The sequence below is a fragment of the Prionailurus viverrinus genome, chromosome D2, assembly GCF_022837055.1.
Source record: "Prionailurus viverrinus isolate Anna chromosome D2, UM_Priviv_1.0, whole genome shotgun sequence".
In the NCBI taxonomy this organism is placed as follows: Eukaryota; Metazoa; Chordata; class Mammalia; order Carnivora; family Felidae; genus Prionailurus; species Prionailurus viverrinus.
Window position 1 is genome coordinate 62,708,965 of NC_062571.1, and position 113,455 is coordinate 62,822,419.

Below are 113,455 nucleotides of genomic sequence, written 5' to 3' on the forward strand. Positions count from 1 at the left end.
GAGCGGTGGGCTGACAAGGATTTGGGGGCTTGCCGGGGCAAACCTTGAGCAACCGTCAAGGAGTGACGAGCACGGGCTCCCACATCACACCCTACTCCCGGCGCCAGCTAGCCCCTGCCGGCCGCCAGCACACTGTGCTCAACGCGCGTGCGCGGGGCCAGAGGGGACGCCCCCGCGCGAGCGCGCAGTGAGCGGGGCGCGCGGCGGGAGCGCGGGCGCGCTGCGGCGTCGGCGTCTACGCGCGCTCCAGGCCGAGGCTGTGTGGGCTGGGGAGGGAGCCAGGCGGCGGCGGCGCCTCAGAACCGAAGGGACGCGCGGGCCTCGCGCCGCGGGAGCAGACGGCTGTGGAGGAGACCTTGGGCTCGCGTCCGGAGGCGAGAGAGCTCGGCCTGTCGACTGCCCGCTTCAGGGGCCGCCGGCCGCGTCCCTCGCCCGGAGTGGCCGCCGCCCCAGGAGACTCGCCGTGACACGGGCCTAAGCCGCGGCGGCCGCGGACGTCCGGACCTCTCGGACCGGGTCGGGTCGGGGCGAGCGTCCGGGCAGGTGCCGCCCCCTGAGGGCCGGCCGGGCGCGCGGCGCCTACCCGCGCGGCCCGCGGGCCGGGCTCGGCAGAGGGGCCGCCCGCGCAGCACCCCCCACCGCCCCCCCTCCCGCCCGCGGGCCGGAGCCCGAGTAGCGCGCCCCGCCCTCCCCGGGCACGGCCCGGCCGGAGCGGCGGGAGCCGGGAAAGCCCGCGCCCGCCGCCGCCCGCCGGGCTCGCGCGGCGAGGAGGGAGGAGAAACTTTGCTTTTTATTGTTGCTTTTCGTGCTTAAGTGCGAGGAACTCTGCCGGGAGGAAAAATGTCCTTCTTCAATTTCCGTAAGATCTTCAAGTTGGGGAGCGAGAAGAAGAAGAAGCAGTACGAACATGTGAAGAGGGACCTGAACCCCGAGGAGTTTTGGGAAATTATAGGAGAACTGGGCGACGGAGCCTTTGGGAAAGTGTACAAGGTAAGAAGGAGAAAACGGGAAGTTGCACTTACTTGTAAGACAAAACAGCCGCCGGTGCGGAGTGGCACGAGGAGTTCTCGCTCCCCTTGTCCCTTCCCTGCCTCTTGCCCCTTCTTTCTGACTTCGTCAAGGTGCGTTAGAACTTTATTTGGGTTTATCATCCAAGGAGTAGCTAAGACAGTGGAGCGTAAGGTTGAACAAAATGGGGCCTGCATGTAGCTCAAAGAGAGATTGCTAAAGGGAGGCCGGGTTGCAGAGGCTCCTCTGTCAAACTTTAAAGGAAATGAGGTGTTCCTTAATTTAAAGGAGGGGTCTGCCGATAGCCCTCAAGTGTTTTAAAATCAGACACTCAGTGTGCTTTTCAGTGGACTTATGTTTGTTTACGAGCTGTTTGCGTTCGTTTAGGTATGCTTGTGCCGAAGCAGATCCCTCTTTAGGATCCAGGGCTTGTGTCTGGTTTTATCTGTCGCTAGTAAGTACATAACCCATCTTCTGAGATGAGAGCAAAGTGCTCCTTGCAGGCTAGTCTTCAGTTGGTTGCTTGACAACATGCTATAAAATGGAATGGAATTTCTGATAGAACAGAAATTTTCCAGAAGGAAGCCTGCATCTGGTACTGGTTTCTAAACATAATTACAGCAAGCGTGGAGTAGAAGTCACTACCAGCGCTTAAAAAATTTAAAAAATACGTACACACCCATCTTTTAATATATATATATTTATTTCAATAGAAAGAGTTTTGATGTTGCAACGTGAAGGCATTAATGTTAACTGTTATTTCATAAGCAGTATATGAATGATGTCACTGGAATATTTTCATCCTGAAGGGTGAGGTTTTTATGAGACACAGTTCAGGAGGAAGGACCCACAGGGTTGCCTAGAAGTGAAGCCATAAATAACTGACGTTTACACAGGACTTTGTAGTTTTCAAGGCACTTTCTCATAATTTGGCCCCGGCCAAAGGCCTGTGAAGTAGGCAGGTCAGTGGTATCTACATTTCACAGATGCGGACACTGAAACTCAGAAATGTTTCTAAGTCACCCCAGTCAGTCTAGATTTGAACTCCAAATTCTGGCCCTGTGCTTACTGCTGGTTCTCACTTTAATGTCCATTGGTAGAAATGATAGTATTTTTCTCCTTTGTAAGCACCATCATACTTTTGCCTTTGCCCTGCCTCACGTGCATCTCACAGCTCCCAATCCTTCCCATTTTCCACTCAGGCTGAAACAGCCACTCCTCTCTCTGTGCTTTCAAAACACATAGTCACATGGCTGCTGTAGCATTTGTTACATATTATAGTTAATGATAAGAACAGGCCCAAGATTGTGACACACAGTTGGGTTCATCTGTTGCCCTAGCTCATAGTGCATCTCTCTGTGCTAATTTGTTGAATTGAAAGAATGTATGTTACCTGCATGTGAGTTCTGTGGAAGCTATCATACTCTGGGAAAGTTGGCGAAATAAACGTGTGGGTTTGTGTGGAGGGTAGAATATGGGCTGCAGCAAGAGCTCACAGCACAGTGTGAGATACTTAGAGTACAATGTAAGAGCTTTTAGTGCTGTGGGAAGATCACTCTTGGGAGTCAGGAATTGGGTTGTAGTGGTGGCTGTCACAAACCAGCTTTGTGGTCTTGCACCTTCCTTTTCTTGGCTGGAGAATCATGGACATCCCTAAATGTTTGTTTAGCTTCCTTCACTTCGTTAACATTACTGTGAGTATGCAGTTACCTAAGGCAAAAATAAATCCTCAAGGCACCTGGAATGCAGTAGTTAGAAGGTGGTAGGTGATTATGAACAGTTTTCATGGTATAAATGTTTTATCAAGTAGAAACAGTGTAGTATTAAGACCCTGGCTTCGGAGTTGGACTGTATCTGGGCTCTCTCAAGTAGCAGCCTGTGACCTTGGACAAGTTACTCAACCTTTCCATGTCTCACTTTTCTCATAAGACTTGCTCCTCAGTCTGTTGAGAATTAAAGGACTAAATGTAAGGCATATGGGAAGGGCTCAGCAAGTGGTAGGAATTACTATTATGTTTAGAACTCAGAAGCAAGATACGGTTTGGGACAGGAAAAGAGGCCTATGAAGATACTAAACCATTTTCTTGTTTTCCCAGGGCACAGACAGATTGTGGGGACATACTCATAATGCTCAGTGATTTAATTCTTTAATGACACTTTCTGCAAAATGCAACACATCTTCCTATAATGAAACATCAATTGAAAGTTTTCTGAAAAATAAGCAACTTACTCTATATAGTTGAACACTGTAAAATTGTGTCAAAGGTAATATTTGTGGGCTTGATGACTATTTTAGTGTGACATTTGAAGAACGTGAGTTCTTTGCATTTTACTTTTTCATTTCACAATTCTGTGCTTCTGAGGAATGAGCTCTGAGATTTTATTTTAAAAGAAAATTTAAAATTTAAACTTACCTGGCCTGTTGTGCAACTTTTTCCGAAAAACTTTTGTTTTCCAAGATCTCTAGAAATTCTAAATCTATATATTTCCTCTGTGTGGAGGAATAAGCTATCAAAGCTTTATATCATACATACAGTAGTATGCGGTAGAAAACTTTCAAAAATTGATTCAAACTATCATTTGCTTGTAAAAATTAGTAACTGTCACCAAGATTAAATGGTAAATAGGTAATCATCTTGTGTATATAATTTAGTTTATTTGAAACATTTTTTTCTATCATATAGTTGTATTCCTTCCATTCAGTTCAGCACTATATAATTGTAACAGTTACTTTCTTGTCTGAAAAATCTTCACTATTTTAAACTTATTTTCGCTTTTTAATGTGGTATTGACATATAAACAAAGTTATATAATGTCACAATTTTTTATGTTTGGATTTTTGTTGCTTTTAACAGAAAAAAAAAAATGACATAAAGTTACGTATTAAATGGAAGCTGAATTCCTGACCGTGTGCTGGATGAGTGATTCTTTTTATGGCTCTGATGGGCAAGTGCCTTTTTAAAAAAATAGTGAAATACATATGTGCTGTTCATTTTTATCACTTAGACCTGTAGTTTATTTCCATTCTCAGAAATAGAAGTAGAATTGGGTTATAGAGTAGCATATCTTTAATTTCACTAGTGATACCAAACTATATCAATTTACGTTCCCACTAGGAACGTATAAGAAGTTTCTTTCTTTGTATTTTTGCCTACAGTTGGTGTTGTCAGAATTTTTAATTTTTGACAATCCAATGTTATGTTTTTCATTATTGTTTTAATTCATCTTTCACTATTAATAAGTAATTCTTTTCATAGGTTTATTGGTAATTTGGATTTCTTCTTTTGTGTTCAAGTTTTTTCATGTTCCTATCGGATATCCTTTTATTGTTTATTTGTAGTATATTCTGGATTTTAACCATTTGCTGGTTATAGTTATTGCAGATACATTCTTATTCTCTGGCTTGTCTTTTCAGTTTCTTTATGGTATCTTTTTATGAACAGGAAGTTCTTGATTTTAGTGTGGTGTAATTTGTCAATTTTTTTCTTTTCAGTTAATACTTTTTGTATTATGTTTAGGAAATTATTTCCTAACCTGAGATCATGAAGATAACCACTTGTATTATCTTCTAAAAGGTTTATAGTTTTGCCTTTGACAGTTAGGTATACAACCCGCCTGGAATAGGTTTTTGTAAATGGTTTGAGGTAGGGGTCCAATTTCATTTTTTTCCTCATCTGAATACCTAGTTATCCCACAACCCATTATTGGGGGTAAACCATCTTCTTACTGCTCTACAGGGTCCTGTCTATTATATAATGTATCTGTCAGTATGATCTTGATTGTCTTCATTGATGTGTTTCTGTTTCTGTACCAATATCTCACCATCTTCAGTAGGAAAGCGTTAAGATAAATTTATGCTAGAGTACAGCTTCCTCATGTTCTTCATCAACAGTGTCTAGTATATTCTTGGCTCTTGGTGCTTGTATGGATATTGTAGAATTAGCATAAGTTCCACAAAATTCTACTGTGGGTTTTTTTTTTTTGAGGGATGATTTTGAAATCAATTTTGAAAAAATGAACATCTCTATGATATTGAGGCTTCCTATCTGTGCATATGTTTTCTCTCTAGGTCTTCTTCAGTATCTCTCAATAATAGGTTATAAATTTTCTCCCTAGAAGTCTTGGGAGCCCAAACTACTTCAACAGTGTCTTAAATGTTTTGTTTTTCCTATTGGAGTTTCCTCCTTGATTTGGTTGTATACAATCATCAGTAAGTCTTCTGAGAAAGGATCCACGAAAGGTACATTTTTTAAAATGTTGGCTGTTTGAATATATCTTTATTATAATGTCATACTTGATGTATAGTTTGGTTATAGAATTCTAGTTCAAAAATAAGGGTTTTTTAGAATTTTAAGGACTTTTTCTCATTCATTCCCTTTTATCTTCAAGCGCTGATGTTAAAAGTCCCATACCATTTTGTTTAGTGATTCTTTGCGATCTTTTTCTTTTCATCGTTTTTAAGATTCTCTTTTTATTCTGTTTATGGTGATGTACTTTGATATAGGTTCTTTTCCCCCTTTCATCTTGCTGGCCTCTTGGTTAGTTCTTTCAATCCAAAAACCTGTATTCTTTGATCCTGTGACTTTTTTTTTAATGTTTATTTTTGAGAGAGAGAGAGAGACAGACAGACAGACAGACAGAACACAAATGGAGGAGGGGCAGAGAGAGAGAGGGAGACACAGAATCCAAAGCAGGCTCCAGGCTCCAAGCTGTCAGCACAGAGCCGAACGCGGAGCTTGAACTCACGGACTGTGAGATCATGACCTGAGCTGAAGTCAGAGGCTTAACTGACTGAGCCACCCAAGTGCCCCAAGTCCTGTGACATTTTTATGTGTAATTTATTTGAACTACCCCTCTAGGTAGTGGTTCTTGCTATGGTCTCAGGATTTCCGTTGTTTCTAAATTCAGTAGGTACTTATATTTGTATTCTCAGGGGCATTTGAGACATTTGACCAATTCTTTATTTTTTATTTATTTATTTATTTTTAATTATTCCTTTTTTTTTTTTTAACGTTTATTTATTTTTGAGACAGAGACAGAGCATGAACGGGGGAGGGTCAGAGAGAGAGAGGGAGACACAGAATCTGAAACAGGCTCCAGGATCTGAGCTGTCAGCACAGAGCCCGACGTGGGGCTCGAACTCACGAACCGTGAGATCATGACCTGAGCCAAAGTCGGCCGCTTAACCGACTGAGCCACCCAGGCGCCCCTTGACCAATTCTTTAAAAACCTCAACTTTTGGTTTTTAGATCACCACATTCTTGATATTTTTCCCACTTGTGTCTCTAGTCCTCAGACGCTTTTGCTGGCTCTTCTTTCTCTTTCTGACTTTTAAGTGTTGGGATTTCACAGGACTTGGGTGTAGGTCCCCTTCTCTTTTTCTTTTCCTATGAGAATCCATCTTCTCCTATGGCTTCAATTACCATCTAAATGCAATTTATGTCTCTACCCCAAGGCCTCCCTTTTGAACTCCTGACCCATGCAGCCAAGTATCTGTTAGAGATTTCCACTTAGATATCTCATAGTTTTCTTAAACAACAAGTCCAAAACATGAACTAATTGAACTCGTGATGTCAGCTCTGTATTTGCTTCTTTTATGTTTTCCATTCAGTAATTGGCATCTCTGTCTACCAGTTGCACAGACCAGAGACCTGAGGTCATTCTTAACACCTCCTTCTTCCTTACCTACCAAACCCAATTAATCACCAAGGCTTGTTAATTCTATCTATTAAATATTTCTTGGGGTGCCTGGGTGGCTCAGTCACTTGATGTGACTGACTCTTGTGTCTGACTCTTGATATTTGCTTAGGTCATGATTTCATGGTTATGAGATCGAGCCCCATGTCAGGCTAGTGCCTAGCATGGAACTGCTTGGAGTTCTCCCCCTCTCTCTCTACCCTAGCTGGCACGTGCTCTCTCTCTCAAAGTAAATAAACTGAAAAAAATATTTTAAAATATTTCTTGAATCTGTCTCCTTCCTTCATTGTCATAATACTAGTCAAAACTGCCACTACCTAGACTTTTGCAAGTTATTGGTTTGTTTCAGGCTTCATATATATGTAATCATACATGTGTTCTCTTGTGTCTGGCTTCTTTTGCTCCACAGTTTCATTTTTTTTTTTTTTTTGTATAGGTACCCATTTGTACCAGCACCATTTACTGAAAAGACCATCCTTTCCTTACTGCTTTGTGGTGCCTGCATCATGTATCAAATGTTCATATATACATAGTATGTATTTCTATGATGTTTATTATTTCTTTAGGACAAATTCATAGAAGAATTGCTAGGGCAAAATAAATGATCATTTATCAATGGTTACTGTGAAATTATCCTAGAAAGGTTGTGCAAATTTATTTTTCAATTTTTAATCACACAAAGAATTTCTATTTATTGTAAAAATTAACTTATTAGAAATAAAGTTAGTTTTCTTTGACCATTACTCCAATTATTGTTCCTTCCATTATCTCCCTAGTTGTACCTATTATTATCTGTTTCATGTACATGTTTCCATATTTTTTTATGTACTTATGTAGATGTACATAGGTTCTACCTACTTAGACAACCCAACAGTTGGTCTTTTTCTGTGCCTTTGTTCCTTAACTTGAATTCAGTGTTAGCCCTTATCCTTTAAAAAAAAGTATTTACTTTTTCAGTAGGCAAAAGAGTATCAGTTTATTTCATTTTCCAATTTTTTTGATTTTACACATTTTTAAAATCTATCCATATTCTAATAGAGTTTGTTGATTTGTAAATATTTTTTATGTACTATGGAAATGAACACTTTATCATAGATGCTGCAGTGTATAGTTACCTTAGTTTATGGTACTTCTAAAAAATTTTTTTATATTTATTTATTTTTGAGAGTGCGTGAGTGGGGAAAGGACACAGAAAGAGAGACAGACTCAAGCAGGCTCCAAGCTCTGAGCTGTCAGAGCAGCACCCCATGCAGGGCTCAAACTCACGAACCATGAGATCATGACCTGAGCCAAAGTCGGATGCTAAACCAACTGAGCCACCCAGGCACCCCTTTTTGATATAAAGATGTATTCTTTTCCTTATTCTACAAAACCTGTCAATATGATACTTTTTTTTTCTTTTTGCTTTCGTGCTTAGAAAAACCTTCCCTACCCAGAAATTAGATAAATGTTTATCTATATATTCTTCTAGACTTCTTGATAGTTCAGTTATAAGGAATTTTACTTTTTGTTTATCTGAAATTTAATTTTCTCTGTGGATTGATATGAGGTTCTCTTTCTACCCAAAAAACTAATAATGTAATCATTTCCAGAAATTTAAATGCTATTATTTTGAAAATATAGCAAAGTATAAAAAATACATAAAAATAATTCTACCATCCAGATAACTTTTGTTAGCGATTTTTTAAAAACTCAAGAGGGCATTAATATGGTTAGATTTTTGAGCACTATAAAAAATGATAAAATTGAAAAATAAAAGACTTCCCACCAGTTCTTTTTCCCAAATGGGAAAGAATTGTCAAATGGGTTTGTTACTGGTAGTTATATTCATATCATAATTCTGGAACTACTTTTGTATATATCATAGGAATATTATAGGATAGAGCAAATGAGTTGTTATGTTGATTGTTTTGCAAATATTTATTTATTTTTGAAAGAGAGAGTGCAAGCAGGGGAGGAGCAGAGAGAAACAGAGGGGCAGAGAATCTGAGGCAGGCTTCAGGCCCTGAGCTCTGAAGCAGGCTCTGAGCTGTTAGTGCACGTGGGGCTTGAACTCATGAACCGTGAGATCATGACCTGAGCTGAAGTCAGATGCTTAACTGATCAAATCACCCAGGTGCCCCAGTATATTGATGTTTTAGAAATTAGGGTTGAAATTCTGGGAAAAAGGAGTTAGAAACTTGGAAAGGAGAAAAGATAAGAAAGAACCCTGTGATGTTGATTTTTGAATTGGAAGTTTCAGTTTGAACTTGAGATAGTATACACACACACACACACACACACACGCACACACACATATATTCCTGTTTTCCCTGAAATGGCCTAGAAATAATTATATTATAACTAGCATTCCCAGCTCTTGGCTTCTAAATACCATTCCACAGTAAAAAGAACCAGGGCTCATTGAAATGGCTAATCCAGGTCTGGGGTAGGGAAGTACAGAAATAATTGAAAAGTGAAAGCTTTCCCACTAGTCCTTTTTTTCCCAAAGGAGCCTGGAATATCTTATACCAGAAAGCAAGGACATGCTCAAAAATTAACGGAGACATGCCAAATGTTCAGGGTAGTTTGAGCAAATCTATCAATGATAAAATAACAACTTAATAGAATAATGGTAGTTAATATATAAAGATTGATAAGATTGGAAAAACCACTATTTTGCAACCACACTATAATAATTTAGGCAAAGATTATTGACAGATGCTAAGATTATTGTGTGAAAAGTTTTGGAGGAGCAGGATTTATATACATGGTTTGAAATTATCACCCTTTAAAGGTACTTTTTACAGTAGAGAGATGTGATGGATACTGACTTAAGTGATCAAATCTAAGGTTAATCACCAGTAATAGGACAAAGTGTCATTACGTGTCTTCTAATGTAATTTGATGAGAAATATATAATCACCTAATGCAGTATTCTTGTCAAAAATAGTTAACTTGAATCTAATATGAAGAATAATCAGACAAATCCAGATAGTGGGACATTCTACAAATAAATGGTTTGGGTTTTTTAAATGTAAGCAATGAAAGATTTTTCAAAGACATTTGAGGAAATTTAAATATGGAGTATATATTAGGTATATCAATATTAAATTCTTTTGGCATGATAATTGTAGTTATGTTGGAAAACGTCTTTGTTCTTGGTGGACATATGCTGAAGTTTTGGGAAGTGGAATGTAGCTTACTTCCAGATGGTGTAAGTAAAAAAGGAATGCCTGTATGTGTGTGCTTGTGTGTACATATCTATATGTAAAATGTATGTGTATGTATGCTTTGTGTGAGAATGAGAGTACCAAATGTGACAAAATGTTAACAATTGGTGACTCTTGGTGAGGTGTATAGGTATATGAATGTTTACTGTTCAGTTCATTCATTTTCTCTGTAGGTTTGAATTTTTTTAAATAAAGTGAAGGGTCATATTTTATCGTTTAAAAATTTTTAATTGACATACAACATTATATTAGTTTCAGGTGTACAACACAATCACTATATGTGTATATGTTGAAAGTAATCACAGTAAGTCTAGTTAAGATTTGTCACCTTACAGTTACAAAAAAACATTTCTTGTGATGAGAACTTTAAAAATATTTTTGTCATGTTTATTTATTTTTTTAGAGAGAGAAAGGGAGGGAGGGAGGAAGGGGCAAAGACAGAGAATCCCAACCAGGCTTGTGCTGTCAGTGAGGAGCCAATGCAGGGCTCAGATCCACACACCATGAGATCATGACCCAAGCTGAAATCAAGAGTCAGACGTTCAACCAGCTGAGCCACCCAGGTGCCCCAATGGTGTATTACATGTTTAAAAGTTGTTCTGTGCTGACAGCTCAGAGCCTGAAACCTGCTTCACATTGTGTGTCTCCCTCTCTCTCTCTCTCTCTGCCCCTCCCCCTCCCTCCCTCCCTCCCTCCCTTCCTCCCTCCCTCCCCCTCTCTCTCTCTCTCTCCCTCCCTCTCTCTTCCCTTCAAAAAAAATTAATACGAATGTTAAAAGTTGCTAAGAGACTAGATCTTAAAAGTTGTCATCACAGGGGTGCCTGGGTGGCTCAGTTGGTTGAGCATCCCCACTCTTGGTTTTGGCTCGTGTCACGATGTCATGGTTTATGAGTTTGAGCCCCGTGTCTTCTCTTTGTTGACAGCATGAGCCTGCTTGGGATTTCCCTCCCTCTCTCTCTCTCTCTCTCTCTCTCTCTACCCCTTCCCCACTGAATGTTCACTCTTTCTGTCTCTCTGAAAATAAATAAGTAAACTTATAATACAGCATTGTTAATTCTAGTCACCATGCTGTACATTATATCCATGTAACTTATTATTTTATAACTGGTAATTTGGTACTTTTGACCTCCTTCCCCCATTTCTCCTACCCTTACCCCCTGCCTCTGGCAACCACCTGTCTGTTGTCTGTATCTGTGAGCTTGGTTTTTTGTTTGTGTTTTTAGATTCCACATATCAGTGAGATCATATGGTATTTGTCTTTATCTATCTGACTTTTTTCACTTAGCATAATGCCTTCAAGTTCCAACCATGTTGTTACAAATGGACCCACATAACCTGGGTCATACTTTTAAATACTCTTCTGCACCATTACTTTATTTCACTTAACAGTTTCCCTTTTCACATTTTCTTTCTCCCTCCATATATTCATTTTTTCTCTCTCTTTTTCTATGAAAGGAGAAAGAAAGTCTCCTTTCAGTCAAGTAATTATTTTTATATCATGCTGTTAAAGTTATTTGGCATTTATTAAATATTATGCTTTCTACTCAATACCACATGAAGTCTAAATTCCTAGCACATAGACATTTATGTTTTAAAGAGGTAACTGAGACTTAGGATTGTAAAAATAACTTTAACATGCTGGCTTTTCTTTTTTCTTTCCTTGTAAAATTCATGGTGAGTTCCTTACCTTAACACCATGCATTTTAGTCCTTTATAATTTTAGATTTCAGAATATTTGTGTGGAAGTTATCATCCCTAATATATAAAAACCTTTATTTTTCTTGAAATAAGTGAGAAGACTGTGTGATCTGAGAAGTGGTGAAACATTTTGGAAAGTGCAGATTTAGCCAATGTTATCTTATTATTGATATCATTTTGTTGGTGGTTATCTTGACCGATCAAAGACTAAGTTTTGAATAAATAACCAGAACATGGGATGCTTGAGTGGCTCAGTCGGTTAAGCATCTGATTCTTGATTTCAGCTCAGGTCATGATCTCAAAGTTTGTGAGTTTGAGCCCCACATGGGGCTCTGTGCTGACACTGTGGAGTATCCTTGGTATCTCTCTCCCTTTCTCTCTGCCCCTCTTCTGCTTGCATGCATTTGCTTGCTCTCTCTCAAAATAAGTAAATTAACTTTAAACGAAAATAACCAGAACAATATAAATAAAATGGTGTTTTGAAATATAAAGAGAATATAAGGTGTATTCCTTTCACTTTTGCAGAATTGAGAAAATGACATTAAAATGGTTTTTTGAGAAAGGATTTCTGTAATATTTTACAGAAATTATGGAAAGCGCATGTACAGTCAGTACTCATTATTTGCAGATTCTCTATTTGTGAATTTGTCTGTTGTTAAAATATATTTGTAGCCCCAAAGTCTGTACTCAGTGCTTTCAGTCATTTGCATGTATGTGCAGAGCTGCAGAGAGTGAGTGTGCACATTCCCAGCTGAGATGTAACAGAGTGACACTCTGCCTTCTTGTTTCAGCTCTCACACAGCTTTGACCGGAAGATGAGAGACAGTAGAGGGCAGTGCAGTGTAGTGTAAGAAGTCTGGCTTTGGTCCCATTTGGATGGGATTTGAATTGTAACTGTACACCTATTTTGGGGCTGCCTCAAGCAAGGCACTTCTGAATCTTGTTTTCTCCTTTGTAAAATAAAGAGGATGGAATCTCCCAGGATGAATTATTTTTAGGATATAAGGTTATAATCTATATCAGATATGTTTGTTTGTGTACATATTTCTCCTAGGAGCAATGGGTCAGTATTTGCTAACAGTGTTCATACCCATAACTACTTTACGTCTATAGCGACTTTAGAGAACATAACTACCACAAATAATGGAAATCAACTGGATGTCTTTACTAAGTGATGTTGAATAATTTTACTTATTTGACACTTGTTCCTATCAAAATCTTACCAGGACTCTGAAGAGATCACTAGAATTAGCCTATAATCGGAAACAGGTAGGAAACAGGTAGCAGTAGTATCAAAAGTCAAACCGTATGTTTTCTTCAGTGCTGTTTCCTCTCTTCTCACTTAACAGTTCTTTGGAACTCTAGATATTTATTACCTAGATACTTCATACTACTCTGTTCCTTCATTCTCTCGTCTGTCACCCTGATCAATTTTAGAAGGATTATGCCAACTATTAAATTATTGTTTTTCAGCTCCAAACACACCCTTCTCTGCCCTGCTTTGTAATACTATTGTGAGATTCTGCAGAACTCATTTCTACCTTGCCAGATGCTCACTTTTAGGTTTCACAAGTACAGGGTGCTAGAGGGAGGCTGCAAGGTGGAGGAGGAAGAAGGGACTCGCTCGCGCCTCTCTGTTTCTTGAGGGCTCCCTGTCTGCTTTTCTGTTAGTGTGACCACCATTCTGGTGGAGTTCTTCATCCTAGCAACAGCAGTTTCTCTAGATAGCAGCAGTTGAATCCAGTTAATAGTTTTTCCGGTACTCAAGAGCTGGCCTCATCATAACCCTTCATAACACCAGCTGCAGTTGGCTAGCCCCCCTTCCTCAAAAGGTACCCCAGTCCCATAGGACCCCTCTTCCAAAATCAGAGAGGTTGACACCAGCTGAGCAGCACTCTCCTCAGGGATCTGAGTTTCAGCTGTTTAGAACCTTCCCTGCAAGCCTCTGGGTTTTAATAATTCCAGTCTCTTACCTTGACTCTAGTCCTGTGGGTGGTAGCTTTCCGCTGTAGTTGTTACATCCCTCATTTTTCTCATTCTTTATCTTTTTAGTTGTCTACATATCAACATAGTTAATAATGACATTCTCTATTAAAATATATTGATTTCTTCCTGTGGTGGGGCCTTTTCCGATACAAAGATTAAATAAGTTAATAAGTGGAGAGTGCAGAGAGCAATGTTTGGTGCAAGGTAATTACTCAGGGAATAATATCATCTAAAGCTTAATGGATATTATTATATAGACTATCATACTTGGAAGAATTTGAGATTTTTATAACCTGTTTCTTTGCAAAACACTAAAATTTCCAGTTTAACTACATAGCTCAAAAAACATAATCATTGAATTTATTAATCTTGATATGCTTGTCATCTTCTCGTGAGGTCTAACTTAACTACCCTATTTAAATTGTAACTTCTTCCCTGTGTACCTGCCCACTCAGCCATCTCCTCATCTTTCTTATTACCTTATTTTTTCCGTAGTATAATTACTAATATATTCTTTATTTCCCTATTGACTATCCTCTCCCCACAGTTATAAGTATCATGAGGGCAGAGAGATTTTTGTATATTCTTTATATTGTCCGTATCTGGAACAGTACCTGACATAGAAGGCATTCAATAAGTATTTATTGAAAGAATGAATTGATTTTAGCAGATCAACTCTTGAGTACACTTTCAGTAGATCTTTATACTGTGTTTCTTTCCTACAACCATGTTTGTGGAATGTTGTGTTTGTGTTTCTACAGCTCTGACTAGTGTGTTGTATGTAGTTGATGTTTATGAACTATGATTTTGATTGTTTGGTTTTTGTATTTTGTTGTGGTTGTGTATCTTTATACACTGGACAGTTAGGGTCTTACCTCTTGGTAGGAGGAGGAATAAATACCTTTGAACTCTCAGCCTTTAGACAAATCATCCAAATCAGTAAATCACTCTCAGTGATCATTGAAGTGATTGAATTAATTTCTCTCTCTTTTTATTTTTTGTCTTTTAGATTCTTTTTAATTAATTAATTTGTTCATTTTTATTTTTTGGTCTTCCCCTTTTGATTGACTAACACTTCTGTGTTACTAAAAAAGTCATCTATATTTTCTGTGCTGGTGTTTCAGTTGCCAACTGAGAATTGTATTGAAATATATTTCTCATTACGTAAGTATGAAAGAGCTTTAGAAAATGTAGGAATATAGAAAGAAAATAAATGAAGGTTTAAAAATCACTTATATTCTTACCACCCAGGAAATAACCACTGTTAAAACAAGTGTAATATAAGAAGATATAGTTTTTACCCTGCTTCTTTTAGAACATGAAACCAGTTCAGGAAACTCATTGTTTTCCCTGCAGTCACTTACTTGTTTATATAATGTAGCCAGGCTTTATTCATGATCCATGAAAATAAAAACATACTGATTTTTAAGTGATCATGACTGATCTTTGAAAACTTTTTATCAGAAGTTATATTTTATTTATCTATTTATGAGAGAGGGAGGGAGAGAGAGAGAGAGAGCGAGCGAGCCAGGGAGGGGCACAGAGAGAAAGAGAAAGAATCTCAAGGAAGGACGTGGGGCTCGAACCCACGAACTGTGAGATCATGACCTGAGCTGAAATCAAGAGTTGGACACTTAATTGACCAAGCTACCCAGGCACCCCAGTTATATCTTCTTTAATATCTGGGTATTCATTATTTCACTATTAACATTTGTTTAGTTATTACATTAAATCTTTATATGAAGAATTTTTGTGCTTTTAGTTAGGTGAAGCTGTTTCTTTTTTTAACGTTTTATTTGTTCAAAGTATAGTTTCACACATTTACCAGTATTTATTTCAATTTTGATTTTCCGAGTTCTCTAGAACCAGATCCTGATGAGTAATCAAGTTATTTCCAAGCAATAATGTAAGAGACACTATATTTTCTTAAGTTTATTTATTTTGAGGGTGGGGGAGGGGCAGGGAGAGAGGGAGAGAGAACCCCAAGCAGGCTCAGCACTGATAGTGCCCCACTGTGGGGCTCAAACTCAGGAACCATGAGATCATGACCCAAGCTGAAGTCAAACTCTTAACTGACTGAGCCACCGCAGGCACCCTGACACACTTTATTTTCTAATGTTACTTTCATTTATTACTTATAGTAAACCAAGTGATACCTTGTTGGCTTAATTTTATCCAGAGGAATGGAATAATGAAATTTGTTACTATAAAGAAGTTTAGAGAGGCTCCTGGCTGGCTCATTTGGAAGAACATGTGGCCCTTGATCTTAGGATTGTGATTTCAAGCCCCATGTTAGGTATAGAGGTTACTTAAAACTTTAAAAAATTTTATTTCTTAAAAGAACTTTAAAGGTTATCTAGTATTATTTTTTCCATTCCATTTACAAGGCACATCTTTAAAATCTTAAAGGACATCAGTAGAAGCGTGCAGAAGCAGGATGACTTTTAACCCCACGTGGTCTCCTAAGGGCTCATATATTATAGTGTTTCTGTTCAAGGACAGCTCCTCTGGTCTTTTTCCTCCCAAAGTATTACAGTAAAATAGTGAGAGAACGGCTTACCTCTCACTGGCTTGTTTCCTCTGGCTCAGAAGACGATGAATTCTAATTATCATTGGCTCCACTGTAGTCTCTTTCTTTGAGAGACAAACTTGATACCATGTTTCACTAGTTGTGACAGACTTTTTTACTTTTGACATCTTTGGAAGGGATATGTCTTTTATCCAAAGATGCCTTCGTATTTTTGTTGGCCAGGGTGGAAGTCGTGCTCTCTTTGTCATTGCCTGTGCATTGTGAACTTAGTTGTATCCCTAGTGTCATGTAGTTGGAGCCCCTTGATGTTTCAATCAGTAAACTATTTAAGTGCCTTTGGAAGAAAGAATGTGAGGACTGATTGTTATCTAAAAATCTTGTAGCACCTGTGTTAAGATCAAGACAGTATCAGTATTATAATTGGAAAACGGGAGTCTATGGTTTCAAAGAAAATTTTGGTGACACTAGTAGGGGAGCACTCTTTTAAGAAATGCTGCATCACCAAAGCTTTTAATGGCCAGAGAATGATGTCCTGTGGAAAAACACAGACATTAGATAACTGAGTGACAAAGTGTTTCAGAAGTGTTCAACTTAAATACCAAAAGGCATTTAATGTCTTACGTACGCACAAGGGGAATGGATACATATTAACCATCTTTGTCTGAATGTGTCCAAAAGAGCTCTTTAAAAAGGTATAAGAATTCAAAATGATAAAATCTTGTCATAGTTTAATTGGCAGATTTTCTTCCTTAGTGGAACATAAGATAGTGGTGCATCTTAAAAGGCATCCTAAATTTGACAAAATGTGGTAGATCAGACTATTCTTCTAGAGTGGTAGTGATGACCAGTATAAAGTTCTCTTTTTATCCAAAACATATTTTCTGAACCCTGAGCCTTAGGGTTATTTAATTACTTAAGTAGTAATTAGTATTACTTTTTACTTTTGTTTTTTCTTAAGTAAAACATAGCAACAATCTACTTAAGAAAATTACCATATACAGGCTGATACCTGCTTTATCTTTTCATCATCATTTCCAAGGTTAGATAATAGATCCCTAAGAAATCTCCCGTATACTGATACAATTTTTGGTACTTTATTGCATCTGTAAAAATAACCCATTCATTTAAAAAATTCAAACAGTATGAAAAATACAAAAAAAGTAAAAAATACTTGAAACTCCACCATTCTCACTGATGATGTCTCTCCAGATACTTCTTGTGCAGCTATTTGTATGTGAAAGTGGATGTATACTTTCTGTAAAATTGCTTACCTCTCATGTTTAGCAAGTTGCCTTTGTTCCATTCAGTGTTATATTATAGCTATTGTTACATCTGAAATATTAATTGATTAGTTATTGATTTTAATGGCTGCATAATTTTCCATTGTAGAACTGTGCTGAATTATTTAAGCAGGTTCCTGCTAATGGACATTTATGGTCATTCAGTTTTCTTTACTCTAAATAGTGTGTTGATGAATATTTTTGTGTATGCATATTTTTTATTTTATAAAATTATCTCCTTATGATAAATTCTTAAAAGTAGGATTTGGACATTATATATTGAAATTTTTATTAGTAGCTTTTAAAAGTTTGGTATTTTTTTAAAGGGTAATAGATGCAGTTTTGCTGAAGCAATGATAATATATAATATTGAAATGTCTTTTAAAAACCTACTTAGTATTTTAAGATCTGATTCCTAATTTTTAAACAAATGATCTTGGCTCCTGTAGCATACTTGGAAACCTTTCATTTATAATAAATGGAAGTGAGAAGTTATTCAACCAAAGAAAGAAAATGGAAGAGTTAAAGTACTAAGTACAAAGAAAAATATAGAAAATGGAAGGAAGGAAGGAAGGAAGGAAGGAAGGAAGGAAGAAAGAAAGAAAAAAAAATGGAAAAGTTAACATACTAAGTATAAAGAAAAATAAACTGATGGAAAGATAGGAAAACTGGAAAGGGTAATAGAATGATTCAGATAAAGAAAGGGCTTTGGAAACAGACCTAGATTTGAATCCTGATTTTGCCTCTTACTGCATGACCTTGGGGAAGCTTTTTGATTTCTCCAAGTTTGTATGTCTCCCTCTAAGGATAATAACATATCACATAGTTGGTGTGAGGATTAAATAATAGGAATAATTATAGCTAACATTATTGAATTCTTACTATCTGTGGCAGGCATTTTATTAAATGTTTATATGTATTTTTTCACTTGGCTAATACCTTAATTTTCACAAACTTGTGCGATGTTAGTATGTTTTACTGATAAGGAAACTAAAAACAGAGATTTTTTAAGTTGCCTCAGGCAACATAGTAAGTGGCAGAATCAGAATTTGAACTTTGTCTGACCAGTAGAGCCTGCAGTGTAAAACACTATTCTATGTGTATACAAAACACTTAGCACAGTGCATAGCATATGTGAGTTAATATACATGTTGAGGCTATCTTTTAAAAATAAGCATGTCAAGAGAATGAGAAGACAAGCCACTGACTGGGAGAAAATATTTGCAAAAACATATCTGATAAAGGATTGTTACTCAAAATATATAAATAACTCTTAAAACTGAGCAATTAGAAAATCAATAGTTTCATTAAAAACTGAGCCAAATATGGGGTCCCTGGGTGGCTCAGTCGGTTAAGTGTCCGACTTTGGCTCAGGTCATGATCTCATAGTTCATGAGTTTGAGCCCTGCATCATGCTACGTGCTGACAGCTAACACCTGGAGCCTGCTTCGGATTCTGTGTCTTCTTGTCTCTCTCTGTCCCTCCTTTCTCTCTCTCTCTCTCTCTCTCTCTCTCTCTCTCTCTCAAAAATAAATATTAAAAAAAAATTTTTTTAAAAATGAGCCAAGTATCTGGACAGACACCTCACTAGAGAAGGTGGCCAGTAAGCATATGAAAGGATGCTAATATTATTATATATTAGGAAATTGCGAATTAAAAAAGGAGAAACCACTGCATACCTTTAGAATGACAAAAAATTCATACTGACAACACCAAGTGCAGACGAGCATGTGTGGAGCAACAGGAACTCTTGTTCATTGCTGGTGGGAATGCAAAATGGTACAGTTTGGCAATTTCTTATAAAACTAAACAGAGTCTTACCATATGATCTAGAAATTGTGTTCCTTGGTGTTTACCCAAAGAAGTTGAAAACTTAGGTCCACACAAAAACCTGCACATGGATGTTTATAGCAGCTTTATTCATAATTGCTAACACTTGGAAATATCCAAGATGCTTTCAGTGGATGAATGGATAAACAAACTGGCACATCTATATGTAATGGACTATTTAGTCCTAAAAAGAAATGAACTATTAAACCATGATAAGACATGAAGGAAATTTAAATGCATGTTACTAAGTGAAGGAAGCCAATCTGAAAAGGCTACATACTGTATGATTCCAGTTATGTGATAGTTCTAGAAAAGCTAAACTGTGGATGCAGTGAAATGATCACTGGTTGATAGTGGTTAGGAAAAAGGGAGGGATGAATAACCTGAGCATAGAGGTTATTTAGAGCAGTGAAACCATTCTGTATGATATAATGGTAGATACATATACATTTGTCAAAACGCATAGAGTACACACTAAGAGTGAATCCTAATGTAAACGTGGTCTTTGGGGATGATGTGTCAATGAAGGTTCATCAGTTGTAACAAATGTACTACTGTGGGGCAGGATGTTGATAATGGGAGAGGCTGTGCATTTGTAGGGGCTGGGACTACATGAGAACACTCCAGCTTTGCTGTGAACCCAAAACTACTCTAAAAAGATAAAGTTTATTTTAAAAAGAAAATAAAATTTAAAAAGTCAAGTATACATTATAAGTGTGACACTTGTGATGCTTTCATTTTTAGGCTCAGAATAAAGAGACCAATGTTTTAGCTGCTGCAAAGGTGATTGACACGAAATCTGAAGAAGAACTTGAAGATTACATGGTTGAGATTGATATATTAGCATCTTGTGATCATCCAAATATAGTCAAACTTCTAGATGCCTTCTATTATGAGAACAATCTTTGGGTAACTATTTTCTATTGATATTATTATAAGAGCCAAAATGAGTTAATTGTCTGAAAGAGATTTCTAAGTTGTGGTAGTCTATTTTATGTATTATCTCTTCTGTTTTATTACTTATGTTACTTGAATGGGAGTTGATCTGATGAGAGGGTCATTAACAACATAATTATCCTAGCTTCAGCAGATGTTCAGATGAATATTTCAAATGTTTATTTCTGAGAGAGACAGAGAGACAGAGCACGGTCAGGGGAGGGGCAGGAGAAAGGGAGACACAGAATCCTAAGCAGGTTCCAGGCTCTGAGCTATCAGCACAGAGCCTGACGTGGGGCTGGAACCCACGAACTGTGAGATCATGACCTGAGCCGAAGTTGGACGCTTAACCAGCTGAACTACCCAGGCGCCCCTCAAACGAATATTTCAAATTGTACAGTATTTCATGATTGACATTGGACCCAAACGGAGAAACTTGGTTAAGAATATTAAATTTTCTAAATTATGAAATTAAATGAGTTTTCTTGTTTGTAATTTAAATTTAGGCATTTAAATTTTTTGGAAATTTGTTTTCTTAGAAATTGTTTTAAATTTCTTATCCTAAACTTTTTATAAATCGTAATAAATTACAGAATACTTATTAGAAATATTAAATATTTATTTTCTATTCACCAGACTCACCTTTGAATAGTAGTAGCTAAGGCTGAATATATAAATTTTGTTCATTTTTAGAAAACATTAGGCACAAGTGCATATAGAAATAAAATATTTATTATAATAGCTGGTCAACCATTTGCTCCAAACTGACACCCATTTAATCAAGATGGCTTTCTGAAATGGAGTTTCTTTTCTCCTTGAAGGACAGTGTTATGAGAGAAATGCTAAGAGTATGTAGTAGAAGTAATATCTGATTAGAAATCAAAAGCCCTATATTTTTTGATCCTGGTGTTGCTATGTTGAATAAGTCAGTTAACCTTTGAGTGTATTTACTCATCTATAAGATGAGTAATGACCTATTTTTCAAATGATATAATGAATTTGAAAACCATCTGTAACTGGCAAACACCTGTAAAAAAATAAGAGTATTGTTATACAAAAGGGAAAAAGCAGGAAGCTACACAATTTGACAAGCTAAGTAATTAAAAAAACTATCTTGGGGCGCCTGGGTGGCGCAGTCGGTTAAGCGTCCGACTTCAGCCAGGTCACGATCTCGCGGTCCGGGAGTTCGAGCCCCGCGTTGGGCTCTGGGCTGATGGTTCGGAGCCTGGAGCCAGTTTCCGATTCTGTGTCTCCCTCTCTCTCTGCCCCTCCCCCGTTCATGCTCTGTCTCTCTCTGTCCCAAAAATAAATAAACGTTGAAAAAAAAAAAAATTAAAAAAACTATCTTATAATTATCATCAGTGTGGTGTCCTCTAATATAGTTGTTCAGGGCTCTAGCAGAATGTTCCCGGAGATTCTAATGAAAATGAATTCCTAGATAATAACCAGATAAGATCTTTACTTGAGATTGTTGCAAAATAAAAAGTTGGACAACTGTGAGATATAGTCTAGTGGGAGAGATTGATATTAATTATCTATAATTAATAATTCAATGAATTATGATATATATAAAATTACAACTGTGATGGGATAAGAGAAATGTACATGGTGGTATATACCAGGGAGATCTGGGAAGGCGTCCCTCAGGATGTAATCATTGAACTATGATCTGAAGCTTTGTGTATGTCTGTGTGTGTGCGTGTGTGTGTGTATGTATGTGTGTCTGTGTGTATTTTAACTAAAAGAAGTCTCTTAAGTATTTTTAGGATTTATTCCTATTAGTAAAGTTAAAAAATAGATTTGATCACTTAAAACACAGTAGTTACATTAAAAATGAGTATAATAAAATCTGTCGGTGGTAATGAGATGGATATATAATACTGTCCTGAATAAAAATTGTGTACCTAGTAATTTTAGAGAAGCAGGGACATTAAAAATGGTGATTTAAAAATGCACATATGTCTACAATGTGTTCTCTTTGTGCTTTCTCAAAATGTATATCATTAAGACTCTTAACTCTTTACACAAAAAAAACCCTTTATGGTCAGTGTTATATTGTTTCCATAACCTAGTTATGTATCTTTTTGCTAAATTGAAGAAAAAATACTCACTGTCATGTTAGACACATGCTTTTTTTGTTTGCCTGCAGATCCTCATTGAATTTTGTGCAGGTGGAGCAGTGGACGCTGTGATGCTTGGTAAGCATCTTTTTATTCTTTATTTTGTTTATTTTATATTTTAAGTTATTCTTAAAGGATTTAAAACATTTATACATATATATCTTATTGAGTGAAGTTCAATAAATTAAGAAATCAGCTTAATTACATTTTATACTTTTAAATAATCGTTACAAAATTTCTAAAATGAAATGTTAAATATATGAGGAAAAGTAATCTTTGCAGATATTTAGTTCTTCTAAAATGAATTTATTGTAAAAAAAAATAAATTCACTATGTGCAATCTTTGACAGTGATGGTAAAGATATATATATTATATTGCCGATGTGTTTTCACTAGATAACAATGCAGATTTGTTTACCCTTTCCTTACAGAACTTGAGAGACCATTAACTGAGTCCCAAATACAAGTAGTTTGTAAACAGACTCTAGAGGCTTTGAACTACTTACATGATAATAAAATCATCCACAGAGATCTGAAGGCTGGCAACATTCTTTTTACCTTAGATGGAGATATTAAGTTGGGTAAGTTTCTTCCCTTAAATAAAACATTTGAATTTGTGCTGAGACTTTGCTCTATATGTATGTGACTTAATACTGTTTAGTTATGGCTTAAATATGTAAAACATGGAGAATTACTCCATGTTAATTTTTTAAATATTTAAATATAAATAAATAGTGGATAAATAATTATTCATTAACTCCCATAGTATAGACAACTAATGTAAAGATGCTTCAAAAAGAAAGGATGGATTTCATTTTCAAAAAGACAAGCTTTAAAAAGACTGGTTGGGGTGCCTGGGTGGCTCAGTTGGTTAAGCATCCAGCTCTTGATTTTGGCTCAGGTCTTGACCTTACCTTTCATAGGATCTAGCCCTGCATCAGGCTCCAGGCTGACAATGTGGAGTCTGCTTGGGATTCTCTCTCTCTCTCTTTCTCTGCCTCTCCCCCACTCAATCTTGCTCTTTGTCTCTCTCTCAAAAAATAAATTAATTAAAAAAAAATAAAAAGACTGGTTAATTATTTTTTACCCTAAATTTTTGTATGTAGACTTAATACTTATAAATGTAACACATTTAGAATATGAGCAGATATGTCAGACTAACTTAGTTTTATCTTCATTTCCAAAACTCTAGTGGGTTTCTTTTCCCATGTTTAGTTTTATACTCTATTTTATAAATATGGAATCTTAGCTAGGCTAACAAAGTAGATCTGAAATGGATGCCTAAAATAAGTATTGAGGACTAGAATTTTTAATTTTGTTTTTTACACTGAGGAAATAAATAACTTCATAAGAAGAAATAGATGTAGCTTTTAGATGGAAAACGGATTAATTTCGTATGTACACACATACAAATGGAAGATACAGCCCTCTTTAAGTGCCCCCAAGATATGACTTTTTAAAATATTTTTAATGTTTATTATTTTGAGAGGGAGAGAGACAGAGCACAGCAGGCGAGGGGCAGTGAGAGAGGGAGACACAGAGCACAAAGCAGTTTCCAGGCTCTGAGCTGTCAGTACAGAGCCCAACACAGGGCTCGAACTCACAAACCATGAGATCATGACCTGAGCCGAAGTCGGGTACTTAACCAACTGAGCCACCCAGGCACCTTGTAGATACAAATTAAAAAAAATATATATCTAGTGCTGAAGGGGCGCCTGGGTGGCTCAGTTGGTTGAGCATCTGACTCTGGATCTCAGCTCAGGTTATGATTTCATAGTTTGTGAGTTCAAGCCCCATGTCTGGCTGTGTGCTGACAGTGCAGAGCCTGCTTGGAATTCTCTCTCTCCCTTCTATCCTCCCTCGCTTTCTGCCCCTCCCTTGCTCATGCTCACTTGTTTGCTCTCTTTAAAAATAAATTAAAAAACTTAAAAAAGATAAGTAAAAATCTAGTGATGAAGCCTAAATTTGTGTAATTTGGAAGGACATGGAAAGGACAGAATATATTTAAAAGCCATCTTGATACCAGTGATCATAGTCATTTCACTTCACTTTTTTCATGACATCAAACAGGTATAATTTGATATACTAAATTTTAATCTTTTTATTATGAAATAAAGATACAGAAAGCCACAAGAAATTGTGTAGCTTAGTGATTCTGTAGCATTGTAGATGATAGCTTTGTAACCACCATCTAGGTCAAGAAATAAAACTTTGTCAGGCACCCCAGCAGCTCTTCCATGTGTCCCATCTGAATCACTGTCCCTCTCTTCTCCACACGTAACCTTTATCCTGACTTCTATAGTAATTACTTCCTTGCCTTTCTCTTTGGCTCTATCACCCAGTGCTCATCTCTCAAGTTTAGATGTGCTCATATTTGAAATCTGATTTTCTTTTTAAGTCTCTTAATTTATAGGTCTCCCCTACCGGCCATCTCTTTCTTTTCTGTACATTTTATCTATGGTGTGCATTCCCATGAGTGCCAAAATTGGTTCTTTGGGGGCAAAAAAGATCTTAGATATTACAATGCTTAGTAACTCTGCAAAGGCCCACGCTACACAAACAGTATATCTGTGGCGTTAAAATTCTGTGGGGGATAAGAGGATTAGGAAAAAAATGTCTAAAAAGGCTCCTTAGGAGTATGATGATGAAAAAAAGGTTGAGAAACACTGATCTATGAGACCTGAGTGTTGGACCTGTAGAGTTTCCCTCAACCTGCATTTTGCTAATTGCATATTCATGATCATTTGTAGTAAGTTCCTCTGTGTATTTCCTTCAGATTTGCAGATAAATAAGGCCTCATCAGTCTCAAGTTTGATTGTTTGGCAAGACTATATATAGGTGGTTTTGTGTCCTTTCATTGGGCGGCACATGTGTTTTGCTTTTATTTTATTTTATTTTATTTTATTTTATTTTATTTTAATTAGCAGCTCTTGATGCGTAATGCCTAGATCTGTTCTTTGAGTTGAAAAATGAATTGTCACTTTGTTTTCGTTTATTTTTTGATAATAATTTTGATAGAATTATTCACCAATTATTTCATTATTTTTATTTATCCTTATTATAAAATTAGGAATAATTATATGAAATGACACTTCCCTTCAACTGTTTGGTTATTCAGGAGTGTAGTTCATATGGACAAGACAGGAAAAATGCTTGATTCCTTCTTTTTATTTATGTAACTTGGAAGACCATGAATTGGTTCTCTCTCATCCTCAATTAGTGACCAGTATTTTTAAAAATATTAATTCATAAATTTAATTTTACAGATTTCAAATCTATAATTTTTTTAATGTTTATTTGAGAGAGAGCATACATGTGTGTGTGTAAATTGGGAAGGGAGGGAGGGAGGGAGGGAGAAAATTCCAAGCAGGCTTCATGCTTAGCACATAGCCTGACTTGGGGCTCGATCTTGCCATCATGAGATCATTACCTGAGCCAATAACAAGAGTTGGGTGCCCTCAGATCTATAATTTTTATCCTTATTGAAGCTTAACATTGTACCATCTTTGGTCAATGGGAGCCTCTTCATGTTGGTATATTAATCTTTTTGATAGGACTTTAGTAGACTTTGATAGCTTCATTATCAATATCATATAACAGTCTAACCTGTTAGGTTGAGATGTTTCAGGCTTGTCTTCTATATTTCTTGCCTCCAACCTGTAATTAGCCATTTCTTTAAGAAGTCCTGGTTTCTTTTAGTAGGATATGGTATTTCAAGATTATATCTGGGGTACTTGGGTGGCCCAGTCAGTTAAGCATCCGACTTCGGCTCAGGTCATGATCTCACATCTCCTGAGTTCGAGCCCCGCATCAGGCTCTTTGCTGATAGCTCGGAGCCTGGACCCTGCTTCCAGTTTTGTGTCTCCATCTCTCCCTCCCTCCCTCCCTCCCTCTCTCTCTCTCTCTTTCTCTCCCCCCCCTTCCTCCCTCCCTCCCTCCTCTGCTCACACTCTGTCTCTGTTTCTCTCTCAAAAATAAACATTAAAAGAAAAAAAAGACTGCCTCTGAATGTTAGAGGTACTTAACAGTTTATGGATTGGTCATCATTCTGGGCCTTTCTAGAGGACAAAGCTAGGCTGTCATATGAGTTCCTACATATTTTCTGATCAAATTTAGGATAAGATGTGTTTTATTTTCTTTTTAACCTAACCACTTTTGTATTACATGTATATCTCCTTCTATCCTCAGAGTCCTGGTTCTTAAGGACATTGATGATAGATTTATAATATCCCATAATTACTCATTTTAGTCCTGTTTTCATACGTTTAATGCTCATCACTGGTCCTTAATGTTAGTATTCTCTGTGATCATGTTGGTTGTCTGAAGTTCATTCTCTGGTAGATAACTCTGGAAGGGCTCTCCAAGTTCTTATATAATAACAGTTCCACCCATATTTATACTTTGAAGGTCGGTTTTGCTGGATAGAAAATCCTTGGCTTACATTTTGTTCCTTGAATCTGAAATATCTTACTCTTATTTTTCTGTTCTAAGTGTTGTTGTTGGAAAGTCTGATGATAATCTGATTTTATGTCTTTTTCAAGTTATGTGCTCTTTTTGCCTAGATGCCAAAGAATTTTTTTCTTCAAGGACTAATAATTTGACTATACTTCTCTCTAAATATGCTCTTATAATATTTATGCTTTTCACACTGTAGGAAAAATGTTTGTCAGTTAATTGTAGCATGTAGTACTAGTTGTTTTGAAGTGGGTAGACTGGTTTATTTTAAAGTTACTTTTTTTTTTATCAGTTCTGAAGTATTCATGATCCGAAGATGTATAAAGGAGGTAGTAGTTAGTATATTAATGATGGGATATTTTATTTGACAGTTATTTTCGAGGGGGTTTGTCAAAATTAGGATGGTAGAGAAGTTACTATTCTTTCTGTTTTGTTTACCCTTTAATAAGAGTGGCCTTGTTAAAGACTTGAAATGCTTTTCCCTGTGTTAAATACAGTGAGCTTTGCTAAAAAAACTATCATTAATACTTTTGTATCATTGCTTATTTCAAGCGGATTTTGGAGTATCAGCTAAAAACACAAGGACAATTCAAAGAAGAGATTCCTTTATTGGCACACCATATTGGTATGTATTCATCTTTATGGATGTACTACTGTATTAGTTATGTTAGAAGCTATTATCACTCATTAACTTATCTACATAATTGATTATACTGTCTATCTTTTATGTGGCTTGCAATCAATATTCTTAAGCTAAACATCTTAACTTTCAATTCTCTGTCTGTACAGGATGGCTCCTGAAGTAGTCATGTGTGAAACATCTAAGGACAGACCCTATGACTACAAAGCTGATGTTTGGTCCCTGGGTATCACTCTAATAGAAATGGCTGAGATAGAACCACCTCATCATGAATTAAATCCAATGCGAGTGCTGCTAAAAATAGCAAAATCTGAGCCCCCTACATTAGCACAGCCATCAAAATGGTAAAATATTCTAAACAAAACGTTATACAAAGCAATACTTGATGTCTTATTCTTTGACCTTTTCAAGGGTAGATTTAGTTACATGGTACAAAGACTGTATGAGTAGAAAACTTGATTTTTGGTACTTTTTTTTTTTTAAGAGTTAAGGACCATAGTTGTGCCTGGGTGGCTCAGTTGGTTGAGCATCCAACTCTTGATTTCAGCTCAGGTCATGGTCTCACAATCATGGGATTGAGCCCTGCTAAGCATGGAGCCTGCTTGGAATTCTCTCTCCCTCTTCCTCTGCCCCTACCCCACTCATGTGCATGTACTCTCTCTCTCAAAATAAATAAATACTCATTTAAAAAAAAAGAGTTAAGAACCATACAAACTCTTGTAACTAACTCTTCTTATAAATTTGAAATCAGTGATTTGAGTTCTACACGAAACAACTGTATGTAGTACAGTATTTACTATGAGAAAGTGAGGCATATATGTGGTTGATTTATATTTGTGGAATTTAATATAATAGAAGAGTTTTGTGATTTTTGGCATATATGACTATATCACAGTGGCTAAAACTATGACTCTACTTATATTTAATTTTGTATTTACAGATGATACTCTAGTATTTATCTTAATATTATTTTGAAATCTTGGTATTCTCATTAACTACTTATGTTGAATTAATACAATTACATACATCATAAAATACAAGCATAACTTATCAGAATTTTGTTTGATTTTAATAACAAAGTAAAATAGAATGTCATTGTTAAAATTTCATTTTGAAGGTCTTCAAATTTTAAGGACTTTCTAAAGAAATGCTTGGAAAAGAATGTGGATTCTAGGTGGAATACATCTCAGCTACTGCAGGTAAGATCAGAGTAATATGACAACAGCAAACTGTGTAATTATTTTAATATCTCATTGAGAAGAGTACAATTTCAGATTCAGTGTATTCTCTTTTCACTGGAGTTTCCCTATGGAAACTCAGAATACATTGTAAAATATGTTGTACACATACAATGTGTACAACATACTTGAATACAAGTAAACATTTGCTTTATAAACACATATGCTGCCTTTACTAAAAGGCATTTAGCTTATAAGTCATTCCTTTTGTGCTTTTTTGATTTCAGTTTGTGTTCTTTTATTTTGTTAGTTATTCCACTTTGTTAGTTACTTGCAGTTTTTCTCTCCAGTTACTAGAAAGCAAGCCCCTTGGGCGCAGGGGTCATAAGCTAATTGATTTTTTTAATATTTCTTACAGTGAGGATAATATTCAGTAAATATTGCTGACTTTTTAAAAAAAAGTGTTAAAGTGATTAGATAATTTTGTTTTATAGCAGGACCTATTTGTAATATTTGAAATAGGAATTTGTTACATAATATAGGTGGACAAACAGAATGACAGATCTTGAGGCAATTACTGTTAGGTTGAGTTACTGTATAATTCCTGCATTACAGTGTATTAAGTTGATCTGTTTATCTCAGGGGAAAACAGAAGAAATTGCCTTCTTCTATGCAACAGTACATCCCTAGAACACACTTTCTCTTATTTTTTTACCCTCACTTTAGAAGGTCTTAGTCTGTGACAGACACTGTTAAATGCTGCTGAGTATACAAAGGTGAATAAAATTTTTTCTTACTCTTAAGAGTGTTAGAACCATGTCAAGAAAGCAGTTATTTGCAAGACTCTAATCAATACTCTAAGGCTTTTTGTAAACATTTTATTAAGGATTATACAGGATTTAAACATACTGTTGTTACTTTTAAAGAACTAAAAATGTACCAGTTTGAAACTTTTAAAATTTAATTTAAATTTAATTTAATTTAATTTAAAATTTCAAACATACAGAAACGTACATGTACCTATTATCCAGATATATGGTACCATTTTTGACTTATTTCCTTCAGATTCTTTAAAAAAGATGTATAGTTGTAGGCAGTCCCTATTCCTGCTCAATCCCCTTCTTCTTCCTTGCCCAGATGTAACATCATCTGAAGTTTTTTATATTTTTCTTACTCATGTATTCATATTTTTACCGCATAATAATGTGTATTTTTTGTGTTTGAAATTTTATAAGCCAGCATTTCAGCTGTTAGTAAGTGTGTTCTTCTTAATGATCAAACAGCATCCTTTTGTTACGGTTGATTCCAACAAACCAATTCGAGAGCTGATTGCAGAGGCAAAGGCTGAAGTAACAGAAGAAGTTGAAGATGGCAAAGAGGAAGATGATGATGAGGAAACAGAAAATTCTTTGGTCAGTATTTAGAAAGGAAATGTCATTTAGGTAATATTGAGGGTTGGGTTTTGAGGTGTGATTGCACCTGTATGTAAGGATTAATTGTAATTGATAGCAGTACAAAAGTGTTAATTTTAGGGGCGAAGATTAACAAGTTTGCTCCTTGCTCACCATTTTTGTCCTATTTATTATGTGAAGATTTGTCAGTTCTTTATTTTTATAACTTCATCAAATTTTAATTGAGATACTAAATCATGTATGTATGTTTTAAATATTTATTTATATACAAAATATAGTTTTGGTCACTGTCTTGAAGTTATGTTTTAACATTAAAAATGTACAAAATCTTTTTCAGCCAATACCTGCAAGTAAGCGTGCCTCTTCTGACCTTAGTATTGCCAGCTCTGAGGAAGATAAACTTTCACAAAACGCTTGTATTTTGGAATCTGTCTCTGAAAAAACAGAACGTAATACTTCTGAAGATAAATTTAACAGCAAAGTTCTTAATGAAAAACTTACCACAGATGAACCTGAAAAAGCTGCAGAGGATATTAATGAACATATTAATGATGCTCACTTAGAAGCTATGGCTGAACTTGATAATAGGACAATAGTAATCAAGGAAAATGGCAGAGAGGAGAAGAGACCCAAGCTTGAAAGTCTGCCTGATACAGAAGACCAAGAAACAATGGACATTAATTCAGTCAATGAGGGAAAAGAGAATAATATAATAACTTTAGAAACAGATGTTGAACAGAGTCTGAAACCTGAGGAAGAAAGGGATCAAGAAAAGCAACAGATATTTGAAAATAAGGTTATAAAATCTGAAGAAATTAAAGATACTGCTATTCAAACAATGGACTTAGTTTCTCAAGAGACTGGAGAAAAAGAGGCAGACATTCAGGCAGTTGAAAATGAAGTTGCACTTACAAAGGAAGACACCCAAGAGAAATTGGGAAAGAATGACGAAACTCCAGAAGAAGTGATCAGCCATATAAGCGATGTCATAGGAACAAATGAGGCAGGAGACGTTGCCCAGAAGGCAGTTGAAAACAATGCTGAGGATGCTCAGAGTAATGATGGGAATGAAGTGGTTGAAGTAGGCCAGAAATTAGTAAGTAAGCCCACAGAGGGTCCTGAGGCTGGTGGTTCTGAGGAAGTTCCTTTTAAAGACATAGTGGAAACTAAGGAGATAGATCAGAAGTCTTTGGAAGATAAAGATGAAGAACAATCACTCAGCAGTTTAGAGAACATAGTGAAAACCAGTGAGGAATCTGGCACAAATGAAGGTGAGGAAATTACTGAGTCCAGTAGCACTGAAGAAATAGAGGTCAGACATGCAGTAACTTATACTGACCAAGAGGCTTTAGGAAATGAAACTCCAGATGCTCATGAAGCTACTGCTCAGATAGATACAGAGCAAAAAGCTATTCCATGTGAAGTGCCAATTGAAAGAGAACCTCCCATGACTTCCTCTTCACAGCCTAGTGAACCTCAGCCTGTTCCAATACCCAGTATTAATATCAACTCTGAAGATGCAGAAAATAAAGGGGAAATAGGTGCTTTATCAAAAACTGAAGCCATGTTGCTTCCAGAACCTGAGAATCAAAAGGAAAATGATACTGATTCAGGCACTGGTTCCACCGCTGATAATAGCAGCATTGACTTAAATTTATCCATCTCTAGCTTCCTAAGCAAAACTAAAGACAGCGGATCAATATCTTTACAAGTAAGTGTATGTGGGCCCTTCTTTGTCATTTTGGCAATTTGCAGTTTATGTGAAGTATGGTTTGAAAATAAAACAGCACTAAATCAGTGTAGTACTGACCCTATAAGATTCGTAAGGCCTATGAAGGCAATCAACTAAAAACCCAAGGAGAGAGATAGATACTGGATGTAATCATAAATTTTTTGGTAATATCTACCTGTTTTTGCCAACTTGATGTAAACAGTGTAAGTTACTTGGTGTGGTTGGATTTTTTTATTGCACATATTTAAATATATTTTAGCAAGAATCCATAATCTATGAAAAAATTGAGAAATTGAAAGAATGATCTCTTTAAGCACTTTGAGGATGTAAACAGCCCTCGATTTACCAGTGGTCCATAGGGTTTTGCCGTCTTGGTCATAGTCCTCACAGTTGCCATGAGAACCGATTTGGGAAAGCAAAAAAACAAAAAAATCAAAAACTAAAATGCAAAAACACTTGGAGCTTTTAGAGCCATTCTCAAATCTTAATGTGTTTAAGAGTTACCAGGGGTATGTATGATTAGGGATGTTAACTAGACTTATGGTGATCATTTAGCAATATATGCAAATATTGAATCATTATGTTCTGTACTTGAAACTAACATACTATTATATATCAAGTATACCTCAACATGAATAAATTATTTAAAAACAGAGTTTTAGGGGGAGCTATGTAGAGGTCTAGGGTGGAACCCAAGAATCAGTATTTGTAACATAAGATTCCATGGATTTCTGATACAGGTGAGTCATGTATTACTTAGAGACTCTGGGTTGACAGCAGAAAAGAGTGGAACAACTTAGGAGACTGACCTTAGGAACAGGACTCCAGGGCATAATTGCAGCAAATTACTACACATATTGCATAGATTGTCTTCAGTTTTCAGTTTATTTTGTTTCACTGACTGGAATTCCATTAATCTGAAATTTATTCACTGACTTAATAGCATTTTAAAAAAATCCGAATACTTTTTTGAGAATTAAGGTGATATTAATTGTGGATACTTTACTAAGAACTGAAGAAATAGAAAGTTTAGATTTTCAGTGTGGTACATAATATTTTGGGAGCATGCCCACTTTAGATTTTAGGGGAAGCCTGGATAGGGTATCATAGTCCAGGGCTTAGGAAGAGAAGCGTGAGGATACTAGCAGCCTGGAGAGTAGAATAACAAGAGGTTGCAGAACCATGCTTGGAAAGTGCCAGAGACAAACTAAAATCTAATGCATTTTGAATTTAGTATTTGCACATTCCACTTTTGCTCCCTCTGCTTTTAAACCCCTTTCCCTATATCAAAACCAAGTAATTATCTGCTGTCAATACTTACATGTTTGCCAAACTGTGTTTTTTGGAGTGTCATACTTCTGTTATTTCTATTTGGATTTGAAAAGCATTTGGATGAGGAATGGAATTTGGTCTTGATAAAGAATTGTAGGCAATAGCTATCAGGCAGTAGACATTTTATCTTTCTAGTAACTCAAGAATCACACATTCATCTCTATTCCTGAGATGGAGGAGGGCTGTTGATAATATTGTTGCTGATGAAATGGATTTTGATTCCCAGTCCAGGCAGTGTTTAAAAATTACCTGGGGAGCCTTTTCAAAATGCAAATTCTCAGCCACCCTCAGACCTATTGATTTAGATTCTTTTAGGGATGAGCCCCAGGCATTCCTTTAAGTGTTTTGTTAGTGGTTCTAAAACTGAAAAGCCAGAGGTATCTGAGAAGTTACAAGATCAAAAGAAGAAGAAAAATGATTAACATGTAAAAGTTATACTAATTAGTCATTTATATGAATTGTTCTTTATGATTTGTGCCTAATTATGATGTGGTATAAAAATTATATGTGTACAGTTCTGTGTTTTGTTCTTTTTTTTTTTTTTAAGAAAATGTTTTCTGTCTCCAGTATTTTCCATATAAAGCCTAACTAAAATAAAATCTCACTCAGGAAACAAGAAGACAAAAGAAAACATTGAAGAAGACCCGCAAATTTGTTGTTGATGGCGTAGAAGTGAGTGTAACCACGTCAAAGATAGTTACAGATAGTGATTCCAAAACTGAAGAGTTGAGGTTTCTTAGGTGAGTAGAGAACATAATTAAAATCGTTTTTGTGACTTCTTTTCAGTTTTTGCAAAGTATAAGAATAGAAGCAAGAGTAAAGTCTTGGCTGATTATTCTTACTACTTTTCCATTTGAAAATAGTATTTTTTAAGTTTTTAAAAAAGTATTAGTTCAAAGGTGTAATTTTTTGCTGTTTTTCCCTGTTATTGATATTAAATTTTATCAGACGTCAGGAACTTCGGGAATTAAGATTCCTTCAAAAAGAAGAGCAAAGAGCCCAACAGCAGCTCAATAGCAAACTGCAACAACAACGAGAACAAATTTTCCGGCGCTTTGAGCAAGAAATGATGGTAAAGTTTTAGATTTTGTATCCTTTTATTAACACTGAAATTTGATGCTTTAAAAAAATTCCACTAGCATGTTTTAGAACTTGTTCTTTGATTATTAGATTTTCTCTGGCTTTGTCAGTATTTCTGGCCTTTATTTCTTAAGTGTTCTAGATGCTCTTTTTTTCCTCCCTTTTGCCTGAAAGGATTTTCTATCTTAGGCTTCCTGTCACTGACTTACAGTGTGATAGGTGTCTTCCATTTTCCTTTGGTTAAAATTTGTTGTGAAAACCTGGAATCATGAAGCTGGTAGATGGTTTACAAAGTTCTTAGGTGGGCCTATTTCTGGATACTTTTTTAGTGTTACAATTTGACCTCTCAGATTTAGAATCCAAGAATTTTTTTCCAAATGTTTATTTTATTTTTGAGAGAGTGCACATGAGCAGGGGTGGGGCAGAGAAATAGGGAGACAGAGGACCTGAAGCAGGCTCCACGCTGACAGCAGAGAGCCTGATGTGGGGCTCGAACTCACGAACCGGGAGATCATGACTTAAGCCGAAGTCGGAAGCTTAATTGGCTGAGCCACCCAAGCACCCCTAGAATCCAAGATTAATTTTTTTAAGTTTTTTTTTTTTTTAACGTTTATTTATTTTTGAGACAGAGAGAGCACAAGTAGGGGAGGGGCAGAGAGAGAGGGAGACACAGAATCTGAAGTAGGCTCCAGGTCCGAGCTGTTAGCACAGAGACTGATGTGAGGGCTCGAACTCACATACTGCAGGATCTTGACCTGAGCTGAAGTCGGATGTTCACCTGACTGAGCTACCCAGGAATTGTTGATTACATTTGTTGGATTGTAACAGAAAATTCTTAGGAAAATAATGAATTTTTGTTCTCACTGAGTATTTTTATAGTATTGAGCATTCTATTTTAAAGAACCTTATGAAAACTGCATCTCTTTCCCCAAAAAATATTTTCCAAAGTGTTTTGCTTTTTATTTTTTAAAATACCTTTTACAAATATTTAACTCCACCTATATCCAAAATTATTATTATACTCAAGTATTATGTAAGCAGGAATCTTTTGTTGAAAGATTTATAATTTCAAAAGGTTTGTTTCAATAAAAGGATGTTTAAGAATCTTTTTTTTTTTTTCAACGTTTATTTATTTTTGGGACAGAGAGAGACAGAGCATGAACGGGGGAGGGCCAGAGAGAGAGGGAGACACAGAATCGGAAACAGGCTCCAGGCTCTGAGCCATCAGCCCAGAGCCCGACGCGGGGCTCGAACTCACGGACCGCGAGATCGTGACCTGGCTGAAGTCGGACGCTTAACCGACTGCGCCACCCAGGCGCCCCGAGGATGTTTAAGAATCTTAATGAGGAAGAGTAAATCTGAATATGACAAGAAATTGTACATTATTAAAATAGACTTTGGATAACACTTTTGATTTATCAAAAGTTTATTGGATAAATACTGAAGTTTTTCTTTAGTACTTTAGCACTTTTGGCACTTTAGTACTTTAGCAACTGGATATTCTTCTGGATGGTTTAAAAATTCTGAACATTCTATAATAGAAAAAAGTATTTTTTGTGTAGAAAAAAATGAAATGCTCATATTTTTGAAAAATTCCTTAATGTGTTTATAGCATTCCACTTGTGCAGTACTACAAAGGTTGTATGTCATATCACTACGTTTAAATGCTGGTTATGTACTCTTCAATACGTGAGTGATAGACAAGTTAAATGATCCTGAACCACATTATTTTACAGAGCAAAAAGCGTCAATATGATCAAGAGATTGAGAATCTAGAAAAACAGCAGAAACAGACTATTGAACGTCTAGAACAAGAACACACAAATCGCTTGCGAGATGAAGCCAAACGCATTAAAGGAGAACAAGAGAAAGAGTTGTCCAAATTTCAGAATATGTTAAAGAACCGAAAGAAGGAGGTAAGTGTAACTACTACTTTTAATTATTAAAGGTTGTTTTTTTTAAATGTACACTTAAGACTAAAGAATTAGGAATAATACTTGAGAGTTAAATAGCACCAATTTATTCTTTTTTTGTGGTCTTCCCAACAGTCATGTAGTGTAGTAGTAAGGTCAGGTGTTAATCTCATTTTACTACCAAGAAGACTGTAATAGAAGAGCTTTTTAATGGTCCCTTCAAGTTTACAGACTATCATTAAATGTCCAGCTAAGCCTTGAACCAAGTTTTCAAACTAAGTCTAATCCATTTTCCTTCCAATCTATCATTTTCTTTTATTAGCAACAGTTAAAGCCTCTGTAGAATTTTCTTCTTTCATGAAAGCTCAGCATGTTGTGTTTGTAGGTGGCAACAGTAATTCATCTATTTATTTGTAATATTTAATTCATGCTTAAAATTTTTTTTCTTGGTTAGCTTGATTTCCTTTCATGAATGTTGTATTAAAACAAAAGCTCAGTACCCTGAAATTGGAAATAATATCTGTAAGTTCAACAAGTTGAGAGCTACTTTGAAGAATCACATGTGAAAAATACCTGTGTAAAGTCATTTGATTACAATGAATTTTTAAATTTTTCCTAAAACTGTTCCGTATTGTTATAGGATCTGTGCTATTACTTACTATGAAAGATTGTCATTGATTCAGAAAGAGGATTTATATATTGTAATAGTGTCTTATTTGCCCCCGAGAAATTCTGTAATTTCTTTAAGTAAATAATGAAATGGTCTATAATTTTATTTGATGTGACTACCATTTCTAAAAATTAGTTTTGTTACTGTTTAATATTTCACATAGTGTTGCTCTGTTTACCATGATATATGATGTTACTGAGGCTCCATATCAGTTTTCTTGAAACGAGGGGAAGTTTTTATTGAGAGCTTATTTTTTAATATCAGGTTAAATTTAAAAAAATTTACAGATAAATATATGATTTAATCTTAAATATATAAAAGTTTGTAGTTATTTTTACGGTTTTTGAGCTTGGAGAGTTTTAGCTAGTAGACATTTGAGATCGCAATATGCATATTTTAAATAACTATACTATGTATTTTTTTTCCTTATTGCTAAATTTCTTGCATTTGGGGAGTCTCTTCCTTTTAATGGTGATTTGGTTTCATGAGGGATTACTGATGGGGAATTTTAAATACACTCTCTTCAATCAAAATCAGTCTCTTTCACAGACCATCAATAGCATGTGGTGATTTGGAATCTGATTGCTTTTGGTGCTTCTACTTGTGAACACATGATTGTTTTTCATAGTTGGATTACAGATCTATTGTTAGGTGGAATACATATCTAGGATTTTGAAATAATTAAGGAGCTCCAAATTATACTTCATTTTATAATACACTTTATTTGGTATAATAAATCATAGCATACTACACTGTTACTTTATGAGTACTTTATAATATTGATTTTAAAGTTGACAAGTTTGGCTTACATTGTCAGCAAAGGAGAATGTTATTCTAATGCAACAGAAAATCATCAGACATGTTTGTTTTTATCACACTGTATATAAAATGGTGTGTTTGATGAAAAAAGAAAACATAGTATCCATTTATTTCTCCTTTTGTTTTCTTTTGGTCTCATTAAATGAACTTAATTTAGACTTATTTCTTTGGTTTTGTCAAGCCAGTTACGAAATTTTGTACTTTTATAAATGGCATTGACTTTCCTTATTTTCAGCATTTCAAACAATGTCAGTAGATGTGTTCAGTGCTGCTAGTAATCCTTTACTGATTGTCTTTGGATCTTTAAGAGAGAATAATATATAGGGATAATTAGGCATCTGATTAACCTTTATATGGTGTGATGTCCCTTTCTGCACCGAGATTCAGCATGTTCTATCCTTTCATTCTTTTTCACCAAACTAACACCTATACTATTGCATGTTGAAAGGAACTTTGTATCAGCTTTAATCTTTGACTTGTAGCTTGTCTGCTACAGAAATGCTTGCTGTGGAGAAAGTATTATTTCCCCACCTCCTGCATGCTTATACACTGTAGGTTATAAATGAAGTGGAGAAAGCACCCAAAGAGCTGAGAAAAGAGCTCATGAAACGCAGGAAAGAGGAGCTTGCACAAAGCCAGCATGCTCAGGTAACAGCAGCAGCTTAATGCTACTAAAAACAGAAAGCAGCATTATTCTCGCAGCTCAATAAACCATGGTGGACAGGGTAAACTCCTACTGTAGTTATTATATGATGTTGATTTCTCCTAATACAAAGGTTCCCAGGGCATTCTTTATGTAGAACTAAATTCACATGAGATGGTGACATTTCAGTTGCAAATATGAAATTAAGTGGAATGTTTGGAGAGCTGACTCCGGATGAAATAAACAAGGATGTTGATGTATAATTCACTGTATTCTTATTATAATCATGAGGGAAACTTATATACTTAAGTAGTAATGTCACTGATAGAAGACTTTTATGACAAAATATAGAGGTTGAGTGTGTAGGCTTTGTACACATGAAAAGAATGACTATTTAAAAGACCATTGTTGGGGCACCTGGGTGGCTCAGTTGGTTAAGCACCCAACTCTTGATTTCAGCTCAGGTCATGATCTCTCCGTTCGTGGGTTTGAGGCCCGTGTCAGACTCAACGCTCTCAGCGTGGAGCCTGCTTGGTAGTCTCTCTCTCCCTCTTTGCCTCCCCCTCCTTGGCTCATGCTTGCGTGCTCACTCTCTCTCAAAATAAATAAACTTAAAAAAAAAAAATAAGGCCATTGTTTTTATAAAGTTGGGAGTTAAAAGAAAAACCATAAACGGTAATGTTAAATGGTTGATCAAACATTTATTTTACTATTAAACTCAATAACATAAGCAACTTAAAATCAGATTTTAAATACTAACTACATTGTTTTTCTTTTTGATTCAGAATCCAGCAGTTTAAAAAAATATTGCCTGTATAAACTTGATTCTAGGTTATGATAAGGATGACCCAATTAAGATGGGTGAATTCTTTACAAAACTAGACAAGCTAGTACTTTAAACAGATTTTTTTTTAGAATTATCTCATGACTGTATGAGGTCTTTTTACTAGGAATCATTTTTCTTTTAATTAAGTTTGCATTCAATTTGGAAGCAGAGAGGTGAGCTCAGTTTGTAGTTATATATGTCAATTAAAGGAAGAAGAGACATGGATTATATGTTAACGGTTGCTTTAAATTACCAATTTAATGTGGTTTTATGTGATGTAAAAAGTGGTTCCCAAACTTTTACAGACCCATGTGAAAACATGGAAGAAACAAAACCCACTGGGGACCGACAAATGGAATGACATTTAAATTTTTTTTATTTTTGTCCAGAAGGATATTTTAAACTGCTGTTTAAAAATTTAAAGGAAAGAATATCTTAACACCATGAAAAATAAGGGAAGTATTTTGGAATTTTAAATTTAACAAAACTAGCCTATCTGAATAAATTTCATGTTTTGGGGGGGGGGGTGGTTTGAGGCAGTGAAAAATTTTGTCTTGGCCTAGTGTGGGGATTACTAAAGTGTTAAAGCAGACACAGCATTTACTGTGTGTCAAGTGCTGCTCTAAATGTTTCTCCTGCAATAACTCACAACATGTGAGGTAGTTACTCTTATTACCTCTATTCTACGGGGGAGGAAATGAAAGCACCTCTGAACTACCACACCGTACTGCCTCTCATGTTTAAACTGTTATTTCTGTGCTTAATCTGAACTCTTATCAGCTTAGTCCAGTGGTTATTGGTCATGTCGTTAATAGGTGAAGAGGAAGTCCTTGCTTCACACATCTAATTTTGGATAATTTGGATTTCAAACAAGATAAGACCAATATGGTTTTTCCTTGTACAGGAATGTAGGCTTTTTAGATTCTGAAAGGTAATACATATTTCAGATGCTAGAGTTGACATTGAGAATTTAGTGTTGAAGGAGTTAAGTGATCCCATGCTTTAATAAAATTTTGTTGGTGATTTTTCATAAAATTTTGGGGGCTAGCCTGTATTTTCAACTAAAGCTGAAAGCAACAGTAAATTTCTTTCTGTAAATTTAATGAAAATTTAGTAATCTAACAAATTTAAAAGTATTTCTCTTTAGCTACTGCTTTACATGAAGGTGCTAAAATGATAACTTGGTACCATGTCTATTGTAAACATTTTGAGAATTTGTGAATAATAGTTATATAGTCATGGAGCCAGAAGTATTTGATTGTCTAGTCCAGTGGTTTTTAAACTTGTACTCCCAAGAGCTGTGGAGTCTGGAAGAAGCACCTCAGGGATCCTTCAAAAAGAGAGGACTGGGGGTTCTGGGTCCCTGCTTAGACTTTAAAGCAGCACTACTTTTCATCTGTTTCATACATTTTGTGGTAAATTTTTTGAAAGAGGGTTTGACTGGTTTAAAAAACAACAGCATAAACTAGAGTTTGGAAACCACTGATCTCATTCAAAACCTTTTTACAGATGAGAAAGAGGCCTCTCTGTTAGGTAACTTGTTCGAGGCCTCCCGAAACTCAACATTTGTATAATTATTCTTTCCATTTACAAAAAGTCATCAGCTGTATTCTCACCTGGGAGGTGCACTGTACTCTGACCCGCAGGGTGTTGCTCAGGCCATGATCCAGTCTTTTCAGTTGTCCTCTTGCGCAGTCTCCAGTGCCCAGCTGCAGGATGTAAGTCCCACGCATCTGTGGGAGGATGCCTTCTCCCGTTTTATCTGCCTTTTCTTCAGCTCACATGTGCCTTTTCATTGTTCGCTTTATTTGTTAAAGCCTAGAAGATTGATAGATGATAATGTCAGTAATGACAGTAATAATCTGAAATGAACTTTATAGTATAGTATTCTTCAAAGCGTTTTCACATTTGATTCTTACTGCCTCCACCTTAATATAGGGATGGAGTGTATCCATTTTATAGATAAGGAAATCGCAGCACAGAAGACTAAGCGGTCCACTTGAAGTCACAAACGATATTAATGGTAGAACTGGGATTAGAACACTCCGAACAGTGTTCTTGTTTTCTACCTCACCACAAATTTTGAGATTTTCATTTCCAAGAAGTAGCTTCCCAGGAGTATTTTATAAACTTTGCACATGTGAGAAATTGAATGCTGTGATTAGATTTTTATCTTTGTGTGAAGTGACATTTTGATTTTATATATGTTATATATATGTTTTAATTATGGATATGGTCAGAAAAGGCATATTAAATGTGATTATAGTTCCATTTAACTTTAGTTTTCACTATTCACATTGTATAAGGAATAGTGAGTTGTTCTTCCCCTTGCTGTAGTTTTAAATTAAGTCTGGAATTCCAGGCTGTATTCTTTCTCACAGTTTCTATGGGGAAGTGAGTAGCTCACTTAATGCTATAATTTTTGTTTTTGATGTTTGATATACACAACTGGAGTAGATAGAATACAGCTTGATTTCACCCATTCCTTTCCCCTCTCCTGAAATTAGACTTATTTTTTTTATTATTATTGGCAGCTGTTGGACTCTGTAGTTTTCTAAAGAGTAAGCAAAACAATTTTTTTTTTAATGAGAGGGAGAAATTATGAATTAAGATCACTTTTCTGATCATTACCATTTTTATCCTTTGAATTAGAAATAAATTCTGTACAAATAGCCCAATATAACATAACCCTTTCTTATAGTTTTCTAGAATCCGAAGTTGTGTTTTTAATATTTATAGTTGTCTGATTAATATGACAAAATTCCTTATCAGCATTGAAACTTACACTTTTAAAGGGTGCATTTTATAGTTTCTGTGTTGATTTAAATTGTTACTTTTATTGATCAAATCCATCTTCTTTTTTTGGGTAAATTTGTTCAGTCTTTTTGGAATGTAAGATCACTTTTCTTTCAGATCTTAAGAATAATTTCCAATTACAAATTCCAATGTGAATGTGTTATACTTGGCTTTTGTAGTTAGGAAATTTAAAAAAAGCTCACTAATATCAAAATTTTATTTCTTTTGAAGTAACAAAATATACGAATTAGTATGTGAGGGACCTGGACCTTTCAGGTAATTTTTACCTTCAATATAGAAGATTGTTTGAGGTGCCTGGCTTGCTCAGTTGGGAGAGCATATGACTCTTGATGTTGCGGTTGTGAGTTCCAGCCCCAGTTTGGGGTAGGGATAAATAAATAAATAAAAATAAATATAGAGATTAAAATAAATGAAGAAAGGAAGAAAAGAAGTAAAGAAAATTGTTTGCATAGTATTCTTGACTATGTAATTATCCAGACTTTGCTTAATTATTTAAGTCCTTGGCTCTGTAAGACAACTGGTGTCTTTGCTAATTCTCATTGTTGAAGGCACTTGCATACATAGCCTACCTTGACTCTTACCTGTCAACTCTTATTTTACTTTCTGGAGCAGCACAATGGTAGTTCTACCTCCTTCTGTATAACAGTCTTAGCTCTTATTTTCCCCTGATGGATTAGCTGCTTCAGGACAGGCTTCTGTAATTTTTTCCATTATTCATTGTGTGGCATGGTTTCTAGACCCTGTATTCACAGCTTTCTGTTTTCTGTGGTTTACTTTTGAACTTCTGAAAATGTGATACTAAGGGAAGAGACCCACTATTCTTTATGTGGGCATACAGAACCAATTTGGGATCACTAGAATGGAAGGTCCTTAAAGGCAGTACTGTCTTTTCTTAATTTTAGTAGCCCCTTTAGTGGTACAGTGCCTAGCATTAGTAAGTACTTAATAAAGATTTTCTTTGAACTGAACTGTCATCTTGCTTAATCTAGACAAATATAGTAATATGACCAAGAATTGAACTCACAAGAAATTCCATTTACTTTTTTAGTGGCACTGGCATGTATTTACTCTTCTTAATTTTCACATAAATATTTATTCACCCTCATCTTGTACTTTTGCATTTATTTGAGTCTAAATGTAGTATTTATATTTATGGTAGTTAATTTGGGCCCATTGTTTCTGTCTACAGAGATATTTTTTAAAAGTCCTTTATACAAGTTAATGGTACAGATGTGAAAACCTTATGCTATATCTGCAGGTTATATTAAGTTATAGATTATATATTAAGTATTGTACAAGTTTGTACATAGAAATTTTACTATGAAATTAGAGAAACAATTTAGTTTTTATTATGTGATATTTACTGTAGGAAAATGACCAGCTTGAACAACTTTCTTTGTTATAATTGCCTAAAAAATAAGCATGGAGATTTCGTATCTCTTTAAATAAAACTCAAAAGGCCTTATTCTAGATAGTTGAAATTAAATATTCATTGTGGCTTTTTTTCTGTGATAAAAACTTGGCTGTGGTGAAGCTCACAAGTGTATTTTACAGAGGCAATTCATTAGTCTTTCTGCTGGTGTGTAATTGTATTTATGCTGAAGTACAAATTATGACACAGATGAGACAGCAGTATCTATAACTCCAGATTACTTTAACGGGGTGTCATGAATGGTAAGACCTAATTCTCACCTCCAGACGCATAGTAAGGCATGTACCTTAAGGAACACGGCTACACTCACTCTCAGTGCATTGAAGACCAGGCTGGTAGTGATCCAGATCCTGTCAGACTCTGTCAAAGGCACAAAGAGTAGATCCAAAATGGACCTTGAGGTTTTATCTTCTCTTGGATGTGCAAGAGGAGGGATTATAGGTGGAGTGCCACTTCAATCTTAAATTTCTAAATCCACACTCGATCAGAATATCCCTTGAGCTAATCATATATAGACTGCTGTAACTGCCAAAAGAGGGATGGAGAGCCGAACATTTACTGGCAAAATTTACATTTCTTCAATTTGGATATTGTTCCTTTTCTTCTGTGAATGTGCAATGTAGCATAAAGACCATAAGTCACTTTAACATTTCCTTTTCTTACACAGTTATCGAAGGATTTTTTTTTTAAGCATAAATTTTTGCATTTGGGCAAATAGTATGTACTCAGTAAATATTTGCTGAATGAATGAGTGAATCCCAAACATGTTGGCAGAAGTTTTTGACTATCAGGAATGTGTGTGTGTGTGTGTGTGTGTGTGTGTGTGTGTGTGTGTGTGTTTATTTATTTATTTATTTATTTATTTATTTATTTATAAAATGTAACTCACTTTATGAGTCCTAGATCACATTTCTCTAGCAAATTTCTCTAGCAATGCACTATTTCTCATTCTCTAGAAAATGTCTCTAGCAATGCACTACTTCTCATTAAGTCCATAAACTGTTGTTCTTTTTAGGCACATGCTAGAGATACAGAAACTATTTCTCTGTTAGTGTTGCCATGGTATTACTTCCTAAGTCTTTATTTCTTGGGAAAATAGAGATATTAAATATTCTGATATGTGTTTTACTTATTTGCTCTTTATTCTCTTTTTCATAAAAGGCATTTTGTTTTTTCTTGTTTTATCCACACCATAGTGTAATGAATGATCAGTTTTAGAAGCTCTAAATTTATTATTTTCCTAAAGATGTTCATATCATAGGGCATTCTGAGTGGGGGACTTCTTTCATGTGTATTATTTTTAATACTGAGTTTAGAGTATTATGGATTCTAGTACTTTTTTCTGGGCTTGAATTGAATGACTAATACATTTATATATTGCTATATAATTGGTGATTTTTAAATCCAGTTAACTTTAGAAACTTGGTTTAGAAATCTTGATAGCTACTAATGTATATAGTCATATAGATAAATGGATGTTTCACTCAGTAGATGCTTATTAACTCATGGTTAACTGTCTAATAGGAACAGGAATTTGTTCAGAAACAACAACAAGAATTAGATGGCTCTCTGAAAAAGATCATCCAACAGCAGAAGGCAGAACTGGCCAATATTGAAAGAGAGTGCCTGAATAACAAACAGCAGCTCATGAGAGGTATGTGAAATTACACAGCATATGTGTATATATAAAATGGTATCTGAAGACCATTGCTAAGATATATGTATATATCTAGTATCCATAATATCGAATAATTGGAAATTATGTGAATGCTTTCCTTTGCTAAAGTGGTAGAAAGATAAAGTTGAAGTTAATAAGAGGAAAAGCTTTATGTAAAATTTTAAGCATTTAAATTTTTAAAATTCTTTATAAAGTTAAATACTGTAAGACATAGAATGAATGCCTTCGTGACAGAAGTGAACATAAACATGCAATCCTTAAAACATCTTATTGTGCAAATGATGCTAAAGCCTTACCTGAATAGTTTTGTATACTCATTGTGCCTTACAATTGTTGGTATACTTAATGGCATCATGACAGAATGGGATTTTAACAAAAGGCTTAGATTTTTTTATTTTTCATTAAGATGATTAAAAGGAATTTTGGTATTGTGGGTGGGGCATTTTCTGTTTATAGAGCATCAGAACAGAATGGTAAATAGTGATAGATATTATCTGTCCATTGGTAATATTTCATTTATAGTTCACAATGTCAGTGTGCGTATAAGTTACTGTATATAGAACACATTTATGTAAATATTAAAATGAACTCCAAAGTACATTAGTAAAAAGAACAAAGTGACATTTTGAAAATTGCTTTCTTCTAGCTCGAGAAGCTGCAATTTGGGAGCTTGAAGAAAGACACTTACAAGAAAAACACCAGCTGCTCAAACAGCAACTTAAAGATCAGTATTTCATGCAAAGACATCAGCTACTTAAGCGCCATGAGAAGGTTAATGAAAGGAAAATTGGTTTACTTTTTGTTCATTTGAAGTTTGCAGAGTTATTCATTTTTGAAACTTCTTTTTCATAGAGAATGAATTTTAGATTTCCTTTCTATTTTTTTAATCCTAAAATTTCTTTGGTGAAGTTTGAAGTAATTAGTTGTATCTTGATCATGATTGCAAACTTCTTTTCTATGAGTTTCATGGAAGGTGACTGATTTCAATGCTTAAGTCCCCTTCTACATTATAATCTTCATGTTGTCTCAAAGGTAGCTATTGTGGCCCCATTTATGGTTCAGATACCTTAAAAAATGTGGACTTTCTGACTTAGTAATGAGAATTTCAGTATAAGACTCTTATATAAAGCTTACTAATAGCTTTATTTTTGTTATAAATTATATTTTGACTAAAAGTTTGCTGGTTGATAATACAACAAGGGAGGGAGTGATTTTGGGAAACAACACAAGAACATGTTTGAGCATACATGTGGGTACTGAGTATTAAATTATATTTAGGGGCACCTGCATGGTTCAGTCAGGTGAACGTCCAGCTATGGCTCAGGTCATAATTTCATGGTTTGTGGGTTCAAGCCTCACATTGGGCTCTGTGCTGATAGCTCAGAGCCTGGAGCCTGCTTTGGATTCTGTGTGTCCCTCTGTCTCTGCCTCTCCCTCGCATGCACTCTCTCTCTCTCTCTCAAATAAAAAAATAAATAAATAATTAAAATTTTAAATTATATCTACGTCACAAGATTGTGTTTGATACTGTCTTAGGAAACAGAACAAATGCAGCGTTATAATCAACGACTTATTGAGGAATTGAAAAACAGACAGACTCAAGAAAGAGCAAGACTGCCTAAGATTCAGCGCAGTGAAGCCAAGACTCGAATGGCCATGTTTAAGAAAAGCTTGAGAATTAACTCAACGGCCACACCAGATCAGGACCGTGACAAAATTAAGCAGGTAAATAAGCCAATTATTCTCTTCTTTTTTAAGTTTAAAAAACTGGAATGTCCTTTAGAAGTGTCACATAATTATGTCGTAAACATTTCGAGCCCCTTTGGGCTTGTTGGTATTTTCTTTGGCTCTGTGGACTGGGGCTGGTTATGTGGCATATACCACCTTAGTATTCCTAGGGTGGTGGCCACAGAGGGCCCCAGGCCCCACACCAGCTCTTGGGCCCTAAAACCAACCTTGGGAATTAGGTGACTTGCACAGCTTTTGAAGTTAAAATGTAGGGGCCTCACTGTGCTTCTGCAGTCTCAGGTACCCCACATAAATGAACTGTGGTCACTGATCAGGTAGGAGGAACAAGGTACCAGAAGTCCACCCCCCGTCCAAAGCCGTAATGTCGACTCCAGCTTGAGTCACAGTACGTTATTCGTGCTTGCAGCTTTAGTTTATTGTACTTTAAGATTTGTTAAGTTCCTTAATCATTCCTTTAGAAGATGCAGAAATTATATTGCTTGTTAACAGTATTTTCTTTTTCTTATTTATAGTTTGCTGCTCAAGAAGAAAAGAGGCAGAAAAATGAGAGAATGGCTCAGCATCAGAAACATGAAAATCAAATGCGGGATCTTCAGTTGCAGTGTGAAGCCAACGTCCGAGAGCTGCATCAGCTGCAGGTCAGATAGAGAAGCATGAGAACTGAGCTGGTGGGAGCAGGGCAGCACAAGTGGTGGTTTGGAGAAAACAGTAGCTAACTGGGATAAACTGTACTGTACTCATGGAAATGCTGGGATTGAGAGATTTGTTTTCTGTATAGACTCGAGTAAAGATCAGGTTAGTATCATAGGCACTTGTTGAGAGTTTATATAACCATGATTAATATAAACACGAAGCTAAATTGTAAACCTAAGAAGTTGAGTCTTTCAAAAGCAGTATTATTTGTAGTCTCTTTTGCAAAGAAGATGACAAAGTTTTCAAAATGAGGTAGGTGGTTTTGTTGGCAGATTCTGCATTCAAAATTTCATTTAGGGACAAATAGTTCATTTTCTTCTAGGTTTTTGAGAAAAGCGATGGACTAAATATATGAGAATTTTTCTCAAGACATTTAAAGGTTACCCTAGGGGGACTGTTTTGGGACCTTACCTGTAGTGTGCAGCCCGCCCAGTATATAGTCTAAAATGTTTAAGATTTCAGAATAGTGTATACTTTATGGATACTCTTCATATTCTCTTAATTTACTAAAGTAGAATAGTCCTGATCCCACATTCTGGCACCAATGGTAAATGCATAAGAAGATGCCCTTTGAAGTGTCAGTTTTATGAGCAAACCTTCTTAGAAAGGGAAAGTAGGATCAAACTAATTCTATTTTAGTTCATTTCATATGGTAACAGATCTAACTTCTAAACTTGCAAAAATGAAGCTATGACTCATTTCATAGTTATTGGCCCTGGGTTTTTAGAGGAGAATCTGAACCTCAGTAATAGTTTGATGTTTAATGAGTACTTTATTATTTTGAAAGGTAATTATATTTGTGAAAATTTGCTTAGTTGATTGGAAATTTTTTAACCCAAACTTTATTTTCAGAATGAAAAATGCCACCTATTGGTAGAGCATGAAACTCAGAAACTCAAGGAATTAGATGAGGAACACAGCCAAGAATTAAAGGAATGGAGAGAGAAATTGAGACCTAGGAAAAAGGTAATTTTAAAAGCTTTAGTTAAAATATGTTTATGTTCATCCATTCATCCACCCAGTTATTGGCTGTTTACATAATATATATCAGGTACAGTGTCAGGGACAGGAGATACAGAGATGAAGAGACAAAGCCCCTGTCCCTCAAATGTTCAGAATGTAGTGACACGCGATTACAGATGAGTAGGATCATTGCTCTGAATGAGGTAAGTATAGGAGATGGGACGGGAGCACAGTGTTCAGGCCAAAGAGGAAGAGTGCTTCAGTCTGGGAAGTTGGGGAGGCTTTACAGAGAAGATGCATTGTAAGCCAAGTGAGACTCAGGATGAGTAAGATCTTGCTAGGCATACAAACAGGTTGGGGTGTGATGGGCAGTCTAAGTACAGCGATGAGAATGGGTGAAAATAGTGTGTACAGGAATCGTAAGTAGCTCCCTGTCATTGGGGCGCTGGGGGAGTGTGCCTTTGTGTCGGCATTAAGGAGGGAGAGAAAGAAGGAAGTGATGACAACTCAATCTGGACAAGTTGGCTGGAGCCAGATTACAAGGCCCTTGTATGACAGTAAATTGACAATCTAGTAAAATAGGGAAGGCTTCCCTCCTGCCATCTAGCTCTCAGCCATCTTCCTTTTTTGTACTTGCTTTTTGATTCCCTGCTGGCCTGGTCCAATTGGTCAACCATTTTAACTCATTTTTTTTTTCTGTCACTATGTGATCCTCTCCCTTTGCTGACTCTCAAACCTGTATTTTCTCTTGGGCTTCCTGCCTGCTACACCTTTTGACCATTCCTTTCTTCCATTTATCCAGTTAGTCAATTAAATATATGTAAGTAGCACCTACTATGTGCTAAATGTTTCTAGAAAAAGTGAAATGACCAAGTCAGTTAATAGTATGGCTTTTTTTTTTAAATATTTAAATTTTTTTGTAGAGAGAGCACAAGTAGAGGAGAGGGGCAGAGAAGGGGAGAGAGAGAGAGAGAGAGTGAGGGAGTGTCTCAAGCAGGCTCCACGCTGAGCTGACATGGGGCTCCATCCCATGACCCTGGGATCATGACCTGAGCCAAAATCAACAGTTGGACACACAACCAGCTGAGCCACCTAGGTGCCCCAGATAATCAGTATGGCTTTTTAATTTAAACTTTATTTATTGTTTAATTTTTGAATAGGTAATACATTCATGTGGATTGAAATTCTAAAAGTAGGGAAGGACCTTTCTCCAGTTTCTTTAACTCTTTGCAGTCTAGCTTTCACCTCAGACTCCCCAGTTGAACTCATTGACCGTGGTCATAAGTGAGCTGCTAACAGCCAAATCCTACGGTGTTATTGAACTGTTGTTAAAAATCTTCTTTCTTAAAATTCTCTTCTCATCTGACTTTTGTGACTCTCTTCTTTCTCTGTGCTCTTTACCACTTTTTCTCTGTCTTCTAGTTATCTGAAACATAGACATCTCCCATCTTTACACCCTTGATGATCCTGTGCCTAGTCATGGCTTCATGTATCGCATATTTAAGGACAATTCCTGGGGCACCTGGGTGGCTCAGTCAGTTAAGTGTCTGGCTCAGGTCATGATCTTACTGGTCATGAGTTCAAGCCCTCGTCAGGCTGTATGCTGACAGCTCAGAGCCTGGAGCCTGCTTTGGATTCTCTTGTCTCCCTCTCTCTCTGCCCTCCCCTACTCGCATTCTGTCTCTCTCTCTCAAAAATAAAATAAATGTTAAAAAAGGATGATTCCAGAACTTGGAGGGGTTCTAAAGTCCTGCAGATCTGGGTTCAAGGCTTAGTGCTGTCATGATTAATTCTGTCACTTAACATTCCTAAGCCTAGTTTTCCTCATTAGTAAAACAAAGATGACACTACACACCTAATTGGGGTTGTTAAGACAGTTGAAAGAAGTGATGTTCTTTCAAAGACAACACTTCCTAGTACCTGAGCTGTAGTTAGGGTTCAATGAATGTCTGCTGTTGTTATTATTTAATTTATTTTGAGAGAGAGTGTGTGCACATATGTGGGTTAGGGGCAGAGAGAGAATCTGAAGCACGCTCTGTGCTATCAGCTTGGAGCCTGATGCAGGGCTCAATCTCATGAACTGTGAGGTCAAGACCTGAGACAAAATCAGGAGTCGGACGCCTGACTGACTGAGCCACCCAAGTGTCCCTGCTATTGCTATTGTTTATTGTCTTATTATTGGTTCATGTCCTAAGCACCTATTTTCCATCTGGATGTTCCATTCCTTCTTGTATCATTCAGGCCTCTGTTCCAACATCTCGTCGAAGGTTTCTCTTTCTGATGACCATATATAAAATAGCCTCCATGCTCCCCTCAGACATTCCCTGTCCCCTCACCTTTGTTTTCCTTCATAACATTCTTCACCAGCAGACAGACACATTTGTTTATTGTTTGTCTTCTCCCACAAGAATGTATGCTCCTTGAAAGCAGGGACATTATCTCTTTGTTCACTGATACATATCTGCTTCTAGCACAGTTCCTGGCAAATTGTAATGATCAATACATACCTGTTGAGTGTTTACTGAAGATTGTGAACTCGGAGAAGATCAAACTGAACTCAGCAGCCTTTCTCCTTCATCTCCACCTCACTTTTCCCACGTTCAGTCCCACCCACCAATAGTGTTCTTTCTGATACCCTGTCTTCTTAATTACATCTAGTCTAGCAATGTGAATTATCTTTCATTTCCATCACATCCCATTTCAATGAGATGACAAATAACTTTGACTCTCTCTTTATAATATTTCTCTTTCCCATTGCTATCATTCTGCTTGCTTAAAATTGGCCTTCTGATCTCGAGTTCCTTTTCGTTTCTTCCTACTTGTCCGCTATCACCAGAGTATATTCAAGAATGTCTCTGACACTGGCATTGTGGTATTGATAAATCTACAGTTCCATCAGAATAAAATAGAAATGCTTCATTTTGACTTGGAAGCTGTCATAGTGCCGTACATTGGCCGCAGTCAATTTTTTTTTCTTTTTTTAATGTTTATTTTTGAGAGAGACAGAGTGTTAGTGAGGGAGGGACAGAGAGAGAGGGTGACACAGAATTTGAAGCAGGCTCCAGGCTCTGAGCTGTCAGCACAGAGCCAGATGCGGGGCTCAAATCCATGAACTATGAGCTCATGACCTGAGCCGAAGTCAGACGCTCTACCAACTGAGCCATCCAGGTGCCGCGGCCACAGTCAGACTTTCTAACTGCATCTTCCACAGGCCACTTTCTGCCTGTTCATATTCTGGTATTGAGTCTAATCACCATTACTCACACCAAGTCTGTGGTTTCCTGTCTGTGTGCGTTGTTTCAGTCCCCTCTGTCTGGCATGCCTTCCACATCCTGTCTATCAAATTTTTATCTTTCCTTCAAGGCTGAGCTCCTGTTTCACCTCTGAAAAACCTTCCTGTTTCTTTCCATTTTCTCCTAAACTTTGTGCCTCTACAGCAGCACTTATCCCTGAGTCATTTGTCCACAAAGTCATCGATACCTAGAGTATTTATCAAGTACTTACTACATTTGCTGTGTATTGTGTAAAGATGAATCCGCTTTAGGGCTTACCTTCAAACAGCTTATTATCTAGTGTGAAAGAAAAGACCTGCACACCAAAAATCAAAACAAAAAACAGAAAACGGAAAGTGCCATGTGGGAGAGACAGGTAATAGTTAATAATAGATGCCATCTTTTGAGTGCCTAGTATGTTTCACATTTAACCCTCACATAGCAACCCATTGAGGTAGGTGATACAGTGATATAGTCCCTATTTTACAACAGAAGAATAAAATGCATCTGTAATAGGGAGAAGGTAAGTAATTGACCCAAGTTATATACATTCACATGGCTGAGCCAGAGGCTTGAGTCTAGGGCTGTTCACAGCCTATTCTAAATGTTGAGCACTCTGGTCTTCCTTAGGATATAGCATACAGAGAGAGTGTTTTGAGCAAATAGTTTTATTCTTGGCTGTCAGAGTAAATTCTATTTGTAATACCAGCACATAATTTCTTTTTCCCTTCCTTTTTAAGACACTGGAAGAAGAGTTTGCCAGGAAACTGCAGGAACAGGAAGTGTTCTTTAAAATGACTGGGGAGTCTGAATGCCTTAACCCATCAGCACAGAGCCGGATTTCCAAGTTTTATCCTATCCCTAGCTTGCATTCCACAGGGTCGTAACAGTAGGAAGCAGTCTGTGGTTCGGTTTGGCTTTTTAAATATGTCATTCTGTTCTCTTCATCTTCTGCCACAATCTATATCAGAGAGCTTATGAAGACAATCACCTGCCTCACCTTCTAGGTGTTTTTTGTTTATTTGTTTGTTTGTTTAGCAAAGATGAAGGGAAAGGAACCGTGACAGATGCTAGGCCATGTTGGCGAAGTGGCATCTTGCAGTAATTCCCTAAGGTGATTTTGTATATTAATCTTAAAAATTGTGTTCTCTAGACACTGTTAGGTGAAATACTTTAGAAATAAAATGTTTGAGGTGTTTGTTTTTTTTTTAAAGCTGTTAGGTCACTGAGTATTAGTGAATATCTTTTTACCTGACCTAACTTCTCAGTGATGCCTAAATTCTGTAGTTGCAACTCTGCTGTAGAGAGTTGGAATAATTTTATTTTGGTGAATCTGCTCTCATGAAAAAGCTATGAGTTGCTCAAAAATACCATATTGGTTGAGTAAATAAATCTATTTTATCTTTAAATAGCAACAAACTTTTTAAAAAGAAACATTATTTCAATAGTTTGTCTAAAATAATTACTTTCAGTCATGAGCTAAGAATTAAGGGTGCTAGTTTTATTAAAATAGTGCCTAAAACACTAAATTTCATTGGAGTCTAAAGTAGGATTTTCTCTTGATTTAACAGGGACAAACATCCTTAGCATTAAACATTATTGTATTTTAAGTCTTGCTCCTGTTACCATTTGATGAAATTTCCATCCTAAAATCTATGTTTTGCAAGGTTGGAAAGATGTAAAAAAAGTAGCTTTTAGATACTAAAATTCGGCATGTAACACTCAGCAAATTAAAAGTGTAGACTTAGCATTCCAGCTCATTTCCTAAAATAGTCTGTGAGCTGGGCAAGGGACCTCTTCCATCCTAGCACACTTCGTCCATTGAAGACTCTGCAGGCTCTGCGTTAAATGTACTTTCTGAAATTAATCTTAAAAGAGGCATTTGTTCAGAATACTTTTTCAGAAAGCATTTAAATAAAATACTTAGGCAACGTCAGAAATGACTGTGTTGTTGAGAGAAAGTCATTTGTATTTTGGTTTTATTTAGTTCCATGTTTAAATTATTTGATTTGAATTGGAAAAGCCTGACACCTTTACCATCTGGTTGCTGATATATGTAATTATTAATGAAATGTTCACTCTTGGTCCCTCTTGCGGCTTAGAATTCCAAGCCTGCGTCAGGTCAAGCAATATTATGAAATGTACTTGGGTCGGTGAGACGGCACATTTGTAAATCATGCTTGCTGCTTGCCACTTCCAGCCTGTTCTCTTCGAAGAGTACCAGGTACCAAGTTGTGGAAGTTTCATTTTTTAGTTACGTTATGTTTGAGGCTGGTGAAAAATTCAAGTGTAATTTTGTGGGAACACTGATTCATATTAAGAAAATGTAAATATATGTAGTAGCACTTTCTTGCAGTTAATTTGAAAACTTTGAATGCTGAACCTTATTTTGTCAGTGGTTTAGATGATTTAAAAATGCATGTGTGATTTTAATTTTGTAATTGTTTTGACAAGCATAATTTCTTGGACAACTTTGTAGGTAGCCTTAACTTCTGGCCAAGTTTGTTTTTTATAGAAGTATATATACATATATATATATATATACATATATATATATTATGTATGGTTGTAAATTCATACACTTATCACATTGAATGTGTTGCTGTATACAAAACTCTTTTAATGCTTTATTCTCAAATGCTGGGTTGAAAAATGTTTTGAAAGCCTTTTAAAGTATATATCTTTATAAAGTAATATTCAGGATGATGATGGAAATTGTTTATATTATTATGATAAAAATGACGTTATAATGTTACCCAATGTATTTAATGATTTATTTGCAGAGGGAGAGAGGAGGAAGGTTCTTACTACTCTCTCCTTTGAAATTTTCAGTTTATTGGCTTTATAAAAATAATTCAGGTAGTGGACATTTTTTCAGTATCTTTTAAAGGATATCCTGTGTGCTAAATAGCTTGTGGCACATAATCAATTTAGTCTGAATATTTGATTCTTTTTATTCTTTTCAACTTGTCGTGAGAGTATTGAATAAAGAAAAGAGGCTCAGAGTAGAATGGTTGACACTCTGGTAAATTTATTAGCAAATCTTGTAAAACCCTTAAAACTGCCCTTTGGATTCAGTGTCCTTGCTGGAGTTCTCTTTCACATGTAACCATACTCATGTGGGTGCAGGACTGCAAAATGATACATACGTAGAGATGAACAATTCATTTTAACGCTTAAGTGACATAAATCTTTGCAAAAAGCATTTTGTTACAGAATATGCTGTTTTTACCCGTCCCCGCTCACTTCTTGTTAAGCCCTATATTCAAATAGATAATAGTGGTCATTTGTTCTTGCATGAAGTGTAGGTGGAGAACTGGGGACGGGCACAGACTTCTTTGAAGTCAAAGGGTACAGTCAGATCCATTCCGTTTTTGGTGGTGGTGTTGCTCTGGCAGGATGTGCTATGAAACACATCAAAGAAAGTCTGCGTGTGCCCCGACGCCAGCCTCCCTCTTCTCCCTGCGTGCTCTGAACACACCGCACGCCACACTTCTGCAGGCCTGGCTCCAGAGCCAGTTGCACCAGGTTGCCTTTCCTAGTCCTGTCTGTCTGTAGTTGAGTGTGAACTGCTGAGTTAGCTGCTATTCTTTATGGAGTCACAATTAAGCTTTTCTTACCCTTTCCAGTGGGCAGTCTGTGGGGAGCGGGGGGTAAAGAGGAAATTGAGAGTGCTTATACTTTGTTGAAAATATTAGAACTTTCCTGTGACAGGACATGGCAAATTGTAATTAAATATAAACCGAACCAGAGCTACCTCTAAGTAGTGTTTCCTCAAGCACAAAGCTCTCAGGCATATGAGACCCGCTGTAACGGAGGGTCTCTGATTTCTTGAGCATCAGCGAGTTCAGAAGTGACTGTCTTTTGTACTCTGTTAGTTCCCTGGTGACTACACACTTTCTCCCATTCCACACTGTGCTTAAATGACAAAGACTCTTCTGAGAAGCCAAATTCTGTCCGAGATTAGCTATAGATATTGATTACAGGAGAGCTTAGAACTGGCGTGGAAGAGGAGTTGCTTTAGCTCCAGTTCTGAGAATCTTCTGATGAAATACATCACTTCTTTTCAAGGAGACGATCTTTTATAGGAAATGGGATATTTTAAATGCTTTTCTTGAAGGCTCAACAGTTAATGTCTCTATTGTTGCTAGTCTGTGGCTGACATGGTTTTGACATGGCTTTAAAATTTCTGCTAAGCTTGAGTAGAATGTTACACCAGTTTTCAATGTTGGCTGCAGCTTTTGGTGATCCTTTGCTGATTTTTTACAGTGTAATAACCTCATTAGCTGTTTTCAAAATGAATTTTGTTTCTGATTATGCCTCTTGTCTATTTGGGAGCAACATGTCTTTTCAATCATGGGATTGACAACTGAAAAATAAAGTTATTTCTTAATCTACTCTGGCAAGTGGTCTTTTATTAAGAATCTTTGATACTGGGTTGTCCTGCATGAAAACGTTTGGCAGCATTTTTTGGTCCTAGTTACATCTTAAACCCTCACAGTCCTCCAAGCAGCTGGACCCTTCCAGACTTGCTAGTGTTCCCACCCGACTCATCACCACACACAAGAATGTAGTTTTTACTGCTAACTTGGAAAGGGGGTGTCTTTTAGGATATAAACCCCTCCTTTGGGTGGTGCCTAAAATAGTTCTATCGACATACATATATACATGTATGTATGTACACATATATATTCCCCCCCTCCCAGGATGGATCTTTTTTCTCACCAAATACTTCACTAACCGTATGACCTCATTTCTGCTAAAAATAACCTCTTTTCCATCATTGATATGTTCGTGCAAGATTCAGTAGACACTAGGCAGCATCACTTGGCAGGTTTTTAGCTTGGCTGGAGGGAGGCATAGCATGTCCTTTTCTAATCCAGGAGCATCACACATTTTTGAGCTCATTCTTTTTTTGTTTTGTTTTCTTTTTTTAAGTGAAAACAGGCTCAGATCCATTGCCATCCAGCCGAAGATTTATCTCGTTATCTGTCCTTCCCTTTCTGGTTCTGTCAGAGAAAGTAGCAGGTTTGGACCTTTATCCTGTTTCGCTTGAGCATAGGACTCTATGAAGATTCTGGATAGCTTGGAAAGGTAAATCGAGTAAGGAAACATTCCAAATCCGATTAATAAAGGTAAGAACGATCAAAGGGGGTGTAACACTTGAGCCTGTTAACTTGATTCAGCCTTTAAGCCTTAAGCTATTAAAAAGGTGTGATGTGGTCATTCATTAAACAGTTGTCATTACATAGCAAAAAGTTTGAAATTCCGAGGGCCTTATGAACTCATTTTTTGGAATTCCTATGATGATTCCTAGCAGGTAGCTGTCAGACTGTGATAAAGGAGGCTGGCAGACCATGTAGAATGTGGCCTCACTGCGTGTTGCCGCTAGTTCAATACAGAACTAAAGGGTCCGTCTTCCCAGGACAGTATGTGAGGTACTCAGAAGAGACCACAAAGAAAGTAAACTATCCAGACTTTTTTAGAAGGTGGAGGTAGAGAAGTAGATTTATTTTAATCCCATTTTTAATCTGGCAATTGAGAGTCATGGCTTGTAACATTGCACAAGTTGGCCAAGTGTAGCCTCTTCTGAAGTTGAGTGATTCTACTGTACATTTCTGTGGGACATTTGATATTTGTGCAGTTTTCCTGTTAGTTTCGGTCTTCTGCATCTTGTGTGTGCCATACAATCATAACTCCTTTGTGCTGGGATAAGTTATTGCATTAATTGCAGATAATCTTGTCGCTCATCTGTTGCATAGGTGTTCATTTCAAATAATTTATGTTCAGGGAAAACCTTTAGATGCTTTGTAACCTATCCACATTAATAGTTGTAGATCGAGGTCTGCCTATAAAAATCTCCATGATTAAACAAAATGCCAGAGGCTGTGTTCCAAGTACACCTAGTTTTGTTTTGTGTTTATAGTAGTGTTATTAGCATAGGGCTCACACTTTTTTACCTTTCTCTCCCCTTTTGTTTCTCTTTTCATCTCTCTCCCCTACTTTTTCATTCTATTTCCTTGCATCTCTTTCTCCCTCTTCCTCTCTCCTTTTTTTTTTTTAACGTTTATTTATTTTTGAGACAGAGAGCATGAACAGGGGAGGAGCAGAGAGAGAGGGAGACACAGAATCTGAAATGGGCTCCAGGCTCTGAGCTGTCAGCACAGAGTCCGACGCGGGGCTCGAACTCACAGATTGTGAGATCGTGACCTGAGCTGAAGTCGGCTGCTTAACCGACTGAGCCACCCTGGCACCCCTTTCCCTTTCTCATTTTTATTCCCTTTCTTTCCTGTTCTTTCGTGTCTCTATTTCCCTGTCTCCCCACCTGGCCCCCAGTGTTTCTCTCCCCATTTCTCTTCCCTGCTTTGTCTCCCTCTCTCCCCAACCCCGTATCACCACCTTCCCTCTTCCCTTCTCTTTTTCATTCTGTCGCTTTCTCTCACTTTGATTAGATGGATCACAGTAAACATAATATTTAGAAAAACTCTTTAATTGGAAATTTTGTATCTGAAATGACTTTTCATCTAACAGACCACATACATATTTTAGGTACTGAAAAGTGCTTAAAAACCAACCATGCCCAGTGCCCCATGCCATTTCCCATGTGCAGAACAGAATGACATCATTCCTAGCATCGAGTTTCCTATTTTCCCTCCTTCCCCGCTGCCCTTCTCCTCCCCCTTACTGTGATCAAGTTCAGTAGAACCCATCTCTAAAGGCCAGCATGGTGCTGCGGAAACCACAGCTACAATCAATCAGACGATCTAAGCAAGTGGGAACGAGGTCTGTGGCCAGAAAGGACTATTAGAAACCCTGTCACCATCTTCAGCGGAAGTGAGTTTCTTAATTTTTTCAGTTACAAGAGTTGCTTCTTAGCCAAGTCTTTTCTATGACTAGAGAATGCGAAATGAACGGAGGAAGGAGCAGACGGTGCAGCCTTGCAGTGACAGAACCAGAACACTCCCCATTCCCGTCTTCCCTTTTCTGGTCATTCTCAGGCAAAGCTCAAGGACTCCTGAGCCCGCAAGTATGCACCTGGCTTTCCTGGGTTGCAGCTAGACCTAAGAGCTAAGGAAACCAAGGAGCTCAGGTTGAGCCAGTAGTCAGTCTCGCTCGCCAGCGGAGCGGGTTCAGGTTGGGGGCCTTTGGATACTATATCTATATAGAGAGATGTAGATCTATATAGAGACTGTTCCAGACTAAAACAGGGGTTCTATTTGCTGTGCTGGCTCGGTAGGAAGTGAGCCTCCAGCTTCTGCCCTCTGGAGAGAGTTTGACAGGAGTGTCATAAGCCATCGCATGAACTGGTGCCAGGGGCTGTTCCACCAAGGGGAGCTCACGGCTTGATGGCGATGCTTCTCTTTCTCCGCCTGCCATAGACTTGGTCACCTAGAAGTTAGAGGAGGAAGTTTAAACCTCCTGTGGCCTGTGGACCTTTAGGTCAGCCAATTATAGCGACTGTTACAACTGCAGAATGGGCTTGTGAGATAAAGTCGCTTGTAAGACTCAGTTTCTTGACATGGTTTACCCTATTTCATCAGAGCGGTCCTCTTGTTCTCCACACATGGGCAGTCTTTCTCCCTAGCGGCTCATTGCACTGCCATGCCAACCGGTGGTTGGGGCAGCATCTGCCTTCAGTAATTTTCAGGGTTGCCCCGGAACAAATCCCCTACTTCTCTGAGCATCAGCCAGCCTCCCAGCCCTGCCTGAACTGGCAGCCACGGCTTACCTGTGTCTCCTTTCTCTCCCTTGTGCCCTTGAGGGCCGGGTGGCCCAGGCCGACCTGGTGGTCCTGCAGGGCCCCTCTCACCTGGGAGGACAGAGCGGGGTGTGCTCAGTCAAGTGGGAGCGCAGGACCCGGAGGAGCCACACGGGTCCCTGGATAGCACTGTCAAGGGGTGGCTTCCCAGCCAGAGTGGGTGGTCACAACGGGATCCCAGTAGCTGTCTCCCTGCCACCACTTACCTTTGGGTCCTGGGGTGCCCACCTCTCCTTTCTGCCCTGGGGGACCTGGAATGGTTCCATAAGCTGTGGGGAGACAAGAGTGGTCTCAGACAAGAGGTCACCCTGGAGTTTGGGAGGTAAAGGACTTTGTTCAGAGAAGCACAGAAGGGAGAGGTACAGCTGGGACCCACAAGAAGAAAATGGACTTAAGAATTTATCAGATTTTCAGCCTTTCAAGTGTTAATAACTGAAGTTTTTCAGGAGACTTTCTCCCACTTGAGACCAGGCCACAAGGTAAGTGTTGGGAAAGCGATCACGGGCTGCCCTTACTTCGGAAAAAGTCCATGAGGTCCTCGGTCACATTGCTGTAGGCAGAGAAGACCTTGCTGATGCCGGGGGGACCCTGCGGCCCTGGCCGGCCTGGTGGGCCCTGGATGGTGTAGGCCATCCCCTGCAGCAGACCCTGACCTGTGAAGCAACAGATTGTAGGCACAGGAAGCAGGGTCTCTCAGCCCCTCTTTGCAGGACAAGAGCCCTCGGGTTGCTGAACTCCCGTGCCGTTAACCTAGATGAGGCAGCAGCAGCAAGGGAGAAACCCTGCTGGCTTCCTGTGTCCCTCCCTGCGGACTGGCCCAGGCCTCTGCTGCCGTGGCCTTTCCTCAGAGGCTTTCTGGCGGCAGAGCTGAGCTGGTAGCTACCGGGAGAAAGGACTTCTTAACCAACCTCCCCTCCCCCCCACCCGTAACCATCGTCGTCATCAAAACTTCTGACAAGACCAGGTAGCCGGAGTAGCAAAAGTCCAAAGACCAACACGCCCTGTTCCCGGCCACACTGATTCCATTCTGACTGGGGCTTCTGAACTAAGCTGGCTGAGAGAACTCGCCCTGGACCACCTGCCTTCCATCCCCCCCACCGCCATCTGATGCCCGAAGTGCCGTCCCTGTAGCCTGGGTGCTCCGTAAATGAGAGTGGGAGTTTCTGGAGCTTGAAATTCAAGCTGCACAAGGGCTCCCACCCAACCTCCCGGCTGCGCTAAGGGTCATGACTTACGCTGCAAGCTCTCAGACACCCGAACAGCCAGCTCGTTGTAGTCCAGACTTCCGGCAAAGCCAGCCCCGAATGGTCCACCTTCACCACCATACGTGCCACCTTCTGCCCCGTAGCCTCGGCCTAGGCCCATGTCCATACCAAAGGCCCCCCCTTCGCCCAGGGAGCCTCCGCTGGCTCCTCCTACGCCCATGGAAGAGCTGTAGGAGGTGCCCCGACTGACTGACGAGCTGTGCGAGGAGGAGCCGCTGCTCCGACTGTAGGAGCCGTCCATGGACACCAGGCGGCTGTCCCCCGGTGGCCCTTGTGGCCCTGGAGGGCCCGGTGGGCCCACGATGAAGCTGCGTACATCTGGGCCTGTGGGGAGGAGGCATGGTAGGTGGGGCTCAGGTTTGGGGGTGAGAGAAAGGGAGTCTTGAGGCCTCTCCCAGGGTCTCACGGCCCCAAAGCAGAACGCAAATGCCAAGGCACTTGCACGGGAGCAGGCATGCCGGCTGGGAAGAAGCTGGGCTCTCCTCGCTGGAGCTCACACATTTGGCCTCCCGGTGCCTTCCAAGCACCAGCTGCCCTCTCACAGGGAGGAGCAAGTTCTGGAAAAGGGGCACCTACTGGTGAGGTAGCTGATCAGTTCGCTCCGGAAGCTGTCGCTGTTTTCGGCGGCATAAGTTGCCAGGGCTCCGGAGACACCTGGGGGCCCTCGAGGGCCTGGGGGACCAGGAGGGCCTGGAGGGCCAGGGATAGATGACAGGCCGGCAGCTGGAGGGGAAGCCAGAGAGAGGTCAGGGATTGCCCTGCTGGCACACTGAATTCCCAGCCTGCGCTCAGGGGTGCGGTTCCTGGGAAGGAGGGGATACTGGGAGCCCAGCTCCTGCCATCACTCCAGAGCCACTGCTCTGCCTGCCCTCACTCGGCCCAAATCCTGTCCCTTCCCCTGCGCCCTCCTGCCACATGATCATGCACTGCTTGTGAACTTCTCTAAGGGCTGCACTTGGGATCACCGTCTCTCCCACCAGTCCCCCTGTCACGGCTGAAAGCACCTCAAAAGCAAGCGTGTTCCTCTCCAGGCTCAGCCCGGTGTGTGCATCGGGAGGACTGCGTTTAACTCTCCATGGCTGCCCTTGCTAAACCATGGGGGCCCGGAGGCCAGGCTCTGGTCCCCTGCTCTCCTCCCTGAGCCTTACTGTGCAGGTAAGAGGAGAGGTCCTCCACGCTGATGCTGGACCACGCATTGCCTGGGATCCCTGGGGGCCCAGGGGGACCTGGGGGCCCAACGATGCCTCTGTATTCAGACCCTGAGACAGCAAAGGAGCACGGAGTCAGTGGAGGGGTCTGGGCCAAGGCCTCTGCCTTCCACCCCAGGCCACGTGGACCAGTGGCCCCTGTCCAGCCTTACCTTGGAGCAAGGAGAGGAGTTCCTCATAGGATGTTCCTGGCAAGCCGGGAGGCCCCGGGGGGCCAGGAAGCCCAATGCTGATTCCAGAGCCTGAGGAACAAAAGCCCAAGTTGTGATGGATTCTGATCAGACAAGGCAAAGCAGGGGGAAATGCCTTGTCAGAGAGGAAGCCAGACACAGGAGTGATTTGGACAGAAGTGGGATCCCAGCAGGGGAAGAGGGGCAGCAGGAAGAAACAGGCCGAAAGAGGAACTCAGACTACAGTTGCCATCGACACTGAGAAGCTAGGGCCGTAGGTCCTGGGACGAGTGCAGGTCAGCATGCAGGGGTGTGTCGGAGGTTTGCATGGGCACAAGTGGGGTGTGTGCAAACTGCCTGTGGGACGGCATCCCAGATACTCCTCGCTTCCCGGGCCAGGCTCGGGGCCTGCTCTTTCCCACAGACCAGGCCCTCTGGACTTGGTCTCTGGACTCTGGACACAGCTCAGCGCCCACCTCCTCCCTGGACCACCCCACTGACCGCCTGCCACAGGGGACAAGCCGGAAGGGTGGGCACTCACTGGACATGTAGCTGAGGATACGAGTGCTCAGTTCGGTGTAGTCCAGAGACTGCAGGGACCAATCCGTCAGGTACTGCCGCAGGGACTGTCTCACGTCCTCCCCTGGAAGGACAGGCTGCGCTGGCGTGGGCCCCACCCCGGGCTCCTGCACACCCACAGGCTGGCCCGGAGCTGTGGGTTCTCAGTCCCCCGGGAAGCGGCAAGCCTGCAGGTCCCCAACAAGGCACCCGCGCAGTTACCCGGCACTGGGGACCCTGAGACTTGCGGCCCCCTCCCCAGTCAGTGCTGACCCATGGAGGCTCAGAGGCTGGGAGCGAGGAGGAGCAGCACCCCGCCCACAGCCCTCTCAGCACTCAGGTGGGAGCGAGCTGGGCCACAGAGCTCCCGCCCTCCTGCCCGGGGCAGCCACTCACGCTGCAGGGCCGCCAAGATGTCCGCAGAGGAGATGGAGGCCGAGGAGCTGATGCCGGCCCCCGAGGCTGTCAGGAAGGAAACCTCAGGTTACCTGCTTCCTAGCAAAACCGAAGCAACACCCTCGTTGCTCCAGAACCCCGAAGACCCGGCCAGCTAGCTGTTCCGTTTGGGGAAAATGAACGAATGGCGGCATTAGGAGGCTGTTGTGAATGCACGCAAAAGTCAACAGTGGGGGGGCGCCTGGGTGGCGCAGTTGGTTAAGCGTCCGACTTCAGCCAGGTCACGATCTCGCGGTCCGTGAGTTCGAGCCCCGCGTCAGGCTCTGGGCTGATGGCTTGGAGCCTGGAGCCTGTTTCCGATTCTGTGTCTCCCTCTCTCTCTGCCCCTCCCCCGTTCATGCTCTGTCTCTCTCTGTCCCAAAAATAAATAAAAACGTTGAGAAAAAAAAAAAAAAGTCAACAGTGGGGCTGTGTTTGTGTTCAGTAAGAAATGCGGTTTGTTTTCCAGAGTAGGCTTTAGCCTCACTCCTCCCAGATCCTGCCAGTCTCGATCCCTCTTCACATACTCAGGACACCTCTGTCAACCACAAGAAGGCTGGCTACACGTGGCTGTGCACGTGGCCTCTGTTCTCGAAGCCGGATCCCAGTGGCCGAGAGCCCCGAGTTCCAAACTGAACTTCACATCCCGAAGGGCGAAGCAAACAGCAAAGTAAGCGAGGAGGCTCTGGAGCAAAGTGACCACGGGAGGAGGGGGTCATTGTGGGGGTGGGGACAGGCTTACTCTGTAAGTAGCTCCTGACACGGCTTGCCAGCTCCGAGTAGTCGAAAGTCTCTCCGGCAATGGTGGTGACAGGCCCTGGGGGACCAGGTGGGCCTGGGGGACCCTGAACTCCAGACAGGTAAGACCTAATGCTGTCGCCTGCCGACAAAGAAAGCAAAGTCGTGCCTGTCCCCAAGAGGGCGTGACCTCCCCCCAGAGACTGCCGGAAGCACCTCATCCCATCCATGCCCCAAGGTGGGGCCAGCAGGGAGCCTAGACTCTTGGTTACAGAGAAAAGTTGAGGCCAAGGCCTGTGCTGGATTAGATGCTACTTGAAGACTGAGGACCGACGAGGCTCCAGTCGGCCGCCATTTGACAAAGTCTGTACGCACATTCTTAGAAATCACACCCAGACGTGCAGCGGGAGTATGGGATGGGGGGTGCACACTTGTGTGAAAGTGTATGTGTGGCTGTGTTCCCACGGATGAGTGTGTGGGTGAGGACGCACCTGTGTGGGCTGCCATGAGAAGGTGGGTGTTGAGGGAGTCCATGATCATGTGGTTCTGGCTCCCGGGATGGGTTTCTGACCTAGGCCTGGCCCACAGGCTGCTGTATCCCGCCGTGCGTGCACACACACACGCACGCACACAGGCAAGCACACATGCGTGTGCACACACAAGCACATCTCTTTGGTAGCCTCCTGGCTCCCACCCACTCCCAGAGCCTCCCCCGCCTCGCCACGCTGGTACGGGCAATGGGATCTGTCAGGTCTATTCACCTGGGGGGGAGGAGACTGGAGGCTTCCCGAAATAGCCAGGCTCCACAGAGCACTGGAGACGCCCGGCCGAGCAGACACGTCGGCACACGCACCCACACAAACTCACTCAGATCTCGGGACTCACTCTGCATGTACTCAGCGATGTACTGCTGGACCTCCCGGCCCGAGCTGCTGATAGAGCCTGGAGGCCCCGGCGGGCCTGGCGGGCCTGGCGGACCCGGCACGAACATGGTGCCCGACGACGATCCCCCTGTAGGAGGGAAAGCCTTCTGAGTCTGCCAGGAAAAGCCCACCTTAGGATCAAAGAAGGGCCCAGACACAGCTTCCACAGCACAAGGAGGGAGAAATAGATGGTGGCAAAGAGAAGGAAAGGAGGAGGGGAGTGCCTATAAGCAGCCACTGTCTGGAAAGGGCACAGAGTTGGGATTTCGCTGGACCGGACCCTCCCTTCAGCACCCCACTTCAGCAACTCAGCCCCAGAGGCCCCCTCAACTCCAAACGCCCCTAGCTCCCAGGTCTGTCCTGTTCTCCATCATTCGGCATCGCCAGCCACCTTCACTGTACTGTCCTTCCCTCCCATCTCCACCAACCTGTAACCTCCTTAAAGGCAGTGCAGAGGCCCTAGCACATGGAGACGCGACCTGATCAGCACCGAATCATGGGTGTGGGAGGCGGACAGGTGAATGAATCAGTGTCCTTGCTTGAGGAAGGGGAGAAGACCTTTGGTTCTTACCTTGAGAGAGACCACCAGGAATGCCAGGAGCCCCTGGGATACCAGGATCGCCTAGAATCCAACACAAGAAGACCTGTTTGTATCACCTCCTCTAGGAAGCCTTCCCTAGTTGGGCCCAACCAAGTTTATCAGCATGTGACTCAACAACTGTCCCAGGTCTCTCAGTCTTATTTCTGCAATGCTACCACAAGCCCCCTTCAGGCAGAGACTGGACTCACGTCCTCATCCTTCTCTCCGTCCAGCCGCTCCTTCCTCCCAAGCCTTTAACACCAGTGAGTACTCGCTGCCTTCTATTCACACTCTGCGGGCCATCCTTGCTCTCACACCCCCTGCCTTCTTGGCTGCTCCCCTCACTGACCTTTGTCACCCTTGGGTCCCCGAGGGCCAGGCGGTCCCTGCAGGTTGAGTCCAAGAGAGCTGGAGCCTGGGAACCAACAACACAGTACAGTCACCCAGAGCTGAGGGGCTCTGGACAGAGCCAGCAGCGGGGGTGGGGGCCCAGCACTTACCTGAGGCTGAGAACCCTGGGAGGCCTTGCTCGCCTGAGGGACACACCAGAGGGGGGACCGTCAGTGGCGCGCTCCTCCCTAGGCCCAGCCCAACGCCACCTCCCTCCCGAGCCTCCCCAGCCCTTACACACGCACACATTCCCAACCCTTCCCAGAGACACCCACTCAGATCTACCCTCACTCATTTGTATCAGACTCATTCATGGGAAGCTCAAGGCTTGGAAGGTCAGCCTTGGCCACCTCACCCCACCCCACATTTTGTTTGATGTCAGCTCTACTGACCTTGGTGTCCTCGAGGGCCTGGGGGGCCTGATGGAAGGAGGCAGACACAGTTGTGAGATGCATACCTACCAGGTGCTGTGGCTGCAAGGGGCCCGTAGGGGAAGAGATGGGGCTCCTGCCGGAGTGTGGGGTCGAGCCACTGCCATGGCCACGTGTGCCAGCAGGCCAGCACAGCAGTGGGGAGTCTTTCTGGAGCTTCTAGCCACTGTGCCTCCCGCCATGCTCCAGACCGCCAGGTTCCTCCCGGGGTACGGCAGGAGGATGCACAGATGCCCCGGGTGACCCAGCCTCGTCCAGACTCTCCTGGCCACCCCGAGCAAGCAGGGGCACACGGGCTTCTGTGCCCCAAGACGCTACTCACCTTGGTCTCCCTTGGGGCCCGGGGGCCCAGGGGGGCCTGGGGGGCCAGAGAAGAAGGTCTCTGCAGAGGAAAGAAGGACTTCTGAGTGTGAGCACAGTGGTATTTGTAAGGGAGCAGCTGCAAGCATGGAGCCTGGCATCCTGCGGGTGCTCAATTGGTATGTGGCAGATGGGTGGATCGATGGATGGGTGGATAGTGGGAAGGTTGGACGAAGGATAAAGGAAATAACAAATGGTGGATGGATAAATAGATGGGTGGGTGGGTGGATCTTCCACAAGGGACAAGTTTTCCCGTTCTACGGAGTCTATGCAAACACACCCTGGCGACAGGGCTGAAGGAGGAACATGGTGAGTCTGTCAGGAAGACCTCAAGCCTGTGACCACAGCGTGTCCCGGAGCTAGGGCTGGGGTGGAGAGTGAGGGGACTGGACTCTAACATTACCTGAGTTGGTCAGGAAAGATCCTGGTGGGCCTGGTGGGCCTGGCAGGCCTTCCCCTAATAGGAGAACCACCAGGACTTAGTAAAGCCAAGCTATGGGCCATGAACCCTCTGCCCAGGAGAAGTGGCCAGGCAGCCCTTTCCTGAGAGCCAGCCCAGAAGAGGCTGTGGGCGCCATGGTCTCGTATCTCTCACCAGGGAGCTCAGCTCTCACCTGCTGGGCCTCGGGGTCCTGGTGGGCCTGGAATGGAAGGTCCTGCAGAAAAGAGTGAGCAAGAGGCAATGCTGAACTCAGGGAGCTGATCCTGCCCCTGTGATGAGGACCCCGCTTCCTCACTAAGTGCCCTGTCCCCCACGATTCCCCACCTTCCAGTGATCCCTGAGATGCTCACCTGGAGGCCCAGGTGGGCCAGGTGGGCCGGGGGGACCCCGTAAATCAAGACCTTCTGTGGAGAGAAAAAAAACAGAAATAAGCAAAAGCTCTCATGAAGCTGTTCCCCACCAGCCCTCATTAGGCTCATCAGTGCCAGGTGCCCGGGCTACACCCACACCCCAGAGGCCAGCTCTGCGTCACGGCACAGGGCCCTCCGGGACCCCCTCTGCTAGAGATGCTCCTCGCTCACAGGCGGGGCAGGGCAGAGCTGCCATCAAATGCCCTGATGGCCAAGTACGTGGCTTTGTGTCAGCCTGAGTTCACAATCCTGCTCTGCTACTTCTGGCTGGTGACCGGGCAAGCTCTTGACTTCTTTCAGCCTCAGCTCACTCTTCTCTAAACCGGAAGTCTAAGACCTATGTCCCAGGAGCACTGTGAAGTCCCAGGGAGGTCCCAGGACAGAATGTCTAGCACACGGCAGCTGCTGGGCCACGGCTGGCTGCTGCCTTTGCTATCAGGTGTCTAAGTGGGAGACCCAGCGGCAGGTCTCCTTGGGCTCCTTAAAGGACTCTGGAAACAGAAGAACCCAGAAGTCACCCTCCCAGGCCGGGGCTGTAGCTGAGAACCCGTGGACCCTCGTCATTGCTCCCCGTGGGGGAGGCAGTTCTCTTGCCAGTCATTCTCCCAGCGCCCAGCTCCCTTCAGAGGCCCCACTTGACCCCGGTCCTCTGAGAATCCCAAGAACCTCTCCGACAGCTGCCCCATCCCTGTGACTCACCCCCCCCAGGGCCGACAAAAGGCCTGCTGTTCCTTGGAGGCTGGCATGGCCTTTCAGAGGAACCAGTCACCCTTGCTCACATGAGGGCTCAGGATGACTCACTGGTCCAGCTGCTACAGGCCCCAAATGTGCTGCCATCTGTCCCGCTCCCGCCCCAGTGTCATCTCGCCCCAGAGAACATGGGGGCACTCACGGGCAGAGAGGACCTCAGAGATGGAGCTGCTGCTGCCCACGAATGATTCACCAGCAAGTCCTCGCTCCCCGCGGGGGCCTGTGTAAAAGACACGAGTTCAGGGGGGCTCCACCTGCAGCAAACCCTCTTCCTCCCCCATGCTTTCTTCTATAGGGCCTGGGAGGGTCCTGCTGGGTGGGGCGGGGTGGGGCGGAGCGCCAGGAGTGGGCGGGGTCTGGAGCATCAGGAGTGAACGTTCCTGTTTGCAGGCCCAACAGCCCAGGGGAAACTGGACCATTTTTTCCTAAGGCTGTTTTCTGGTGTTTGGATAAATCACTGGAAAGTAGCACAATTATCAGGATCTGGGCACAAGAGCCTCGATGCCGATGAAATAGCCAAGCTTGACCCTGACCAGCATGCCACAGAGCCCCAAACCCCTGTCCAGAGGACCCCTATCTTCTCAGAAACCCAAGAAGAAGGGCCCTGCAAGGCCCTTGATGAAGCACCGGATCACCCCGTGACCTCTCTTCCAAAATGCAGGTCTCCCACTTTAAGGCGGGGTCCCAAGTCCAGCCGGGAAAGGAAGCCTTCCCGCCCTGAGCCCAGAGTCCTGTGCTTCAGGACTGGACGTACCTTGCTGTCCAGGGAGACCAGCTGGGCCCACGGGACCTAGAGATGGAGTTGGGAAGAAAAGGCTTTACCACATCTCTAGGGTCACAGTTCTAGAAGGAACTGAAAAAAGGGCATGTCCAAACACACCTAGCTTGCTTACTTGAGAGCAATAAGCAATTTGAGACCAGACCTGTGGTCCATCCCATGAGAATCATGAGAATTCCTCTGCCAAAACCCGGGCTCTGGGACAGGCAGAGCTGCCCCCTCTGTTCCCAGTGTTTAAGAAACTTCTCAGCGCCCCCGTATTCTCCCTCTTACTGGAGCTTAGCAGAAGGGAAGGCTGATCCGTACTTGTGTTGGTTGTGCTAAATCACCTACTGTGTTTACACGTTTTAAATTAAAAAAAAAACACAGATAAGGGCATGTGGCTGGCTCAGTCAGAGAAGAGCATGAGACTCTCGATGTCTCAGGGTCGTGAGTTTGAGCCTTACGTTGGGTGTCGAGATTAAATTAAAAAATTTTAAAAAATAGATATAACAAAATCACAGGTATTTTGGAAAAATATAAAAAAGTATCACCTATAATCCTTTAACCTGTAAACATCTCATTTCCTTACAGCATGTTTTCTTTCTTTTTTTTTTTAATGTTTATTCTTGAGAGAGAGAGTGAGAGCAAGGGAGGGGCTGAGAAAGAGGAGACACAGAATCCAAAGCAGGCTCCAGGCTCTGAGCTGTCAGCACAGAGCCCAGCACGGGGCTCGAGCCCACAAACCATGAGATCGTGACCTGAACCAAAGTCAGACACTTAATGGACTGAGCCACCCAGGTGCCCCCAGCATGTTTTATTTTCATCTTGTAAAAGTACAGTTGAACCTCAGAGCCACACTACTGAGTATCCTGTACTTTTAAAAACCAGGATGATCTTCTAGGCTCTAAGTCTTTGTGATTTGTAGGGATGTCACTGTGGTTGGACAATGTGGAGATAGTTTCTCCAAACAGATTCCTAGTAATTTTGTTGCCCTTGATGCATTTTACTCAATTGTTTTCCAAAGGGAAATCAACTGAAGTCACACCCAGGCTCCAGAGGCAGAACCACCTGGGCCCAATCCTGATTCTGCTACTTCTTCGCCCAGTGGCCTTAGGCGAGTCATTTACCCGCTGAACCTCCAAGGGTGCTGTGGGGCTTGGTGAAGGGTGCCTGCAGGGTGCTTGGTTGCTCGCTGGGGTGGGATGAGGGCTTGCTAGGCTGGGTGGAGGGGGCTCCCTACTCTTCCTGCGGTTCCTCCCTAGGGTTCAGGATTTGAGCAAACACTGCTATACTTAAATGGAACCAAACGGCAAAGCAAGAAAGCAACTGACCTGGGGCACCCGGAGGTCCTGGTGGTCCCATGGCTCCAGGAGGGCCCGGGGGCCCTGGGACAGTGATCGTCGATGACCCCTCTGGAAACAGAAGACACATGGAACAGGGACCCTCATTCTTCTTGCTTAGAGGTGCTGGGACCCAGGCCATACTGTGGGCAGGTCAGGCTAGCGCCTTCTGCTGTCATTACCTCTGACCAGAGAGCCCTTCCCTGCCTGCCCTCCAAAGCCCAGACGAGTGCTGCTTGGAGGGTGCTAAGGCAGAGCCAGGGAGGATGTCCAGGACATGGGAGAAAGTCACAGGAAGAAGACCCCTCCTGGGTCTGCCTACCTGAGGTCACAATTCTGCCTGGAGATCCAGGTTCACCTGGGAGGGGAGGAAAAGGAAAACAGTCATTCCCAGGTTCAGCTGGTGGCTCCATAAATCACTTCCAAGGCTACTTATGGAGTTTGAGAGCCACTCCTGTGGCTCCAACCTATGGGCTAAAGGCATTTTAATGAGCTGAAGGGGAGCACACAGGATGCATTAAGCACCAGTCTCTCTGCCAGAGACCCTGAGGTCACATCAGGCTTCCTGGTCCACATTAGCTTTAGGAAAAGCCAGCACTCTGCAGAGGAGTGTCCTTGGAGGATGTGGGAATCTGCCTCTCCGCAAGGCCAGAAGGAGGCTGACCTACAGTCAGCCACGCTCCCACACTGGGCCTCTCGGGCTCTTGCTGGGATTTGCCTTAGATGGAAAACTCCCAAGAGGTCAAAGGACAGAGGCAGTAAGTCTGAGGGGTAGAGCCTGGTCTCCAGAGTGCCCCTCAGGATGCCAGTTCCAGGACTGTAATGGGGGTTGTGCAAAGGCGAGGGAGGGTGTGAGTTACACAAAGTTTGGCAGGTTTCTCTTCTGCCCGAGTCTGAGAGGGTCGAAAATGCAAATGTGGGTGGAGGACTTCCAACAAGGGGTTTTCAGGCTCACACTTCCCCAAACTTTACAGACCACTGGATGCTGCCTCCATGAAGCATCTCTTGGGACTGTAAATGCACAGACTCTGGGGAACTGAGTGAGCAGAGTGGAGGACAGAAAAGCCCTCCCCCGGGGATTCCTCGGGGGCCTCTTCCATAATTTCCCATGGTCTGTGGGCAATTCCATCACTCACACACTGAGGGAGAGTACGAACCTCCTTGGAGGAAGTAGAGGGTGGTCTCTGCTTGCTATGGGCCAGTCCCTGGGGTCAAGGCCAAGAGGAGAAAGCACTGGTGTTTGGTCTGTGTTCCACCACAATCCAGTGTTGGGTGAAATGTCCACCTCTTGTGCACACTGCCCAGGGAGGGTCTACAATCCCTCTTGGACAAGAAGTCACAGGCCCTCGGGAAAGACAGGGTGTCTGGTTTCCCCAAACCTAGTGGTCTCTTACTAAAGGTGCAGTCAATCCATGAGCAGATCTATGGACCCAGAGGTATGTCTGCCAGGGAGGCAGGAACTCAGTTGTGATTATTTTGGAATTACATTTATTTATCCCAGAAGAACTCCCTGGCCCAGTTAGTCACTGGCAATAGTTTCTAGAAAGTAGTAATTTTATTCCTAGGGTCTCCCCAAGATGATAGTGACTGCTCAAGACAGCACAGCTCCGCAGGATGTCAGGACTTGGGAATGTGGAGTCACAGGGATGGGTGGAGAAAGACTGTTTATCCCTGGACTGGCTCAGGGTTGGTATCTAATGGTTACAGAACTGGACAGTGGCAGAGGAGAACAGGAGGAGAGCATCTCCCTGCATGTAGGGTTAGCGTGCTGGCCCTGGGCAGACCCCTCCCCTGAAGAAGACTTTCCCTCTTAGGACTCAGGCTTTGCCCTCTAAGGGCCATCTTGAGGTACTCCTCCCTGCCTGCATCAAAGCCTCCTGAGAAAAGGACGTGGGGCCCCAGCCACACTGAGGCCCCAGTGAATGGAAAGGATGAAGGTGGTCCCTATTCCAGGGAAGGGTCATGCTAGGTGTGGGGGTGGGGGACCAATCCTGAGCCAGGGAGACAGAGAACAGATGGGGACATTTTAGAGGAGATGGAAAGGCTTTGAGGGGCTGCATGCTTCCAGATCCTCCTCCGCAATGGCCTGGAGACATCTGGTACCAGGGAGGGCTCAGGACTCTGGGGTCAGGAGGTGTGGGGGGAGCAGGCTGGAGGGAGGGTGTGAAGATTCAGGACTAGTGATCCAAACAAATCCCTGGTTCCCTAGCTTCCCGGCTTTCTGCTAAAGCCACTAGATGCCACTGTTGATCCAGGCTCTGGCCAGAGAGGGGCTCCCTCCTGCCAGCCTCTCCCCTCCTGCAAAAAAATGGCTAGTGAAAAGAAAGAATATCTGCTTTGGAAAATCACTTACCTTTAGCTCCTGGTCGGCCGGGGGTTCCAGGAAGTCCTGATGTGATTAAAAACAAGTCAGTCTAGGTGATTAAGCCCAGGAGATTCCAGACCCCTCTGGTAGTAACTGCGCTCTGTCACTGGGCACAGCCTTAAGCGCTGCTGAAACATGGCTCTGCCTTCTGCTTTAGCCTGGGGGCCCCTCGGAGGAGCCCCTTGCTCTGAGCCCTTCCCCCTCTCTGTGAAATGGAGTGACCTCTGGGCTTGAGGACATGGGCTCAGGTTTGGGGGATCCCAGGGAGTCTGGATTATGAGCCTCTTATAGCCTGCCACTCAGCCATGGTCCCCTCCCTCTGCGGCTGGTGGTGGGCCAAGCTCTACCAGGAGTGTGTGAAGGAGGTCCCTGTGCACTCAGCTTTTGTGGGGAGATCTGCTGCTTGGTGTCATTTTACATCTTTGCCTAATTTCTTTTAGGAGTTGGGGCTGGGCATGGTGACAATCTCTCAAACCCAAATGTCAACACCAGTGCAATCATAGGACAGACTCTGACACTGAAGCTGTCCCAGAGATACTGGGCCTCACATGAGGTGCGCTCCCCTCTCCTGCCCCACCATTGCGGAGACCAGGCCTCTGGGAGCCCAGCAGGGCTCCTGTGCCTGAAGCCTCCTCTCCCGGGGCCCTGCACCAGTGACTGGGCAGACAGAATCGGCACATGATTTGGCCTGGTTTCTCCAGAATGGCTTTCTAGATTGTTCTCTGTGTATTTTTCCTTCCTAATATGTTTCTTATGACTCACAGTGAAAGAACCTGAACTAGTTTTTTCCAGGGGAGTGCAGGGAGGAGAGGAAACTCTTAAGGTGACTGGAAAGGCATTTGCAGAAAACTGGAAGCAGGAGGCTGGGCAGGTGGCATCTGGAGGTGGGAAGGGCCTGATGACTCACCCTGAGGTCCTTGAGGTCCTGTGAGACCTGCGGAAAAGAGAACACATGAGAGAGATTGAGAGAGAGAGAGACATGAAGGGCTGAGGAGCCACAACCTCGGCTGCGGGAGGACAAACTCAGGATGCTCCCCACACTGGACAAAGAGCTGTTCTTTGGGCTTTGCAAGGAAGTGACCACTGCTCCATCAGGCAATGGTTCTTAGCCTGCTTGGAGTCCTAGACTCTTTGCATCTGAGAGCGATGAACCCAGAAAGCTCATACAGTCATGGATCCCCAATGCTGCCCCCCAAATCCCCTCCCTTGGTGCTCCCCATCTGTGCACCCACCAAAGGAGCCAGGAGGCACCCCTGTTCCAGCAGCCCCTTGTCGAATGCTGCCTTGCCTCACACTTCTCTGGCTTGCTTTGGTCTGACCCTCCCGTAGCCCTGTGGCTCTGGCTCCTGCTGGGCCTTCAGGTGGAAACCCTAACAGTGGGCTCTCTACTCAGACTGGTGTTGATGAGTGTCCAGGTATGGCCAGAGAGGAGGTGGGTGGAGGGGACGGGCTCAGAGGAGCAAGGCATGGAAATGGCCTTAAACTGCATTTTTTTAAAATTTTTTTTTCAACGTTTATTTATTTTTGGGACAGAGAGAGACAGAGCATGAACAGGCGAGAGGCAGAGAGAGAGGGAGACACAGAATCGGAAACAGGCTCCAGGCTCTGAGCCATCAGCCCAGAGCCCGACGCGGGGCTCGAACTCACGGACCGCAAGATCGTGACCTGGCTGAAGTCGGACACTTAACCAACTGCGCCACCCAGGCGCCCCTAAACTGCATTTTTTAAGAGATTCCTTGCTCCTTTCTAGAACTCCCAGCTTTCTGTTAATCTCTGCTAATGAACCGTGAACCTCTCTCTTCCAAGTTGCCAGAGTTGGTGACCCAGTGGTGTCAGAACCCAGTCACTGAACACAGCACCAGGCAGCTGGTGTGGCCACTCCCTGCTGAAATGCTGGAGGAAAATGGGCTAAGGCACACACATTCACATATACACACACACACACAGGCCGTAGCTCCCCTTTGCCACTCTGTTACCTGGCTTTCCTGGGTCTCCAGAAGGCCCTGGTGGGCCACGGGTTCCAGGCATCCCTGTCAGACCCTGTTCACCTAGACAGAGCATGAGATAAAGAAGGGTTTTCCTTTTAGGAAAGCTGAGCCGGCCGGCACATCTGAGCCTATGGTTTCTGGGGTTTTACTAATTTGCTGGCAGGTGGAAAGGAGAAGGGAGTAAGACCTGGGCCTCATGGGGGTCCTGCTGCCTTATGATTAAGGGGACTGGGGACTGCATGCTGGGATGTGGGCAGGACAAGGCCAGGCAGTGAGCACGAGGAGAGCAGATCTGCAACCCACCTCTTGGGCCTTGGTGTCCATCAGGGCCAGCGGGTCCTAGGAAAGCAGAACCACATATCACCAGTTACCCCAAGAGCTACTTTTGGGCCTCCCTCCCTCGATGGCCCCACGGGCTTCAGCCAGTTGTCTCCCAGGCGGGAGCCCGTGCAGCCCTTCCCACAGCTGCCGACCACGGATGCCACTTTCTCCCTGGCCTCTTCCCCTAAACCAGGGATTGTGTATTTTCCTGCAGAGAACTAACGGGTCAGCAACTCCCCATTGCATCCCCAGGGCCTACTGCAGACTCCGCATGCACCAGATGCTCAATAAATGCCTGCCTCGTTTACTCAAGGTCCTGGACGTCAAGGTCCTCCAAGTCCTCTCCTCTGCTCTGGGTGTTAACGCTAACCTTTGTCCAAAGTGGCGTCCTTCTGGGACTGTATCTTGCTTTCTCCCACCCCTTTGTCTCTCCTCACTTGTGTTGTCTCTGCAGAGACTTTTCCAAAATGACCATGATGAAATCTTCCTTGCTTTGTAAGGCCACGTGAAATGCCTCCTCCTTCATTTCTAGTAGGAAGGAATCTCTCTCTGCCATACCCTCATAGCACTCTGTGCCTTTCAGGGCACCTGTCCCTTCTACAAGCTTTATCTCCCCTTGCGAGAGGTAAAGCATTTTACTTGCCCCACATGGCATCCTGCCTACAGTCAGAGCCTCCTCATTGTGTTACATGAACGGGAAACTGAACATACCACATCCCCACTGGTGGAGCTTAAACCCTTTGGGACTTGGTCCTAAACGCTCCGCCCTCTGAGGGTTGTTGGTCAGCTTCCAAGTCCTGGCTGACAAGCACCTTGCTAAGGGTCAGCAAAATGGTTAAACCCTGGATCTGGCTGTGACACCAGCTCTGGAGTACCAGGGTTATGCCGGGAACAGCGTGGGTTCTAAGGGACCTCAATGCTTATCTGTCCTCCCCAGGGGCCCAAGTGGCCTCAAGGCAGGGACCAGGCTGGATGGGCCACCAACCCAGCAGTGACAAACCCAGAGACAGAAACAGCCTGCACATGGGCCCTCAGACAGACTGGAGAACAGGACACGCAGCTCTAGAAGCAGGCTCTCGGCTCTCTGACCTCGACTGGAAGGGGCAAACCCACTGCATCCGTTCCTTTGGGACACTCACCCATTGCCCCTTTAGCTCCAGGCTCACCCACGGCGCCAGGCAAACCTCTCAAGCCAGGCTCGCCTGCAAAGGAAACAGGCTTGCTGACTGGGACTTCCACGATACACGTGTTCCCCACCCCCAAGACTGCCACCTCCCCAACCAGAGAAGCTGGAGTAACAAACAGAGGCTGCGGACACAGCCCCTGCTTAGATTCTATGGTCAGGTTCCCCGGGCAGCAGACACAGGCAGGTCCGGAGCCACGTCCGGTCTGAAGGGATGTGCAGATGAATCATTTCCCTGGCAGCACAGAGCTGCCCCTGTAGCCAAAGCACCGTTTCTACGGATTTCTTTTTTAGTCATTCGAGCTGGCAGAAGGTTAAGCAGATGAGAGGCTTGCAAGTAGTGTCAACTTTCTGCTGCTCTGGGAAGAGCCTAATTTCCCCAACTGGATCCCCCCGAAATAATCCAAGACGATCATAAACTCCCTTTCCTGTTCCAAACATTTACCGTCTGGACTATACGTACATTTTGATACTGGTTTCTACTCCATTCATTGTTTTTTATTTTATCCTGTCTTGTGCTTTTTCCCTAGATTACAAGTTTCCCGAAGGTTTTTAGACAGAGCTTCTGCCTCATATTTGTGTATTTCTTTCCACCTCCAGTGCCCGCTGGGTTTACAAGAAGTCTTTAGTGGATGAAATCGGATTCCTGTGCAAGACTGACCTGTGAGGCCTCGGGGTCCTTTCTCCCCCTGGTCACCTGAAACAGACATGGGGCAGGGTGGGGTGGCAGGAAGCAGCAGTCGGAGCAAGGAAAACACCCTCACTCAGTGAGAGGGACCCTGGCCACAAACAGTTCTCACTGTGCCCTTGAGTTGCTGCCAGCAGAATGTCAGTAAGACCCAGGCACTGCCGAGGCCAAGGAGCTCGCTCTCCCCCGGGGTCAGGACGCCCCCCACAAACTACCCCAGCCCCTGCTGTTGCACAGTGAGTGCCATGAGTGCAAGGAGAGCCAGACGAAAGAGGAAGTGCCTCAACACTGCATCCTGACCACCCTGCGGGCCACCCGACCACAGTGCTTGTGACATAGGTGCTCGGTTTTCCCTCTTCCTGCCTTAGTTTCCCTATCTGAGAGGCTGGGCTAGAATGAGCTCTCAGGTCCAATCCTGGACCCTGAGACAGGTTCCCATCGGGGCTCCCAGGAGTCAGGCGGACTATGGGGATGTCTGAGCAGTGGCAACGTACCTTTGGGTCCCGGTGATCCCATGGGACCTTTGTCACCTGAAAAGGTAAGGGACAACTCTGTGTAAGGAGCCCCAGAGGGGATGACCAAAAAAGGGCGGTGTCTGTGTGCAGACAGGCTCTCTGCCATCCTGACCTGCCCTCTGCTTACGTACCTGCCAGCCCGTACAGCTGCTGGTCACATCCACTGGCCCCTTCCTGTCCCACCACCCAGAACTCCTTCTTGAGTGAGTGGCATCTACAGGGTGGCATCCCCTTCCCCAAGCTCACCTTTGACACCAGGGAGTCCAACTTCACCTCGGAGCCCTTGGGGACCCACAGAGCCTGCAAGCAAAGGCAACCATGCAGCTAGGTGAGTGGCCTGATGGACCGATGGACATGGACACAGGCACAGACATGCACACGCACACACACACACAGGTGCAAGCACAGCCTGGGGTAAAGTCAAGGGCTGCTCTCCACAGACTCCTCCCCACAACCCTGCTACATCATCCTGGCCCAGTTCCTTGCCCTAGTGTCACAGGCCCTGATGTAAGGACACCTCATGGGGCCGTGGCAGAAACACTGGTCCGCATTACAGTGTGGGCTACAGCTCAAGATTCCCAAGACAGCAGAAGGGCTCTGGCCCACAGGGAGGAGGTGGCCACAGGGACTTTGCCACAGGACAGTAAGTGCCTGCTGCTGAGGCTGCCAGAGGGCCATGAGCCCTGAGCCAGGTCAGCACGGAGCTCCCCGAAACCACTGGGAACCTGACCTCAGCTTCAGGGGACACGTGTATGGGCGGGAGTTTTGGACCTCTGGAAGGCTCCATATAATTGCTTCTTTTGCTTTAAAAATGTGTTTCTTTTTAGCATCCCTTTCTTTTCCCCAGAAACAGCATCTATTTTTATAAGCAGCACACTGACCTGGGGGACCCCGTGGGCCAGGAGAACCACTGGAACCTGAGAAGAAAGACAAGACCACAATCATCAGGGGCGAGCCACAGGCAGGGACACGTGACCCCACAGTGAGGGGCAGGTGGGGGCTCACTTCCAAGTGAAGGCTGTGTGTGTGTGAGCATTGCCCACACAGTGTGGGTTCATGCCCAGACCCCAAGTCAGTGGGTCTGAGAGAGACCCCAGTGCAAAGTTCTCCTGAGGGAGGACACTACAGCTGGTGGGATCGAGAGACCCCTGCTCCTTCCCGGTCAGAGTAGAACACGTGGGCCCAGGGCAGCAGCAGGGAGGGGAGATGGGCATCAAACTGAGAAGGCCCCGTTCTCCCTGAGCTGTCCAGACAATGCTTTTGAAGGAGTGCAGTTGGGCAGCTGTTGGGTGAGGAACTTAATCTGACTTGGGACTTCCTGACCCATCCACCCACTTAGGGGCCACATAACAGGGCCACTGAAGAGAGACAGAAACATGGTCCCAAAAATTCCAGCCCTGGGGTCAGTTCCAGCCCTGACCCCCCAGGCACTCCTTTGTGGGGGGGCTCTCTGGGCCCATTGTCCCTGCAGCAGGTTAGGGCCGTCAGGATCCACTGCCTGGACCTCTGTGATCCGTACCATCCTGGCACTTGACTTACCTTTGGGACCCACAGAACCTGGGACACCAGGTGGGCCCTGAACACCGGGTTCACCAGCAGCCCCTGGGGAGAAAGCAGAGGATGCTCAGTTTGCTCGCCCACCCAGCCTGGCAGTGTCATTTGTGGGCAATACTTCCCAACTGCTGGTGGTCTCTGATCCATCAGATACCTCCTTGAGGCCACAAAGCTGCAAAACACCTTCAGTTTCTACCCCCAGAGCCTTTATAGCCCATGAGGTCTGGCCCACAGGAGCCACTCAATAAATGTTTGTTGCCTGGTTGAACAATATTTTTAAGACAAAGAGGAGCTAAAAATAAAGCTCTTGCTCGTGCTCTTTTGGCATTGTGAGAATTTCTAGAATCTGTGCCTGGTTTCATCTGATGAAAGCGGACTCCTGGTTAAGAATCTAGTTGTAAAATCTTCCCAGCCTCCTCCAGGGCTTGGCCTGTGTCTAAGTCTTTCTATCTCTCCTTCCCTGCCTATTTCCAGCCATGAAGGTTTGCGGGCCCACCACCCTTCTCCACCTTTGGTCAGGCTCTGCCCTGAGCCTCTTACCTCAGACCTGACCCTGCACTGCCTACGTGGGACGACCCTTTCTCCTTTTGACGACCTTCTTTGTGGATTCTGAACGCTGCAGGGTTCTTAAATTCAGACCCAAACCCATAGCCCAGCCCACACCCCCATTAGAGTGTGGTCTTCACAGGGCCTGGCACAGAGCCTGGCTCGAGGTAGCTGCTCAGTAAAGGCCATTGAAAGAAGGAGGGAGAAAGATGTGAGAAGGAAGCATGGACATAGCTAACCCTCCTGGTAAAGGAAGAGCCCCTTACCTCTGTCCCCTTTCTCTCCAAACCCAGGAGGCCCTGCTTCACCACGAGGTCCCATGGGGCCTTCTCGTCCTCTCTGGCCCATGGGACCCTCCATGCCAGGCTCTCCTGAAGAAAGGAACCTCAGAGTTAGGAGCCAGTGCCCATGGCTAAGGGCTCCATTGGCAGCATCTCACATGATCAAGAGGCCCTGTGCTCCTCCGTCTGGACACTCGGGCTTTGGTGGGCTCTAGCCCAGCTCCCATTGCCTCTTTCTCACTGCTCCTGTGCCACAGCACACCCTTGCCCCAGGGCCCACGGCTGCTCCCTCTGCCTAGAGCATTCCCCCCAGATCTCCCCATGCCTGGCTCCCTCACCATCTTCAAGTCTGTTCAAATGGCACCTTCTCAGTGAGGCCTTATTCAAATTTACCCCCTCAGTGCGCAGTGCCGTGTGTGGCTCTGTCTTTCCCGTTTCATGATCTACCTCCTACCCTGCTCTGTACTTCACTAATTTATCATGTCTTTCTCCCCAACCCAAAGATAAGCAGCGATTTGTGTTTTGTTCACCAATGTCTCCTGGCTCCTAAAACAGGGTCTGGCACAGAGCAGGCACTTAATGAAATGTTTACTGAATGAATGAGTAAGGGAATAAGAAAATGGAAAAAGCGGCTCTTACCCACACTGCCTTTTTGTCCCTTTGGTCCTTCTGGACCTGGGTGGCCCAAGAGCCCAGGGATGCCTGTGGACACACAACGACACCTGAGCCCTGTTTTCCCCCAGAACCCGGGAGCCAGGGGCAAGCAGCCCGCAATACCAGCATGCCATCAGAGGTTACACACCTGGAGTCCCCGGGAGCCCCCGATCTCCTGTGGGGACAGAGATAAAAGAAGTCAGAGGACTTGTGCCTGTTGCCTAAAGGAACCACTGGGAGAACATAGGATTGCCACATTTAGTAATTATATGGGATGCTTAGTTCAGTTTGCACTGCAGATAAATACTGAGTAAATTTCTAAGGTAAGTGTGTTTAATGTGATATTTGGGACACACTTACAGTGAAAAATTATTTATCTGCAATTCAAATTTAACGTCTTGTATTTTATGGCAAGCACGGAGTCAGGGACTCCAGGACCAACGGTCCTCCTCGCCATCGTGGTCAGGAGGGGTGTGTGGCCTGCAAGCTGGAGCCTTGGGGAAGGGGGCTGATGTAGTTACCCAGGCTGGGGTGGGGGGGGCAGGGAATCCCCAAGAGAAGTGGATGGCCATCAAGCAGACGAACCCCCAATTCCTGCACTGAGATCTCTCGGGAAGGGAGGTAAAGGTGGGGACAGAGGGACGACTCTGTCTCTTGAACCGTGGCTCTCAGCATGGACTCTGCACCACCAGCCTCAGAACCACCTGGGGCGATCAAGACCCTAGACTCCAGGCCCCACATCTGCCGAATCAGAGGCTCTGGGAGTGGGGCCCAGAGTCTTCTGGCAACGCTCCTACCCACGGAATTTGAGAACCCTCCTCAGCTAGAACAAGGGGTGCTGCTGTGGTCATTGGGATTGGAAACCTCTTCCACCCGTGGGCCTGTCCCACTGACTGTCAAACCACTTTTCTAAGGAAAGAGATCAATTTCCTACAGCATATCAATGAGTGTCACACAAGTTAGCACATGATTGTCCCTCAACTAACACTGTGGGGCACCTTTTCCTGTGTATATGTCCTGTCTCCCTGCCAGACTGCCCACCCCCGCAGGTAGGTGGCACTACCCCAACTGGAGTGCCCCCCCAGGAACCCCCCCTCCTAAGACCCCTGGCAGCAGGCTCCTCAGCTGCAATGGTGGTTCCTGACCTGGTTCATCAGAATTAACCTAGGGGGAGGAGGATCCAGTCCCAGAGGATCTGATTCCTGGCAGGACCCAGGAATCTATTTCTAGAAATCCCCCCAAGGATTGTGTAGAGTAGCAGGTCCTCAGGCTGCCCTTTGTTGCTGAGGGAGATGCAGATCCTTGATGCAGATCCCTTGTCCTTGTCCGGGAAGTCCCTAGAACCCTGAGAAGGGACAAGGGACAGTGCTGCCCCAGAGACATAGAGCCCTGCTCTGTCACTAAGCCCTCTGACCTCAAAAGCCCAAGGGTCTGCAAGTCCTACATGGAGGGGAGCTGGCCCGGAAGACTGGGTGTGGTGGAATCAGACACAGGCTGCTCATTTTAAACCAGCCCTTACTGATACTTTAGGTTAAAATCTCCACATTTGATTTACCTTTAGGTCCTTGACTTCCCATGTCACCTAAAATCAGAAACACACGAAAACTATGAGGTGGGGTAAGAACCCAAGAGCCACTCTCTCCTGGTGTTTTCGGACCCACAAACGTCACTGCGGTGTGGGCGGGCACGCAGCTTGGTGCCCTTCAGTCTCCAACCACGTCACTGGGGCACGTGGCTGGGCCTCTCTTCAGTGATGCCCAAGGTCCCCTCTTGTTCTAAGATATCCTGACTGTAAAGTCAACTCTCAACCCTCCCGACAGACACCTTAAGATCTTTCTACTGCTCATCCTTCAATTTGGAAAATTTCCACCCAGAAAACCTGTTCCACAGGCAGGAATGAGAGCAGTGTGAGGGCTCAGTCCACCCCAATACCTTTAGGGCCGGGGCTTCCTCGGAGATTTCCTACGAGAGAAGGTAACATGGAGTTAGCTGCACAGCTTGTACGTGTGTGTCACACACACACACACACACACACACACGTGTGCATACACACAACGGGGTGGGGGGGGCACCGTGGTCTGGGGGAAGACACAGAAGCTGGGACTAGGAACCAGATTCCAAGGGGTGGTAGTTGTGTGATCTTGGGCAATTCTCCTTCACAGACCTCAGTTTTCCCAGCAGTCAGATGGGATCACAATGCTGGTCCTCCCTCCCAGGATCCCGCACAGGACGGAGGGAGCACAGGAGCCCAGAAGGCCTTCGCCCTGCCCTGCACTGTACTCACCGCTCTCTTGTTCCGCCATCAGCTTGCCCTTCACGAACAGCCAGAGCGCCTCCTGCCCGTGGCCGTCAAGCCCCAGTTTCCCCAGGTCAGCCCCGACGCCGGGCGCAGCGCCCTGCAGCCAGTCCTTGTTGCTCCGCTCCACCTTCTCGTCGTAGAGCAGCACCCCGCTCCGGCTCTGCTCCAGCTCGGCCACCCGTGCCTTCAGTGCCCTCACCTCCTCCGCTGAGACAGGCGGACAGAGGCCGGTCAGCCAGGCGGGGCCTCCCAGCCGGCAGCACCCTCCCAGCCTGCAGCACACCCCGAGGTGGGCCTGATGTGGGGCTCTGGGGACCTTTGGCCGGAATCTGTACAGAGACCACGTGTCGTGACCACCAGTGGGGGCAGCTGCTCAAAATGGTAACCACGCCCTGAAGAAACTGGGCCTGGGACTCTTCTCACAGGAGGAGGCCACAGAGCAGTCCCCCATCCTCCCTGGGGGCTGCTGCGAGAGCCGACAGAGACCCATAGGGGTGCTTGGAAAAGGTGAAAATCAAAAAGGCCCTGAGCACGCACGGCCTGATGATTACAGGCAGCCAAATGCATAGTAGGCTGTCACAGAGACGGAGGGCCCTGGGCTGGGAGCCACACCAGAACCCCAGTTCTGCCACCAAGTGGCCATGGGACCTGGACCGAGTGCCTCCAGTCCTGCCACTGAGTAGCTGTGGGACCCGGACCGAGTACCTCTGGAGCCTGGCTCCCCACCTGCAGTAATGAGGGGTCCTCCCCGATTGCCTCCGGCCCCTGGATCTCTGACACGCAGGACACTCACTGCCCCTCCAGATGGGCAGTGAGGCCTGGTGTCCTGCCACTGTCCTCACGTACCCAGAGCAATGAGGCCGAACAGCAGCCCCAGGAGCAGCAGCCAGGTGAGCAGCAGGCCCAGCAGCCACTTCCACCAGCTGCAGCAGGAGCCACAGGGGCACCAGGCCGGCGCCGCCCCCCACGGGCCCCCTCCGCCGCCACCTTTGCCACCACCTCCGCCTCTACCGCTGCCCCCGCGGTGATTGTAGCTGTGAACATCTGTGGAAGACAAAGGAGGGGTAAGGGGAATGCAGTAGGCTCCTGCCCTCTTCCCTCCAAATTCTGGGGTTTTCGGTGACTTCCTGGGGGCCTGAGTGAATGCTAGCTGGGGCTGGCAGCTCCAAGGCGGGCAAGGCTGGCTCCTGGAACACACACAGGGCCACAGCTGGGGAAGAGCACACATGGGACAAGCCTGGGCTAGAGGTGTATGACCCAGTGGAGGTCCCTTCACCTGTTGCCTTTCTCATAAAGTGGGGTTAAAAGATTCCCCACTTCATAGAATGCTTGCTGATGAAAGGAGGTAAGGCAGGTACGGGCATTAGCAGAGGATGCAGCCCAAAGCACTCAGTTTAAAAATCTTGATGATGAGCATGGATTTTGCTACAACTTCCTGAATTTGGTTATGGCCAAACCCAAAGCGTTCCCATCTCCCTGCACACCTGCATTCCGTTGGGCCCCTCAGCTCCTGTGTAATCCCTGCAGTGCCCGAAATTACACTCAGCACTTAAGGGATGGCTGGGAAGCTGCTGCTGCTGCTTCTTTTTTTTAGTGAAAAGGATTTTTAGTGTCTAAAACAGACTGATAACCCTTGGTCTGTTTCCCTCACAAGACTGTGTAAGCAAGTGAGAAAAGTCTAAAGGGCTAGAGATGTGCGTGGTCTTAGAAGCACCCTGAAGCCCAGGCAGGGGGCTCTGGAAGACGCAGCAGTGGCTCCTCTGTATTGGGAGACCCTGGACCCTGGACCCTTCTGCAGCCCTGCCCCAGCCCCCTGCCAGCCCCCTCCACTGCCCTCCACCCTGCCTCCTCAGGTCTTCAGGGAAATGCTTTAGAGGTGCAGGGCTCATGTGTGCCCTGGTTCCAGGTGAGGGGGTGGTCATCTGTTCATCACAACCAGCCCTCTCAGCTCCTGTCACTGCAGGATCTGCTGTGGCTACCTACCTGCGGAGGTGACCTTGCCCTTTGTGGACACAGTCTTCACGTCCCCTGGAAGGCAAACACCAAGAACACAGGCTTTGATCTGAGCTTTTAAATTTTTGTTAACATTTACTCATTTTTTGAGAGGCAGAGAGAGAGAGCATGAGCAGGGGAGGGGTAGAGAGAGGAGGAGCTGTCTGTGTCTGAAGCAGGCGCCAGGCTCTGAGCCGTCAGCACAGAGCCTGATGCGGGGCTTGAACTCATGAACCGTGAGATCATGACCTGAGCTGAAGTCGGACATTTAACCAACTGAGCCACCCAGGCACCCCTGACCTGAGCTTTTAAGCTGCGGAACCACAGGACAGCCTGTGAGTTGACTTTGGGCAAGACTTGAGGTACATGTGCCATCCAAGCACCTTGAGGAATAGCACCGTATGGGAACGCTCATGGACTCAGTCCTCGCTGATGTGATATTTGCGACCATTATATCAATGAAGACATGGCTGGGCCAGCAATTAATGGTGGGTGAAAAGCAGGATCTTAACTCTCTTGTGACCTAAACCTTTCAAGCCCAAGACATTTTTGGAGTTCCATGTTAGGGGTGACATTTGCACTCAACGATAAATATGTTTATGAGAAATGACTCTCGATTTCTTGGTTAAAGGACTTTATGTTCCTCACCAGGGGTGGAGGGGCAGAGGGCTAGTTCACCAGTCCCTGATGCTATTTGACCACTGAGTGTTTGTGGGCATGGAAGGAATTCTCTGAGAAAACTGTTTACACCTTTCATCAGATTCTATAAAGGGTCTTTTGGTTCCATAGCCCCACCTCCACCCCTAAAATGTAAGTCTTCAAAGTAGGTACTTCCTCAGAGTCGGGCCTGGTGAAGATCATAAGGGATTTCATTTGCATTTTGAAAAGATGTTCTAAGACCCAACTTTTCAGGGAGGTCAGTAAAGGAAGAGAAATCAGTGATCTGGAAAGAGTACACAGGACCTTGAGCATGTGAAGAAATGCAGTTATCTGGGAGAGAATCCAAATATTTGGGAAGGAAAGAAATAAGTGTAGCAAGTGCTTTGCAAAGCGTTTTCTAGTAGCTCTGGAAATTATGGAACAGAGGGAAAAAAACCCACTGTAGACAGCAGGCGCGCCATGGGAAGGCTTCTGTTGCACTAACATGCGTAGGAGACAGCTGCAGAGCTGGTTAAAACACAGCCTCTGACTCAGCAGGTCTGGGCCAGGGCCTGGCAGCCTTCATTTCTAACAGGCTCCCAGGTGGGGCCGATACTGCAGGTCTAGAGACCCACCTTTGAGTAGCCAGGTCTCAGAAGATGAATAAATAACATGCAGATAGACTAAAGTCAAGGGAACAGTGACCGGATTTCCTCTTACCATTAGCGTCTGATATCAGACAGGTGTCAGCAGTGTAGGCAGCTTGCTTTTCTTTTTTCAGGGTGTCGTCTGAAAAAGAAGCTGTGCATACAACCTATGATCACCCAGGATACTCCATCCTCACTCCCCACTCTGCCCCAGGGCCTCTCCTGCTTGGATACCCCAGTAGGAAGAGAGCTCAGCTTCCCTGAGTCAATCTCCCGGATCTGTGCTTGTGGTTAGGAGACTTCCCATTGCCCAAAGACCTCTCTGGGTGTGTTTTGCCAGAATGTTCTTGAATGTTTATCTACATTCAAGGCAGACCCTGGAGCACCCTATTCAGGCAGGTAAATTTCATTTGAATGGGGCAACTCCGGTTTTCTTATTAAAATGTCTCAATCCACCTTGCTAGGACATTCTGTCTCCTACACCATCTGCCTCTCTCCTGAAACCTGCATGGCGTGGGCTCCCTCGTACTTGCGGCGATGGTGGCCGGGGAGGCGGTAAAGACCTTCCCACTGTCTTTGGTCATGATCAGCAGCTCCATCTCCTTCTTGGCTGGTGTGTTGTCTTTCTCCAGGATCAGGAATTTACAGTCCTTGTGCAAGAGTTCATCATTCTGGACGTTTGTGGTGGAGGCTGGGGAGGAAAGGAGCAGGCAAGGAGAAGGACAAGGGAGAGGGAAGAAATGACCAGAACAAGAAAAAGGAAGAAAGGCGGGGGGAGGGAAAGAGAGAGATCAGCGGCTGCATCTGAGGGTCTCCTGCTCTTGCTGACAGTGTTTACTAAGAAGCATCCTGGGGAACAAAGCCACCCTCCCCTGCCTGTCTGAGCCTGGCCACCAGGAGTGGGTCAATGTGGGAAGCACCAGGTGGCTGGCCTACAGTACTGTCCCCTCACCTCGACACTACAGGATCTTTAGCGAAAGGGTCAAAGTCCCCTTGTCAGTCATGCCCTTTTTTAACTGATGTAGTGGGTTCATTTCTATCCCTCAGTCTCAAGTGTTACCATCCTGGAGGCACTTTTCCTGACCAGCCGGTCTAACATGAACCCCTGCCCCATCTCTGCTACCTCATCTATTTCTTCTAAGTAGGTATGATTTTCTGTCATCGTTTCCTGTCATTTGTCTATTTGTCCATCTGCCTCCTCTCCGGCTGCAATGGTCAGCCTGGCGAAGGCAGGAGTCTAGTCTGTCCTGTTCACGTTCATACTCCGAGCACTTAGAATAGCATCTGTCTCATACAGAGCAGGTCCTCAGTAAATCTTTTCTGAATCAATGAATTGTTGAATGGAAGGGAACAACAGGATCACAGCAATGGAAGAAATAACCCACTGGGTGAGGAGAGCCCAAGTTGATAAAGATCCTATTGAAAGTGTGTATGGTGTGGGGCACCTGGCTGGCTTAGTTGACAGAGCATGTGACTACTGACCTCAGGGTTATGAGTTTGAGCCCCACACTGGGCATGGAGCCAAGAAAGAAAGGGAAAGGAAAGAAAGAAAGAAAGAAAGAAAGAAAGAAAGAAAGACAGACAGACAAAGGAAGAAAGACAGATGAAGGAAGGAAGGAAGGAAGGAAGGAAGGAAGGAAGAGTGTGTGGTTGGGGTGTCAGCTTCTGAGGGGCTCCCAGGTTCTTGCAATGGGTGACACGTAACAGGAGCAGGCCAGGGGCTTCCAGACAACAGTGGGGACTGGGGTATGAATACCTGACCCTAAACTCCCTGCCCCACCCCTTGGCCCTTGAAGGCCAAGGTAAGGCCAGGGGCACACTTATCTCTGCTCTGTCATGGGAACCAGGAAGCCTTTGGGGTGAGTCGTATTTGCAGACCTCAGACCACCAATAGGTTATACCTCCCCCTCCCATACGCCACGTGTCACTGCAGAGCACTTGTCCCCCACACGTGGTTGCCATCGGCAGCTGGCAGTAGCACTCACCTGCAGAGGTGGACACGCCTGAGCTCACAGCGGCAGGGCCCTGGGGTAGGTTTTTCTTCACACCATATGCTACAAGAAAGGAACCACTGAGTCAGCAGGGCCAGTGTGGGAGAGTGGCTCCACAAAGCCTAGAATAGCCTGAGCAGTCCCAGCAGGGGGCAGGCTCCCCAGGTGACAGGAAGAGCTTAGTGGCGACTAAATAAAATGAATTATAACAACAAAGGCAACTGTCTCCAGCCACAGGGGCGGCAATGAGTTTAGATGACACTTTCTTTGGTCTAATCCTCATTCTTTTAGGATTGTTCCAAAATTCCACCTCCTCCCTGAAGTTCTCCTAAGACTCCTTCCCTTCAGAACTCCTAACACCTGCTCTGCACAACAGGATTCATGTTGTCATATAGGACACCTGGTTGTTTCACGTGCATTAGACTTTCTACTCCAAGTAAACCATAAACAAGCTGAGGGCAAAGGCTAAGGTTCACCCCTCTCCTGTTCCACCTCCCTGGGTTTGCACAGGGGTACACCATAAAATCAGCTAGATGATCGAGGTACAGCGACAGGGGACCAACAGGAACGGCAGTGAGACACAGGGGTATACAGATGACACTCCACAGCAAGGGCTCCCCTGTGGTTTCCCTCACATCCGAGCCAGCAAATGATCGAAGTTGACATCTTTAGGTTGGGAGGTGGGTGGGGGGGGGGGCTGTTTCTTTGTTGGGAAAGGTTGATTGGTTTTTAGGGAAATCTGGTCCCTCTGATTCAGTTACTGGAAAGGGATATTGTGAGTTACAGCTGCAACAAGGCGTTACTTCCCAGACCCTAAGCTCCAAACCTTGGCTACTGACCTGTGGAGGTGGTGGCCACGCCATGGGACAGGGTGGACGAGCTGGGGGCCAGGTTGTTCTGCATGCCAAACACTGGGAGAGGAATGGAGGGTGGGTGAGCGCAGGTGGAGAGGGGGCCCCTTAGCTTGAGGCAGCCCTTGGAGCACCCCAAAGCACTTCCATGATAAAGATCTTGGCACAGGCCAGAGATTCCCCAGATTTCTCAGTTCTCATATTCTCAGTGACACGGTGAGCTCTTCAGGCCCCACCCCTCACTACTGGCCAAAAGCTACCAGCAGTTTCATACATGGGTAGTTAGGGCCACATAGCTGAATAACAGTAATCTGCACAGGGTCTGACAGAGGCCACTGTATTTAAAAATATCCCAGGGGTGGGGAGCCCGGGTGGCCTGGTTGGTTAAGCATCCAACTCCGGATTTTAGCTCAGCATTGGGCTCTGCGCTGAGAGGGCAGAGCCTACTTGGGATTCTTTCTCTGCCTCTCTCTCTCTCTCTCTGCCCCTCCCCTGTTCGTGCTGTCAAAAATAAATAAAACATTAAGAAAATGGTCATATGTTTGCACTGGAAGCCAGGCAGTGAGACTGAGCCCCCAGTGAACGACAATGTTTATAAAAAGATCTAAAGTAAGATCCTTCAGGAGCACCTGGGTGGCTCAGTCTGTTGGGCATCCAACTCTTGATTTCAGGTCAGGTCATGATCTGAGGGTCGTGGGATGGAGCCCCGTGTAGGGCTCTGTGCTGACAGTGGGGAGCCTGCTAGGGATACTTTCTCTTTTCTCTCTCTGCCCCTCCCTTGCTCTCTCTTCCTCTCTCTCAAGATAAAATAAAATAAACATTAAAAAAATAAAGTAATATCCTTCTAACATAAGAGTACTTTGCACTTGAAAATGTCCACAGTTCCGACTCTGCCCCTTTACTTCCATTTCTCCACCGCTCACAGAAAAGAAAGAGACCAGAACAGAACAAGTAGGTTCTGGACACCCCAAGCACCCTCCCTCAGGCCTTGTCCTTGGGGGCTGATCTCCACCTAGGACTGAGGGCAGGCACCCCTTCGGCCCTGTTTCTGCATCCCGTGTGCAATGAGGAAAGTCTTCACGTTCATGGACAGAAAGAACATCTTCTGTGGAAACCCCTCTGTTTTCCTCAGCAGTAGGGAGCATCACTAACTTGTAAAGCAAACATGCTAAAAAGGGCGACGCAAGCTGGCAAGCACTGACCTGAGGAGCAGGTGCTGACCCCGGGGTGCAGTGTGGGAGAGCAGGATGCCATGTTGTTTGGGACTCCAAAGACTGCAGGGGAGGAGGAGGAGGAGGAAGGCTGGTGAGCAGGACCTCCAGCCCAGAGCAGGGGAAACCACAGAGGTACCAGAAGAAGTGCTAGGATTAAATTTTTCTATTTTGTTACATTTCTGGTTTTAGGGAAATCTTGAGCTCTTGCCTTGCAGCCAAGGACCAAATTGTCCATAGTGTGCCTTGAGTCATAGCCAAGGAATGGTCATAAGGTGGTCAGGCCTCGCGTGGACCCTGGGTCACCCTTGTGCAGAAAAGGCATTTGAAGCCCAGAGAAGTTAACCAACTTTCTCAAGGTCACAGTTAATCCATGTGGAACGAAACTAGGTTCCCTATACACATTTTCATGTTCTTTCCCATTACATTTTTTTCCCTGATACAGTGTGCTATATAGTCCTTTTTATAGGGGACCCACCAAAAGAAACACCTTAGAGACGGAATTGAGCTGGGGTTTCAATGGGAAAATCTTGGGATGCTAGGTCACAGAAGACCCCTAGAGAAAGCCTCCGGGGAAGGTAAACAGCAGAGGGGTCGTTCAGCTCCAGGTAAAATTGCAAAGGGTTCAAGGGTGGGAGGGGAAGTGCACTGTACCACATACCCGATCCTGCAGAATAGGCATTGGTGTTGAGGAGGGATGAGCTCTGGGTGGTCACATTGTTGTGATAGGTCCCCATGGAGGACCCCGCCGGCAAGGTGGAAGACCACATATGGGAGGGAAGGTTGGCGTCCAAGATGGTTGTATCATAGGTGCCGGACACTGGAAACAGACAGGCACACCCACACCCCAGTGAGAGACAAAAGCAGCACCCAGTCAGATCGGTGTGCCGGCACATTCTCAGGTTTAGCCCTGAAGGTCCCATGTCCCGGGACCTCCCTCAGTCCAGGGAAGTTGGTCAGTCCACTTTCATCTGAAACTTCGGAGCTGGTGAAAACTTGATCTCTTGTATTAAAAATTCTTGTTGTGGCTAACAGACACATGAAAAGATGCTCAACATCACTCATCATCAGGGAAATATGAATCAAAACTATAATGAGATACACCGCACACCTGTCAGAATGGCTAAAATGAACAACACAGGAAACAACAGGTGTCGGCAAGGATGTGGACAAAGGGAACCCTCTTGCACTGTTGGTGGGAAGGCCAACTGGTGCAGCCACCCAGTTTGCAGATTCCTCACAAAGTTGAAAATAGAACTGCCCTCCAACCCAGCAATTGCACTACTAGGTATTTACCCAAGGAATACAAAAATACTAATTCAAAGGGATACCTGCACCTCGATGTTTATAGCACCATTATCTACAACAGCCAAATTATGGAAGCAGCCCAAGTGTCCATCAATTGATGATTGGATAAAGAAGTGGTGTATATATACAACAGAATATTACTCAGCCATAAAAAAAAGAATGAAATCTTGCCATTTGCAACAACATTTTTGCTAAGTGAAATAAGTCAGAGGAAGACAAATACCATATGATTTCACTCATATGTGGAATTTAAGGAACAAAATTGATGAACATATGGGGTTGGGGGGAAAGGGAAACAAACCATAAGAGATTCATAGCAATAGAGATCAAACCAAGAGTCGATGGAGGGAAGTGGGCTAGATAGGCATGGCAATTAAGAAGGGCACTTGTGATGAGCACTGGGTATTGTATGTAAGCTATGGATCACTGAAATCTACTCCTGAAACCAATAATGCACTGTACGTTAACTCAAATTTAAATAAAAATTTGAAGAGAAAAAAAAATTCTTGCTGACTCCTGGTGAAATCTGAAGTAGGTCAGTTTTGCTCTGGGGTCTGCCCATTTTTCCAAGACCCCCTCCCCACCTCCTGGTGTGCTGTCCCCTCCACTGGGACATCCATCGGTTGCTGATTCCGCCACTGGTGCCAGGGGGCCACAAATCCCACACAGAATTCCAGGCATGAGGCAGGTGCAGATAGCAAAGCCCCTGGTCCGAGACCATCCCGCACGGAGGGCAGTCTTCTCTGGTTAAACTCTCCTTAAACCTTCCTATGTGCCAACCAGACCCAAGGGGCACTCTGCCCCCAAGAGAGGGGACTTTGGTGCTTCTTCAAATCTGAAGCCAATTCTGCCTCTTCACTATACAAGGGGGAACTAGCCATGCAAGTCATAAAACCTGCCCTGAGGTTTGGTTTTATATTTAAAAATAAGAAAAATATCACAATCTCAAGGGTTGTTGTTATGTTTTGTTATTGTTTTTTTTTTTTCAGGAGTAAGGGACAGAAAGCTTCACAACATAGCAGAACTGGCTTCACTCCTCCTCTCTGTCCAAGGATCTGCTTATTCATCTTTCTGCCTCTCACAGAACCCACCTTGCACTTGGTAGGCATGTGATCCAGGAGTGCTCAACAATGTCCATCCTACTTGACTATGACCCCCTGGTTATCTGTTTGACTTCCCCCAGAGGCCCTCACCTCCATGAGTGGCCGTGTCTCTCCTGTTCCTTGCTTCTCCTCAGTGCCTGCTACTTGGCACAGAGGAAGCACATAATAAATATTCACTGAATAAATGAATGAAAATACAGTTGTCCCCACTATTCTTCACTCGGGGAACCTGGCCAACACATTCCCAAAAGATGTCAAGAATGTCCTGGGAGAGAGTCTCTGGGATTGAGAGCCCGACTACACGCTCGTGGGATGGTGGACCAGACAGGGCGCAGCCCACATGCTCACACAGCATGAAGAGCAGACTCTTGGTAAGTACTCTGTGAAGTCCCTGCCGTGACCTTGGAGGCCTGTCGGGGCACGGCTGAATTCCGGGACCAGGACAACTCTGCCACCTCGTTCCCTTCCCTCCATGGAAGCTGGAGCCCCGGGGCTTACCTGACTGGGAGCTTGCCGTCACCATTTTGGTCTCCACCGTGCCTTTCTTGGGGATGGGGAGTGTATTGGAGCAATTTCGGGTGGGGCTCACGCTTGCAGATCGACTCCCCTTGAGCAAACGCTTAACATCATCCAATTCTGTCCCTGTAAAATAAACCCCCAATTTTCCAATAGGCCCAGGATTCTTTCCTGAGTCTAGCTGCAGTGGAAAAACATATATGGCATTCTGAATGAGGCGGGGGTGGGGGGAATGACATTTGCTTCACACGCTGGGACATTTTTGGTCAGCCTTGTAATTTTTGCATTTTGTCAATTTATAGCATCTATCAACTTGGCACTTTGTAATATTAATGGCCTTATAAATACAGGGCCTCCACAGGGAGGTCCTCAGTATGTATTTCCTAATTAGACCTCATCAGACAGCACAGGGATAATTCTGTGGCTGGAAGACCTGGTCGTCCTAGATCAGGGGGCTGGGAGATTTACACACAGGGCAGTGAAAGAACCAGATCTCTTGAAACAAATGATTCAACAGTGGTCTCATCCCCCACCAGGACACGCTGAATGTCAAGTGCCTGACCTTGTATGCTCTGGAGTGTCAAAAGGAATTTGTGGCTCATAACTCCTAAACATTATGCTGCTTTCGTGTGGGTTTGGGGTCCATTTGGCCACTATTATTTGTAGCTAGGTCACCTAGAGGTGTTAGCTCCCTGTGCCTCCCAACATGGCAAGGAGGAGAGGAAGGAGACATCATAGGAGGGTAGCACATAAGAGGTCTGCAGACAATGTGTCCTAGAAGACTGCCCAGGCACCCCCTCCCCTGAAAGCTCCATCATTTGGCTCAGCCCTGCCAAGCCTGGAAGGACTCTGGTGAGATAGCCTCAGACCCCATGGCACAGGTCCCTGAGCTCTTTGCACCAGCCCCAATCTCTGATTCCTGGGCCAAGTGGCCTCTTTCTCCTCCTGCTCTTTATACTTGGCTCTCACCCTATTGGTTGGGCTCTTTTCAAAATGTCAAATAACTTCTAACAAGAACAATAGGAGTGAAACAAAGTCAACAGACAGGCTAGGGAATCCCTGACATTTGAAATAAAGTTCAAATTCTCACACTCGACTTGCTTCTGACTCTTCTCCAATCTTTTTTTTTAATTTTTTTTTCAACGTTTATTTATTTTTGGGACAGAGAGAGACAGAGCACGAACGGGGGAGGGGCAGAGAGAGAGGGAGACACAGAATCGGAAACAGGCTCCAGGCTCCGAGCCATCAGCCCAGAGCCCGACACGGGGCTCAAACCCACGGACCGCGAGATCATGACCTGGCTGAAGTCAGACGCTTAACCGACTGCGCCACCCAGGCGCCCCTCTTCTCCAATCTTAAGTATTCTATCATGTCCTCTCTTTCTCCTTTTCCTTTGGCCACACTGAACATTCCTCCAACGTGTGGGCATATGTTCCTCAAATGTGTCATGCCAGCGTATCCCACAGAGCCTAAATGACCCATCCTTCGGTCCCCCTTCAAGGGACATGGACCCGACAAGGCTTCTTTGACTCCCTGCTCCTTCAGCTCCCTGAGATATCATGGTTGGTTGGTTTACGATCTCCCTGTTAGCAGCAAGGAACATGACTTACTCAGCTCCTCATCCCCAGCACCTTGCCAAGGGTCCCTCTCACAGAAGGCCCTTCAAGACGTTTTGTGATTGAGTGACCACACACACAGACACACACACACACACACACTGGTGACCCTGGATTCCTGGATCCTTTATTTTCAGACAGACAGCGACCACTTACATCGGGTAGATGGGGATGCACTCTGTAGTCGAACTCGGATTTCGCTCTCTGCCAGGGAAGAGATGGAGAAAGTGTGAATGAAGGAGCTTGGATCACAGTGCCTGACACTGAGCTCTGAGCAGCAGAAAAGATTCTGGGATGTGTCCTAAGAACAGGAGGCCTAAGTGTGCCCAGAACAAGTGCTATTTAAAGGAGAGGTCCTCTCCCCACATCCCAACCTGCCCACTGTACACATCCCAGCGCCTGGGGATGCCCTGATGAAATCACAGGCTGAGCCGGGAGGATCCATCACCATCAGCATTGACCGAACCCCTTCCCACTGCCTGTCTCCCAACTGCCCAAACCAAGCTGCTGTCTTGCCTCCTGGGTCTCTGGGTCATAAGAGAGAGGGACTTCTAAAACCCGTACCATTTACTTAGCCACTTGGGCCTCCTTTGGGCAGGAAATGGATGGTTTCGCGTTATTAGTTAGCTTCAGGTAGGCCATTGACATCTTTCAACTATTAGCCTAAAGTTGGTAGCTGGTATGTTCCTAACTTTCAAGTTACTGATGCAAAAAGGCCCCTGGGAAGTCTAGACTGATCAGTGAGAGCTACAGCAGCCCAGCCCATGAGGAGCCCTGCCTTCAGCAAGGCGCTGACACGCCGCTCCTCCCCACCCTCACCAGATCCATTGAGGCTGCTTTCCCCAGGACATTTCCCTCCTAGAGCCTTCTCCACAGGCAGACGTGGACAGTGCAAAACTGTCACGCAGCCCTCTGTGCCCTGGAATAATTTGAAAAAGAAGGGCTTTTGCTCATTTTTCGATGCATCACTGTAATTACAGCGGCTCTAGTTAGTCAGCCAGGAGACTACAAGTGAAGTCAGATGTGGCGCCAGCATCATCAGCTAATCCGCAGCAGGACAAGCTGCTCCCCAGCTGGCTACCGTGTGATTTTAGCCTTGCTTCCACTCGCATGCTACGTCACCGCCAGAATCTACCCTTCCCATCCTGACGGGGCCGGCAAAAGATTCCCAGGAAGCTGTAAGCTCCTCAGACGCAGAAACCACGCCTTATTTATTCTTCTCTGCTTCTCATATTTTCTGGCTCAAGGCTGGGCACCCGTGTTAGATGCTCAGAAAAAACTTGGTGAATGAACTGAAATGAACCCAGCAACAGAGCTCACCTCGTGTTTGGCTCCTTCCTCTGGTTGAAGAAGATGCTGAGAAACAAAGACAAGTAATCTTAAGCATATGTAAGAGGTGGCATGCTAAACAATTTTCACCTGGAAGTAGGTCTGTTTGAGTGGGGGTGGGGAAGAGACGGTTTTCAGTGTGCATTTATATCCAGATGGGCACCTTTCTCTTTGTTTCTACTAATGTGTCTTTGTAAAGTCTTTGCAAACTGAGTGTCCTGCCCTTCTTCCCTGAGCTCAAGTCCTGTGCATCCCAGTTCCTACTTGGTGCCCCCACCCGGAAGCTGAGCCACCAGCTCTGCTTCAGGATGAAATGACTGAACACGTCAGTCCACGTGGAGGCCTCCACCTGGCTCCCCTATTTCAAGCACTGGCCCCACAGTGAACCCAACCACCTGGGGTTGGCAGTGGGTGCTTAATAAATGATGGCCACATAGCCAAAGGGCAGAGAAAGTTTTGCAAGGCTCCAATGCATTTAGGGTGTTAGCTAAATCAATGTTAGATTAGCTCACACTTAGAGTGTTAACTAAGGTAATCATTTGGAAGCAAGGTCATTAGGGCTGGCTGTCTACACAGATGAAATATATTTAAAAAAAAACAAAAACAAAAACAGCCAGATCTTCTCTTTAGCTTTTTGTTAGAGACTGCCTTGGACTTCCAGCCATAAGCAAATAAATAAAATTATAGTCACTGTACAATCATCATATCAATTCAGACGCACAGTGAGAATCCAAGAACATGGACCAAAAGGTTAAGGCCAAATGAACACAGATCCTTGGGTTTCACTTGGCATAAAGTGTGCCCCTTTGCAGCCAATCATGGTGGAGGTGATGGGATGTTTGGCATTTGTGAGTTCAGCCCGCTGCTCCTCTTTGCTGGGAGGTCTCTGTGTGTCGTGTGGAAGGAAAAATCCTATAATTGTTGCTTGGCCTTAGGGGCTTCTCTGTTCAAGCTTGAGCCCTGTGTGAATAACTTGCCACTTCAGTAGTATCGGGAGCAATGGCGAATGCCGGCAAGTTAATGTGGAGGTCAGTCGCCTTAAGATGCTTCAGGATAAGGAAGCAAGGGGTCAAACTCCTTTAGAAGAATCCATTTGACTCCAGGCATTTCCCCAGTGCCTCATTTGACCATTTCTTCAGAAAGTAAGGAAAGGACATACCAAATTCCTTCCGAGGGTACTCCGGAGAAGAGTTGCCGCTGGAGCTCCCTGCAGAGGGAGAAAACACTCAGCACACAGAGCCAGTCCTCCCAGAGAAAACACTCAGCACACACATGGCCGGCCCTCCCAGAGCTGCCCAGGGGAGAAGGTGCACTGGGCACCCCCTACTGAACCTCCCAGCCCAGCGCCCTGGACGGCAAGTGCTCTACAGCAGGCTTGCTGTGGAAATAGGACACACCTCCAGGACGCAGCCGGGGCATTTCGCTGTGACCGCTGATCTATTTCACGTGGCGAAGGGTTAGAACAAAGGAAAGCAGGACGTTTTCATTTTTTTTGTTTTTACATCCTTGACAGAGTGTGCCCTATGCCAGTGTTGGTGCAGGTGACCTGTCCCTGGTCATACAAATACCACAGTGTCACTGACCTTGTGAAGCCAGTCCCAAATGTGGACCCTGTTACAATCAAGGCCCCAGGAAGGCTTAACATCAGAAAGTGCTGTGGTGACACCCTGCCTGGCCTGGATTTTGGCTCCCCACCCCTGCCATATGCCAGCTCTGGGTCTTAACTCACTTACTGGGGAACTCAAACCCTCAATCCTGCTTCTCTACCACCACTACCCGTCTCCATTCAGTATCAGAGCCACTTGCTGCCTGGCTGGTCTGTTTCCCACCAAACCTGCTTCGCAGATGACCAGGCACGGCAGTGACCTGAGAGGCAGGACCCAAACGTCTTCCTCCCGCCTCCTGCTTCTTGACACTGAGCACTTCCCTGCCCCACTTCCATGTCTCTGCCTGGTCCTGCTCTCCCCAGCCGCTCACACTCTTCCTCCTCCTGTGTCTTCTGACTCTCTGTTCCCTTTCATCCCCAATGTTCTCTTTCTTTGCCCCTTTCTGCTCTCATGCTCCCTTCCTTGGCCAGTTCCTGAGGTTTCCATCTTCTACTAACTAACATCTCTTCATAAATGCCGCCAAGCTGGGTATCCTGCCCGACTTCTCCCTGAGCTCAAGTCCTGCGCACCCCTCTCCCTGCTCGGTAGCCCCACCGGGAGCTGTGCAGCAGCTCCGCTTCAGGGCACATCCCCGAGCTCGTCAGCATGGGGGCCTCCACCTGGCTGCCCTCTTTCAATCACGGGCACCACCATGGCCCCAACCACCTGCGCTTCAATCTCAGACTCTTTCTCCCCCCTCTCCCTTAGTACTTAATCAATTGTCAAACATCAATTCCGTCTGCAATACATCTCACCCCTGCTCCTCTTTTCCATTCCAAATGCTGCCACCCTAGTCCCAGCCAAGTTTTCCCTTCCTTGACCATGGAGCACCTTCTAACTTGTCACCACGTTCTGCCTCTTTCCTCCCCATTCTTCCTGCACATGGCTTCCAGAGTTCTAGTCCTAGACCTCAAAGCTGATTGACTTTTTATTCAAAAATCCCGGGGGCTTCTCACTGTGACAGAACAGAATCCAAACATCATAGGCCAGCCCTGAATCTGAGCCCCTCCAGCTCTCCTCACGTCAGCACCTGCTTGCTAGTGAGCCCTGACTGCTGCCTGTGTGTGGCCCCTGCAGGCTGGAGCGACCCACCTCTCCACTGGGCGTCACACATCACACATGAAGGCCCATCTCAAATGCTACCTCCACAGTCTTCCCTGAAGACTCAGCTGGAAACCATAATCCCCTTCTACTTTATATCATAGTTTTTAACTTATCATCTTAGCTTATCCAGTAGACTACAAGCAACTTGAAGCAAGATCCACATCTAATTCATCTCAGTATCATGAGGGAGGAAGAATTTCCTCTACCCTTTAAGATCCTTCTAGCTGGACCAAGAAGCAAATTGACATGAGACAGATTAACAGGAGAAAAATCAAATTTAGCTTCTGAATCCACACAGACATGGAAATTCCAGAGACTGGCAACATGATGCTCATATGAGCTGAGGAGAGGGGTAGGGGCTTGACAATACAAAGGGGAGAAAGACCGTTAGCAGGAAGGTGAGAGGAGATGGTTGGAAAACAAAGATTGCCTTACTACGTAAGTAAATTTCCTAAGTAGAGGAGTTTCTATTAATAGCTCTCTTCTTGGTACAAGCAAGCAACTGAGGGGGAGGTAAAGAGCTTTTCCTGAACCTGCTGGGTTTTGATTGCTTTTAACTCAAAATACTGTTCATGCCAAAGTGACCCATTTGGGGGCAGCCTGCCCTTGGCCCCTAGAGCGTCCACTAAAACATTCCAAAGGGTGTTAAATACATGGTAGATGCGTGATAAAATGCTAAATGAAGGAATGAATTAAGGGGTGGGTAAATCAATGAAATCTCTAAGTAGCATGAGTCTGTGAAAGAAATGAAAGAAGAGTGAAGACACGGCAGAAACAGGTAAATAAGGGTGGCCAATAATTTCATCCTCAAAAGATGAGCGAAGTTATCTGGGGAAGAGAGCAGCGCTCTTGTAAAATCTGTGGGACCAATACCTTCGTATGTTCCGTGGCGGGTGATGTGAGTCTTCCTCTCAAACGTGGAGCCTGGTGAGTTGGGCAGAGTGGAGGCGGGGGAGTGAGCCCTCCTGTAACTGGAGGTGGAGGCATTGCCCCGTGTGCTTCCACCTGCAAGCAGGGAAAAGCGTGAACTCTCCCAGGGCTCCAGTAGACCAGCATGTGGTCACACTAAGTACACTCAAGCTGCTCAAAATAAAAAAGGGCCCCGTGGAAGGCCAAGAGGACTTCTGGAGAACATTGCTGGAAGGGTCCACCTTGGCATTCCAAATGGCCACTCAGAAATGGGAGATGGAATCATGGCTGTTGCCCTTCCCCAGCTGACCGTGGCAGGAAGGCAGGGGGCCCCTCTGTGGATGTGGTTACACATGGCAGCTGAGAGGCTTTGGCAGGATTTTTCTTGAGACGTGGCACTTCATTGTAGCTCACTACTGGATGGACCAGAGTATAACTGGACATGGGAGTGTTCCTTGAAAGCAAACAGCGACCACTCCTCTTGGTCAACCCAGCGTTTTGTGTGTTTTGGGTCTTCTTTTTCAGTGTCAGTCCAAGACTTTTTAAATGGCTTCAGGGGTTAATGTGTGCTTGTGTTTTATTTGGTTTAGTTTTGCCTTGCTTTGTTTTGTTTTGCCTTGCTTTGTTTTGTTTCAGTTTGAAAGCTACCCTGAAAGAGTCTTTCACTGGGAACAATAGCCCTGTGTTGGATGCTTGCCCAGTGGAAACTCCGTGTGGGATTGTATGTCACTAGATTCCGTAACAGAGTAATCCAGTCCTAAATTTCTTTTGTTGTTGTTGTTAATTGAAATTATAAACCCTCATGCGTGCACACCCTTCCCTAAAAGAAATGGCTTAAAGAGAGTGATTCAGTGGGGAAAGAGCTACCTCCCTATGAAGCATTCTTGATTACTGTTATTTATACTGGGAACTTAATGAAAATGGATCGATCCCACTGTAAGTAGGCTTCGAATGTGGCCGATTTGAAAGTGTCACAGTGGCTGGGACATGTGTCAGTTACATAGTAATTTGGGGCATTTGGAATGGATGACAAGCAGTTGTGACCCTCCCTCTCCTTGTAGGACTCCCTCTCTCCCTGTCCATCTGTTCTCCCCCAACCCCATTCACCCCCAGGCACTTACTTGAGTTTATGTAGCCACTGCTGCCATGTGTCAGGCTGTGTTTCTCCAGACGGCTCCCTCCACTAAGAGAGCCTGTTTTAGCATAGCCGTTGCTGGTTCCCCCTTCTGCAGAAACAAGAAGCAGGTGACAATTTATGGGTGGAGTCAGGCCAGGGGATCCCCTCCTCCTCTGCTTGCAAAGATCACCCCTGGCTTATCGCCCATGACCCTCTGGTCCCTTTGCAAGTGCAAGTTGCCATACTCTCATTTTTTTTTTTTTGAACGTTTATTTATTTTTGGGACAGAGAGAGACAGAGCATGAACGGGGGAGGGGCAGAGAGAGAGGGAGACACAGAATCGGAAACAGGCTCCAGGCTCTGAGCCATCAGCCCAGAGCCCGACGCGGGGCTCGAACTCACGGACCGCGAGATCGTGACCTGGCTGAAGTCGGACGCTTAACCGACTGCGCCACCCAGGCGCCCCGACCATACTCTCATTTTTGATAGAATCATCGAGAACAAATATTCCACCCAATTTAAAAGCAAAGTCTTCTGGGCAGAGCATAGCAAGTTGCTCATTAGGAAAATTTAAATATTAGAAAAGGCAGTTGAGTGAGGAAAAGTTCTGCGAGGCCAGGGCATGGGTTGGGCTGGCTTTTTTGAAATTGCCTGGTCAGTGCCACAGACATGCCAGCCACTAGACTCACTGAAAGGGTGAGTGACAGCTCTGTGTTGCTGGTGTTCCATGTGGCAGCCCATGGTGCTCTGACCTCTTGTTCCCACCTCTGAGAACGAGGCTCCCTGGGGAGCAGGGGTAGCTTTAGGGCTGCGTCTCCATTATAGAATCTACTAAACCTGAAGACCTCCTCAGGAAAAAAAGTGGATTCAGAGGCCTGACTGGTGCTTCCCTCCTCCCACCCTGTGCTCAGGCTGGATAAGGTTTCTGCCAGGAGTGTCCAGATCAGGTAAATCTATACAGAGAGCAGACTTGTAGTTCTCAGGGGAGAGGGGAGAGGGGCGGGAGAATGGGGAGTGACTGCTTATGGTCATGAAGTTTCCTTTTGGGGTGATGGAATCTTTTAAAATTAGATTGTTGCAATGCCTGCACAACTCTGTAAACATACTGAGAACATTAATAAAAGGAAAGGTCACTAAAGTGAATTGATGCTAAGGGGAGGCTGAAGGGGAAGCCATGCCACTTAATGTCAATTTCAGGAAGCACCTGTCAATTGCAGACCCAGCTGAAGAATCCTCAGAGGGAAAGTATCCTCAATTACAGGCCCCAACAGGAAAAGATATAGGTTGCATGCCTGCAGGAAATCTACGCCTGCAACTCAGCCAATAAGAAGCCATCCATCACCCTGAACTCTTGCTTTTCTCCAATGGACTTTAAAACACCTCCCAGCTTCTTCCTTCTCCATAAAATAATCTTCCTTTCCTTTGTTTGTTGGACTTGCTTGTGGTTCTGCCTTAGTTTGTTCCAGTTTGCAATTTCCCAAATAAACCTGCTTTGCTGGTAAAATAACTGGCAGTTTTATTTTTAACATTGACAGTACTAACAACCATTGAATTATATACTTCAAACTGGTGTGTTTGGTGATTCGTAAATTAATGTCAATATAGCTGTTAAAAAAGAGATTTCAGATCTTTTGGATTTGCTCAGCTGAAGAGTACGTAGAGAAAAGGTTACACATGTGGAGTCCTTCATACATGCCTTACTGAGAAGGAAGCTCTTGGTAGTCACTTACTTGGTGGTAAGGATGTAAGTCTTGTAGTTACTGTTTCCGTAATAACTAGAAAAAGACAATAAGAAGATAAGATCTTATATAACACACTGAATTCCCTGTATGTTGGCAAGGTCCAACATCTCTCATAGGCTCAGCATCTTAAATTAGGTTCAACATAGATTTTTGTATACTTGTGCTTTAAGGTATGTGATCTGACCCACTGTCCGTGAAAATATGTGCAGCAACAATGGGGTTTAATTTACCTGGAAAATAAGTTTATATCCTTTTGGAACCAAAAGTAGTTACCTGCTGGTTTGAGGGATGACGTACTTACCTTGACGTCTATGGCTCTCATTTAACAATTAGATCCAGTCCAGGCCTGGATTCACCTTTGAAGGAGGACCAGGGCCTCAAATCACTCTGAAGTGTGCCAAGTCACACTCTGTCTGCACTACCTTTTCCATATGGTCACCCCATCCGGCTGGGGCCAACACATTATCCTGGCTGATTTCACTGTGAAGTGGATAATTATTTTGTACTTCTTTATCAACTGGGGGTGTCTCAAGGACATAATTCATTCCCAAATCATCAGGGCCATCCCTGAGAGTAAGGAGGTGTATGTAGGAAGGCGGGGGTCAGTAAGTCACACTTGGTGCTGGGTGAAATCGGGGATAGATGAACATTAAAGTCAGACTTGAAGAACCAGTCCCTTTGCCTCCCCAAATTGAGTTTCTCTAGACTCCAAGTCATGGTGAGTCTATGGAGGTAACAGAAGCTTCCAGTATGCTTTTTGTTTGTTTTTTGTTTTTTGAGAGAAGAGATAGAGAGTGAGCATGGAGAGAGGCAGACAGAAAATCCCAAGCAGGCTCCATGGTGTCAGCACAGAGCTAGCATCGAACTCAGGAGACCATGACCCCATCAGAAACCAGGAGTCAGATGCCCAAGCCACCCAGGCCCCCCACCTTCCAGTATGTCTTAAACACCAGTTAGAAGACCTGTTGCCTTTCTGAATCTCTCTCTCCCCTGCAGCAACATGGGGAGGTGGGTGGATTCCTAGAACCAAAGTGGGGCCAATGTTGTTCTCTGACAGTGACCATCACTGCCTCCTCCCTCTGTGTGGGATATAAAGGAGTACCGATATAGCTGAGGTCACGGGTCTTTAACAGCACACTTCTGGGGTGCGTGCGTGCGTGTGTGTGTGTGTGTGTGTATGTGTGCGCACATGCCTGGGTATATATGTGTGTGCATGGTGTGCATGTGTGTGTGCATGTTGGAAGAGGTGGTGAAAGGGGAAAAGGTGGAATTTCCTTTGTGCCACTTTAGGCTCTCCTGCTGGCTACTGCTCCATCCCACACCAGTTTTGCTGCCCCAACCCCCTTCCTTCTTCACAGTGTATTTTCCTAACTGATTTCTTGTCCTAGCAGGAACCACATTCCATGCATAACAGGAAATGGTTTTTTAGACTAAAATGGCAGCTTGATTTGAATAATAGTCCTTGAGCTTTCACTAAACCTCTCATTGTGTGGACCTTTGGGATTATTGGACACATAAAAATAAATTATTTCTTAACCTAAAGTTCCAAGTCTGTGAAGCCAGAATATTTTCATTAGAGATATATGAAAGTCACAGGATAAATGAAAGAGTTAGAACTGTTTAGGGGACAGTTTAAATGTCTCTGAATTTATCATTTGGGCAGTTTCACAAAAGAAATGTGTCTGTTTTCAATTTCACTGTCGACTGCAACTGTGACACTGGTGTTACTGTAACTCTGTCCCTGCAATAACTGGGATATTATTCTTTTGGATTCCTGCTGCCCTGTATTCTAAATAAAGAAATGGTTAAACAACTTATGACAAATTCATTCAACAGAATATTATACAGCTACGGAAAATGCTAATTATGAAAACTGTATATCAAAATGGTAATTTTCATTTTTGAAGAAAAAGCAGAACACGGTTTGATTATAAGTAGGTTAAAATAAAAATCAACAAAAGCCATCTTATGGGAAGGAATAAAGTCTACTTAGGAAACATTTTAAATGATACATTGAAAAAAAAGCAAAAAAAAAAACCAAAGAAAACTAAAAATAAATAATTTAGAAGTGATATAGAAGTTGTGATGGAATTAGGAATGAATTATTTACTCTTTCCAATTCTTGTATTACTTTCATAAGGATAATATATTGTTCTCTTACTTCTTTCAGTGACTTCGGTGCCATCGCGCTTGTTTTTCTTGGTTACATCCATACCATAGCCACCTGCAGGAAAGCCAGAAACCACGATCAGCCATGACTCTGACCATCACTCTTAGGAAGGATAGGTCCCTACTATGCAAGCTGAGAACCAAAAACACTTGATCACTAGAATTCAAGGCATAATTCTTTCATGTACATATTGTTTACAAGTCATTTCCACTTCTTGATTCAGTTCTAAGAAGGAATAATTTAATAGTTCCACTTTGGATCCTATTCTTTTGTGTGGAAAGCTTATTTTTCAGGATCTCATTGACCAGGCTGCCCCCTGATGAGCATTAAAGGGATTACATGGAAGATGTGGTGTCCTGACCTTTGACTATAAAACCTCCATTTTTTGCCAAAGTAACAAACAGCTGAAGGATATCTGTCAAGGCACTTGCTGCTTTTAACAAACTCATTTTGATGTATCCCATAATTTTCAGTGTTCTATTGGAATTCTATGACTATAAGACATTCATGCTTCATTATTTACAGTTTAGATGGGAGAATGATGTTGGAAGGATTTAAATTAGGGGGAAAATCATTGTGTCGTTGGTACTTGTATGGAACTTAGTACTTTTCACAGTATGAAATTTTCCCTTTGTAACAAGCTAGCCCATGATGCTTATTTGCAGACATGAGTAGGAAAAATATATGAAGAAAATGTGTAAAATCTACAGAAGTACATAGGAAAAGACGTATCTGTGTGTTATCTATGTTGCCCCTTCACTCACTGCTTCTGGAAGGGAAAATCATTGAGATCTTGTCCACTGTGTCCTGAAACATAGATGGGCTGAGGCCAGTTGACAGCAAGAAGCTGGGTGGGGGTTCAGGTTTAAACACACAGGAGACACAACAGGGTTCCCCACCCACCTGGGTTCTCGTTGCTGTGCTTCTCAGTCCCATGTTCTGGGAGGACGTGAAGTCTGGCTTTTCCTGTGGTTCTCTCTCCTCCCCCTAACCTTCCCCTCCTCTTTTGGATGCAGTTCAAATTGGATTCTAGAATTCTGGGCAAGCCACTCTGCCCAGGATTCCCCTTGCTTGAAGATTTCTCCTTTCAGTCTTTTTTACCTGCCTGGTGATTCTAGGGTCAACTTATCCATTAGGCATAGAAGGCACAGTGCCCAATCCTATCACACTTTTAGGCGCCTACAAAAGTGTTTCAATTTCTTTTTAAAAATCAGAAGAGAAATAAACACAATCCGACCTGGTTTATATTCTTTCAATGCAGTTATAAAATATAACTTTTAAGATGTTTTGTTTTGTTTTGTTTTGTTTTGTTTTGTTTTGTTTTTAATGGATGAAGGGGTCCACAAAAGAACAAGTATCTAGGGCCCATGAACGTCAGAATGCAGGTCTGGGTGACTTCCCCACTGAAAACCAAGACCACAGGAAGGAGACAAGCTAGCTGCTCAGCTATTCTGTGGAATGAACCAAGATCAGCACAGGTAGCCTCAGGGCCTGGGTGAATGTGCCAACTTCTTGCTCACTGGAGTTTCTTAAACAGAGCTCTAGGCAAAGAATGAGGCATCATGGAAAAATTCCTGGCTGGATCTGAGAAGCCACAGAAAGTCTTTGCAGGTATGTTTCCTAGAGCCAAAAAGGAGGGGCTCCATAAACAATTTCACAAGGGAGACCAGCGTCATTAGAAGGCCAAACCTGGCCTATGTCTGTGTCTGCATTCTGGCTATAACTTATATGACTATTGTCATGCAAACATACATGTAACCATACATTGTCTTTGAAATCTTTTGTTTAAGCAGTAATGGCCTTTGGTACCTCTGAAGTCCGCTCCACCTTTTTTTTTCTTTTTTTGATTGGTCATTACCTGTGGACCAGGAGACATTCTGGAGATTAAACATTCAAATGGACCTGGCTGCCAGTAGAGAGCCACTGAGGGGGACACCTGAATTGGTATGAAATGTTATCCTGAAAGGAAGTGTTTATAACAATCCAGGGAAGCTTTTACTTCCTGCAAGTTATTGCTTATTTTGATCTGTTAAAGAAAGCTGCTGTCAGCAGCTACACATATGGGTTTGGCTGGGTTTATTTTACTTGCAGCCATCAAGGCAGACTGATGATAGCTCCAAGTGATCAGGGTCTCGGTGTCCAGGCAGCAAACCCAGGGAGTGTTTTGTTGTTCTTTCTGTACCCAGGAAAATAACCCACTTCCCTAGGCACACTCATCTTGTTCTTAAGTTCCAAAGATGGAGCCTTGAGATGTGCTACAAAATGTAAAGGGTTCCTCAGCTCCCGAAGGGCACAAGGACATCACCTGCTAAGAAATCAGATACCCTCCTCCAGGGCCTGGGGGATCCTTACTAGAAGGTACTCTGGGAAAGAACGTGTCCAAGGTGGGTGCAGGTGGATGGACCCCTGCTTCTCGGCCTGAAGCCCCTCAGATGGCTGTGTCCCATGGCCATACAGAATGATTTCTTAGGCCTGGAATACAGAGGATGAAGTTCTGATGACTGTCTCAAAATCTGAGACAGACTTTGAGCTGGCTCCCAGACTGATAGTCTGAAGTGGCAGGGATGTGCTAGGAGACAGAGTCCTTTAGACCAAAAACTTAAGATGAAATTTTTTTAAGTGATTTATCAAATGGAAAGCACTGGGTCGAGGCACAAACCTTAACTGGGATGGTCCCATGAGATCTACAGCATTCCCAAAGGACTTCCTTTTCAAACATTTTCAGTGCAGATAGTTTTAAGAGATGCAACATTGGGGAAAGGAGACTGGCAGGCCCAGGCATGTGCGGAGGCTGCCTCTTCTGGGCGTGCTCACCCACTGTGCTTTTCTCCAAAACACTACTTAATGGAAGCACTGTCAAGTCACATAATTTTTAACTCCTTAATTTTAACTTCTTTGATGTTTGGGCCATTTCACTAGAATCAAGGAAGGGCAGATCACTAGGTTCTCAATTCCAAAACTATGCTAATTTCCATCCATAGTTCTAAGGGGCTGCTTTGTGATTATTTCATAGTTAATGATCTTTTGAAGATGTTTCTTTTTTCTACTTTTTTGAATTTTCTTTTCTTTCCACTTCATTTAAATGTCACATTCACCTAAAACTATTCCCAGGATGATGTGGAGAAAGACCCGCACACACAAGGACAAACTGCTATCAGGGGTAGTAAACTATCACACTGACCTTATTCTAATGACCCATGAGACCCTTGGTCTTTAGTAAGGAAGGGAATGGAGAAGCTAAGTGTTCTTATTTTCGGAATTAATCTTTCTATAGTCTGCTAAGGAATCGCAAGTAATTTTTACAGCTTCTATTACTCCATTCTCTGTACACTTCAAATTTTAAAACAAAGCAACAAAATGGTCCAAATGTGAGAAAACCATCCACTAGCTATGATCTGTTAGCACAGAAGGAGCGAGCAGCGTGACGGCCAGGAAAACCAATGTCCTAGGGTTGATGGTCTCAGAGGTTTTTATCTCTGCAACATCTTGGCAACGGGTGTGCCACCTTTGCTACATTTGGCATCCTTGATTTTTATCACTTGAGGTTGGGGGATTTGGGGCACCAGCTTTGTGATCATGCCTCTTGGTTACAGCCACATTTCGTTAAGTCCGGAGGCCGTTAACAATAGCAGAAAAGCCCCAAACCATGTAGACATAGACTCCTTTTGGCCAGACCTAATCTAAGAATGGGGTTAGTTCTTAGGTGGGATCAGTTTCATGAATCAGAGTTTCCATCCAAGATTGAAGCAAGACTCTTTAACTGCCCCCCATGTAAACTCTGATCGGATTTGTGTGGGTGTTTGAAGGGGCTCAGAGTACAGCTGGACCCTCTGATTCTCTGAGGGGCATACATCAGGGGCCGGATGTCCTCTCTAGTCTAGTTCTGACTTAGATCTGTGACTTCACTCCAAAAGAGAGCATATAGGGGTGAGAATAAACAATTTTGCTTTTCAAATGGCTAGCTTTTAAAAATCGCACTATATTTTATGGACATTAGCAAATTCAACTATTTGCTACTCAAACAAAGTGATGTGCCAGAGGCTTTGCCTATCCTTCAAAAAGCAAAGCGGCAATTTGTCATTGAGAAGTTAGTGCGGTCCAGTGAGATACTGAAGTTGGTAAATTCTCACACCAAAATGATTTAGGGGTGGGGACAAATTAACCAGTAAAAGTGTGTGCACAGACAAAATTGTCTCTCTCTCTTTTTTTTCTTGTTCTAAGTTTGACACCAGGAAATTCCTGGATTAATCATATCATTTCAGATATTACACTTTACTTTAGATTAGCGGCAGTAGTATTTTGAAAGTGTGGTAAACAACAATGTCCATCCATACTTTCGAGTTTAATCGGAACCTGCCAGCACAGAGGTCCCCTGGCAGCCCCTCACCTCTCAGAGCTGAGGGGCTGCTTCCAGAAGCTCCCACTTACCGACTCTTTAACTTCCCCTCTGAGCTGTTGTCTGCTGTTGAGGGAAGAGAAGGAAACAGAGGTAGCAGGAGAGTGAGAGGCTGAGATTGAAGGAATTACCAACTCTGTCATAATCTAAATGAAACAACTCAACACAAGCCATTTGCAATACTGAAAATACCAAAAAAAGAAAAACAAACTGGCCACTAGAGTCCAAGTTATCTAAATTGGCCTTTCTCTCCTTCCCACTGATTTCTTCTCGTTTCTTTGAAAGACCTGCCCGAGCAGAGCAGAACGCAGAAACCAAAGTAACCATTTGTGATCAATTAATCACTTCAAGCACAACACTTGAACCTTAACAAGTTCACTCTTATTTTCTCCCAACAAATACTTGAGTTCTAAATAGCCAATGTCAAACCAAAGTCCCAGAAGAAGGGAGAAAGGGCAGATACCTCCTGTTACTTACCTCCTTTGAGATTTGGAAGGAACTGGAAACAACTTTGAATCAACCCCTTTCTCTGTTTCTCCTCCTGGTGTTTTCTCCAAGATGTTTGCAGGCCCCACTTTTTTTTATCCAGACCCAGCTCAGGTGTGTTAGAGCTGAGTGATCTTTCAAAAATGTTCACTTCTCCTGCTCTACCCCTTGTTCCTTTCAATTCTTTGCTCCCTAACAAGTCCTGACAAAGGTGTGTCGGGGTTTACAGTGACTCCACCCTTCCAATTATCTGACACTTGCTGCATTTAAAAAAGATCTGCCTCCAGGAATCAAACTTCACAGGAGGCAGAAAGTTTCTCCTACAGGGGTAGGCCCATTAACCATTTATGGGTCCATGGGGAAAAGGGAACAAAGGTAAAGGAAATGCCCTTTATTACTTCTCCTTATCTTCCATAGCCAGAGAACTGCCACAATTTGGTTTTCCCTTTCCTCTCTGCCACAGAATAGTAAAAATCCCAAAATGCATGACTCATGGTGTGGCCAAGCTTCTGGGGGGCCTGTGGTCAACGGGCCCGAGCCCGGAAAACCTATGAAGTTGGCATGGTTTATATTCAAGACCTGTTTCTCCTGTAGATGCCTCTGCCCTCTTCCCTGCATTCTGACCCAAGCAGGGTCAAGCCCACCTGGAGGAAATGGGCGAACTCATTCAGAATAAGATGTTAGTGAATGCAAATACGGCACAGTTGGTGGCATAGGGATTCATTTTTTTTTAAAGGGGCAGCCAGGTAGAGTGGTGTTTACTCCAAAGAGTGACATATTAGTGACAGGACTTTAGGCATTTAGCTACTAAATAATGGATAGATACTGTTGAGGATGGTGAAGGACCTTCTTGCCATTCAAATCAGGCAAACAGTCTCCAGATACCCAAAGACAAGTGTGGATGCCTAGAAACTCTGTGGCCTCAGCTACGTTCCATGGACCCATTAGACTTCCCTAAAGGGTCAATTTATACCAATCTATATACTTCTCTTGAATACCTGCTGAGCATCTGGCTTTTCAGGACCCCTAAAGCCTAACTTGAGATTCTTGGTATTGGTAATATGGGAGGTCTGAACCTGGGACTCGCTTAGGTGGTATTCCCAGTCCTGAGGAGAGCCGTAGGATTCCTGGAGTATAGCACTAATGCATGTCTGGGCCCTGCCATTGTGGGCACTCACACCACTAGAAGGGTAGCAGGCCACCGAGTACCACCTGCAGCCATCTCATTCCTAAGCTCCCAATATTCTGTGCTGGAATAACCCATTTCAGAATCCTTTCAATGACCTAGAATGTGACACTACTGGGTTCTTGTATCTGGGATGTTCCTACTTACCCCAAATAAATACTTACTCAACGTGTCTGCCCTGGATCTCATGGGAAAAGAGCACTGGAGAATCTGGGCGATGGAGAGCTTTCAGCATAAAATTGACATAAGCCTGCATCATTCATTCATTTATTCATTAATTCATGAATTAAACGAAAACATGTTGGCTCCTGCTTAGAGCCAGACATTATTTGTTGAGAGTTCAGTGGTGAAATGTAGACATATTCTCTGTCCTTATGGAGTTCACAGTCTGGTGGAACAAGATAGGTCTTAAACAACATATTACTCTACTAAGTCTGCCGGAACAAAATTCTGGTGGCTTACACAACAGAGATTCATTCTCTCACAGTTCTGAGGCTGGAAGTCCAAGACCAGATGTGGGCAGCTTGGGTTTCTCCTGAGGCCTCTCCCTTGGCTGGCAGAGGGCTGTCTTCCTGCTGTGTTCTCACTTGGCCTTTCTGTGTGTGTGTGTGTGTGTGTGTGTGTGTGGGCACGCTCAGCATCCCAGCTGTCTCTCTCTTGCTACATATCCTAATCTCCTCTTACAGGGACACCAGTCAGATTGGATTAAAGCCCATCCTAACAGCCTCATATTAACTACTTCATTAAAAGCCGTATCTCCAGTGGTGCCTGGGTGGCTCATTCGATTAAGCTTCTGACTCTTGATTTCAGCTCAGCTCATGATCTGAAGGTTTGTGGGATTGAGCCCTGCATCAGGCTCTACATTGACAGCGCAAAGCCTGCTTGGGATTCTCTGTCTCTGTCTCTCTGTCCCCTTCCCCTACTCATGCTTACTTGCTTGCTATTTTTCTCCCTCTCTCAAAAATAAATAAACATTAAAAAAAAAAAGCCATATCTACAGATTGTGGTCACGTTATAAAGTAAGAGGGGTTAAATTTCACCATCTAAATTTGGGGGTGGGAGACACAATTTATAACAGATGGTGTGCATACCCCAAACAATTCAGCGCAAATAAAGAAAGAATTCTGGATACTACCAGAGAAGAGAAGAGGAGAGATCATTCAGAGGAGGGGTGGAAGGACAAGTCCTGCTCAGAAGGTAACATTCAGACTGACAGAGGAAGGTTAAACAGAGGTCATACAGGTGAAAGGAGGGATTGAGAATGTTCTAGAATCTAGACAGGGAAGAAAATATTTGAGAAGGCTATGAAGTAGAAGAAGCATGATGAATTTGAGGAAAAGTGATGCCAATCTATTTAACTGTACCAAATGAAGGTAGGGTGGCAGTGGGAGTGAAGCTACAGGGAGAACAGGGCCTCATTAGTCAGGGGAGGGAGGTGTTTTAAGGTACATGGAAAATGTTCTTAAATGGACATCAGGAAGCAACTCTACACTGGTACTGTATCAGTATTTGGATTATTAAGAAAGAAGAGAGACTGGAATTAGTGTTTTCTAAGGTCTATCGTGTGCCAGATATTTTACATATGGTATTTTATTTAATCCCTATAGAAACTCTAAGAGTTGCTCTCATTTTATAGCCGAGAAAAGTGAAACTCAGGGAGGTCGAATAATGAGGCCAAAGATTTTACACTTAATAAGTGGTCCTAAATGGAGTTGATGATTGATCATAACTACCTGATAAAGCCTCCATACAAAACCAACAGTATGGGGTTCACAGAGCTTCCAGGTTGGTGAACATATCCACGTACCAGGAGGGTGACACATCCCAGGTCCACAGGGACAGAAGCTCAGGTGCTCAGGAATGTCCGAGACCTCACCCAATGCATCTCTTAGTCTGGTTGTTCATCTATATCCTTTATCATGTCCTTTAATAAACTGATAAACATAAATAAGTGTTTCCTTAAGTTCTGTGAGCTGGTCTGGCAAATAATTGAATCCAAGGGGGAGGAGGTCACAGGAACCTCTGATTTGTAGCCAAGTTGGACAGAAGTTGTGGGTAACCTGGGGACCTATGACTTACAACTGGCATCTGAAGTCGGGGGCAGTCTTGTAGGACCAAGCCCTTACCCTGTGGGATCTGACTCTATTTCCAAGCAGACAGTGTCAGAATTGAGTTAAATTGTAGGACACACAACTGGTGTTGCAGAGTTGTCTGATGAGGGAACCCCCCCTCCCCCACTGACTTTTGGTGACCTAAGCATCCAAACTGTTGCAGGCTTGGTAGTGATGTGAGAGTAAAGGAAGACACAGGAAGAGGAGGTTTGTTTTTTGTTTTTTTGTTTTTTTACACAGTGGCAGAGCCTATATTCCTCCAACCCTCATTACCCATTGCCTTGTGTATCATTAAAATTTAAATATGCCCATAGCTTTGGGATGAAAGAAAGTAAGCAATATCAAAATATATCAGGCCTGAGAGCAAATGACAACTTAAATCAGAACAAAAACCATCTGAATAGTGGGGATATTTGCAGTCAAGAGCATTATGGTGTTGGTATAGTTTATTGATGCTTTTAGATAAAAATCTGTCTATTAGGATTTGGCAATCATGGACCAAACAGTTATTTAACTATAACCAAATATATAAATATAAAACCAAACATGCTACCCAACCATTGGAATTGGCATGGCTTTTTTTTCCCTCTCTCCTTGGGGTCCTATAATAACATTGGTACTCTCCAGGGACAATGGAAAAGTCAGACCCAAAATAGATAAACCCTAAAGTAATTCATCCAAGATCTTCTAAGCTAACTCAATAGCTAATAAGCCTGTGTGTATGTGTGTGTGTGTGTGTGTGTGTGTGTGTGTGTGTGCTATTTACACAGTCCTGTACTAGGCACTTTGGGAAAGAAGGAAATTAAAAGAATTCAAGTGTTTATATTCTACTCAACGTTCACCATTTATCGTGCTTGCAAAAATCATTTAT

The 113,455-nt window shown here is 43.6% G+C and overlaps 2 protein-coding genes and 1 long non-coding RNA gene across 7 annotated transcripts; 2 read left to right on the forward strand and 1 right to left on the reverse strand.

The window, feature by feature from the left end:
* The first annotated feature begins 210 nt into the window (after positions 1-210).
* Positions 211-55,998, forward strand: SLK (STE20 like kinase). Of its 3 annotated transcripts, XM_047825098.1 has the most exons (20): positions 861-990; positions 7,142-7,237; positions 19,986-20,150; positions 22,327-22,375; positions 22,729-22,878; positions 27,305-27,377; positions 27,542-27,736; positions 28,510-28,591; positions 29,854-29,982; positions 30,320-31,693; positions 33,656-33,786; positions 33,995-34,118; positions 35,863-36,042; positions 38,084-38,176; positions 44,771-44,900; positions 45,571-45,695; positions 46,461-46,649; positions 47,186-47,311; positions 48,219-48,332; positions 52,342-55,998. In XM_047825098.1, the coding sequence occupies exons 3-20, from the start codon at positions 20,064-20,066 to the stop codon at positions 52,486-52,488; spliced, it is 3,498 nt and encodes a 1,165-aa protein (XP_047681054.1). In that variant the 5' UTR covers positions 861-990; positions 7,142-7,237; positions 19,986-20,063; the 3' UTR covers positions 52,489-55,998. The 3 variants fall into 3 exon arrangements, with proteins under 3 accessions (XP_047681052.1, XP_047681053.1, XP_047681054.1); XM_047825096.1 differs by lacking the exon at positions 7,142-7,237 and having other exon boundaries at positions 211-990; XM_047825097.1 differs by lacking the exons at positions 7,142-7,237; positions 38,084-38,176 and having other exon boundaries at positions 211-990.
* A 2,077-nt stretch (positions 55,999-58,075) lies between these two features.
* COL17A1 (collagen type XVII alpha 1 chain) lies at positions 58,076-109,448 on the reverse strand. Of its 3 annotated transcripts, none has more exons than XM_047825094.1 (57): positions 109,279-109,448; positions 104,397-104,459; positions 102,224-102,268; positions 100,498-100,602; positions 99,341-99,472; positions 96,877-96,924; positions 95,709-95,744; positions 94,545-94,592; positions 92,755-92,898; positions 90,507-90,665; positions 89,837-89,908; positions 88,623-88,694; positions 87,778-87,846; positions 86,322-86,483; positions 85,866-85,934; positions 84,498-84,542; positions 83,361-83,558; positions 82,500-82,721; positions 82,148-82,177; positions 81,771-81,797; positions 80,364-80,390; positions 80,201-80,263; positions 79,547-79,651; positions 78,720-78,782; positions 78,062-78,097; positions 77,427-77,480; positions 77,160-77,195; positions 76,639-76,674; positions 75,934-75,996; positions 74,777-74,812; positions 74,462-74,533; positions 73,393-73,419; positions 72,474-72,509; positions 70,443-70,478; positions 70,112-70,192; positions 68,775-68,810; positions 68,163-68,240; positions 67,211-67,264; positions 67,033-67,074; positions 66,822-66,875; positions 66,381-66,440; positions 66,020-66,046; positions 65,738-65,770; positions 65,587-65,652; positions 65,229-65,279; positions 64,620-64,745; positions 63,739-63,876; positions 62,958-63,023; positions 62,545-62,646; positions 61,986-62,075; positions 61,774-61,884; positions 61,202-61,348; positions 60,596-60,949; positions 59,876-60,013; positions 59,567-59,629; positions 59,331-59,411; positions 58,076-58,990 (listed from the first exon to the last, which is right to left on the reverse strand). In XM_047825094.1, the coding sequence occupies exons 2-57, from the start codon at positions 104,446-104,448 to the stop codon at positions 58,938-58,940; spliced, it is 4,476 nt and encodes a 1,491-aa protein (XP_047681050.1). In that variant the 5' UTR covers positions 104,449-104,459; positions 109,279-109,448; the 3' UTR covers positions 58,076-58,937. The 3 variants fall into 3 exon arrangements, with proteins under 3 accessions (XP_047681050.1, XP_047681049.1, XP_047681051.1); XM_047825093.1 differs by having other exon boundaries at positions 85,866-85,946; XM_047825095.1 differs by lacking the exon at positions 88,623-88,694 and having other exon boundaries at positions 85,866-85,946.
* On the forward strand, positions 59,335-69,888 carry LOC125147811 (uncharacterized). Its single transcript, XR_007145308.1, has 3 exons — positions 59,335-59,839; positions 65,324-65,500; positions 69,805-69,888. It is a non-coding gene; the product is annotated as an uncharacterized LOC125147811 (long non-coding RNA).
* Positions 109,449-113,455: the final 4,007 nt, after the last annotated feature.

Excerpts from the sequence above, each read along its gene's own strand:
- SLK (XM_047825096.1), top strand. The coding sequence starts at position 841 with ATGTCCTTCTTCAATTTCCGTAAGATCTTCAAGTTGGGGAGCGAGAAG. Across the intron at positions 33,787-33,994 it reads GAAGAGTTGAGGTTTCTTAG|ACGTCAGGAACTTCGGGAAT; the intron begins GTGAGTAGAGAA and ends AAATTTTATCAG. Across the intron at positions 44,901-45,570 it reads CAAACAGCAGCTCATGAGAG|CTCGAGAAGCTGCAATTTGG; the intron begins GTATGTGAAATT and ends GCTTTCTTCTAG.
- COL17A1 (XM_047825093.1), bottom strand. The coding sequence starts at position 104,448 with ATGGATGTAACCAAGAAAAACAAGCGCGATGGCACCGAAGTCACTGAA. Across the intron at positions 68,811-70,111 it reads AGGACCTCCGGGTGCCCCAG|GTCCCGTGGGCCCAGCTGGT; the intron begins GTCAGTTGCTTT and ends CTCCATCTCTAG. Across the intron at positions 65,280-65,586 it reads GGGACCCAAGGGTGACAAAG|GCGATCCTGGTATCCCAGGG; the intron begins GTCAGTGAGGGG and ends GTTGGATTCTAG.